Source organism: Tyto alba, unplaced genomic scaffold (assembly GCF_018691265.1).
Source record: "Tyto alba isolate M040663 unplaced genomic scaffold, T.alba_DEE_v4.0 Super-Scaffold_40, whole genome shotgun sequence".
Lineage (NCBI taxonomy): Eukaryota > Metazoa > Chordata > Aves > Strigiformes > Tytonidae > Tyto > Tyto alba.
The window spans coordinates 15328487-15472665 of record NW_024881316.1 but is presented as its reverse complement, the minus strand read 5'-3'; the positions used below and the strand labels follow the sequence as shown (position 1 = coordinate 15472665).

General features: G+C 38.2%; 1 protein-coding gene across 1 annotated transcript; it reads left to right on the top strand.

The window, feature by feature from the left end:
- The first annotated feature begins 41874 nt into the window (after positions 1-41874).
- MEI4 (meiotic double-stranded break formation protein 4) lies at positions 41875-125724 on the top strand. Its single transcript, XM_033002636.2, has 5 exons — positions 41875-41951; positions 51820-52068; positions 65466-66025; positions 80689-80820; positions 124756-125724. The coding sequence occupies exons 1-5, from the start codon at positions 41909-41911 to the stop codon at positions 125005-125007; spliced, it is 1236 nt and encodes a 411-aa protein (XP_032858527.2). The 5' UTR covers positions 41875-41908; the 3' UTR covers positions 125008-125724.
- Positions 125725-144179: the final 18455 nt, after the last annotated feature.

The following is a 144179-nucleotide window of genomic DNA, read 5'->3' as shown; positions in this document are numbered from 1 at the left end:
ACCACCTTACTCAATTACAACATGCTTGCCTTGTTTTCTCTCTAGAGCATAGGTCAGCTGTTTGCTCAAGCCGATAATGGATGTAGTCTAAACATGCTTTTAACCATATGGCTGTACATATAGCTCCTTTTCAATTATTTTTTCAGTATTTTCTCCCTGGTCATCTTATCTAGATTTATTTTGAGGTTTTAGCACCATATGTCCATTTTATGTACCTTTTAATTACTTGGACTCGCTACACAACATTTTTTTTTAAATGACTCCACAAAACAGTGAAATAACCAAATTGCTACAATTCATGGTTGTTTTCATACTCTAATGTCTTTTTTCATAATCTATTTAAAAGTAATTCTGGTACCTTATCCAACTAATGCTTGGAGGACCAAGATATTCCAGAGGTATTCTCAGACAACACAAAAGGTTTGTCCATTCATTGAGCAAGTTATTAATGAAGATTGAGTTCTGCATCTATCTCATTCCTGATTTTAGATATGCAAATCTCGTCATCAGACAGCAAATTTAAGTGATCTTGTTTCTATATAGAAATACCATCATTTCCCTTTATAATGGAAATCTGTGTGAATGAACACTTGATTTTGCAAGTAATTTTGGTGACTGCACAAATATGTTCCCAATTTGGGACTGTATTTTCCACTCAGATATTTAAATTTACTTATGTGAATAATGTCATGGAAACATTCTTGGTTTTTATAAATTTAAACATACTGCATGTACAACGTCTCACTAAGGATGCCTATAGATAATGACATTGGCTCTAGTCTGTGTACTGAACAAGAGTTACAGATAATTGCTGAAGTAATCTACAATAGCAGTAAAACATTTTTAATATATGTAGTGAATTTCTTCAGCAGGAATTGCAGCTTTTAGTGTAACTAAGTATTTGTAGTTAAGTGATCTGAACTGGACATAGATCACACTGATTCAATACATCTTCCTGGATGTAGCATGTGGTGAGTATTTCAGGGAGACCTCTCTGTGTTTGTCTTTTGTTCAGAGCCTCCTGTCATGAGCAGAATATTGGCACTCATAATTGCACTCATCACCTCCAAGCTGCCAGAATGATGATCAGTATATATTTGCATTCTTTTTCTTGGTTTTGGCAATTTTCTTTTTGCTATTTTGAATAAAATTAAAATTGTTTCTTCTTTGGAGGTGACAGCTCTTAAATCTTTCTTTAATTTGCTGCTATAAAAATGGTACGCACTAAAAAGTCAAAAATTATCATGCTGATGTAAAAGCTGTTAAATACTTTGAACACAGCTTAAAGAGTCTTTAAAATTCAGAAAGACTTTATCAGAAGAGTTTCTTAAAGATAGAAAAAAACCCTCTTACAGAGAAAAAGCTAATTAATATTGGCAGTGAATTCACAAAGAGGAACAAACACTCATATAGTCAAATAAATGATACTCTTCTACTCACTAAATCAGAAAGCTGTCATCTTGCCAAACAATATAGCTCTGTGGTCCAAATACCAGTTTCTAAATCTAAATAAAAACAGATTGTGGCACATGTGCTGGACAGTTTGTTCTCAGATTGCTTGTAACATGATGTGCCTTTCAGTAGAGAGTGGTGGGCTCAGGTGGTGACTCCAGAGGGCTGGGAGATGGTCACCAGCCCCAGGGAAGGAAAAAGTGTCTGGGTGAGACAGACACGGCAAGAAGACAGGAGCTGTTGCCCATGGAGATAGTGCTGAAAGGAGCAGAGACCTGACTCACCCTCTTTAAAAGGTTAATTATTTTGGTTTATATATTAATCAAATCTGTCTGAGTTGAAAGATGCTTTTGGTGTTCTGATCTCCATCCTAAGGCAAGGGTCAAGACATGCGTCTCAGCACTTTACTTGGCTCTACTCTCACACCATTGCACACGCATCCTTTGCCTAACAGTACACAGTGTTTGAATTTACCAGAATTGGCTGCAAATTAATACTTACATCCTGTCAAAATGCCAGGGTTTCAAAATTTGTGCTGTGTCAGACAAAAGAAATATTGACACTGTTTTTACACGGAAGTAAAATTTCACGGCATCCCATTCTTTCATTTTGTTTTGTCATTCAAAGCTAAACAACACTTCTTGACATTTCCAGATAATGGTTTCACTCTGAGCTTAACTGAAACCTTTAGTTTCATCTTACTCCAATTTACTCTGTATTTTGAGCTGATGCACTGAATCCTGAAAAGCTGGTCCTTGTGCCTCCGCTCTTTTAACTCAGCTTATGAAATTTAACTATCTCAGTGCTGTGTAATCCAGTCCCAAACAAATATTTCATCTCCCAGTGGCAAGCTGAAATATTTCAACCTCTGCTTTTGGGTTTGGAGGTTGTTGTTTTGTTGGGTTTTAATTTTGAAAAATTCCCAATCATCTCTACATGTAATTTATAAAAATGCTGGGCTTAATTTAAGCAAGAAGCTTTGACTGTGTTCCCAAAGAAGAAAACCATCCAGTTATTTATTAGTCACTACATTTTTTTATCCTGGCACTATGGTTGGGACTGATTTATATCTTCTGCTATGGGCTGCTTTCCACATTTGAACTTAGTCTTAGATCATTCAGAAACTTGGGAAAAATCTCCAAACATGCTAAAAATACGTTTTTGACTTACAGAAATGCTTTTTTTTTTTCCTGTTTCATTGTAAAAGTCTTTGTAAAATAGTAAGTTATGAACATGGTCCTATGCTCTTAGGTATTTAATGAGGCCTTACATTTCAATACTACATTATTTTGAGTACCCTTCTGTAGCTAAAGACCTACTTAAATTCCTGGAAAAAATGTGCTATTTTTGGATTCTGACTCCCTGGTTCCCTGTTGGTGCTCTCTCCTTATCTCCTCCTTCACAGCATTTTCCTTTCTCTCCCACTAGCTTTGTAAGACTGCTTCCACTTACTACAAATGCCACTCTTGAGAGCTGGGCAGGGTCATCCAAAAAGGCTCCTTGGTACTGTGGGAAAGGCACAAATAATCTTGGGCCATCACATTTTGCTACTTGTTTATTTATTTGCAGGTTGAGAACATAATTCTTTAGTCTGAATTGTTTCAAAATGAGCTAGAGGTCATACTAATTTTGGCCAGGCAGTTGAAATGATTTATAATAATGTTTCTCCATTTTTAACCAGGGTCAGATACTTAGGAGAGCTATATCTCAGATGTGAGCATCTTCCTAATCTAAGTAGAAGGGAATATTTTTGGTATCCATTCTCTTTTTTTACCAAAAAAAAAAAAAAAAAAAAAAAAAAAAAAAGACTTTATAATGAAGAATATATATGAAATTCTTAGATTAAATATTTTTTTCTGTTTATTTTCTTTCTGCTTTTTTCTTGTAATTGAATCTTGAAATTGTGTAATATTATTTCTTTCTCTTTAGGACTCTGTTTTACTTCTACACTAATCTTTTGTTTCCATAATTACAGTGAAATTCCAATATGTCCAAAAATACTTTCTACTTTCTAATTGATAATTTCATTACTATTACACTACTTTTTCATTATGTGTGCTTACTGTTTTCTTCAAACACTAGCAGTTTCTATAAAAGTCTACACTACACGACTCATGTTACTGCTTACTTCTAATTGAAAAGTAAACAAGAACATCCCAAAGAACATCCCATTTCCTCATTCACATGTGCATGCGTGTATGTACGTCTACAGACATACATATCTCCATCTTAAATCCAGAGCAGAGGACTTCATAATTGCTCCATGGCTACAAGTGAATATTCTGAAGCTATTAAACAATGCATTTTTATAGTGATACTGCATCAAGTAGTCATAGTATTTGTGACATTTTCCATTCTTAGTGTCTAGAACTCTATAATCATTATATAATTACATCATTATTTGTGTACAAAATGTTGTGAATACTATGTTGTCCACAATAACTCTGCTTAAACCTGGGGAAATGCAGACAAATGATTAAAACATCTTTTGCTGTAACCCTTTATTTCAATGTATTGATAATTTGACTATAGATTTTTTGTTATCTTCTTCTTTCACAATATCAAGTTATGCTAGACTACAATTTATTGCTTATAAAACTATTTTCTTGGAACCTCTGTTACCAAGATCTAGTACTGAAATAACATATTTTCAATCTCTCTGTAGGAAGGAAATGGTATCTTTCAGAATGTGAAGACTTAGAAACTATTCTAATGCGTAAAGTGCCTTTCAGTGGACAGGTAATTCAATTAAAGTAATAACTATCTTTAATGTGATAGGCTTGCAGTAACTGGATTCCTTGTCTAGTTTAATTTGAAAACCCAGAGGTGACCACTGAAGACCACAGGAAACAAGGTTTAATTTGATTGTGTGACCTTGTGTGTTGACCTAGATTAGTTGTGTCATGATTTCTGAAACCCTAATCACTTTATTTAGCAGCCACCCTGTAATAAGCACCCAGTAAACAATACCTCTGCCTTAATCTATCTATTTTTATTTTGAAGAAGGCAAGAGTTGTGGAGGTGTGGAATGAAAACTAAAAAACAGTAAAGCAAATACACTAGATACAAAATAACAAACAAAATGTCACACTACCCAGATAGTTTACCCTATTTTGATAGCATCTCCTAACTGCTGCATGCATCTGATTTAAATGCAGAATAACTACCTGCGGAACTACACTATGTACTGCTAGTTAAGAACTGTTTTCATAGTTTTACAAAGGAGGCTCCTCCATATTTCTGATTTCAAAGGAATAAATCTAATCTCTTGCAAACAAGTTTTTTCTCTGTTCTTGTTCTAATCTAATGCTAAGAATTTTTATATACTTAATCTTCACTTGAATTATTCATCTGCCTGATCATTTAAACAGTGATCACACATGTAGGTGTCTCTGGGATGCGCTTTCTCTTTGTTTTTTTTTTATGAACTTGCAATCCTGTGTGTTCAATACTTATCAAAAGCAGTCATCTTAGTTAGGACTGTATTCAATTATAAGGTTGTTATGTTTCACCTTCCCTATTTATGTAAGATGATTTCCTTCAGAATGTTATTTGGCTTGCCTATTTTCATGCAAAATAGTATTTCCAAATAACTTTCTTCTTTTCTTATCTATAATTCGCTTTCTCATGACCCTTTCTGACTGTTTCAAAATGTCTTTATTTGAATTCCCATGGTCTGACTCTCCCTTCAGCATAAGAACAGGACAACTTGAACAACATATCTAAGTATTTTGAAGCTCCTGGGATTGCCGATACTAGTTTTCTTTCCCCCAAGCTCAGCTTTCCTTTGCCTCCCCCTTTTGCCGCCACTTAGCAATCTTCTTTCCTTTGGACATCTTGCAGAGCAAGCATCCTGTGAGTAATGTGGGTCTTTGTGGTTCTCTAATGCTACTTCTCTTATCCTATTTCTCCACGCTGGAAGACTTCCAATAATACAGCTCTGCCTCTAGCAGTGCAGTTGTCCTGATACTTAAAAGAGTAGAGAAGTTACTTTTTAGCTCTTTACACTTTTAAACAAGTCTATCTTTGTTGTACTTTGTGGACTTTTTGAGATACAAAGAAACTTTTCAAGGCTCTAGAAATCATTACACAAAGGGATAGAGCCCACAGGCCTCTGCACCACAAGCAGGTGGCCTGTATGCCAGTGACAGGTTACACCTGGGGACACAAAAACGCTAATTGCTAAGCCTAAATCTCTGTACTTCAGGAGCTATAATCTTATAAGTTCTTGAGCTCCCAGACTTTCTGATAGCTCCCAGTAAAAGTTTTGGCACTACTTCTAATATCCAACCCTGAGAAGGGGTAATTCTCGGGAGTACAAAGCAAAATACGTGCATATGGCTGCCGTAACTTAAATAGCGACAGTATGAGCATCATTGTGGCTGTCTTCAATGATAATTTCAACTGACGCAAACAAATGTATGCAATGATGAATTGTTAAACCAGTCCCAGGCACATTTTGACAGGAGTAAACTAGTAGCCTCCTGAGTAGCTCTTGCTGGCCTGTTCCAGGAGCCATTCACAATAGGGAGTTTGGAAGTGGCCATCCCATTTTGGAGGCTGAGAAAAATTAATAGTATGGGCACAGCCAGTCAAAGCCAACTGGCCTGGGGATTAGCGAGTGGACCTTGGGACTGGTATGTTTACTGGTATAGACAAAACCATCCTGTCTACTGGGTGCTTGGGTGTGCACTGCAGAACTGCAGCTGGACAAAATCCCCCGGGAGGGGTGGGGGAGTGCAGTCTGACAACCTCCTCAAATGCAATTTAGCTCTTTCATGGTAGAAGTGCCTGAAATGGGCATGAGGGGGCAGTTCCTGAAAGCCAGGCTTTTTGTAAAGTTACAGTCCCTATACAGGTAGCAACTAGGATCTGCATGAAAGGGCAGAGTGGGCTTTATAGAAAGTTCTGGTATTTGGGCAATGAGCATTAGGAACTTCAGGGACAAATCACCACAAATGGTCCAGAAAACATCTGTAGTACTACCCAGAGAGGGAGCTCTTGGGTTAACTGCTGGCTGATAATAGGCCTAGCACTGGTAGATTTTCTCACTCTGTAGGATTTTGACTTTGTTTAAGAGGAAAAAAAACACCTTTATGGACCGCTGTAAACAGAGATTCAACTAGATTCTTCTGCGAACAGAAATAAGGACATAGCAAAGATAGCTAACAAGGTGTGTCATACTAGCTAACTATAAATACGAAAAGGGGAAGCACTATCATTTTAGGCATAATACCTTCTAAATGGTTATTTCACCTCTGTAACACTTTCTACCTGTGCAGAATTCAGTTTAGCACAATAGACCTTATGGCCATAATCAGCCATTGTCTTTCATTTCTTGTATCCTTCTGCATTCTTGGAAATATGTGTAAAATATTGCTGATCAGTCTGGATCTTTTAACATCACCTGATTCTTTCTTGTACTGCAACAAGAAGCATAATGAAGTTACAATCATCAATGGAAAACAGGTGTGTGCTGTCCAGGAAATGTAAGATTAATTTGGTGGGGCTGACAATCACTGTGGTAGTAGCCAGCAGTGATATAAAGGTTAGATGGATAAAAACAGAAAGGATTTTTGTCAGTTATGTTCTGAAAGGATTGCAAAAGAGATTTTACTGAGGCAGTCCTTGAAGTACTGCCATGGATCCTGAAGACAGGTGAATAGAGAACTCTATATTTCTAGTAAATTATTATTACTGGGATTACAATTTTCCAGGTATATGCTGGAGGACATGTATAAATAATAATTACAAGGCTCAGTTACTACTACATAGCTACATGTACAGGAATAACAAGCATAATGGAATAACAACTGTAACTGTGATATAGGTTTCTGCACCATGATGAGTTGAGCTGATGATTGAGTTAATAGAAATGGGATAAAATTCAGTAGCACAAAACACAAGGCCAAGGATTAAAGAGTAGTTTCTAGAGTTTCTGCAGTAAATTAGCTTACCTATTGGAAAAATAGACAAAAAAAAAAAAATGATAGCTGGTAGTGATCTTGTGATAGACTGATGTAATGCAGCCATATAAAAAGAAAATATATCCTCAAGGATAGGGAAGTACTAAACAGTACTCTAGCAAGAGTTTATCTGGACTGTAGTGGACAATTATAGCTGGTTACACAAGTGAATTAAACACGATGAAAAGCAGAAAAATACTTTCAAGATAGTTAGGGGAAAGGAAGGTTATCAAATGATCAGAGGGCTGGAACACATACCCTGTGAGGACAGGCTGAGAGAGTTAGAATTGTTCAGCTGGAGAAAGGAAGGCTCTGGGGAGACCTTACTGTAGCGTTTCAATACGTAGAGGAGGCTTGTAAGAAAGATAGTGACTTTTTACCAGGGCCAGTAGTGATACAGCAAGGGGTAATGGTTTAAACTGAAAGTGGGTAGATTTAGATTAGATATAAGGAAGAAATTCTTTCATATGAGGATGGTGAGGCACTGGCACAGCTTGCCCAGGAAAGCTGTGGATGGCCCATCCTTGGAAGTGTTTGAGGCCAGGTTGGACGGGGCTTGGAGCAACCTGGTCTAGTGGAAGGTGTCCCTGCCCATGTCAGGGCTGTGGGAACTAGATGATCTTTAAGGTCCCTTCCAACCCAAATCATTCTGTGATTCTGATTCTGTCTTCCGAGAGGAACTTGTCTTTCACAGCCTAACAAAATGTGTGTCTATAATTTTGTGTGTTAATATACCAGAGAAAAGCTATTTGAACTAATAGCCACTGCTGGCACAAGAACAAATGGGTATAAACTGGCCATTAATAAATTTATCCTGAAAAGGAGGTTTCCAGTCATCAGATCAACAACGTTTTGGAACAGCTTTTCTAATTGCAGCATGACATTTAATGTGGTTAAACAGCATGATCACAACCTGGATTAAATTATGTGATCAACTAAACTAGCAGAACTCTGATGCTTTCCTATAGCCTGTATTACCAGATGGAAACATACAAGGTTTGGGGCAATAGAGGTATAGATCCTATATACCTAGATAAGTTTCTGAATTCAGTGCACACTGAAAAACACATTTGCTGTTGCTGACTTTTTCTTGCCTCACTTAGTGATTAGTTTCTGTGTCTGTTGTCTGTTAACAAGAGCGTGTGAACTTGATTATATATTCTTTTGCTGCTGTTTAGGTACTTAACTACATCTCAGTCATTAAATATACCTTAATTCTTTTAATAATATAAATAAAACATTCTATTATTTCAGTAATTAGATCTTTGCAATATATTGTTAATCTTTTAGTTATGTTGTTGCATTTCAGTACAGCATGCTGATGTGCAACATCCATTCCCCTCTCCTCTTAGGATATTATTGGTTGCTATAGTTACTGGCCATTGTTTCTCTCATGTCATATATGTAGGCTAAATTCTTAGTGACCCTAGATCTGTTATCATCCACATCTCATTGTTTCTATTTTGTGGGATGTCAAGGTACCCAACTTGTTATGAGTAAAACTTCCGAAGAAACGAGTATAGATTGTCTGCGTGACAGTCAGGACTCACAGGGCTGAATTCCCCCTGCACTGCCATATTTTTTAAATCCACATTAACAATAACCCAGCAAGGTCTTGTACATGCTGTAACACAGTCTATCTTGATATTTATTATTTAATCTATTAAAACATTTGGCTGTCTTCACACACAGTTGGGGGACCAATTAAAAGTCCAGAAAAACTACACAAAGTTTCTCATGTAATTAGACGTTTCAGGGCACGCTATTAAAGGCCATCTGTTCTCCTGGTTGACTGAGTATGACTGAGAAATTAGATGTTTTCTTTTGTACTTAGGGTTCCGTCTGTCTTGATTCTATATTTGATTAATGCTATATGGAGTTTGGGGATTAATTTATTTGTAATAGTCTTAATTTGTATAGTCAATTAAGTATGGTTTATCATGTAGGATGTTGAACTGTTTACCATTTTAGATACCCTTTATTGTTTCAGTGCAAATAACTATCTTGAACACTTGTCTAGGACAATCTCCGTTGGTTTTCTTTTGCTTTCATTCCCCCATCACCTGTTTTTTTCCCTTTCTACTAGTAATCCAATTTTGCCTTGGAGTAAATGGTTACAACTAGAAAGAAATCACTGACATTTCATGCATTTTGAATTTGGCTAGTAAAGCTAAGCAGATCTGAGCAATACAGCAAAACATATGCTGTAAAGTTATGAGAACTGGCTTACTGTCTCCTCTGTAACATCTGTGTGGTCCCACTGAAGGCAACTTAGAATATGTCAGACTGGTGCACAATGTGGAGATACCAAATTAACTTTTAATTTAGGTATTTCTGCTATTCTGCCAGCTATGATGTGTTAATACCATTAAAAGGAGAGTTCCGTGCAGCTGGTTGTCTACACTTTTTCCCCTAAATGCCTCTAAATCTTAGCAATGACACACAGCACTGCCTTCATTCAACATTTCTAACTGATTACTTCAGCTAGATTTTTGTACTAGCACACACACATTTAAAACCTAAATCTGGCTCTCAATAATACTTTTACTTCTTGTATAAATTCATGCAAATAAGATCAAAGGTCTTGTATACTCTGCATATATCAAAGTATTCCAAATCTGTGCCAAGCCAAGACATCTGGTCATTCTGCTTTGGTTATGGCATTGTGTAACCAGATATATTGTTGTATCTACTTGTAGTGGTTTAGGCCTGATTGACAGCCAACCACAATGCAGCACCTCTCTCTCCCTTCCCCTCCGGCAATGAGAAGGGACAGAGAGCCAGGCTTGGGGTTCAAGATAGGACTGGGATGGGGGAAAATCCCCCTTTTATGATCATGAGCAAAAGGCAGACTCGTTAGGGGAAGAAAAAAAAAACCATACATTTATTACAGACACTAACAACACATAACAGAGTAGGACAGTGAGAAGCATTGCCACATCTTGAGAACACCTTCCCCCCACCCCTCCCTTCTTCCCGGGCTCAGCTCTGCTCCCGATATCTCTACCTCCTCCGCCAGTGGCGCAGGGGCAGGGAATGGGGGGGTGCAGTCAGCGCTGCCACTTTCTTCATCTTAGGTGAGGGGAGTGTCCAAAACTTGTTACCCCCTGCTCCATCGTGGTCCCCCTCTCACAGGAGACAGTCCTCCACAAACTTTCTCTGACTTGAATTCCTCTCATGGGCCGCAGCGTTCCCCACACTGCTCCGTCATGGGTCACTAACTTCCTCCGACTGGATTCTCTCCCACGGCTGCAGCCCTTCCCGAGCTGCTCCGGCGTGGGACTCCCCCGCATGCTGCAATCCTCCCAGCACTGAATTACAGCAGCGGGGCTGCCTTTTTCCATGAGACCCCGGCCTTCTTCGGGCACAGAACCTTGATCATCTGAGCAGGAACAACAGGCTGTAAATCAATGTCTGCTCCACCGTAGATCTTCATGGGTGGCAGGGGGGGGCCGCCCTGCCTTCTCACCACAGGATACAGGGGGGGGTCTCTGCTCCAGAACACCTCCCCCCTCCTTTCTTCCTCCGTTCCTCCACTGACCTTGGTGTTCATGCAGCTGCAGCGACTCCTCCTCACAAGTCCGACTGCCCGTCACCACGTCCCTTCTTAAATACGTTATCGCAGAGGTGCAGCTGATTGGCTCAATTTCCCAAACAGAAGTGGAGCTGACGTGTAGCTGGGGGAGCTTCGAGAAGCTTCTCACAGGGGGCCGCCCCGATAGCCGCCTCCCCTGCCACCAAAAAACTCCACCACTCACTCAACCCAGGACACTACTGTGCTTTGATATTTTACCCACTTCATGTGCAGCAGCAAGTACAGTTACAGCAATATTCAAACAACACATTCATTCATTCACTCAAATGCAATATTATATGAAGAATTAAACCTGAAATATGATTTTATAATACACTGTTGCTGCACAGTTACCACTGCTAATGTCACTGCTCTAGCATCACCCCTAGGCATGCAATCCCTGGCATTTTCCCAGGCTGTATGACTTACTGTCAGTTTTAGGAATGGTTGTCAAAATCCATAAGCAGTTTAAAAATAGTATTTGAGGACAATTGTAAGCACTTAGGGTAGGATCACTTCCCCAAAATTTAGACAAAGTTATCAAAGAGTGAGTTAGCCACCTTTCACTCCCTTTACTGTCAGCAGAGGATAACAGGAATTTCCAACTTGCAATTATTTTCCCTGACTTAGGGAAGGTGTGTAATCAGGTACCTCATTTGGAGTGAGATGAATCACCTAGGGACCCACATCCCTCATCACTATGAAGAGCTCAACCTTGACTTCTCTAACTTTTAGCTCCCTGAAGTTAACTTCATTCACACCCAATGTGTTTCCCTGGCCTGTAATGCGATGAACTCAGCATTTTTCATCTATTTGTAGTTGACTCTAGAGATGTTCTTCCTCTCTTGAGGAGAAAGGCCATGCATTTTTCTACAAAGAAAATATAAGTGCAGCCACTGTGACTACGAAGCTATAGCTGTTTATGATGCACAGCATAGTGAACACAATTAATACAGTCATCTGGAATTTATTATCTCCTGTGAAGGAGATGTGGGTACTTTTGGGTATAATTAGAAAGAAAATATAACTTCCTTTTTAAAGAATTGTCCCTGAAATAGAGAGTATCTTTTTTTTATTATTTGAAGTGAGTGAAGTTGCTTAAAGAACACAACAAAAGCTATTAAAACGTTGACAGTTGTTCTGCTCCGGTGTAATGTGAAACTGTTAATTTAAACCCAAATAATATAGAAATAGGTTGAGCATGTCAGAACTTTCTGTTACAATACTTTTGCAGATTGAAATATTTCTTTGTATTTTTTCTCTTCAGGAATTATTTTGTTTCAAAAGTGTAATTATTCTATAATCAGAAAACCGGGAAAAAAAAACTTTGATGGATTTTTTTTTTCCAGAATTGTTCTTTCATAAAGTATCTGAAAGCATCAAGATTTGTGGAGAAATGAAATCATCCAAGAACTGGAATTTTTATCCTCATAGGCGCTCTACTTAAAGGGTCAAGTTGCAAAGGTGTTTTTGTCTTAAGAATGGTTATGTCAGCTGTCTGCTCCCTTGATGATATGTCAGTTCTCACAGTTTTCATAAAATGGAGGATGGTATAAGTAACTGCAGATTATATCATTAATAGATATTAAAAATACAGCATTTAAAGATTGTTTTTATATATTTTTCTATCTGTTTTAAGACCTGTCTCTTCCAGGTGCTACAGTAGTAGCTGTGATTTCTCAAAATTTAATAATCATCAGGAATCTTTTGCATGTTCCTTATAATTTTTCTCCATTTTCTTGCCTCATAAGAATACACATTCTGTTACACAGGAACTGAAAAAAAAAAGATATGCACATGAAAGCAAAGGTCTGAAAAATGGCTATACTAAAAACAGGATGGAGAAAGGTGAATTTTCTGGCCCTCTTGGCTTTTGTAGGCCCTGGCAAAATATCTGGGTTTCTCAGGCTCCTCCCCAGTCTCAGCAAACATGTTTATAAATACCTACAAGGGACATGTTTTCTTATAATTGAGACCGAGTGACCAGAGATTCAGTAAAGTCTCTGCTATTAAGCGGTGAGTGTAATTTTCTATTCCAATACCTTACCTAGAGACACAGTGGAATTATTTGTCTCTCAGAATCTAAATTAAGATTGGGTTTTTATCTTAAGCAAAAATTCCTTAGTGATACCTGCTGTTTTCTGTGCTAAAGAGGAGGTTACAGGAGATCACTACAGCCTGATCTGGCTGCAAGCGCCTGTAAAAAGTTAAGAGCTGTTTTCAGTGACTATCCTGTTCATGGCATTGCTACTCCTGCCCCTTCCCAAGAAGAAGGAATTGAAGCCATTTGTCCCCCTCTGGCAGACTCCCAAAGTCCCATGTCCCGAATGCCTCCGCCTGGGAAGTCCTGAACAGTCTGGGTGGCTGGTGCCTGTTGCATTTCCCCACAGGGACGGATCTGGGCTGAAGCAGCAGTAGGCACAAATGGGGCTCTCCTGCTTTGGGGAACAGCTGTCCAAAAGACACTTGGGGAGCTTCTGCATCAGTGGGGTTGTTAGCTTTTTTTTTGTTTAAATCTTGTTCAGTAGAGGAACAAATGAGAATGGATATGTGAAAGCTCTCATGTTAAGCAAAATATTTTAGACTCTGTGATCGAGCTGCATTTTAATCAAGGGTATCAAAAATGCAGAAAGAGTTTGTCATACAGACTGAACATTAGGGAGAGAGTTGGGGTTGTTCAGCCTAGAGAAGAGAATGCTCTAGGGAGATGTAATAGCAGCCTTCCAGTACTTAAAGGGGGCCTGCAAGAAAAATGGGGAGGGACTCTTTATCAGGGAATATAATCACAGGATGAGGGATAATGGTTTTAAACTTAAAGAGGATAGTTTTAGATTAGATAGAAGGAATAAATTCTTTCACGTGAGGGTGGTGAGGCACTGGCACAGGGTGCCCAGAGCAGCTGTGGCTGCCCCCTCCCTGGAAGGGTTCAAGGCCAGGCTGGATGGGGCTGGGAGCACCCTGGGCTGGGGGAAGGGGGCCCTGCCCATGGCTGGGGGTGTTGGGACTAGATGGTCTTGCAGGTCCCCTCCAACCCAAACCATTCTGTGATTCTATGATATTTTAACAGGCAGAAAGAAGGATCTGAGTGAGAGATTGGCAAACTAATCCTGTAAAATAAGACCTGTAAATATAAGATCTGTAAAATAAGATTTTATGACCTTTTAATCACTGGATTTCTCAGTATGTAGAGGAAGATAAATTATTTTCCCAGTGCTTCAGGTCCTTTCTGTACAGTGGGGATAATAACACTACTTGAAATAAGCCTTGTAGGGAGAAATGTTAAATGTTGGCAGCTGATTACAGGTTTCAATCAAAGAATTGCATGAGCTATTTACTCTGGCCAAGTAAATGCTATGTGTAGATACAGAATTTCAAAGTAAAATAGGTCATGGAATCGTGACATGGTAAGGCACTCCTCTCAGACTCTGACCAGAGGGTATCAGAGGACCTGTGGTATTTTATGAGACTTCTGTACCATGAGTTAAAAAAACAACTGGACATTAAAGATGAGTTACCACCTTTAAATCTGAAATTACAGATAATTACATTTTCCTCCCTTAATCTCCCTGTAATTCCAAACAGAAATGCTATTTCTCACTTCATCTCCCAAAGTGTGGAGTAATGCCACTATGCATTATTGAACAGCTGACTTACTTGACCCCAGAGGTGACTGCTTCTTGGAGGTGGATGAAATGAGCCACCCAGATTCCTTGACTGTATCACAGAGATATTGTGACTAGCTTAATTAGATAATGCTCAAGAAGTGTTGTGAGATACTTGGACTAAAATAATTATGTACGGCCAAATTAATTATGAGTATTAATACAATCTTGATCTAAAGACTAATTTGAATAAGGGATAAAATAATAACGAGATCTTTGTGAGTCACATAGAGAGTGCTTTACTTCTCTGTATAAAATATCTCCCACATCATTTAAAATATTTCTGTGGAGCAGAGCAGGGCAGTGTCACTCAGAAGTGACAGGAATATGCACTGCCAGATGTGAGTCATCACTGAACTCCAGCACTCATTCCTTTGTTCACATTTCAAGCACAAGACAGCCTGTTCCCTATGACAGAGTTGCCTGCAGATGATGTGATGGAACGTGAAATGAGGAACCCGCCAGACAAGGGGGGTTTGTTTCATTTTGTTTTGAAGTTTGGGGGATTATCTTCATTCCATGTGCAGATCTATGGTGACATGGCACAACCATCCTTGTCCTTGGGTGAAATCCTGGCATTTCTGAAATCAAGAAAATATTCCTTTTGACTTCAGTGAAACCAGGATTTCCATCACGTACCTGTTTCAATGCCATGTTCTTTCAGGTAAGGAAACATGAAAATGCTGGAAATTATGTGAATTTTTGTAGCCATGTAGTCAATTTCCCTATGAAAATAGAAACACCAGACTGAACACAACTGACTGATCTCCAAATCTGTCTTGACACTCAGGTGGCCAGCACAGATTTCCACTGCAGCTTTTTGCTTCGTAAGCTTTATACAGTTTGTGGATACCTAGAACGTTTGGTATCAGATTTATTTTAATGAAATCTGAATGCATGGAGATCAGATTTCTAGGTCTAAACTTTTTTTATTGCTATGGCAGATTCTCTTGATTAAATACACATATATATGGTATATTCAAGACATCTGCTCTAAAATGAAGTGAGTTGCTCCCTGGATCTGCACTGACTCTAAGAGGAGTCTACAGTAACTAACTACATTTAGTCACATTAATTTTATAATTTTATACTTACTTTTTGGTAGGTAAGTACTTTAGGAGTTTAATAAAATAGGGCTGAGCTAGTTACCACAAAAATCTGAGCACAGAATTGTATTTTAACTTTAGAAGCAGTGTGTTTCTGCAAACTTCTCAATTTGATTACTACATAATGAAATATTTGAAATGAATAACCATTTTCAGGTATTGAACAAGTATCTCTAATAACTACTCTTCACACAAACTCCTCTTACAAAGCCAGATTTCCACATGAAGACTTCCTTGTTATGTAAATCTTGAGCTGACTGGCTAAAGCCAAACATATAAATTACATTCTGGACAGTTAGTTCTAGTCCTTTCATTTTTGTTTACTTCTGTGCTTCATTATAATGAGAGATACACGAGTTTGTGTATTGGGAATTATAATTACCTGTGTCCATAAAGCAGCTCACCAGAGAGTATAATTATTGCTTACATGTTGGATAAAGGCAAGAATTAAACTAGAAATTCTGACACGGTCATGATACATTTTAATTTGTTCACCTCCTGGTAGCACCTAACAGATCACCTATGGCTGTCCTAATTTTTCAATACAAAATGATTAAACTCCTGCCTCTGTATCCATTTTTTTTTTTTTTTTTGTGATGAAGATATTCATATCTGAGAATGAAATTCACCTTACTCACAGAGACAGAACTGTCTGAATCGCTGCCTGGCGCAGGGATGTGGATGGCACACAGGGCAGCTGGCCACATGTGCAGCCCAGCCAATGTCACAGAAATGTCCGAGGCCACAGAGACAGCAGACTGTGCTGGCTGCAGAGGGATGGAGGGCGTTGTCTTTTCTGGGAGAATTCAAGCAACATCTTGGGGCAAGATAAGTATCTACCACAGATGAGAGATTTATTCAGGCTGGAGGTGACATATCCATGGCTCATGAGCCATAAGTAGAACAGCAATTGTTTTGATGTGACCTCTGAGGACTCCTTGAAGACAGGGGCTACAGAGGGGATGGCCGGAGGGCCTGTACTATGTGCTCTCTGTAGGTGCCATGCATGCCCATCTATTTCCAGGTAGAACCCGGTCCAGAATTCAAAAGCACTTTTTTTTGTGCAGGAAGGTGCTGGGCTGCCCCTTATGCGCCTGGAGAGCTGGCGCAGAGGGAGGGAGGGTGCTGCCCAGCATAGGTACCTGCTCCTTTGCTATTACACTGGCCTGCGCACCGCTGACACTTCTAGTTTCTTCTGTGTACTGCATGGTGCACACTTTTATTTCCTGAGAACTCTCATGATTCAATACAACACAATTCTCCAGGCTTTAACATAGCATATCTGGTAAGACATTATAGTTTGTGATATATGCTGGGCTAAGTAAAACAAGCTAAGCTTTGTCAAGCAGTAAAAACTGGAAATGTCCCTACTTTGTCTATTACCAGTGAAACCTGGGCCTCTAAATCACTGAAAAATATCTGGTACTCTGACTTTGCCTGGGCTGAATTACTCTGAGTTTGTGTGAAGATCTTCCTCCTCAGCAGGGGATGCTGACCATCTCCTCAGAGCTATATTGAATGGCATGTATGGGTGACCTTACCTTGGGAACTTCATCTCTAGCTATAATGCTGGCCAAGATTTCTCCATGAGGCCTTGGAAAGGTATGCAAACCCATTTAGAGATGGCCATCTGGCTCTCCACGGTACGACCAAGTGAACAGAGCAGCCGCTTTTCCCTGTATACACTTGGTTGAGATCTTCCCTTTCACTGCATCACCATTTATGGCTTCCTGTACTGACTCCAGAAAAACTGTCTGTCTTGGGTGAGGAACAGCAGGATTTCTTACATCCCATTCTTTTTCCTGAACATGATTTATATTTTACCACAACCATTTTAGTATAAGAATCCAGGTGCCATACATGACCATTAGGAGCTCTGCTGAATGTGGCATCTCACTTTTTTACTGAAGTGAAAAGGGGATTATATTTTTTTTTAATTCAACAAAGGACCTGAACCCTCATGAGCACTATACATGATTGCAATTTTAACAACTTAAAAGTATCACATATCTCATGCCTGAATTTAGCCCAGAATGACTCATTGCAAAACAATAATAATTTTTCAGAAATTTGTCTCCATTACAGAAATGCTGAAAGTGGTAAGAGGAGAGTGAGCTGTTTGTAAATATTACTCCTGTTTTAACATCGCTTAGTAGTAAATATTCACAAACAAGCATAAATTAAGAAGTTTATTCCACATATTTTAAATTAATTTTACCTGTTTCTTTTATAAGATTTATGTCTCACTTTATGACTTTAAGTGGCTTTTCAAAATTGCTTCAAAACAGATGATTCTGTAGAGTTTGTATACACTTGATATGTATCTTTGGAATTACTTGTTCTTGTGCATCCTTTTAGTTACAGAATAAAGACTGCTTAAACTTTTCTCGAGACAACTCAAGTAATTTCCTTACAACAAAGTGAATTAAAACCACAGCATTAAAAGAAGATTTACAGACCAAAAAAAATCCTTTTCATGAGAGCACAACTCTTGAATAATAACTTCAGCTCCAACAGTGAATTCTTAGTTATTTAATGAAATCCTAGTGAGCAGTACTTTGTACCATATGTGTCAGGATTTTTCAGTGTGAGAAAATGAACTTTGGTCCTAATGTGTGCTCTGAGAGTGAGAGGCACTGGGAAAACATTATAGCAGGGCATTTCAAACTTAATTTGCTGAGTTGCCTTTGAAGGTAGCTTGGGTGCTAATATCAGCAATTTGTGGTTCTGTGCATGTGTGCAGGAAAAAATGTCCTTTCCTTCCCCACCCACCAGTTGTGCTCATTCATACTGATACATAATCCATCTCCTCAGCTCTCTCCCCAGCATCCCTAACTGTGACCCAGCTGCATCTATTCACCCACCTGCCATGTCCACCCCAAGCCCTTTTTTTGGCATCACAGCAGCCCCATGCTCAGCCAATAAGCCGGCGTCTGGACACGCTGCCAGCAGCGCGCACTAGAAGCGCACGTCCTGCCACGCTCGAACACCCTGGCAGGGCGGCTGGTGTCAGGACAGTTTGAGGTGCCCATGCCTGACGTGGTGCATGGCAGTGAGCTACCCCCCCTCACTGACCACCGCCTGCCCCCTCCATCCAGATGCTCAGGTCAGCACCTTCGCAGCTGCTGCTCCTCCAAGGTACCACCGCACCATCGGCCATACCCGCACCCCGGCGGGGCAAGGTCTGCAGTAATGCATTAAGCTGCTGAGGCTCCAATTCCTCTCACCTAATCCCAGCTTTCTAAGGTTAGAGATCTAGATACTGGTCTGTTCCCTTCCCAGCTAATGGAAGGATAGAGGAACAGCTGTGCTCAGAGCTGAAGCTGCGGGTGGACCTTGCCGCTCTCCAAAGGTGTCTGTTCTCCACCTACAGGGACATGGGTTGGCTAACACTAGCTGCATGTGGCACTGCTGTCTCAAGAGTTCACAGAGACAGAGCTTGACCTTAATGTGCACCAAAATCATTTTAGCATTAACAGAAGCTTTCCTGGTGAGCGAGTTGCTCTACATAAGGAAATATCTGCACACGGTCCTCCCAGCATCTGGTCCTAATATTTCAAATTTCTTCTGCAGATTAGAAAATGCAAGAGCAATATAAACAAAAAGTGTTCTCAATGATGAAGAAATATTATCATTAGAAGCTAATGAAATAACTTTCTAAAGCATTTTACACCACTTTGCCAATAGCCCAAACCCAGACTGAGCTAAATCAAAAGGACTATAAATACTGATTTTTGAAAAGTAATAAAATAAATAAAACCACATTAACATTATCTGAGCAAAATTAAAGGTGGAACCAAGAAAAGTAGAAGAAGATTATTTGCATTTCTCAAATATTATTGCTGGAAGTATATTTATGTCTGTAAGTACAAAGGGGAAATTGAAACTGGTATTATTCATAAATCAGCACATTTAAAGTAATATTACATAAGTAATTTCATTGAGTATTGATTCACTTAAAAGCCATATAGCATAGAAGAACAGTGGTCTCATTACATGAAGTGCTTCATAATAAGTAAGTGAACCACTCAGCAAATCCACCTCATTCATAAGGTGCACAGAAGAAGATAAAGGTAACCAGTGGGCCAGAAAGCATCAGTTAAATCTGTCAGTGTCCAATATGAAGTTCCTGTTTAGTGCTGAATTAAACTTTCTCCAACTTTTTTCTCATGTCACTACTCTTTGATTATTCATGTTAAAGATGTATCTGAATAGAAAGCGCAAGTCATATTGTTCATTTGCAAATATGAAATAATTTGAAATTTGATTTCATCAAATGGCACAACTGGCACAAGAATGTGATTGTGAATCCCTTCCAGTAAAATGAATTACTTTTAAGCTCTTTTTTTTTTTTTTTTTTTGAAAAAAAGTTACTCACTTGGTTTCTAACACTAGCATTTACTTTTTACAAACACATTTTCTGTGTCTTATTTTTTTTGCAATGGAGCTGTTTTGACTGATCTCACTCAAACCTCTGTTTCACTGAAGTGGAAGCCTTGATCAGGCATTGCTTTTTCATAAAGATGAAATAAATATAGAAGCCTGTTTTTTAGTATGTTTAGATCAACCTTTTCTTCTGCTCATGAACAAAGAACTCATGAGTGGAGGGAGAAGACGAGGGCTTTCTCTGGGACAGGACAAAAAGGCAGGGGAAAAAAAGAATAAAACCCCCCATACTTTCTCCTTAAAATCCTTAGGAGACGAGCTCTGCCTCTCCCTTTGTGTTTTGTGGAGGGAGGGTTTTGAGCTGACTGGTGACAGAGGTGGGTTAGCATAAGGACTATTTATTGAAATAAGGAAAAATAGCTCTCAAGGTCAAGTACTTCCATATCCTTTGCCTTTTCCAGTAGATAACCAATACTGTCTTCTGAGACAACATGACTATGTTGATTCCTGTTGCAAGAAGATTATTGCTGCAAAAATGTTCAACTGACAAAGATTTCAGAGTATATATTATCAATTTGTATAAGAGTCAAATCTTTGTTGGCAAAATCTCACTGGGATTTGCTTGATCCTTCAAAATGCAGTTTCCAGCTCTAGCTCAGCAAACTTGTACCAGACACATACAACTCTAAGCAGACTGCCAGACCCATGTATCACAGTAAAGGTTTTCAGCATGTTGTAAAACTCACCCCTAGTTATTCCTGTTCCAGTAACTTTTCTGCTTTTTATTCTTTTTATCGTAGAAAGTTTTTATTAGTTGATACAAAACTCCTTTCTTATACTGCATCTGTCTCAGAAGATGCAAAACAAATTGCCTGATTGTGAATGTGTACACACACACACACACACACATCCATACACATGTACTCTAATATGTACACAACATCAGTCAGACTCCTAATATCTACACCAAAAATTAAAAATAGGGACCGTTTGATGCAAGAACATGTAAATGCCCAAACTGAACTGAAAAGATTAAGAGATTTTTTTTTAAATGTTCCTCTTAATGTGACCACCAACATAACTGATGTAGCTCTCTTATCTATCATCAATTATTTTTTAAATTGCTGTACATGAAAACTAGATTTAAACCAAAGTCTTGGAGGCATAAAGTTTCATAGTTATGTACTACTTCAGTATGGAGACAGCTTCATCAGTTCAGATTTCATTTACTTGTGAGGAAAATATCAAAGAATCTGAACATTTTCTTTGATCCGCTCATAAACATTTTAAGATCAGTGGCAAGAATCAAGGTACTGTAATATTACTGATACATACAAACAAATTGAGCATCCGTGAAGAAAGTCATTGAAATGTCCGAAACTCCCAAAATTCTTAGAAGATTGGATTTTTTTAAAAAGATTTTCTTCTCAATTAACTAAATTGGCAGTGCTCAATAAAAGAAAAGCTACTAAGCTAAGCTAATAATAAGCTGAGTGAATAAAGTTAATAACTATCAGAAACTATCTGCTCTTTTTTTAACCAGCTTCGTGACAATCATTTGTAACCAACAGCCCTGGTGTCTGATTGGGAAAACAGTGAGCTCTAAATACTTAGAGAAGAGATTTCAACATCGGAATAACAAATGGTTTCCATGCAGCCTTACATTTTCATTTTGTTTCCTTAAATTATATAAGGAGATGGAATTTGTTGTGGTTTAAGACCAGAGCACAAATGAGCACCATGCAGACACATTCAACGATCACTCCTTCCCCCTCAGGGATGGGGAGGAGAAAATAGAACAAAAGGCTTGAGAATCAAGACAAGGACAGGGAGGGATCACTCACCCATTACAGTCATGGGCAAAAGACAAATTCGATTGGGGAAGAAAAAGAACATCAATTTAATTTGAACACCATTATCACCACCAATTCATTTACCTGTCAAACAGAGTAGGACAGTGAGAAATACAGCCACATCTTGAAAACACTCTCCCCCCACTGCTGCCTTCCTCCCAGGCTCACCTTTGTTCCCGATTTCTCTGCCTCCTCCCCCCACAGTGGCACAAGGAGGCAGGGGGATGGGGGTTGTGGTCAGTTCATCATCTGCTGCTCCCTCCTCCTCAGGGGGAGGACTCTTTGCACTCTTCTCCTGCTCCAGCATGGGGTCCCTCTCATGGGAGAAAGTCCTTCATGAACCTTATCTGATGTGAGTCCTTCCCACAGGCTGCAGCTCTTCCCAAACCCCTTCCAAGGGGTGCAGTCCTTCAGGAACAGACTGCTCCAGCACTGGCTACCATCAGAGTCCCAGCCTTCCTCAGGTGCAGACACTTGCTCTGGCATGGGGTTCTCCACGGGCTGCAGGTGGGCATCTGCTCCACTGTGGATCCCCAAGGGCTGCAGGAGGACAGCCTGCCTTCTCACGATGGGCTGCAAGGGGGTCTCTGCTGTGGTGCACCTCCCCCCCTCCTCCTCCTTTCTTCAGCTGTCCTCAGTGTTTGCAAAGGTTTTTCCCTCAACCCCTCCTCCTCTCCGGTTCCCCTTCTTAAATATGTTATCTGAGAGGCACAGCCACAGTCACTAATTGGCTCAGGCCTGGCCAGAGGTGGGTCCGACTTGGAGCCGGGGGAGTTTCGAGAAGCTTCTCACAGGAGCAACCCCTGTAGCTCCCCTCCCATTGCTACTAAAAAACCCACCACACATAAACCTGACACAAATTTTATTCCCTCATATACCAACCAGGAGCTATGAAAATTTAGCAGCGACAGCCTGGATAGATGGTTACACATAACATATTGAATATTGCAATAGGATGTGACATGCTGCGTATTGCAAATGACATAAATCATTAAACACTTTAATGTTAGAGGCCCTTAAGTAATTTATTCAATTCACCGGCTAGTCCACAAGTCAGTGTTTCAAGATTAGTATTATACTTTTATGGGCTGTTGAACAATATCAGTGGTCAGTTCCCTTCTTTTTCCACCACCTTATTTTGTGGTTGTCATTAGCAATATCACTTAACGCTTTATTGAACCTCCATTTGCCTGTTTTCTCACAATGTAGATGTATTTCTGTTCCTTGTAGCCAAGTACTCACAGAATAACATGAATACTATTTACTTTAAAATGTAGTGTCATTAAGAATACTTGCTTAAGCACACATAAATTGCTTAGATTCAGAGGCGAATAAATATGAAGCCAAGACAATCTCAGGTGCTATTGTCAAAGTCTTCTCATTTTTCTACTTACGTTTGTATATTTGTTGACTTATATGATTGCATCATTCGTAAAGAACCCTGGGATCACATTCTGACTTTGCTATTTCTGCTGGTTTTGTAACAGTATACAGTCCACTTCATCATCTTAGAAAAATAAGAACAGAAAAGAAAGAGAATTGTATTTTCTATTCATCATTGTTCAAAATACAAAATGCTACTCTGAGCTATTTGAAGTTCTACCTGAAAAGTTTAGCACTAAATGGTTATTGGAATACACAAAGAACACAAAAGAGAATTCTATTAACTCAATTAAAATGGAAGGACAGATGTCAAGCATAAAAAATCCCACGAATTATTAAATATTCCTTTACCATCATCCTGTTCTATAAGGTAGCTGTGAAAGTACCTCTTTGTTGGAGGAAATGCCAAGCCAAATGCTATTATTGCACCCTCTCATTTTAAAAGAAGTTGCATAATGTCAAAATGTTTTATTCCTATAATTTATCTGACATTTTATTTTTCAGTATGCTTCTTGCTATGTGTTAAGAGATTTGTTTTCATGAAATGAATGGAAAGAGGACAGTAGGAATAAAAAATGGAAGTCAAGGCAAAAATAAACTATCTACGGTCATGTATGTCTCTGTAAAAATGCCAGATATCCTTGACACTGGAATAACTGGCTGCTTTGTGTGACAAAGGGTATAGAGGAGGCATTAACTCATGTGGAAACTGTACCAGCTTTCATTGGCGATACCCAGGCTTATTGGGTCCCCATGGCAGGAAGCCCACCTGAAGATGAGCTGCAGTTCCATCCACATCTCTGTTCCCTGACTTGGTCACTCTTGTCATGTGAAATCTCTGAGGATGTGACCAGCATGATGTGACTTGTTCTGCTAGTTTAAAGAGGTAGGACAGGAGCAGCACGTCCTACCTGAGGCTGGTGCAAAAAGTGTTTGTCTCATCTTTTATATCACGATTCCCTTGCATCATCCACTAATTCAAAGAAAGCAATTAGACCCACCCTAAATGAGAAATCTCTTTATATCACTTTGTGAGCAATATTATTGTAGTGTAAACTACTGCCAGTGAACAGAGGATGGGTAAACACAGATATTTTTCTGGTGTGCATTTCTCTCAATAATATCAATAAGCAAAACCATTTGTCTTCTTAGGCAGGCTGGGGAACACAAGCAGCTGTGTTCATTAGCTCATTTACACAAGTACTTTTTACTAAATAGGCACATATTTTTGTATCCTCACCACAAGAACAAGACAAGATTGCTGGAGCTCAAAAGAAACAAAGACAAGCCCAGGGGACTGCAGATATTTATTTAATCACAGGACCATTTACCTGATTTTTGTAAGCTATTTGCTCACTTGAATACAAATCTATCCATGACAAGGAATCAGCAATTCACCAAACTTTGAGATTTAGACATCAAAACAAGCCTGTTTTTTTTCTGATTAAGTAAATTGAAAGGAAAATTTCACAGTGTCTGGCACGTTAAAAGATAAAAATCCTCCTCTCCCTTGCCCTCCCCCACATGCTTATACCTTGTCTCCATGTCACATGAGAAAGAAACTTGTCAATTATCAAAACATTTAACACTAAATCTGGGATTAGACAGAACATAGAAACATTTCAAAATTAATGCAGTAAAGAAATATAGCAGTAATAAAAGCAGCCTTATGTTTCATTTTAATATTTCCTCATTTTGGTTATTGGTTTGCAATATCGGCATCTCATTACAGTCTAAGCTACAAAGAAGGCTTCAGGATAATAGATCTTGCTTTAGGCCCCAGCGTTTGAAGGGAAAGGGACAATTTAATATTTTAAAGTCAGTGGAACTGTGTGTGGGCAGTAAGGAAGAGGGGCTTATCTGTAGATTTACTGTGAAACAATTACGGTCCTGAAAGCTCTAAATCCCTCTCCTACTCACAATTAAAGGCATAGATAACTTCTTAATGTACAGCAGCTGACAGTTCAGATGATGGAAAGCCAATATCTATCAGTCTCTGTTTACTTCTTACTCTGTATGGGGAAAATCAGCCATATGCAGAATCCATTTGGGACAAAAAGAGCTTGACTAGCAGTGCACAGATCATTTCCAGTATGAAACTTTCATCCATCAACTCTCCAGCAAGACATGACTGGATGCTTCATCTGCAGGGCAGAGGAGGAGATACCAGTGGAGGAAGCAATCAATTCAATAAGAAAGGGAAAACTCCTTTCAGGCAGAATTTCAAGCTCCTAAATGATTTTCTGAAAGCCTCTGAATGGCTCGTTGATGTTTTTTTTGTTTGCTCAGAAAGGTAATTGCCAGAAAATTTGACTTCAACCTGTGCTTTCCTTTATAGGGAGATCAGTGCAAGAGGAAAGGGTGTGGGATATTAACAGGCACAATTAATCAAATCTCAAAGACTTTCTTCAGTTTGTGTTTTACAGCTTATACAAAACTAACCAAACCTGGCATAAGCTTTAGCACTTAAGGAACCCCAGAATCTGTCCTGCTGTGTTTAGCTGTGAAGCTCTTACCACCACCTATTAAACAGAGGTACAGTATTTATTTGTACATCTAAATGCAGTTTATTTCAATAGTAAAATTTATCCAATCTACCAGCAAAGGTTGCCTTTAATGCATGTTACTGCTCTCTTCTAGCAGAGAAAGCTATGAAACAGATCCTGCTGTATCCAAAGGATCCTATGGCTCTCCTCAAGGTCTTTGGAGGCAGAAAGGCTTGCCCAATGCAGGAGCAGGGAGTTACTGCCTGGAGGACTTGACTGGTATGACACTTGGATTGTCAGCTTAAGCACTTTCGTAACCCTGTTCTGTGTCCTTGTTTTTCCTATTAATATCTTATCTTACAGAATGTAAAAGGAAGATTGACAAACTCAGTTGTGCAAATAGGAATCCAAACGAGAAGTTTGGCTTCCCTCTAAAATAACAGTACAAACATCCCGATTTTCATATTACTTTTCAGATTTCTGTATCTTTCCTCCTCCCCTTCTCTGTTAATTTCACAGGAGATTCCTGGCTGATCCTTACTTGTCCTAAAGATTTTGCAAGGAATTTGTTTAAGGGGTGTTTATTGAAAATGGCTAATAATATCTTACTCGTGCTAACTATAGAGTGAGTAACTGAGGAGACCTACAACTTGTCCTCCATCTGTCAACATTTGTAGGTCCAAACCCAGATTCCTAATGATTGAGACTTGCTGTACATGCAAAACTGCATGAATCAGTTTGCAGGTGCAGTGTCCATTTGCCTAGGTTATCAGCTTGCCTGGCCCAGCAACTCCATGGAAGCCTAGTAGATTCTTGCTAAAAGCTGAAAAGCAGCAGGTCGTTCTGTTGACCTCAGAAGGAAACGTACCAGTTTCCTGGGCCCCGACCACTCTAAGGGATATGTGGAAGGAGCTGAATGAAACCTATGAACAATCTTTCCTGAAAAAAGAGCCTATTCTGCCAATCTACTGATACTGTAAGCAACTCCTTGACCTCCAAAACATTTGCCTGAAGAGAGACATAATCTATAATCTGGAGGAAATTGGGGTACCTTATATAGTGTTGTATCTCATTGACAGAAATTAAACCACCGTGTCACTTGTGCTCCTTCAGAATTACATTTCAGTCTCAGTGAGAATGGCAGTAGACTAGGGCAAACAAGAAAAGGTGGCAGGTACTGATCAACAGTGAAATTACTTCCTTTTTATTCATTGACCCATGACTGAAGTGATTGAAGATCACCCTCCTAGAAAATGCTATCAAAAGAGCAGGTTCAGCTTTTTTTCACCTCACTGGTTATTTAGGTGTATGCCTTTGCAGCAGCATTTTTTGTTTTGGAAAGAAAAGACCCCTGCTTTGATCTTAAAAATTTATATCAAATTTTTCTTTTGTTTTTATCAGTTCAATAATATCTGAGTAGAGTATTACCAATAAAAGGAATTGCAATAATTTTTGGTTCTTGTTTCCAGTTTCTATGCAGAAAGTTTCTACAGTTCCTTCTATCCAGTTTCTGAGTCTTGGTGTTAATTTCATTTGTTATTATTATTAGTGACTATTTAAACAAGAAGACACTTATTTATGAAGCTTTGTTTTTTGGGTTTTGGAGGGGTTTTTTTGTTTTGGTTTGGGTTTTTGGGTGGTTTGGTTTTTTTTTGTTTGTTTGGTTGGTTGGTTGGTTGTTTTTTTTTCATGTTAGATATCAGAAGATGATGACCTATTTGAAAATATTTTAAACCATACTTTAAAGTGAGATGCTACTGTATTGGGTTTGGCTGAAATGGAATTAATTTTCCCCATAGCAGCCCTTATAGCGCTGTGGTAGCCAGAAAGCTGTTGATAACACACCAGTGTTTTGGCTACTGTTGAGCAGTACTGGCACAGCATCAAGGCTGTCTCTCAAACATTCATCACCACCACCAGTAGGTGGGTGTCTTGGGAAGGGACACAGCCAGAACAGCTGACTCAAATTGACCAAAGGGATATTTCATACCATATGATTGTCTGCTCAGCAATAAAAGCTAGAAGAAAGGAGGAGACAGTATTCATTATTACAATACCTATCTTTCAGAGCAACCTCTACACGTACTGAAGCCCCACTTCTCAGGAGGTGGCTGGACATCTCCTGCTGATGGGAACTAGAGAACAAATCTTTTGGTTTTCCTTTGCTTCCACCTGTGGCCTTTGTTTTTGCTTTATTAAACTTCCTTTATCTTGACCCATGAGTTTTTTTCCATCTTATTTTCTTCCACCACTGTCCTGCTGAGGAGGAGGAGTGATAGAGCAGCTTGGTCGGCACTTGACATCCAGCCAAGGTCAACCTACCACAGCTACCAAATATTTTTAACATCTTTCAGAATCAAAAGCACATTTACCTTTATAGTTTTTGTAATAACATGGGTTCTGTAGTATTTACAGCTGGGGTATTGGAGAGTTGGCTACTAAGCAGAAGATTGCTTACTTTTTTTTCCTCTCTTTGAAACTGTTAGTGAATTGTTCAATGTACTCTCACCAAAAAGCAACATCTAATCACCATGCAATATGCTTTAGCTTCTAAGTGATCCTAGAAATTAAAAATTGACACAACCTTTATCATACAGAGAAAAATAATGAAGAAGATGGAAAATCTTCCAATGCACAGGTTTTCCCTGTGAGTTTTGTAGAGGTTCAAAATTATTTTAAGATTTTATTTCATTGTTTTACATTGAAGATACAAATCCACATTTTTATCATTTTTTTTCTTTATAGCTTGAATTGTTTTAGTCACCTAACAATGCATTGTTCACGATTTTCTGCTATTAATAACTCAACATTTCCTTTCAAGGATTTGCTTTAAAAATTCACTGTCTAAGCCCTTGTAAAAGTCTGATTGGAGTTGCATTTATGATTTTATAGTGAAGGACCTGTCAGATTCTCAAATATAAAGTTTTATTTTCGAGGACATTTACATCATCTTTGAATTCCTTCAGGGACATCTGAATGATCTTTTTAGAGTTTCCTATATGTGTCAGGATTTTGCAAGGTTTCTGTGAGCTACTCTAGACATTTCACAGGGGCTTTCTTAGCCCTGTGGTGCAAGCTTACTGCACATAACTCATGAAACTGTAATTTAAGCATAGAAAATGAATATGGGATGACATCTGACACAGTAGCCAATAGCAACTTTTTCAATTATAAATGGTGTAGTATCTTTATTTGGGAGGTCTCCTAGAAAAATACAAATACTCTGTCCTCCAAATGTGCAGAGAATTTAGGATTGTGGAACAGTGGTTTGGATACAAATGAAAACTTACTCTGTGTAATTTATAATCAATTTATCTAAGCATCCCATTTTTGAAAACTGATTTAACATCTCTGTTGCATCAGTGTCTTTGCAAAATATAAATAGTGATGCTGTATATGGACACAGCCTGACTTACAGCTGTCATTTCACCAAAGAAAAAAAAAAATGCATAATTTCAACCCATTGAAATAAGTCCTCCAGGAAAAGAATAAAGTAAGGCACTGTAAAATTTAGACTACAGCTAATGAGCTTTGAGGACAATATAAATGGAAAACAGCCACTTTTGGGGGAGAAAGGCAAATTAATGGAAACCAACTTCCTCTTGATGCCTCCAAATTCTTTGTTGCTTCAAGTTCTCTGTCAGCTTTGCTAAACCCCTCCCTTAGGCTTTACTGAAGACAGTTTCTACATCTTACTATCTAAATTTAAAGGGGTTTGTTATCTTCTTCTACGAACCTATTTCAACTGCTAGTAAGCGTCTAATGGCTAACAGGTGACATATTTCCTATGGAAGATTAGCTGAAGTCATCTTGAATATAATTACTACCACTTGAAACAAGCTCTGGTTAAAAACCATTGCTGAGAATAGTAAACACTATCTGTAAAATTTGCCTTTTTGCTTTGAACATAACAGATAAGAAAACCTAACAGAAGAACTTAGAAACAAATAAATATGCACTGAAAACGGCTAAACAAATGAACATCTATGAGAGCAGCTAGGTTAAACAGCACTGGTAAGACTTCTGTCCAGGTTAGTTGCTAATTAACATCTTTGTTAATTGCATGGGTCAAATAGGATAACTGGCTTTATTAGACAGGGTGATAGCAAAGAAGCTGGAGATGAAAGTTTAATTTCTCATTCTGTGATTGATTCCCTGCGTCGCTCTGTTCAATAAAATTTAAGAAATGGCACATTCTTACCATGAAGATTCTGAGAAATATAGAAGGATGCTCAGCTATGGTTGTAACGAAGGGCTCAACAGTGTCTACAAGCTGAAACAACACACAACAGACAAAACAGATGCCAGCAAAAAATCTCTAAATAATACTCTAACAGCCTTTCCCACTGCCACTGTAGGTGAGACAAAACTGGGCTAGATGGACCCTTGGTCTCACCCACTGTGGCATTTCTGATGTTTTCAATCAGTGTGTGCTTCCATCCTTGGTGTTACTTGCTACTGGACTTACCAGAGAGGGAGATTCAGGTGAAATAATATTGGCTGACAGTCTAAGGAATGATCTGTGGGACATTGGGATCATCTCTTTGGCACAATATTGACTTTAAAATTAAATAAACTCCCAGAGCATTCAGACAGCCTATCTGATCTGATTTTTCCACAAATAAAATAAAAGTAGTGAGGACAAGCTAGTCTTCATAAATATTGGCAGAACAATCTCTAGTTCTGAAAACAAGTGTAGGAGTAACCACTTCTGAGGGAGGGGGATTCTTAGCATATGAAGAAACAACAGTGGTAACATAGGTTTCTTTGAACTTTGACAGTACTTTAAAAACCCTGAGCAGTCTAGAGCATCTGAAGTCTTATTCCTTGAAGACATTTAATAGCAAGGAATAGTGTTCTGAGGGCCACCTAAATAAACATTTCAAATGAGGAAACAAAGAAGAAAACGTCTTTTTTTTTACTTTTTATATTATCTTACTTGCAATGGTCATAATTATGGTTGAGAAGGTATTTCTATTATGGTATTTAGGAGTTTAAGAACATGATCTGTTGTGTTAATTCTGTTCATGTTTGTTCACTACCCAAATATAAATTATTATGAAAGTGTAGTAAAAACCCAGACTGGTTGGTTCTGAGTTATGGAATATGAGCAAACAGACCTACAAATTTGAAAAATGTTTAGATTGCCCTTTTACACTCCAATTCACGTAACTTTTAGCTTGACATATACCTGCCTTTGGCATGTTTGAAGAAATCTGGCTTTGAAATAATCAAGTTATGCATCTTAAAACTGCCTACCTCAGTCACAACTGTGCCACACTGCATATTTATTAAAGGCCACATTTTCCCTTGAGAGAAATACGTGCATATGTGCATGACTCTCAATGAAGTCATGCACATATCTGTTTGTAGAATGTGGCAATAAAGCATAAATAAAATAGTAGAGTTGAAAAAGGAATGAAAATTATAAGAGCTATTGGAAAATAGCTCCCCTGGAAATGCAAGGTGCATGGGAATACAAGAGGATTATCTCCATAAATACGTTTCTTGGTCCACTTTCACCTTAGGTTCTCATAGATTAGTGCAGAGCAAAACTTCTGACTAAAATTCAGTTTAACTTTCTTAGAGACCTTGAGGAAATTATATATATAGCACATATATCAAGGATCACATGTACTCCACAGAACTCAGATTTCTTTAGTCTCAGATAAGAATTATCCAAGTAACCTACATAAGAATTTCACTCTGCTGACTTGCTGCTTTTTCTTTGTTCCACAAATCCTCAAGACCTCAAGTTATAGACCTAATCAAGCTTAAAGAGCAACTGAATGTTACAGTTGAAATGTAAAACTGTGCGCTGATTTTACATAGAACTGAAAAATCAAACAGTGCATTTTTTCAACAAAAGTCTAGAATTTAGTTAGAACTATATAGAGTTTAGTTAGAACCGAATTGAGTTAATTTTATAAACTGTATTAATACAGTAGTTTTCATGGATTTAAATGAAGCATCCTTCCCTCTAACAAGGGTTTTAGTGATGTTGTAAGTCATGACAACCCAGTCTAGTTCCAAAATTACACAAAACATAAAATTTAGGTTCACCTTCATTGCAGCCAATTTCTTCCAATCATTTGTTTTCTTAATACTTACACAGTTGGCAATCTTGGGTTTTGCATGTGTGGGGTTTTTTTGTTTGTTTGTTTGTTTGGGTTTGTTTTGTTTTGTTTTGTTTTTTAATTTTCTTCTGATGTTTTCTAGTCATTCAGTAGAAACATGATTAAAGACAGCACACACATTTTGGCAGATGCATGATTGTCTCTTAAATTCTCCTATGGAATGGATATTTGTGGAGAATTACACGCGCACATGCAATTTTCTCCCCTTAAAATATGCACGACCAGGACTCTGTGGTTCTAATCCGTGGCCTGAGGCCCACGTAGGGGCTTTCAGATTTCTGGATAGCTGCATCAGGACATAACTTGTGCAGATTTTATTTGAATTTGAAATTGTGTCACTTGAGTCATACCATGCAAGTTTTAAATGACATCTCCATTTGTATCTCACTGATACAAATGCTGATGCTCACATTCCTGTATCACCACCATTTTATTTCAGGCATGGAACCATGGTAACGTGACCCTCTCACACTGTAACCAGATGCTCTTCTTTGCAGCAAAAGCCTAGCTGCTGGAAGAAAGGATTTATGTTAGGTCCACTGCCCTTTCCTGATGGGCTCCAGGAGCCCCAGGAAGCACAGGATAAGAGTTTCAAAGCAGATACAGTATTGATTGCAGCTCCCTTGATCTGTTAGAATTATGTTCAACCCTTCAGCTGTAAAGCTCGGTAACCACTGAACTAGGATATGTGATCGGGTTTTTCTGAGGGAAGGAAAGTTGCATGCAGAGGAGACAAAGTGTTTTATCTTTGGAAGCTAGTTGCTTTAGTTGAAACGTATTACTCAGATAATAAAAAATTACTTTCTTTCTTTACCACAACCTGTTTCACCTCATCATTTGTATCTAGATGTGTGTGTGTCTGTATGTCTATCTATCTGTCTAAACGTGTGTATATGTACTTATGTGTGTATACCTCTATATATGACCTATTCTACTACATATTGCATTAGAAATTTATTTTACTGGTCTAAAATATTTAAGTTTTTCTGAGGAGTGTTTTTTCTTTCTCCAATCTCCTTTCCGTAGTTGCTAGATATGAGGAATTCTGGGCTCTAAGAATCTACATTTTTAATAATTTAAACTGAAGACTACATTTCACACCAGGAAAAATTAATGGATTAATCGTTTAAACTTGCTCAACTCAGTGGGACACAATTACAGCAAACAGACAAAACTCCCTTTAAGTGAATGAAATGATGACAATTTACATGGCTGAGCAGATGGCCCTCCCTCTCCTCACCTACAACAGCAGTACAGTCTTCTTCAGGGGAGAAGTTAACCTAATTTTGAAGACTAAACTGGACTTCTTAGTCTGTAACAATAGGTCTGTTAATTACTAGTTACATGTGCACTTCTGTGCAAGTGAGTGTGTGTAAACAATATAAGCTTCTACAACATGAGGAAATGTCTACATTGTCCTTTATGGACTGAAGGAAGAATACTTTGGTGTCTGGTCAATCAGTGTGGATTTCCTAATGCACAGGGCTTCCTGGTACTTGACACCAGCTGTGTGGTGCAGCCAGGCTGATATTGCACAGTGCATGACGTGGATAGTGCCACAATATAGCACACAAAACAACTTCCATGTGGCTGTGCAGTGCAAAGACTGTGGATATTTTCTAGTAGGAGACATCTCAACACTACTACCAAGGATCCTGGAAAGAATTAGACCAAAGGCAGGTGCTGAGTGAGGACCTTCTTGAGAGAGTTAAAATTCTTACCTGTGTGTAAGACCACCAGACTGTATGCAATTTCCTCCAGTGTAGATCAGATCATGTATGTCCACATACAGGTCTGTCCTGGGTTTGGGTGAGTGGTGGTGTTTTTTGGTAACAGGGTGGCCCCATGTGAGAAGCTGCTCAAAGCTCCCCCAGTTTCAAGTCAGCCCCACCTCTGTACCAAGGCCAAGCCAATCAGCTGCGCCTCTGTGATAACGTATTTAAGAAGGGACATGGGAGGAGGAGTTGGACTTGTGAGGAGGAGTTGTGGCAGCTGCATGAACACCAAAGTCTGTGGAGAAACAGAGGAGGAAAGGGGGGGAGGTGTGCTGGAGCAGAGACCCCCTGTATCCTGTGGTGAGACGGCAGGGCAGCCCCCCTGCCACTTATGGAGGTCTGCAGTGGAGCAGACACCAGCATGACATCTCAGGTGACTACACCCAAAGGAGGCCAGGATCCTGTGGGAAGAAGCAGCCCAGCCGCTGGGGGGAGGATGTAGGGATACTGGGAGCAAAGCTGAAACCAGGAAGAAAGGAGGGGTGGCGGATGGTATTTTTAAGATGTGGCAATGCTTCTCACTGTCCTACTCTGTCAAGCATCGTTGTTGTTAGTGTCTGTATTAAATCTATGTTTGTTTTTGTTTTGTTTTTTTTTTCCCCCTAACAAGCCTGTCTTTTGCCCGTGACCGTAATGGGTGACTTGCCCCTCCCTGTCCTATCTTGAATCCCGAGCCTTTGCTTATTTTGTTCTTCTCAGTGCTTGGGGGAAAGGGGAAAGTAAACGGCTGCATGGTGCTCAGTTGCCCTCTGAGCTCAAACCATGACAAGGTCACAGCCTCCAAAACCTCTCCTGAATTTATGTCTGGAATAGTCAAATCTTTACCAAATACAGATAGTAGCTACTTTAACCAGTTGCCACCTGATAACTCAGTGTCCAGAAGGCTCACGTGTGATGAGGCACACACATACTCCACTCATTTCTGAGTCAGTGTTCAAGCCTACCTCTTTCACCTTGCAGCTCAATTCACCATATTATAGGCTATCTTATGGTGGCTGGGGAGAAGGTAGGGGCAGAGCACTCTGTTTTGCATTTGGTTTGGTTTAGTTTAGTTTGCTTTGAAGGAACTTTTGGAGGTTGTCTAGTCAGTCCTATGTCCAGCTTCAAGTAGGACTATTACCAAGACCAACATTGCTATTACAGCTCTTCCATCAAAGGAATGAATCCTTGGCTGAGACAGCATAGTACATGGTACCATATATGACCCCTCACATAAAGGTAATTTGGTTTCTTACCTGAAAGTAGGGCAAATTCCAGTTTTCACTGAAAAAAAAATATACATTACCTGGAGTGGGGACCAAAACTGGAGCCCTCGTCTTCCTGCCAGGTAATTAATTGCTCTTTCACCATATTAAAGCTCCCAATAGCCTAAAGAGTATTTAACGCTATACAAAGCGGAGCATTTCTGGCAAAAAGAACTGAGACAAACCTCTTCCAGAAAACCACTGTGATTGCTGGGTGCAATGCCTCTGTGGGAACTGGTGCAAATTCACCCCAGAAAAACGATTTGACTATCTGTTGAGCTCTGAACAATAAGCTACTGGTTAGACAGGTGAGATACTAGCAGCACTATCACAATTACTGCATCTTAAGTGGACTAGCATCTAGCATTTTTTTGTGTGTGAAGTGTGATTAAGTGAATATGTTCCAAGAGATTAAACTCATTTGATCAAAACTTATACCAGACCCATTTGAGTCAACAGAAAGAAATGGATATTGTAACCCATGATTCAGCTGACACCTAATGTTTGCACAGAGGAACGCCAGTCAAAATGTCACAGGATTAAATCAAAATAATGTGGATATTTTAATGCACTCAATTTTCTATATTATGAGGCAGTTAGGGAAGACTGCTAATATGCTCTTTGCTTCCATCCATGTGTGTAGAAGTGTAATCTGAATATTGTATAACCTAGGATAGCTATTTGATAGCAATTACCTCTTCCTTTCTCTGTTTTTTTCTAAACTTCATACAGAAAACTTTGTGAAATTATAATAAAAAAGTCTAAACTAAATGAAAACTCTTTTTATATGTCCTTACTTTAATTTTTCTTTCTTCCCAGATGTCTGTTGTCCTATACAGGGAAAATGGGAAAAAAAGCTCTCACAAAAGTATTTAGTTAGTCTTAGATCAATGAAGAAACGCAAATGCAGAAAATTCTTAGAATCATAGAATGGCTTGGGTTGAAAGGGACCTTAAAGATCATCTAGTTCCAAGCCCCCTGCCATGGGCAGGGACACCTTCCACTAGACCAGGTTACTCAAAGCCCCGTCCAACCTGGCCTTGAACCCTTCCAGGGAGGGGGCAGCCACAGCTTCTCTGGACAACCTGTTCCACTGTCCCACCACTCTCACAGTGAAGAATTTCTCCCTTACATCTAATCTAAATCTACCCCATTGTCATGGTTTGAGCTCAGAGGATAACCGAGCACCACACAGCCGCTTACTTTCCCCTTTCCCCCAAGCACTGAGAAGAACAAAATAAGCAAAGGCTCGGGATTCAAGATAGGACAGGGAGGGGCAAGTCACCCATTATGGTCACAGGCAAAAGGCAGACTTGTTAGGGGAAGAAAAAAAGAACATAGATTTAATACAGACTCTTACAACAACAACGCTTGACAGAGTAGGACAGTGAGAAGCATTACCACATCTTGAGAACACCTTCACTCATCCCTCCTTTCTTCCTGGGCTCAGTTCTGCTCCCAATGTCTCTACCTCCTCCCCCCAGCGGCGCAGGGGCAGGGAATGGGGGGTACCATCAGTGCTGCCGCTTTTCCATCTTTGGTGGGGGGAGCTTCTGGAACTTCTTCCCCCTGCTCCACTGTGGTCTCCCTATCACAGGAGACAGTCCTCCACAAACTTTCTCCGGCGTGAGTCCCTCCCACAGGCTGTAGTGTTTCCTTACACTGCTTCAGTGTGGGACACCAACTTTCTCCGACTGGAGTCCCTCCCACAGGCTGCAGCCCTTCCCAAGCTGTTCTGGCGTGGGACACCCCCGCATGCTGCAATCCTCCCAGCATCAACCTATAACAGCAGGGGCTGCTTCTTCCCACAGGATCCCAGCCTCCTTTGGGTGTAGACACCTTAGTCGTCCATCTGAGGCCCCTCACAGGCCATAAATCAGTGTCTGTTCCACTGCAGACCTCCATGAGTGGCAGGGGGAGGATTCTCTGCTGTCTCACAACAGGGTAAAGGGGGTTCTCTGCTCCAGCACACCTCCCCCCTCCTTTCTTCCTCTGTTACTTCACTGACCTTGGTGTTCACACTGATGCCATGACTCCTCCTCACCACGTTCCTTCTTAAATACATTATTGCAGAGGCGCAGCTGATTGGCTTGGCCCTGGTGCAAAGGTGTGGCTGAGCTGGAGCCAGGGGAGCTTTAAGAAGCTTCTTATAGGGGGCGACCACTGTAGCTGCCTCCCCTGTTACCAAAACCAATCCTACCACTCACTCAAACCCAGGACACCTGTTTCAGTTGAAAACCATTACCTCTTATCCTATCACTACTGGCCCTTGTAAAAAAGTCCTTCTCTATCTTTCTTGAAGGCCTCCTTTAGGTACTGGCAGGCTGCTACAAAGTGTCCTCAGAGCCTTCCCTTCTCTAGGCTGAAAAATCCCAACTCATGCAGCTTGTTTTCAGAGAAGAGATGATCTAGCCCCCCGATCATCTTCATGGCACTCCTCTGGATTCGTTCGAGCAGGTCTATGTCCTTCTTGTGATGGGGGCCCTAGAGCTCAACACAGCACTCCAGGGTGGGTCTCATGAGAGCGGAGTAGAGGGGGACAATCCCCTCCCTCGTCCTGCTGGCCCCACTGCTCTTGATGCAGCCCAGGACACAGTTGGCTTTCTGGGCTGTGAGCGCCCATTGCTGGCTCACAGTCAGTTTTCCATCCACCAACACCCCCAACTCCTCCTCCGCAGGGCTGCCCTCAATCCACTCCTCTCCCAGCCTGTATCTGTGTTTGGGATTGCCCCGACCCACGGGCAGGACCTTGCACTTGCCCTTGTTGAACTTCACGAGGTTTGCACAGGCCCACCTCTCCGTCCTGTCCAGGTCCCTCGGGATGGCATCCCTGCCCTCCAGTGTCTCGACCGCACCACACAGCTCGGTGTCATCAGCAAACTTGCCGAGGGTGCCCTCAGTCCCACTGTCTGTGTCTCCAAAAAAGACGTGAAATAGCACCGGTCCCAATACTGACCCCTGAGGAATGCCACTCATCACCACTCTCCATCTGGACATCGAGCCGTTGACCACAACTCTTTGAGTGAGACCATCCCTCCAACTCCTTATCCACCAAGTGGTCCATGCAGCATATCCATGTCTCTGCAATTTAGAGACAAGGATGTCGTGTGGGACAATGTCACATGCTTTGCACAAGTCCAGTAAAATGTCTGCTATACTGTGACATTAATTTTTACACATCTCTACACTGAAGTTTGACCATCATTCTGATTACCTGTTAACACGCTTTTACGCTTTTTCTTAACCTGTGTTGTGGGAATCTTTTAGTATTTAGTATTCAGTATACTGATTTCCAGATGGTGAAATTCTTTGAGGGAAATGTTTTCTATTTCTTTAGTATACATTTTATAGAAAAGAATGGAATCTGTTTTCATTATCTTGTGTGTACATCTAATTTCACAGTGTTACATAAGTGATAACATTTAAATAAAGCACTGTGAAGTATCTATTCATAACAGACCATACCATCTTAAGTGACGGTGTGTTGCCCCTAAAGGTAGGAAGTTTTGTTTGTTTCCCTGTTCTCTTCATATTATGTCTAACTTTTTATATTGCTTTTGTAGAATGAGGTTTTCATTGCATCAGATGCTGAAGTGTTATCTTTTTTCCCTGATGGTAGTGATTTATTTCTGAACAGTAACAAAGAAGTCATTGCATAGCTCCCTGAACATCCAAAATCAGATGATTTGTTTAGAATTGCAGATTATGATCAAAGGGACTACTTGAACCATACTTCTGCCATCAGGATTACACACAAAATAAAGCCACCACAAACATATTATAACCTATTTTTAAAAGCCATGATGCTGAATAATGAAGAAACATGATGCCAAATTTTTTATTTTTCATTAAATATAGCAATGTAACACTGAAGAATAAAAGCTCAGCTGAGAAGACACTGACATTCCCGCTCATGATTTTCACACTTTTCAAGATGGTATATCTCTTGGCCCACATCAGCTAAGCAAAACTGCAAACAACAGTTGAGACAGCATATTTCATATGTGTTTTCAGACACTTCCAGGTCTCAGGTAAATTGAGATGCATTAAAATACGAAGATGTCTGATAAATTCTGACAGACTGTAGTTCTCCAAATGAAAGGTTATTCTTTCGTGTTTGCTCAAATTGTTGTTGATATGGTAGACATCCAGTAAGAGCACGGCCTGCATGTCCAACAGTAATGTAATTCATTTACTTTTAACAATTGACCAAAGTCTCCGTTTTTGGAGTTTGGTCTGAGTTGACCACTGACTTGTCTGTAATTATTCAGCATGTGAATTGGTTAAATATTGAGAATTCGTGACCTCTAATGTGATTAAACACCTGCACTGCTTTTATGTTTCATTATTAATAAAAGCAGCTAATTATTTTGCATGACCTTTTACCAGAAATACATCCTTTGACTGTTCTTGAGATCAAAAGGCATCTTCAGAAACAGAGATCAAAAGAACCTATCTGCAACTAGTAGCATCAGCTTTCTTCATGATCTACAAACTACTTATTTCAAATCAAAGCTTGATTTTATTGTTGGTTCACTTGAGATTACACAGTGTTAATCATCCCACGTTTGTAGATCAAAATAGGAATTGTATCTTATTTTTTATTTATTGGATATAAATCAAATTTATTAATTGGATATGTTTACACTCATGCATGAATGCATGTGCACGCACACACATTGTTAATTTATGAAAAGGTAATATTAGATTATGTAATCACTGGGAACATTCAGTGCATGAAGTTAATGCAAGTTCTATACATTATTTTTAAAAAGCTTTCTTCAATAGAACAGGATCACTCATCTCAGTGAATGTGTGGTTGATTGTGCCCAGATTTTGCTGCTTTCAGATGAATAAAAAAGTAGTTGGAGATGCTCTGTTAATGGAGGGGGGATAAATCAGCTTTTTTCCACCTTGAAATATATTGTGATGCTTCAGTTCATTTTAAAGGCAAACCTAAAAACTGTAAAAAGGTGTAATTTGATTGGTATTCTGAAAGCTGCACATAATACATTTGTAACTTATAAGTCTGTGATAAGTTTGTAACTTAAAAAGATGCATTCCTTTTAACTACTACTCTCTCCAAATTAAAAAACAAACAAACAAACAAACAAAAAACAAACAAAAACAACTCAACAAATGAAAGGGCTCTGCATCTACAACTAAATTTATTCAGCTCTTACATGTTTAAATACAAAACGATCAAGCAAAAAACATCCCTCCAGGCAGCTGTTTAATGGTAGAAGGTCTCAGGGTTGTTAGGTGCCTCTAAGTAAGCCTACAATTGAGAGCAGGACTGGTGCTCTCAGAAAAAGTAGAGCCACTTTCTCTTTTAGAACATTAATAATGTTGCCTTTGCCTAATACTGCTTTTTAGATTCAGCTCTCTGTATATAAACCCCAGGTTTGCAGGTAAAAGCACTCATGTCTCTGAATCTTTCATTTCAGTCAGGGCTGAAAAGATTATATGAAAACATGGATCTACATAATGACTGTCCACTTTGCAAAGCATCTACATCACTTACGTGCACAAAAGATGCACAGAAAATTAGAAACAAAGTGTAGCTGCTGATATGTCATTGCAATAAAAGGCAGGAGAATGTTATTTTTTCCCCTGGGTTTCACTGAGAAATAAGTAGTGCTGTCAGAATGAAAATAGTCTCTAAATTATTCAGTCTAATTTATTTTTATCACTTGAAGTCTCCAATGAAAGTTCCAATGGATTAACATTTTTCTGTAGTTGGGATGGTAAATTTCTTTTTCAAAATAAAAAAAAAAAAGTACACTAGCGCAGACGTCTACCACTATGTATTTTAACAAAAGAGTTATTTTTAAAAATAAATTAACACGTTAAAACCCGTTCAGATTATCCAAGAACAAAAAATGGGGACGAGAATTTTAAAAGTATATGTTTGTCACATCTGAATACTTCTGTGTTTAGAAAGATCCATTCCCCTCTACTTAAGAACTTGATATATTGTGATAAGCCTAACTGCACCTAGTGCATCCGGCTTCATTATTAATTTCTTATCTCTCCTCCTGTCCTCCCTCCCCACCCACTTCAACTGAAGAGAATCCATTTCTGGCCAAGAAGGTCTTAACGCAGCCTTTGCAGCAGTTTGTGTAAAGAATGTAATTTTACATTTAAAAAAAAAAATAATTTCTGAAGTTAACTGGTGTGCTTTGAGCACGGTGTTTTGGCTAAAAGGCAGCTTCAATTTCAAATGGACTGTTAAAGAAATCATGTTCTGAAGTTTTACGGTCTCATTTGCTCTCAGGGTATGTGACCGTAAGAAATGTTTAGAGAGACCTAACTTGAAATCAACAGAAGAGCTCAGGAGAACTTCACGCACTTTATAGCCGTAAAGACGCGGTGGATTTGAGGCCCCACAGTGGTGAGTGTAAGAGCTCGGGGGGGTCCCTCTCGGGTGACTGCGGTGAGGGTGAGCTCCGCCGCCCCGGGGCTGCCCCTGCACCCTCCGCCGGGACACGCTCGCCCACGGCTGAGCTTCCCCCCCCACCCGGAGGCAGCACAAGGGGCTCCCCCACATCCCCCCTTCCTTCGCCCGCCCGGCTCAGGCGGTCTTTGCCTTTGCAGCACAGCGGCCTCCGCTCTTCCCCCTTCCATCTCTCGGACTCGTCCCGGCCCACGCCGTGAGCCAGCGCGCTGCGGCAGCACCCCTAAGGAGACACCTGTGTCTGGCCGCGATAAACACGGGTGGGACGTGGGGCGGCCTGTACCGCACCGCAGGGCTCCCACCGAAGGCCCTCGGGGCTGGGGCGAGGGCTGGTGCCCCTCAGCCCCCGGCCGCCGCCCGACGGGCCGCCGCGCGGAGCCGCGCCGGGAGCCCGCGAAGGGCGGCTGCCGCCCGCTGTCCCCCGGCCATGGAGCCCGAGAGCGGCCCCGGCGGCGGGGCCGCCGCGGCAGGTGGGTCGCGGATCGAAGCCGTCAGGGCCCGCCCCGGCGGCCCTCGGCCTCCCCGCGGCCGGGGAAGGCGGGGAGGGAGGCTGGGCGAGGGCTGCGGGCGGCATCAGCGGGCCTGAGGGGGTGCCCGCCGCCGCGGGGCGTGGGCGGGCTGCCTCCCTCCGCCGGCCGCTGCAGTCGGTGCGTCTGGGGACATCCCTCGTGGGTGGGAACCCCGTGTCTTTGGGTGGGGGGGCCCGGTGAGAGGGGCGGGCGACCCCGCTGGGTCAGGCCGGGGCCCGGTTCTGCTGGCGGGCAGCGTGCGGCAGGCCGCGGGTGGGCCGCCGCGGGGGCTGCGAGAGTGGTTTCCTCAAGGAAGGTTCAGTTTTATTTGGAAGGAGGTGGCAGCCTTCGCATGAAAATTGCACTTTTTTTTTTTTTTTTCCCCATTATTAATGAAGAAGATAAGCTATGAATGACTTCCGTCTGTATTTATTCAGATTCCTCGATTTCTCATATTACAAATCTGAAGGGATTTTTCTGCTTATTTCACCCACAAGTAGGAACGCTGCGTTGTTGCTAAGCTGTATTGGATAGGTGCTGAAATTCTGTTAATGTTAGTGCTCTGCTTGTTAAAATAGGTTTGCATTAAATATAAAGATACAACAGAAAAGAAGTATCAAAGATTTATCAGTATTTTTACCTGAAACTGATTATTTCTAATGTCAGTGAGTTGAAATGATTGTTTCAGATCACCCTGTCCTTAGGAATTTAGAAATCATAGTGTTCAGTCTCTGACATTTTTTCTCAACCACCAGTGGAAGAAAGTAATGATTAATTTTGTCTTATTTCCCATTTGTTGTTTTTGTTTGTTTGTTTTTATACATTTGAGTAAACTATTAATAGAGCTGAATGAAAGTGTAAAAAATACTTGTCTGTGGACTTGACTGCAAGTGCTTGGCAAGCCACTTCCATGTTCACTGTCTCTTACAACTTCCAGTATTTCATAAACTAATATTCAGACACTATATATTTAAATGTGGCTATGGTTATGTTAGTAGCTATAGTGCATATAAGACTTCATTTTTCATTGCATACTGCGTAGTTTTTAGAGCATTAGATTCCCAGTATTCCTACTATTCTCTCTTGTCTTGTATTACATTTGCTTTCTTTTGAACAATCTCATCTTTCATTCTGCCAATATAAAATTTGTGTAAGAAAGCCAGGAAGAATGTGTTTAAAATACAACGGATGCTTTCTGGTAACTTACCCGAAGGAAATTTGTTTGATGAAAGATACTGATCTTGCAGATTTAAAAACCTGTGGAGATGGAAGTATTCATGTAAAGGCTGAAAGTGTGAAATTATGGTGATATTTTAGTCAATATATTTTAACGTGAGAAGAAGAAAGATGCAAAATAATCCCTGCATAATCCTCCAAACTCTTCGTGATTGCTTTTTTTTGAACTCTGCTTTGAAACTCTGCATTCAAGAGCTAATGTAGTCATTGCAATAGGTAAAACTTGGGAGATATGGCTGCTTTCTTGTTGTAACTTGGCAGTATATAAAGACTGGGATTATTTCCACAGTCCAGAATGCCAAATGTAAATTTACACTTTATATAATTATTATCAGCACATATGAAACTTTATAAATGAATAAGGGTCTGAATTTCATGGTATAGCTCATAAAGCTGTAATGGAAAGTATGTCCTCAATTTCCAAACCAAGTGGATTTACACCCAGTTGATGGAGTGATCACAGTTTTGTTTTGGTAGGGGAAGAAATCTGTGCTGACTTAAGAATTGATAGATTTACACCATTAAGTTACACTTTAATTTCTGAACTGCAAGCTTTATAGAATAAAATCTCTTTTGTGGAAATATATGCATGTCTTTAGTAGTGAGAATAGTAAAGAAGAACATAGTGGTAAGGGTACCATGTGCCAGATTCATTAGATATCATTGTAAGTGACACAACAAAAAAGTCCTGTTGGAGGAGAAAAGAAGAGTGCAAAAGAAAGAACTCTTAGTATTTAGGGAGAACATACACATAATTTAAAACAACCAGAAATCTCAGGCTTACAGTACTGTTTTTTACTTGGCCTGTTCTAATGGGAATAGAGCAAAAGTGAATACTTTCATCTCTTGAAGGCTTCTGTGGTGCGTAAGGTGTCCTTGCTGTCAGCACTTTGTGGTGTTTCTTTAAGACTGTCAGAGTTGAACTCTTGAGTAACTTGAGATTCTTGTATGTTAAATCTGGTACATTGTTTCTCTTCTAGACTGTCACTAAGAAGAGCAGGTTAGAAAAAAGTTAAAAAAAAAACCTGTCAAATGATTCTGTCGAGAAAGCAAAATGCCAGAGCAGTCCAAACCTGGAAAGAGTTAATCTAAGCATATAGTTGTAGGACCATCAATATACTTGTGGTATTTTAAATCGGGAGTTTGCACATTTTCAAATGGCAGGAAATAATTTCCTCACATAATCTCACGGAAGAGTGATGCACAGTAACTTAATAAGGGGCCAAGCTGATTGTTTTATGCTCATTTAATTCTGGGCATGCTTCCCATGTGATTTACTTTGGACCTGTATGCTATATTTTTTGTGCAGAGGCAATGTTTTAATGTTTACAGGGTTATTCTCACAAAATTTTTCCATGATTTTGGGGTTGTCTTCTATAAAGCTTTTTTTTTTTTTTTTTTCCAGAGATACTAAAAAGATCTAGAATTGCAAACTTGTTTTAAAGGGTTCTGATTTTAGCCTTGCAAAATTTCGCTTGTTAGTTAGGCACTTAAATAGGGTTTTTTGGAGGTCTCAGCTTTAGCTGCATGTTGTGCACTTACTCATCTCGCTGAAGTTGACTGTCCGCAATACACGTGTGCTCATCTGATCTAGTCATCTCAACTCTTTCACTCGTCCGGTGAGGGAAACAAGTGTTTCTGGGCCATGACTTAACTTCATCACAAAATAGATGTACAAATAACTTGACTTATTTTTAACATTAGAAATCTCTGTTTCTGCCCATTGATCGTAAAGGATGTCTTAGACAGCTAGCTCAGCTGTAGCCTTCTGAACTGTAGGTTTCTATACTTGAGATAAATCCTACCTCTAAAATGTTACTGAAATCCCGAGGGATTATGCTTGCTTATGTTCTTAAATGCTATGAAATGGTTATAATTGGGGAATGTGAAAAAGCTCTAAAGTAGTTTTTCAGTTAATTCATGTTACTTGTTTTTGGAGTATTCATATGACTTGATTTTTAGAAGCTAAAATTATTTAAAAGTTAAGCTGTGAAGAAATAAATCATATTACATTTTAATCAAGATTCCTTGTGCTTTTGACATACCATATTTTAAATATTTATTATTTTCAGTATCATTCTAGCATCTTGAGTCCATTTTAAAAAAATGCTGGAGGTATTGTTTACACTTGTGGTAGTAAAACCAAGTTTTTTCCCTCGGTAAGTATGTCCCCATTACATATCTTTGTGTATTATGAGTATAGGTTGTTTTACAAACGACACTGTGGATTAGCCTGGGTTTAATACACATTTTTACAATAGAAGCTGCTTAATTGGAACACAGGGCATACTTTAGTTCATCTTGATTATGTAGCTGTCCCATTCTCGTTATTTATTATATACACAAAAGACAATATTATGTTAGGCATACCAATTAAATCAAGTTTATTTTATTGTTGCTTAATGTTATGGCCTTATGTGTCTGCAGCTCAGCCTAGTTCTGCTAGAGCAGTCGCATAATTTTGTGACCCATTTTGTGCTCCATTATAATGGGTCAATATTTTGGTTGCTATTGTGTAATGCAGAATAGGGATACAAAGGTGTGGGTAATTTTTTCACCTTTATCTGCAGGGTGTAATTGACAGATTGGTCAAGGTAAAAATCATGGCAACAAAAGAGTTTTTCCTATTATATTTGTGCCATTAAAGACAGACTGTACAATTAAATTTAGAAGGAAAACCCTTTTTTTGGATATTTGTTACATACAAATTACACATACATATAAAAATACATACAGTTAGAACTGTCAGAAGATTTTTATCTGTGTAGTAGTGGTGAATGGCAATTTGTTTCTGTCCTGACAAATCATTTTATATATCTCATCTATGTCAAATGTGAAGAAAACCGAGCCCTTGAATAGCCTGTTAAATAGTTACAGTCTATATTGTGTGTTAATCTATTAATTTTTAAAATGTTCAATGTTAGATGATAATGACCTGAATAACAAATAAACATCCTGTTGTAAGCAGTAAGGTTTTGTCTATGACATTTGAAGAAGTTTCTTCTGTTGTTAGACTTGAATTTTATGGGCAAACTTAGAGATCATGCCTAAGGTGTGCAATCCTGTGACATCAGTGAGTATTACTCAAATATTGAGTTATTTCAAACAAGTTTAGGTTTGGGTTTTATTTTGAGGGATCTTAGAATTTTAAATTGCACTAGAATTTAGCCCCCTTCTCCTCCCATCACTCTGTGACTTCCCTGTTTCCAAGGTCAGTCAGAAAACTGTATGTAGCACTCAGAAAGGTAAAATATATAGAATTATTCACTGCCCTTACCCCAAAACACACCCGAAAGACTTCTTAAAAGCTGTGGAGCTGAGGATTCACCTGTGCAAACTGAGTAGTTCATCCCTTGATTTGCGGCACATGCTGCCATTCCTCTGGGCAGAGGAACCCAGGGCTGACGGAGGGACACCAAAGGACGTGGGCCCAGGAGCTGGGGGAGGCTCATCCTGAGATCACTGGGTCTTTCCTCAGGGAGCAGTCCAGTTTGGTCTGACTGCAGACTTAATTGTACCCTTTTCTAGGTTAATCCTGTTCAGGAGGCTGATTCGTCTAGTTCATGTGTACTAATACAAAGAATAAGGAAGAAATCATCCCTGCGCTTCTATCAAAGGCAGAAAATGATTGTTATCCATGTCAGCCTGTTGTTGACACTAGTTCAATTCTGGGACGAGGTAGAAAAACCCAGATAGCATCCATGAGTATTTTTCTTCCTCTTGAGACTTAAGTTGATGTTGTGTGCAGCAGTGAAGGCAACCGCTGTGCACTCAGAGACTGGGCTGTTCAGCTGTGTGTAGTTACAAGTGAAAAAGAAACAATGAAGAACTAAGAGGCACAAAAGCATCTTCTGACCACTAAGAGAGTGCTAGGGGAGGAAGGGATGCTTTTTGTGCCAGTAGTGGGCTCAGGGAATTGTCTTTTTAGGGGGGAAAGATGTCATGTGTTTGACCTCAATTTACGGACTTTGGCATGTTATCAGTATGGAACTGGGGTCCACTAACTAGCAAGGTGCATAAACAGCCTTTTTGTGGGGTTGCAAGTGTTTTGGAAATAGGAGATTTTATAGCCTGTTAAAATGACTTTAATGAATGGTTTAAGTTTAGATGCAAGTTTTATCGCTTTAATGGATGTTTTCAGGTTTTTTAATAACAGTGAATGATTTGCATGGTTTGATTTTTTTATCTATTTTTTTTTTAACCAATAGTGTGAAACCTTTGACCTTTGTGATACATCGAATGCAGTTGCAAAACAGAGGGTCTGGCAGGTTGGTGGAATTAGGATAGTGTTTATGAATCAGATTTACCCTGCTTCTTTGTGTTATCCTGTTTCCTGTTTATATCTAAGGTCCTCAGAGGATCTTACAGCACCTCAAAGTTCCCATTGGTTATCTAATACAGAGCTGTACAGGACAGTTCATGACTTCTTTTGTAATTATTTCAGCAGCTGAATGATTGATTACTCAGCAACCTTCCATGACTAGGACCTCAGTAGGGCTGTGGGTCCTCAGTACCCTCTCCCTGCATGAGAGTTAGAAGGCTGGAGAGAGGCAGGGGGTTGTCTCTTTCTCATGTCGGAAGTCTAGAGACCCAGTCCTGTTTGACAGCTATTTTAGCCGATATTGTCCTCTCACTGCAATTCCAGTATCAGACTGTGGATTGAGGGGGTTGCACAGGAAACTTCTCACCGGATCGTATCTTCTGTTAGGGTGCTGCGCCCTGCTTCTAGCAGGGCTCACAAGGGGTTGCTGGTCCCTTAACATAGAGTAAACAAACGAAAAAAGGAGCTTTGCTAGGAAGTAGTTATTCTTACTGAGTAACTTGGATACCAGGTATGTTTTGGTGGATCATTCTTGATTCTTCCAGTTCCTGTCTGACATTATTTTGGCAGTAGCAGCTAGGGTTAGACTGGTGACTTCTTTCTGCTCTTGTTCTGGTACTATTCCCAATCAAGGAAAATTTCTGGTTTGGTTCTAAACCTTTTTTTCTACCTAACCACTGGTGTAATTTCTGTGCTGATATGAGCAAAAATGTTATTGATAAAACTCTGTAGCTGCCAATATGCTTTTAGTGGAATGCATTCACATTTGGTGGGCTTGGGTACAGCACTTCCTGAGAGCAAGAGATTGCTGTGCAATTTTCACTAATGCACAGTTGGCCAGCACCCCCATACTTCTAACTACATCATCCAGTGTGTTATTTTCTATATTTTTTTTTTACAGTGGTTCCTAAGAGTGCAGTTGTCCTTTTAAGGAACTGTGAAAAACTTGAATCAACTCTTACAACTCCAGCTTTTTGTTCTACAAACTTCTCTTTTCATGATCATAAAAGAAGAAAAGAGAGATGGTGATAGTGACAATAATAGAAAGGAAGTGAAAGAACTGTATATTCTTTAGAAAATCTTTGTGAAATCCAGTCTTTCTGGAAATATGTGTGGGTGTATCACCATTTGTCATTAATTACCTGGTTTTAAACAAGAGATTTCGAGATTCGAACAGAATTACTTCTCCAAAAACTGCTTTGTGTCTTGTTTCTAAAGAGAACCAACTTTGTGATCTGTGCTGCTTTTTTTTTTTTTTTTTTTTTCCCTATAACTTCTGTACAAGTAATTATTCCAGAAAAGGAGTGATTCTTTTTCTCATCTGAGAGTACCTCATTAAACTCATTCAGTGTAAAGCATTGCTGCTGTAGAAGTGAATCTGTACAAGATATTAAAAAGGCCTTCCTCAAAATCCAATTTTAATTACTTAATGGTATGTCCTAGGTGTTAAGGTGGAATGCTATTTAGGATTTTGATGTTTGTGATTTAAGGGAAAATTAGGTAAGATCCCATGGTTTGTGTGACTTATTAGGGATACATCTCATTTAGGAAATAGCATTTTGTCATGTTAAGGGTGAAAGAACCTTTCGTTTGTCTGTGTTGTATTATTAGCATGTGCACTAAGGTTTTTGCTCTGCCTAAAATATATAGTCCCCTTTAAAACAAAGTAGAAGAGTGACTCTCTTCAGTTTGGTACTAAGTGGTGAAAAAATACTGCTGAAGTAGCATTTCACACTTCTAAATTTCCTTGAGCTGTAGAAATTCAGTCTCAACTGTTCCATTGTAATTCTTTGTAATACTCGTCTATTTATGAGGTTATTTTATTTGGGGATTTTTTTGACTCTAAATCACTTCATTTAGAGTTGTGGACTGAGATGTGTAAAATGCATAGTGGTAAAGTATCAGTGGTCAAACAGCTAATTTTGACTTTTCTTTGTAATAGTATGTGATATGAGTAGAAATAAGCGGAGCATGATTGAAAAGAAGGTATTGATGGTGACTCTCTAATGATAAAAAGCACGTGAATGTTTACAAAATGCTGAAATTAAATACAATCTCCTGACCCATACTGATGTCCTTCTGCAACTTCCCTGAATGTAATTTAAAGGAAAACGCTAGTACTGTCAAGCATGATATAAAGTACAAAGCGAATCTTTATTTGTCCTTTTTTAAAAGAAGATGAATCAGAAAGCTTTTGCAGAGTAGTCTGTGGAGATACCAAAATATAAACCAGCAGTGAAGGCCATTTGTAAGACATCTTTCTGTCTGCCTTAATTTGTGGCTCTGCTCTGCCAAGGAACTTAGTAAGAATGAAGCTTGACAGACAGTTTGAGTGATAGCTGGGTGAAACTTCTGTTAAAACGACGATATAATCCGGGGAGTACCTTTCAGGTTCAAAGCCAAAGATTTTGGATACCTTACTGTTACTACTTACTCTTCTTTCATTGTGGTTCCATGTATTTAATTTTATTCACAGCTTTGAAGGCAGTTCAATTACTTGCATGATTCTGTATTTGTAAAACATTTCCTCTGATGTATAAACGAAACAAGAGTGTTCTATCTGTTTTCCCACAGAGGTGCTGATCCTTTGAGGCTGAGAGAATTAACTTCTGCTTTTTCACTGAAATTCTTAGATATGAATGGAAAAGTTGTGTGAAATAGATTTTTACAAATAAGAAATTTTGCAAAAAGTACCATTTATTTAAGGTATGGGTATAGATAGCATAGTTCAGTTTCTAAGGGCTTACTCTCTCATTAGCTTTAAGAGTGCACTGATGACTTAGACTGGGCGTTTTTGCTCTGACACAGGGCAAGAATGTAGTGTTTCAAGTGGAGAACAGTAGTTTAAAACATAGCAGTAGGTAGATCCCAAGGAATTTTTGCAGTCTTACCCCTTGTGCTCTGTACATTCCAAAGTGTAACTGACTGGTGTGTCTGAACACACAATGTGCAAGGAACGTACAGGAATTATTTGTGCACTTCAGAAGTATTTGAAAGGTGAAAGAAATATTTAAAAGGCAGCTCTTTCTCTAAGTGCCCCCAATGAATAAATAAATATGTGTTGATTTATGACTTACTGTCCAAAGTTGAGAGGAATCAAAGGAAGAAATCATCGTGGTGATAGCAGGTGATCTGGTGAAAGGATGACATGAAACATTTTATTCAAACCTGTGCTCTGACTATTTCAGAGATACTCAACACGATTTATTAGAGTGCTTAGCCTGCAGTTTTTTTGGATAACAAGAAAGAATAGTATTAGGAACAATTTTTAGATGTCACGACCAGGACAAAAGCATAAGAAGTGATTTTGTTGCTTTTTTTTTTTTTTTTTTTTAATTATTATTCTGGAAGTAATATTTTTTCAAGTAAAAAGAATACAGTGAACTGCTGAATGAAAATGTTGTGGGATTAGAAAAAAAAAAAAAAAAACCAACACAACTTTGCTAATTAGATAGGCTGGATATTATTAGTTATTTTTTATATAATTTTTTCCTTTTCTGTTCTTAGGTCCTGTACTGTTGCCCTTGGCGCAATCATCTAGATAAATACTTTCTTTTTCTCACTCCTATAATACCTTTTGCTCCATCCTCGCTGTTTGTAAGAGAGCTGATAAAACTGTCTTCTTCACTTACATCGCTAGCCACTTGCATCACTTTGAATGTCTGCCATAGACCTGTCTGCAGTTTTAGGCTTACTGTAGACTTAGAACTGCAAGTGCAGCAATACTGGGTGACCTAACCAGAAACTAACAACCACCTCAGAATTTTTATCTTTTGAGCACTGGGACTTTTGGTACACAAGTTGTATTTGGTACAAGAAATTGTATGTATTGTGTTTAAGATAAGTATAAATAACCCCATATTCATTCTTCAATCAGGGGTTTAGGATTATTTTTTTGGGGGGTGGTGTCAGGGTTTTTTTTTGAGGTTAGTATTTTTAGTGTTTTCATATTTGTTTTAGTGGAGATAATATTTGCATTTAAATTTTGCTAGGATAAGCCTATTTGAAGTGCTTGCTATTTTCACAAGTATTCTCAAACACTGCCTGAATTTTATTGTTATAGCTGGAACGCAGCTCATGTATGTTTTATTCTCAAATAGATGCTTATATTTCTGTTCTTTTCCCTGATGATTTAGGAATGCACTAGAAATAAAATGATTGGTCTCACTGTTGAACAGTTTTCAAAGCCAGGAAAATACTGTGCACAATTTCCTTAATAAAGCCATAGTGAAGTTAGTTACTTTTTTGTTTTATGTTTTTCTAATATAATAGAAATCAAAGGCGGAAGAGAAAATCAAGTTTGGTATTTGAAAATATCAAAACTAGCATTGGCTTTTGCAATTATCCACTCAAAACCACCAGGGAAGAGTTGCAAAGAATATACTGAGCACCTTGCCAAAACTGTATCTGAACAAGATTTTGTATGGAAATCGAAAGTTGAAGTGTTGGAAGCTGAGGTTCTTCGATTACGTCAGGAACTTCTTTTGAGCAAGATCTGTCCAAGATTCTGCTTGGAAAAGGGTAAGTTTCTGAAATAATTTCTGACTATGTTGCAGTAGCAAGGAAACAAACAGCTTTCATGTTGCCTACACCAATTCTTGCACCTAGATACAAGAGTCTTCATTGCACAGCTTTCTATTTTTGCCAAAGCTCTTAAGTAGCAGAACTCCTAATTCATTTGTAATGGGACTGAGCTTGTGAATTTGGTGCTTATTCAGAATTTAAATTTTTAACCTTCAGGATCAATATGTATAATAAGAAATAATTCCAGACAAAATTGTCAATACAAAATGTTACTCTAGCTTCGGAGATACTAGTTTGTAAGAATATTGATGTACCCAGTTTACATTTGGAACATGACTTAAAGACATACTGCACATTTTTTTACCACTTTAAAGATGCTTAAAATCAGAATTTAAGTCTAATGTGTTGAAAGCATGAATCCCTAATATGTATAATGGGAAGGCTAGGCAGGCAAAGGACTGTATGTCTGCTGTTTCTGTTAATGCATTTAGACTGTGGATACTGTGAATGTTTATTATGACATATGATAAAATATTGTGAATCTGATATTGTAGGATTCAGGGAAGCTGTTAGTTAAAGAGTGTGAAAAAAAAGTAATAAAAGATGAGCTCAAATACCACTGTTCCTCTGACTTGTGCCTTCTCACACTGAGAGACCAATGGCACAGGATGGGCTTAGAAATCAGGCAGTGGAGGATATCTCCAGGGTCTGGGAAGCTATTTCCCTGGGAGGTGGAGGTCAAAACGTGCTGGGTTGAAGGAGAGAGACAGTTAACTGTTGAGGGTATCTCTAAAATCAAAATGTATAGCTAGTTGGTTTATGACTTTAGATTTTTAGAAGGTTTCCTGATAGAAAACTTCATGAGGCTTTACCGGAATGCATTTGTACTGAAATGGTAGCTTCTTTATTGTCTTGTAAAAAGATTTCTGGATTCTAACTTTGACTGAGAGGGGGGATGTATTAGACTTTAGCTAGAAGCTCTAATGGTTTGGTGGTTTTTTTTCTGTTTTGTTTTGGTTTTGTTTTTTTTTTGTTGTTTTTTTTTTTATAGTAGACCTTTCTTGATAGAGAAGTGATTTAATAACTCTTTATATTTAGCTCTTGTTTGTGTGTCTGTTCTCTGCAATATATTCCAAACATGAAATTTATTTAAGAGTTAAAAGCGTCTTTCAAGGCACTGTTTGCAACAGGTGTCTTAATGTTGTGAAGAACTGATTGCCTATGATGCATATGATCAGGAGAGATTTTTTAAGATGTAATGTCTGGAGAGGATTAGGCAGAACATATTAAAGAACTAAAACCAAAATCAATTCACCTACAGCTTCTGTGTTCCAAGTCTTACATTTTTAAAGATTCTTTACCCTGAGCTGTTGAACTGAGCAATACTGATATCTCACTTGCCAAAGTAAGGTCTACTAGTTGTGAGATAGGCAGAGAAGAGCAACTGTCCCTGGTGAATAACACCTCTTCCAAAAGATACTGATTTTTGTTGCCCTAGTCACAGTGAACTTTGTTCACAGACCGAAAATGTGATAAATCGTGTCTGATTTTAGATGTTTACAGATGCACTTAATTTTCTGTGCTTTCTTCATTATGTGAACACGGAAATAGCACTCTTCCTCAACAGTTTATACATGTTTCACTTGACCCATTGCAATTTTCACTAACACGAATATGGTGAATTGTCTACAAAAGACATCCCTCTCTGTTCTGCTAGCAATAGGCTGACTGGCTTAGAAAAAGTCCCATGATTTCCAAATCACTTCAGTCAGCTGCTCTTCATGGATAACTCTTTTTATTTTTCATGGTCTCAGCAGCCTGTTCAAACCTACCTTGGGTAGCTGACCAAGTCTAATTTTTCAGTGAAGAAAAACTGTAATTTCAGTCTGTGTTTAGCTAATGGAATCATAAATAGAGATGAGTATGTGGTATCTGTAATCCTTCTGTATTCCTTCAGTTTCTCCAAGGTACACACCCAACACCCTACTAATTTGAAGGATTATGTGTAGCTGCTTTTCCCTTCAAATGTTTGTTTATATTTATGACTACACTGTTGATAAACCTGTTAGACAGAAGACCTTTAGGCATTTGAAATCTATGGGTGTTCCCATCAGCCCCGCCTGCATCACACGCTGTCCAAGAGGAGTAGGGCATAGTCTTCTCCTTTAGTTTCTCTTAACCACTTCGGTGTAAGAGAGCAAAAGGGTGTGGAAAATCAGAACTGTATTGTAATTTCTATTTCTTCATAGAGGTTTTTCTTAACATTGAAAGGACACTTTCAAGCTCCTGGAGTCTAACTTTGAGATGGCCATTTTTTGTGATATTTCTTTTGACTGAGTGGGGGTTTGTTTTGTTTTGTTTTTTTTCTCTTTCTTAAACATTGATATGACATGTAAACTCTTCTAATAATGGATTTGAGCCATATATTATTTTGGAAATCAGGTGTTCTTCATCAGACAGATTGAACTGCTGAGTGACCATTCATGGTTACAGTTTCATTAGAGACAAATGCTCAGGCTCTTGCTTTTGAATAAAGAAAGATCATTACTGATACCTGACAAGGTATCTGTTGGTAAGATCTGTTCAGTGTTCTGATGATCAAGTTGATGATGTATATTAATAGCAGAACACCTGTGCTTGACATTTACAGAAAGATGGTCATAGAAGCATGCAGGGTTTGTGTGTGTGGTGGGGTTTTTGGTAGCAGGGGAGGGGGCTACAGTGGTGGCTCCTGTGAGCAGCTTTTCAAAGCTCCCCCGGCTCCAAGTCAGACCCACCTCTGGCCAGGGCTGAGTCAATGAGCGATCATGGCCATGCCTCTGCAATAACATATTTAAGAAGGGGACCTAGGAGGAGGAGCTGGAGTTGTAAGGAGGAGCTGTGACATCTATGCAAACACTGAGGTCAGTGGAATAATGGAGCGGGAAAGGCAGGTAGGTGTGCCAGTGCAGGGACCCCCTGGCAGCCCGTGGTGAGACAGCAGGGCCGCCCCTCCTGCCACCCGTGGAGGTCCACGATGGAGCAGAGGTTGACCTGAAGCCTGTGGAGTAGCCCACACCAGGACGGGCTGTGCTTAAAGTGGACTGGAACTCTGGGGAAAGAAGCAGGCCCCGCTGTTGTAGTTTGGTGCTGGGAGGACTGCAACATGCGGAGGTGTCCCATGCTGGAGCAGCCCGTGGGAGGGACTCACGTCGGAGAAAGTTTGTGGAGGACTGTCTCCTGTGAGAGGGGGACTGTGCTGGAGCAGGGGGAAGAAGTTCCAGAAGCTCCCCCCACTGAAGATGGAAGCAGCAGCAGCACTGACTGCACCCCCCCATTCCCTGCCCCTGTGCTGCTGGGGGAGGAGGTAGAGATATCGGGAGCAGAACTGAGCCCGGGAAGAAGGGAGGGGTGGGGGGAAGGTGTTTCTAAGATGTGGAAATGCTTCTCACTGCCCTACTGTGTTAAGTGTTGTTGTTAGTGTCTGTATTAAATTTATGTACTTTTTTTTTCCCCTAACAAGTCTGTCTTTTGCCCATGAATGTAATGGGTGATTCATGCCTCCCTGTCTTTATCTTGTTTCCCAAGCCTTTTGCTTTATTTTCTTCTTTTCAGTGCTGGGGGGAAGGGAGGAGTGAGCAGCTGCATGGTGTTCAGTTGTCTTCTGAGCTCAAAACATGACAAGAAGCAAAGCCTACCAGAAATATGGGCAATATACACTACCGGCAATGTCTGCTCTCCTCTCCTGTGTGTTGTGCTACTTTTGAGATTCTTTAAGCGCATGGAAATTAGAAGCTAAAGGGTGGCTGCTGCTGAGATAGGAAGACGTAAGGAGCTTGACTCTTAAGTTGAGAGGAAAAGTGGTATAAGTGGTGTTCCATCCTGTTCACCTGAAGGCTACTAGGGATCGATCCATCAAGCCTTTGTTATGGTTTATTGTTGGTGTATTTCCCAGGTTTACCACCTAATAGCACACCAGATAAGTTCTCTTTAGGGCCGAGTGTAACTGGGCTTGTTCTTAGGGCCAGGTAATCTACAGATGCCATGGGTCCTTTTCCTCCTCCACTCGTTTCTCTAACTCCATTTTTTGATGTGATGTTCTGCTTAAAGCAATGAAACCTCTTACAAGTATTCAAACCCTCAGCTTTTCTTTTGCTTTCTTGTATTCTGCTTAACAACTCTATAGATGCAGGAATACCAGAGTTTCACAAAATCCACCACTGGAAAAAATCTCCTGCAGTAAGGAACAGATACTGCATTAGTGTCTGCTGCTGCCTATTGAGAGCTGAAGAGTTCGAGTCCTTCAGCCAATATTTGCTTTGCAGCTGTATCTTCCCTGTTCTGCATTCTGACTGCGAGAGCTTTCCTCCCCCACCTGCTGTTTGTAATAATAATAGTAGGTCTTTCAGAGGATTCAGGAATTATGAGAGACTGCCCATGGAGTTTTATTTCGCTGATATGAGAAATTTGTGAGCTCTTTGAAGCTGTGATGCCTGTTTTCCTTCTTCACATAAAGTTGCACACAGGATGGATGCACAAGCACACAGAGGAGAAAGACCAAAGTATCCATTTTTAAAGATATGTTGCCTAAATTATTTTTGTCCCTCCTGACTAGTTCTTTGTCCTCAGAGACCCTAAAAAAAGTCTGGCGTTCCTCACTGAGGGGGAGGAGCATGCTTTGCTACAGGTAGTATGGGTTGTTACAGTTTAATGTCTTGTTTATAAAATTGCCGTGGTATATATTCACCGACTGTGCTGTGTCTGGAAGTTCCTTATTTGACTTATTGTGCAGCTGTCTTTCTGAATACAAGGACACTGGTACTCCTTTTACATGGTAGTGCTTTTGTCTATACATCAGCCATCCAAGGATGAGGAGAAGCAAATCTTTTTGTAATTGTCCATTATTTTTCACCTTGCCAGTATTGTCCTAACAGCTATGCCCATGGATAGAAAGAAATCAAATTTCATATTAATCAATGTTTCTTGCTTTTCTTTGATTCAAATTGAAATTTCACAGAAAGGAGGTGAGAAGCTCGGTGGTGGTGTTGGTGTTTTGTCTTACAAAACATTGATGAATTGATAAATTAATGGATTGAAGCACCTGTCCTCAGACAAATTCCTTAGCTGTTATCAGCTCATCAAATCAACAATCATATTGTTTCTTGGGTACCTCTGTAAAAGAGATCTGAAAAGTCTGCAGCTGTTACTCCAACCTAAGAAGGCATAAATGTGATACTCTACCCTTTTTTGCTAAGCATGTATTTTAGGAATGACAATCTAGAGGATAGATGTTTATTGCCCTGATTGCTTTAGGCTGATACTCTTGAAGGGTTCCAAATCAGTTATCCAGGTTATTTTTTGCAAAATGTGTATCAAGTGTGTATTCTCTTCCTTAGCTTCACCTTAAATCTTGGTTTATATTCTTCCTTTCTTATGCAGTGGATAAGGATTTGCTGAACTGCTTGCTCCTAGAATTAAAAAAAAAAAAAAAAAAAAAACAAGAAAACAAACCAACCAGATTCTCTTCCCCTCCCCCTCCCTTTTTCAGAATTAGTTTATTCTTCCTTTTATAGATCATTTACTGTCGAACTTCATCTGCCATGCCCTGAAGTCCCCTCCTGTGTTCTTAGCCTCCATAGTAGCATATAGCTGCCAGCCCACCCTCCCATAGTGTGTCTGTGTGTTTAGGGAGATGGTGAGCTCTGAGTTAGAATGTGATTAATATGAATGTTTGATTTTTATTTTTTTTTTTTTAAACTGTGTCCTGAGGCTGTGTTTGACTTTTCAGGATACTGTGCCCTAAATTCTGCTTCCTGTGTCAAGACATTTAAAGCAACTTGCATCTCTTTAAAAGAGTTTTGTATCTTCTCCTTCACTCTTTAACTTTGTGTGTTTCTTGAGGCATTTAGTTGTACATGTGGAAAAAGGGAGCAATTTCCTTCATAGATTAGCATGAATGAAGACACTGCAGTCTCCTTTCTTCTTGCTGGAAGCTCAGACTTATTGTAAAAACAGGAGCATACAGAATTGGAACCAATCAGCTCATCAACTGAAGTAAAACTGATTATAAATGATACACAACTGCAGCCTTGTTTTGGGCCACAGAATTCATCTGCCTTTTCCCTTTCCACTTCCTTGTAAGTCATGGCTTGGGTGTTTCTAGCTCAGTAGGGAAAGGCAAAAACTCTGGGTGCTCATCTTAAAGCCCTGGCATTTCCTTGGTAGGCTAATAAGGGATCAGATAAGTCCTGCTTTGATGAGAGCAGGAAGAGTGATAGCTAGTCAAAATCTTTTCTGAATAATTTGATTTCAAGCCTCTGAAAGGGCAAAACTCTCTGCCATGACTTAAATAGCTTGTGATATTTCCTCTGCCTGCTTACATTAAAAAGACTGGTAGGAGAACAAAATTGATTTTTTTTTTTTTAAAGCTCATTTTCATAGAGAAACTAGTCAGGTGAATTCAGAAACATACGCAGATTCCTTAGCGAATATGTTATCTGCAGCCTCATAAAGGAATCTTTCTTGTTAGTGGAGGGAGCAGCAGTCCAAATCAGACTGAATAATAATGATAAAAACATATTGGTCTATTAGGAGATATTGCTTCCCTCCCCAGAAAGATTAAATAGTGTGAAATGTTTACAGCTGCCCTGAATAGCACGTAGCAAAGATTTTCATTTCTGTGGCATGGTAGTAAGGTAGAGGAATACAGACTAGAATTTCCAAGTTATCATGGTATGTTTATGTAAAAGCTCTTTCTTCAGGACAGTATGTTTGAATGAGCTACTGTTACAGATCGCTGCATCCTATCACCACTTCCTCCCCTCCCCAGTCCCCTAGTATTTGGCAGGAAGCAAGGAATGAAAAGAACAACAGTTGCAGAGGAATTGTCAGCCTCTGAGGGGTATCTTTGGCAGCTTTCTTTTTCTAGCTTCCTTTTTCCAACGTGAGAGGATTCTCCATTGGACAGCAGTCAACACTTAGTTTGATGTCACCATGGAAAGCACTTGATTTATTTTTTTCTGGTGCTTAGGAATGTGATATTTCTGGATAAAGAGATTCTTCCTCCCTCCCTCTGTGTCCTGTGTTCCGCCCCCCCCTCAAAAAAAAAGGTGGCCTTCTCACCATACATCCATAAGCGCAGCCCAGTCTAACCAAGTATCATCTTGGCGTATTCTCTAGGGCATAATGGTGTCAGATGGACAGTACTTCAAAAATGAACTGTCATTTGACATATTTAGTGTGCTAGTGTACTCCTATGCTTTTACCAGTGGTACTAATACAACTAGGCAGCATTGCAAGTAATGTCTCACAACCTAGAAGTTATTTTATTTTTTTAGGGGGGGAGCAAGAAATTGAAGACAGATACATGAGTTGACAAAAATGAAGTTAAAATGTGTTTAGCACAAGTTTATGGGAATGTGGATCTTGGAATATGGTGATGAGATAAATCTGTTCCCCGTAATTGTAGTGACACAATGGGGAACTTTATAAAAGCTGAACCCTTTTCAGGATAATTAAATAAGTTAATTTGCAATCTGGAAGGAGCACCAGCTGGAGTGTAATGATTCATTGAAATCTCATAGTACTGCTCCTTCCATGGATAACAGGTCTGTTTTGGTTGTGGAAACTTTCTCACTTTGAAAGCAGATGCTGTCTGTCTTATCAGATGGCATTGCTACAGCTGTTCTAAGCACATACTTGGGGCAAAGGGACCCAAGAAGCATCCTTTTCAGATTTCTATCTAAGAAAGCCATTCAGAGGCAAGAACAACTCAATTGTCCCAACAAGAGAATGGGTTTGTTGCTATTTTATAAATTTCCTGTCTAGATCAAGTTCCTGATAAGATGCATAGGGATTTTTAGGTTCATAAAAGCAGGTGGAATTCATAGTTCAGTGCAGAATCATTTCATTTCTTCTGAGTAACAGAATGATAGTTTTGGGGAAAACTAAATGTATATGGTAAAAACAGGTTAAAACGTGTGGCCATGACAATGAGGATCTTCTTGCCTAGAAGTCTACTGTGGGGAGCTGAGGATCAGTTAAATTTTTCTCTGGAAATAATCACAGAATAGTTTAGGTTGGAAGGGGCCACTGGAGGTCATCTTGTCCAACTCCCTTGTCAGCCAGGGCCACCTAGAGCCAGTTGTGCAGAGCCATGTCCAGACAGCTTCTGAGTATCTCTAAGAATGGAGATTGCACAATCTCTTTGGGAGACCTTAACATAACTCAAACTTACATTTGAGTTCTCCAAGCAGATCTTTGTTGTGGGCTTCTGGATATACAATCAAAAAACCCAAATACTTACACCATGTTGTATTCAAGAAAAGAGATGTTTTTAGGAATGCACACTCTAGTTGATTTCTTAGGGAGTCCAGCTCATTTCAGCCTTCAGCTCATTACAGTTGCACCCAGATCATTGCTGTCTGCATTTGCTGATATTTCTTGTCTCTTAGTGAAGCGCAGTTTGTTTGACAATGCAAAGCATTTTTAATGAGATGTAGTACTTCCAGTTCAGACAGGTAGTCTTCTCTTCATAGGTAACATGAATTCAGTTAATATCTTGAAATATCCCCTATCTACTTAGAACTCAAATTTCAGTCATCTCATTGATGTGGTCAGTGTTGTAAAGCATATGTTAGTTTTTCTGTCGTGAAAGCTGCTTGATGAGCATTAACTGACCAAAATCTGTGTGTTCATCATCTGATTATCAATTCTTCCATATCTTTACTGCAAGTATTCATTATTTGACTTGAACTACAAAAGGTTTGTGCTGTCTTCTGCAGAAATCTCTTAAAAATGAATATTTATATCCTCAAAATCCTTCTCAGTTCTTACTGAATTCTAAACATTTAGCTGCTTTATGTAAGCAAAATCCCTAACAAATTGAAGTATATGCTTCTAAGCCTTCTGAGAAGCATTTAAATCCTGGCATTGAATAATTAATTTGAGAATTTTAGATACTCAGCCCCATATTAGTTTCTGTGAAATTATTCCTAAATTGGATAAAGTACGTCAGCATGAAATACCTTAGCTTTAAATAGAAGAGCTTTCTTTTCCAAGCTGGTTATAATGAAAGAATGGAAATGCAGAAGCAAAATGCAGGATACCTGGCTTCTAAAATGTCTTCATTTGGAGAATCCTGGAAGCTTTGTATTGTTTTTTTCATTATTATTTCAAAATGTTCACGTATGTAAGACAATATTTCTTTGCTTTGATATATACAGAAGTTTGGCTTGGTTCCAAGTCAGGACAACAGTGGTGTGCTAAAAACATAGGAGTTTATGAGGGAGGATAGTTTTTTTTTTTTTTTTTTTCAACCAGACACCTTGGTTGTAATGAAAACAGCACAATAGAGAAAGAATTACACATGGAGAAAAGGTAAAGAAAACAATTAACATGTGTGAGGAGATTTTTTTTTTTTTAAGAAGATAATAAACTTGATTCATCATTATGGGAAGTGCACATGTAACAAACCAATCAATGAAGATTAAATGAAGAATAGCATAGTGCTGAAAAATGCAGAAGTGAACACAGTAGGAAAAAATATGAATAATTTCACATATTTTAATTTCCATTTAGAAGTTATTGACTGAACACCTACTCGGAAAGCAGAATGCAGTATCATAAGAGAGGTTCCTAAGATTTTCTCATTTTTAATTGTCTTTTATTTTTTTCTTTTAGAAGTGGAACTGAGCCTATCAATTGTAACTTGAGTTTTAAAAGAGCTTTACATGTCTAATGTCATTGGGTTTTATTTTCAAGTGGTAATCCATGTGTGTACTCACAAAGTGATAGAATACAAACAATGCCTAGTTCTTGAAACAGAAGTAATTTTTGATTTGCAGAGTTCAGATCATCTTTTCACTTTGTTTCTTTCATCTGCCACCTTCAAGCCCATTTTCTGTTCTACAGTCCCTGTTGGTGTTGTAACTGCAGGTATATTAAGCTTTTCAAAAGATTTGAAGGCTGTTTTAAAATTCCACAGCAGTTTCATCAATTGGAGAGCCTTGTTCAGTTTTTATATTTTGAACTACGTATAGCACATGGCCTTCCTCATTCAAACACTGTCTGGTCTGTGGCAGCCATTAGCGCAGGTGTCTGAGAAAGCATCTTCTACCACCCCTGCTTCTGCTACATGGATATTAGAGATGCTGCCTCTCTTATTCTGCATTGGGTAGGACCAGGAGCTGGGTCATTTTGTTGTCTCTTCACAGCTCTGAGAATTCTTATGACCATACTGCTGGCAACAGACATTTGAGAGACAAAAGGTGTTTTCCTGTTCTCATGAAGCAACTGGCTCTTCCTCCTCCCTTTCTTGTCCCTGAACTGAGTCTTTATTAAGGTGACTATTCAGAAGTGAAAGAACTCTTTTGGGAGATGGGTGGACTTTGGTGTTTACCAGAGCTCTGCTTCTTCAGGACTAGCTGAACACTCTCTAGTAAGACTGGCATCTCACTCCCCTGATAAAAGCCTCTGTGTTCTGTGGTTCCACAGCAGTATTTACATTTGAGTTTTTATGCTTCACAGAAGTGCCTGCAAACCTTGCTTACATACTGTACACAGTATGCAAGTCACTCCCTTGTCCCTTGAGGAACTCCTGGTTTTCAAGCCAGACACTTTCTGCAGTGGTGGATATGTGTAGAGGGATGTCAGCTCTTCACCCTTTGTACCCCAAGGCTGTTCTTGTGACTGTATCTTACTTTGCTTGGGGAGCACACAATTCTGATTTTCAGATCAGGATCTTAATGTAGTAAGGACCTAAAGTCCTGAATAGGAAATAAGAATTTAAATATTTCCTGAATCTGATGTGGCATATTTAAGGAGGCTGTAAAACTGCTCATGACCAGATATTTCATTACCTGTGTAAAGGCATTGTAAAATTTTGTGGTTAGTTTATCATGCACACTAAATTTTTATATTTCTAGTTCCAGTATATTTACAGTCAAACGTTCTTGAAATTATTGTTTGAAGATTATTGTTAGTGTGTGGCAGGCTTAATGCTGTTCCTTTTTTGGTTTGTTTTTTTGTACTTGATAACAACACGGTGTTAGCATCAAGACTGCTTTCTCACTTAAATAGTAGGTAAGTAAAAGTGATTAATTTGCCTTCTTTCAAGAGATAAACAGTTGTTTCTAGACATTTTGATGGAAATAATGAGTATTGCCTGATGGGCGATTTATTTATTTTTCAAAAAGATAACTTCCACCTCCTCCCCAAATGACTAGAACATAAAAACGACTGAACATTTTTAAAGCATTTTGTATTATTTGTTGAACTGGAAATATGCTGCTATTGTGGACTTAGTATTACAGGGTTTCTTGTAAACTGATCATGGGACAGGAGTTTGATATCCCAGTGAGTAGGAACCAAAGCATAAAGGCAACATTGTCTCCTATTGGTAGGAGCGTTTCATTGAATATGGTACCTCTTTTATTTGGGGACAGTCTTAAGTTTGGTTCCTATGGATACTTCCATATTATTCTTTTTTTCCCTGTTTCTTTTTTTTTACTTTCTTTCACCTCTGCTATATATTTTTTTTTTTAACTTCAGCAAGAGAATCAGCAAACATACATATGTTTTTTTGCATGTAGTTCTTGCTTTACTTCTTTTGACTTCTGGTGTTATGTCCTCATGAGCAATTTTCATGTTGCTCCATGGGATGAAGAACAAGAGCAAAATATCCACATAGTGAAACTCAGGTGGATTCCATAGAAAGCCTTATTTTCCTTAAACAGCCCCCAAAACAACTTTATTTTTTTTTTCTTCTGGAATATATTTTGCTCAAAACCCTAAGGAGAGAAGATATGAAAGACTGATGTCTATTTTTGCTAGTCAGGCCATGGGAAGTGTGCTTTGCTTCTTTGTTTACTTTCAGAGTTTGGGTATGCAGGGCATCTGGGAACAGTATTAATATATAAAATGCTAGGCTGGCTTTACAAGCCCTGCTTTTCCTACCTCCTGGAAATGTCATTTGATTTCCCTACAGTTAGCCCTTGCATTGTGAGTCAATCAGTAGCCATTCTGTTCAATTATGAGTATGTCTGAATGTTAAAGGCATGAAACTCAACAGTAAGTAAATAAACCAAGTTTCCAGTTTTGATCTCAGTAGTAGTGCCCTCATTGGATGATCTGGTATGTTTTCAGAGACTGAAATAATGGTCAGAATTCATTTTGAAATTGAGTATTTAATGAAGTCTGTACAAACTTTTTTGAGTAGTGTTTCATTAGTGTATGGACTAATGTGGATTGCTGACTACTGATGTTTTCTGTGTTAGAAATGTTTTGTTTTTGTTTTTTTTTTTTAATTTGCCATGAAACATCACATTCATTTCCTGTCAGGCCAAACCATCTATAAAATCTTTATATTCATTTAAGACTACAGACACACAGGAGTATGGTATTGCTTTGGATTCTTGTGGAAAATATGAACAGTATATGCATGTTTTTTAAGAGTGAGAAGAGAAGCAGTTTGTGGCTGTGCTCCAGAAAGCAGGACACGGCCAGGAGTTGGTGAGATGGGGTTCTAGCCTTGCCTCATGGCATGGAGATACTTACCTTTGTTCATCTTCCACTTCACTGCAGTAATCTCTTCCTTGTTTTGATTGTAATGTTTTGGCATAGGTAGCAAGTAGTACAGTGGGAATCTGTTGTCACCTAGTACTGAGTTTACGCCCAGAGGCACTGTTTTAAATGTCTCTAATGTGTGAAATAAGATGAAGGAGATTCTACAATGGTGTACAAAAATAATTTAATACAGAAGGTATACATTGCGTTCACATTAATGTAGTTTGTGTGTCTTTGAAGAAGATGGTATGGGATAGGTGGTGACTGGAGAAATTTTTGATTCTGAATGTTTTTCTATGTTAAATAATAAAAAATTCAAGTATAATGTTTTGTTCAACTTTGTTAGAATTCCTTATGTGACCTGGGCAGAAAGAGCACACGTAAGATTGTATTTGATGCAGTTATAGTAACCAACCTTCAGTGTCTTTTAAAAAGCATTCTGAGTTCTTGAGAATAAAAGTAGTGAAAAATTTTGGGAAGTCAAAAATTTACATGCACTTTTTTTCCCTGGGAATTAATGGAAGTATAGGTGCCCACTTAAATTTTTCATGTGATGTCCACTTAAATTATATATGTGAAAACTTAAAACCATCAGGAATTTCAAACTCAGAATTACTGTTTGTATTACTATGAGCACAAATAGGCACTACCTTCTGAAAGTTTTGACTTTAATTTAAAAGTGTCACCTTCTTCCACAGTTAAATTCTAGTCATGGGAAGTTCTTGGAGAGCAAACATACATATGTATTAAGTGACCTCTGCATGGAAGCAAAAGGAGAAAGGATATACGACACTTTCCATAATCATGTATGTAAGCATTACACAAATGCAACTTTCACTTTTGTGTTTCAGGAAAAACAGAGGCCTCTGCTGAAAATCTTCTGGATCAGGAATGTATAAAACCTGTGAGTTACTCAAGCCAACTAGAAGACTCTGGATGTGATGTCTCTAATGACTACGCATTCGATTCTTTAGGCATAGCTTCTGATTTTCACCAATCTGAGCATAATGTCGATGTTTCTAAACATTGGTTGGAAACACTTCCCCCACTGAATCTTTGCTGCACTAGCAAGGAGGAATCTCTGACTGCTCCAGTGCAGTTTTTGCAACATCTGCTTGAAATAAAAAAACTGTCAGAAGGAGGAATTCTTCAAGCAGACTTCACGGAGCTTGAGAACGATTCTTTCACCATATGTAATTCAGTGACTCAGTTGCTTGACGGACTGACTGTTTTTTACAAAAATCCTAAATTGCCAGTTTCAAATATTCTTACTGAAGCAGTTTGTGTTTTGGTCAGTTTAATAACTGATACTAAATTATCTAATCACGTTTTGAAGAAGTGTTTCAAGAAGCTGGAAGAATTTAAAAAAAATCTAATGCAGATTATTTTAAGAAACAGCAGTGTCAATAGGGTAAGCTTAAAACATCTTCCATGTTTCCTACACCATTTCAGTATGCTGTAATATTCTCCTGTTTTTACCTACTCTTTTTAGTATTAGTTTGTCTTGGTATATTTTGAAGAGCAATTCTCAGACATTTTTGTGACTGCTCTTTTTTGTAACGCAGACAGTAAATGCTCTAAAGCATTTGAAAAAGTTTTTGCTCATACATGTAAGTTCTTCTAGTCTGTTCCTGAGTATAGGACTTAGAAAAACTGTTAAAAAGCTAGGTTAAAACAAGTTTCTAGAAGATGTGAGAGAAAAACACATTGTTTCTCTTGCTATATGAAGTTATATTGCAGATACTCACAAAGTAATGACTATAGAAATTTTTTTTTATTCATTCTTGTGCATCTAGATTAAATATGTTGGTTTGCCTCAGATCTCCCACTCTCTAGACATTTGCAAAGTTGTGTTTTAAAAATAAAGCGGCAATGAGTGAGAAATTCAGAAATAGCATGTCCCCAGCACAAACAGCAAATAGGACTGAATTGCATTTTGTCTGTATTCATCATTCTGCATTGTTCCATGCATCATCTTGTTAGTTTCTTCATTCAACTGAAATATCCCTAGTCTTGTCTTCACATGACTTCCTGTAAGTAATGAATTCCATTGTCTGTTTTAGGATTTTTGGGTTTCATTCTGTCTTTTAGAGTAAGTTGGAACAGACATGATGGTAGAATTGTTTGAGACTTGTATGTACCAATTTAGTGTCCACATGTATGTAACTACACTACCATTATAGTAGATGAAGATTGTATCCCTATAATCCATGGAGCCTAAAGAATGCTGACCAGGTACTAGGTCCATATTTAGGAGGACATCTAAAGTTGCCTTTAGCAAAATGAGAGCTTAGACATCAGCTACACCTGTGGACAGATGTACCTGTTTGTCTTAATATAAAATGAACCCCACCCACAGTGTATTAAGTATTTACCCTAGAATGTAAATATCAAACAAATCATATTACCAAGATTGGGAGGGGTGAGGAGGAAGAGGAAGTGGATGTGCTTGTATTTTAGTTAGAAAGCATTTAAAAAGAAATCTTCATATACTGAAGCTTTTCCAGGACTTGAGCCTTGTGTCTCTAATACCAGGGTGCTTTCTATATCAGTGTTGCCATGGTGTGACTACTTAGTTTTTAATTAGAGGTGTCGCTGGCCAGTGTTTTGAAAGGATGTGAGCATAAATGAGGCGCAGAATCACGACTTTAGAACCAGTAAGGTTATAAAGTAGGTATGTTTATTCAGCGCTGGGCGCATGGGGGAATAACGTCCTCCAAATGCCCTCGCGCCTTGGAGCCAAAAGCGGCTCCTTTTTATTACGTAGAATGTTACATACGTATCAGAATTCTGGGAATAGAGAGGGAATATTACGATTAGTTCCGAGAAATCCTTAAAATATCCCCCAACCCAAGACCCGCCCCCCCCCCCCCCGCCCCCAGCAACTCCCAGGTTATCAGATAAACGGCATGTCTTAACCAAACACAGGGCATGTCCCAACAAGCAATCTTAACAGCCAAAGGGCATATCTCAACCCCCAGGTGCAATGTTTCCTGGGGGGGGGGGGGGGGGGGGGGGCATCTGATTTCCATAGATCATATTTACCATTTGTATGGTATCAGGAATAGTCTTGCAGGTGTGACTCCTTTTATTTTTTTTGTGTGTGATTACAGGATACAGAACAAAGAAAACTTGAGCAGGCATTCAAGGACTTCTTCATAGTTGATGATGTCCACTGTTTCCACCTATTCCCTTCCTCTGCCCAAATGGGAAGTTAATTGATAATTAAAATAATTTTGATTGTAGGAGAGCAACCAAGAGGTTATCCAGAGAGGGATTAGTTGTTGATTGGAGGAACCTGGCAAAGCCTAAGTGAGCGATGTCATAGCCTGATAGATCAGGGATGTTTGAAGTCTGCAAAATGCTTTTATAAATCATTCAGGAAGGGTGGAGTATGTCCACATAATTTGCAAACGGCATCTTTTCTCTGAATAACTTCACTGAAACAGATGGCTTTTTATGAGATGTTTTACATCTTACTTCCACCAAAATATTGATTTAACAGTTGTTCCTACCAGCAGCCATTACTTCAATCAGATTCAAAGAATCTGAAAAATGTATAAATCAATTATTAAGGGATAATTATGGTAGTTGCCAGATTCCTAGGGGAAAAGGGACAGTGTTGTGTGTATTAATTGTGTGAGAAAATGCTCAATTGCCAATTGAGTAGAGGCACCGAACAGCCATCGTGCAGTGGTTTATATCCCTGTCTCCGGACCACAAGTTCCCTCTCCTGATTCTTCACTAGCTGAGTACTACAGAGTGTACAGACTTCCCGAACCGCCTGCCGACACGCCTCTTCATGTATGTGTTCATACCTCACATTCATGGAAATGAACCTTGGCTCTCTCCAGGACGGAGAAGTTCATATGCAAGCATACTAAGACAAAAAGTTCAGAAGTTCAGGTTCCCCAAGCCTTTTGGTATCTCCATCCACCTAAATCTAGTTCCAGGTACTGGGTCATCATGGTTAACAAAAGGACCGCTTACCTTCTGGCCACAGGCTAGGTGTGAATCGCTCCTCCTTCATCAGACTTGTACTGTGAAAACAACGCTCTTTCTTTCCCTTACAATTTCAATGTTTATTGAAAAATCTTTTTTAGAAATTTTGTTTTCTTTAAACTGAATTGAATATGGAAACATAGAATTCAGTATTAGTAGTGGAAATTGTATAACTAATTCTTCATGGGCTGTGTACCAGATATCTCACAGGGACACTTTATGCTTCAGTTTTAATCATCACTGTTTACTCAAGTGGTGATTGAAATATCAAGATTATAGGCTTAAAATAAAATTACCATTAATTACAAGGCTGTCATCTGGAAAGGGTGACAAACTATGAATTTTGGTTCCGGGAGGATGCTTAAATCCCTCCAGTGTGAAAACATTAGGAATTTTGTTGTATCTAACTTTACTCACTGTCAGAAAGCATTTGTAGAGACAGTCACCATTGCAGGTATAGTATTTGACACAACTTTCCTGTTGCCATCCTCACCTATAAAACTGTCAGGAGCTGTCAAGGAGGACAAAGGGCTGTGAGAAACACCTTCAAAAAGTGAACAGAGAGAGAAATGGCTGTGGATTACATTTAATGCCTCATCTTCAAAAGCAATCCCAGCATTTTGCAGAGCAAATTAAATAACTTTAAAAAACCTTTGAGAATTGGAAAAGAGATAATTATCTCTACATTAGATGTAAAGGAAGAAAAACAGCAGAATTACTTGCTGCAACTATTGACTCCTATTGTTTGAGAAGTTTCTAATTATAAAGCACTGGAAGCTGTGGGAACCAGCAAAGACAGGTACTCACAGCTTTTCTGCTTGGATTCAGTTGCCTAAAGCTGTGCACTTTTGTTAGAATATTTGACCTGAAACTCCTAATTGACACGGATATCAAAAGGGAAAAAAAAATCTATCATTTAAGATATGAGAGATAAAATAAACATAAATATTACTTCAAATATAAAACCATTTAAATCAAAGAACTACAAATAAAAGCAGCCTCTTGAATTTCCTTTTTTAATTTTTCTTCTCTCCCTCCATTCTTGGAGAGCAGCTCAGAAGTCTGCACACAGGTGTCAGAAACAGAGTCTTTTGGAAGAAGCCTTCTGGAAATATCTAGAAGGAGCCTCAAGTCATGGCTGCTGAGGGTGAAGCATGATTGCTCTGTGATTAAACCATCTGCTTAAAGATCTGTCTCTGAACCGTCTGCTGGCATGGTCTTGCATCCCTGTATGGCTGCCACAGAAAAGCTTGTGAGGATTCTGTGTCTAATTCTGGTACAGATGAATTGTTGCTCTCATGTTGCAAAATCTATGATAATCACTACTGATCTATGGAGCAAGCACTTTGCTTGTCACCAGTTTTTGTGTCTTCAGCGCTGAGACTCTTGGAGGTTTGTATGGGTGTGTTGCTGTTGGTGCATTGCCTTTTGATGTGCAAATTGTCCATTCATGTGGAGTAACTGCTGTCAGCAGAACCGCTGGCCTATTTATGCAGGTTCTTTGCAAGTCCTGCTTTCAGGCAGCCAGAAGCATATCACAAGAAAATTCTGCACGACTGTTTAGTGCTGGAGCCACTGACTCTACTTTTCAAACGAACTGTTCTCTACTACCTGACAAAACATGGGAAAACGTTTCCAGTGGAAAACTTCCATAGGGGCTATGGTAGGTAATTACAACTCCAGTGGAGTAGAAACTTTGTCTCTTCTCCTCCAGAAGGAAAGCAAGGGAACATGTTTTTTTCCTTAATCTACCCATTTGGGATTTTACAACAGCTGTTTCCATCCACTTCCTCGGGGACGTAGTGCATGTGCATCTGTCCTGCTGCTAGATGCATCAATGGCTCACTGGCACTGACATGTACCAGTTTTGTTGATGTTTGTCTCTTGTCCAGGGTGTGTTGGAACAAGGGTTCATTTCTTCTACATTAGAAAAATGCAGCAATCAGGGGCACTGGGAATTTCCAACTCTATGTACTGTTCAGAATAACACGTGTGTTTTATGATTCTGGTGAATGTTTTGCAGATCTCATTGCAGTAGGGCACTTCAGAGAGGACACTAAAATCCTTTCACATGGATAGCATCCTGGAGTTTGTCTGGAAGCCTTGTGTGTGAATTTGGGCCAGCTGCAGTTTTGTATAGTGTATGGAATTAGCTTTAGAAGTCAAATCCCTAGAACAGAAATTAAGATTATTCATACGTGTCTTATTTACACCTCTCTTTTGCTATGTAAAACCTCAGAACAATTATTATTAAGGAATTCAGAGTCTTGTTTGTTACTTTGGAGACAGAAGAAAAATGCTTATATATCTGGCTTCTTTGAGTGCAGTTCAGCTGCATTCAAATCTGTCATGGCCAAATACAGTCACAGGGTGCTACATTACATAGGATTTATGTGATGTGATCTCTAGTGGTGTCATACTAGTTTATCCACATTGTTGACAGAAGTTCAGTTCACTGGTTGCACTTCTTTTAGGTGGAACTGATACTGTAATCTGGAGCATGGCTAATGCATCAGTTATGTACCAGAAAACCCTGGCCTTCACCCTGGGTTCTGTACAGAGATTTATGTCTGTTTCTTGGACCTCTTGTTTGAAGGAGTTAATTAAAACACTAAAATAGAAGGCCATGGTACATTGCCTTCTGGGTTCTAGAGTAAAGTTTAGCTGTGTGGGGACTCTCAGAAGAGACTGCTTTCTGGTGTCTTCTTCCTGTTCAACAAATACCACATCCATCTGCCCCACTTCACTAATAATCTCTTTCCAACAAGACCCAGAAGGAAAAGAGATGTGTTTCAGTGAACCGTGGTTGTTTGCTTCTTCCCATGCTATGTTTGAAACATCAATACTGACTTTGAAGATACTGTCAGGAGTCATGAATTGCTTGCTCCATTCAAACAAAGCAAAAAAAGAAGTTATGTGCTATTTCCTTTGGGGTTTTTTAACCCTTGTCCCCTTTGGAAATTGGCTACCCTGCCTTTAGGGTAGTTGTTTTAAAGGTATTTCATGTTAACAGTATCTGAATGGATACTGAGACATGAGCATCGTCTCTAGGAACTTTCTTATCCTGTTTGAGACTTCACTGCATGTTTTCATTTTTCTCTCTTACATTCTATCTAAAAGTCTTTATGGAAAATTTTGCAAATGCTCAAATGTTACTGTTGATATGTTTAGCAGAAAAGCAAATGCAAGAATTCTGACTAGTAGTTAAATGCCTTTACCGGATGTTTGTGTGAGAAAGGATTCACAATTCTTCATGAAAATAACAAGCTGAAATGCAGTACAGCGAAAAGCAAAAAGAGAGGAATGTTTGCATCTCATTAGCAATTATATAAAGAAATGTATGGAAGTGTGCAATTGAAAAAGTACACTTTAATCAGAACCATGGTTTTGAATCTTTTCTTATCTAGGATACAATTTGTATGATTCATTAATGACTGAAATTGCCTGGAAGAGGCAATCATAAACTTAGTCTGATGGTTTTAATACATGCAACACTATGTATTTAATACATGCTCCAGCTAGTTGCGGGTGACAATAAATTCCCCTAGCCATGTGTAGTTTGGAGTATCTTTTGTCAGCAACTGCCAGGATAGTACTTAACTCATCACTTTACAAGAGTCTTGCCTGCTCAGAGTCAAATAAGATTTTAAAATATTCATGTCAGTGGTGGTTCCCAAGTATAAAACTAGTGGGCTTCAGTTTTCCTAAATTAATTGAGTCCCAAGGGGAATTATCATGGCTCTTGAGACATGGTGCATTTTCATTGACCAAAGAATTTTGCTTATATAGTGGAAGAGCAGTCCCTTCATATGAATATTAAAATGTGTTGCCAGGATTTTATGGTCTAGTAAGAGTCAATGTTTGAATCTGTTGATTGTTGAATTAAATTTTCTCAGCAATCTGTTGTCCTATGTAGAGAGCTATTTAAGTCAAATGGTAATCAAAATCCATTGTCTTGTAAATCACTACAGTCTAAAGCAATCACCGAACTGACTGACTCTCATTTGCTTCAGTAAAGAGGATCATAGGAGTAACTAGACAGGAATGAATGAAAGAAAATTTTGTCTGCCCCTTAGACTTTTGTCCAGCTTCCCTGCTCAGCCAGCCTCAGCTGATATATATCATGCACTAAAGCTACACTTATTGAAGAGTTACGGGATAGAGTTAGCAGGATTTTTTTGTTTTTACCATTAGGGCAAAAAAGTTTTATTCATGGTTTCCAACCTGCCTGTAATGCTGTTTTGTCAGGACTGTCTCTTTTCCTAATAACAAATACAGTCATTGCCTGTTTTTATCCAAGTAATTAACTAGTATTCAGGGTATTACAGATTACTTCCACTAGGAGGAGTAAAAAAGGGATGGAATGGGCCTTTGCTGTTCTCTTGATGTACAAATTAAGTATCTGGGGGCCTTTAACGCAACAATACAGGAAGTTCTTGATTTTATTGAATATGATAGGAAATATATATCAAATGGTAGGTGTTTGTCTCTTTCCTCCGCCTCTAGTTTCTCTGCAGTGAATGCTTTCTGTCAAAGCTCTCTTAGCATTCTGTAGCACTGCATTAGCAGTGTCATTTTGCTTCTTTGGCATCTCTGTGATATTTGCAGCTGACACCATGTGGAACAGCAACATCAAAGCCCATCCCTCAGTCCTTCACTTATCATACCTGCATAAAAGCATTTGAATTCTATCTAGGCCTTGTTTTCTGTTATTTTAGCCATGTTATTGAACAAAAGGACCTAAAATTGTTCTATTTTTTGGTCTTGGGTACCATAGTATGTGGTTATTCAAAGGGATGATATGGCCACCTTAGTTCCCTCACATCATTACTTACCCCAGCTCTTTAGTTCCATTCCAGTCACTTCCAGATGGAGGTTTTGGGCTGTTCGTACTGTCAGGATTGTATTTATCTTCATGGAAAAATTCATTTTGTTGCTTTTAACAGAGATGGTGTGCTTTTTTTTTTGTCTTGGGGGAAAATTACCTCTTACATCCTCTAGTTTTTGAAGGTGACTGTATATCCCAGTGGGTTTTTGGTAGTAGTCCTCAACCATTGCTTAAAATGTGTGTGCATACTTTAATAATGAGAATCTTAGGGTTTCTGAGTTCTATTGCCTATTTACTAATGAACCTTTTCTCATAGCTTAAATTTGTCATGCTTCTCTAGGAAATACTCTTGTGTGCCCAAATAGGGTGTGTGTTTGTGTTTTGGCAATAGGATAGAAATGAAAAATAAGCTCTGTAAAACCTGTTATCTACAATCAGTTGTAAAGACAGTTGAGTATTCCTTGCCTAACCTTTTAGTGCTCAACTCCTGCAGTAAAATCTACAACCCTAGACAAGGTGCCTCTCTTCTTAGGTATGCATGCCAGATACTTTGCATCTTTAAGTGGTATTCAAAGTAGCTCACACATTGTGGGCAGAGGGAAGAAGTGTGAAGGATTGGAAATAAACATCTGAAATCTATTTTCATTTACAAGGACTGTCTGTAAGTCTTAGACACTTAAATGAATTGCTGATTTACATCCCTGAATTTCTTTAAAGATGACCAGCTCACTCTTTAGTTTAAAAAATTTAAAATGACTTGTTTTCTTTAATTTATCCAGGGACTTTTTCTGAGCAGTCCTCAGATTAAAAATGTGAATCTGTAACTCTTCTGCTCTGAGTAAACTGACACTTGTTACTTAGTGTCTTCTGCATCCATTAACATGGCTTGGCAACTCAGCGTCATCAGGCAGGTAGACAGTTCATCACTCCTCTAGGCTTCTGACCAGGACTAGTTATGAAGAAAGAATCAAGAGTTATATAAATTTTAATCTCTCAGGCAGGGAAGACTTAGTATCTAGAGCTGCTTCTTCATAATAAGTAGAAAATTTACGGTAGGTGTTAAAAAAAATGGGCAGCAGTAACATCAGAGTTGTCTGAGTGGCATCTGTTGTGCGGGCAGTTTGTTTAACTGGGATTGATACTGTCTTCCTGTTGACAGTATTTACTGGCTTCAGCCTCTTGGATGAATTAGATACTTACATGCCAAATTCATGAATCCCAAGAAGACACAGACATTCTTGATCTCTGCCAAGATAGTGTTGCTTAAAGTAAATTTATTGGTGGAAACTGATGCCAGTAGGATCCCAAGTTATCTGGATTTCTTTATACATCAGTTTCTTGTACTTAGTCTTCAGATGAACTGATGACTGTGTGTTTGCATGCCCTCAGGGAGAGTGTTGCCTTTTCTGTAAAGGTTATTGAGGTGAGACGATATAAGCAAGGTATTTGGTTTTAGTATAAGGAAATTGATATTACCATTTTGAGGTAGACACTAAATTAAACCTGCCAGTGATCTGCAGCCCCAAATTCCTCTAAGAACATCCAGATTGTGCTTTAGTTTTGGGTTGGGGCTTTTTGTTTGATTGGTTTGCCTTTTTAGGTGTTTTTTTTTTTAAAAAAATAGAAACTCACAACATGTTCTGTTATATGTATTTTATCCCATCAACTAGGTGTCAGTGTTTTATATATATTGTCCAACTCAAGAGAATGTAAGATGATCAAAATGGGAAAGACAAGTCTTTATCCTATGAAACTGAGAGAAAAAAAGTAAAATAAGTTTAGAATCAAAGACTTAGAGATGGTGTTATTGTAACTGTAGAATTTCTGATATAGCGTGCTCTGTTTGAAAGTGAAGGTTAAGAGGAAGTTACCTGGGTAGCAGTTTATCTCAGTAACATACAAAGCTTTAAAACAAAGTTAAAAGAAAAGAATAATTAAAGATTTAGCAATAAATAATATAAAATGCAATATGAGTTTACCAGAGGTAAACTGTGGCAGAACAACCTCAGACCATTCTTTGTAAAATAAACCATGTTTACAGAAGGGAGATTTGGTAGCTTTTATCTATCTGGTGTTCAGTAAAGCATTTGCTATGGAACTCATACTAGAAAAAGTTAATGAAACTGAAAAAACATGTTCTTTAATGCTTTAATCTTTTGTAATTGAATAAGAAAGCAGTTAGAGAAGTAGCAGTAACTTCTGCTATGTAGCAAGCATTCATACTTGGCTGGAAAAGGTTTGTCAGTCAATCAGAGGGCATACTTCTTGAGGGTAGTCCAGTCTCTTCAAGTGCACTGGGTCTGGTCTGAATCTGTCCTCATTACTTCAGCAGTAACAGCTTTCCCTTGCGCAGAGAAGGAGAGGGCAAACACCTAGAAAATAGTCCGGGAAATTTTCTTCTGTCAGAAGGCTTGGTGGTGTGAAGAAGCAGTAAGGGAGAGGGTAAATGGGAAGGTGGCTGCAAGCATGTCTGTCCTTCACAGCAGTATCTGCGGTCTCTCATCACTCCTGCTCCTTGCTGATGTAGCAACAGCAGTCAACTTGTCTTAGTTTAGCCTGTGGACAGGAGCAAGCAGATGCACTAGTTACTGCCTGTTTCACTAGGGAACTGGTATTAGGTTGGATAAAAGCTTATATGGAGACAGATGAACCCTTCTGATCAGTGAATCAGAGAGACTTTTAGGCAGCCATGAAGAAATAAACCTAAGAAAGATATTTTCAATCTGTGATCAGAAAAAATTGTACCTTCATACTCCCAGTTCGACATACAAGCTTCATGGTCAGGAAAGATGACTGGGAGAAGTTCGTGTAGTACTCTTCCTTGGAGATCTTCCCTCTTCACTCCCCAAATTCAACAAAGCTGTACTTAAGCCAATAGGTCACACATTTCTTTCAGTGAGTGCCAAGTTATCTACTGCTGGCATTTCTGGCTTTTCTAGCATCATTCACCAAAGTGTTCTGGTTTTCAGAATATTTTGCAGGTTGACTGTAGGTTATTTGTTTCTCCATGTCCGTCCTCCGCATGGTATGCAGGTGCTGTATTACAATAATTATTTCCCAGATATTGAAATATCCTGGTTTAATTTTCATTATTTTTTTTTCTTTTTCTGAATCTTATATTAAAAAAAAAATTAAAAATCTTGCATTTTAGCTTGTTTTTTGTAAACATTTTGGTGCATGCAGTGAAACCTGTTGCGAATAGACCTGCCTCTGTTGTATGTCACACTGTCAGAATGTTTTTCAGCTAAAGCTCTGCAAAAAAGCACATAAAAAGGGCAGCTTGCAGCAGTGGAGCTAACTGATGGTCCTAGCAGAGAATATCAGGTTTAGAAGAGTGGCGAGAAGCATGGACAAGATTATGAAGGGGTAAGGGCAGAGCAGGGGCTTGAGATGAGGTTTACAGAGCAAAGAATTGGAATAATAATATATATCAAATCCCAAGATGTGAAGATAGGAGAAACAGTGCAGCATAAACAGGAGGAGAGATAAATCAGAACCATCAAATTACCAAAGGAAGCAACATGACACTAAGATAAGAAAAGGGGTACTAATGCTCTCTGTATAAAACTGAAACTTCTCAGTTGACGTTGAGTTAGGAATGGAAGTCAGGTTGGACTAAATGGGCAAAGGGCAAGGGTGATGTGATTTCAAAGGAAAAAATGCTGATTTGTTTTTAACACCTCACAGTTTGAGGATACTTGTAATAATTATTTGCCTTAGTCCTGTACTGACAAATATGCCAGTTGCTTGGGGAAGAGGTATTACTTGGGGTGAAACAGAAACTAAGATACAATTTTCATCATTGCAGAGTGTAGTGAATCATGCAATTCATGAAGGAATTACAAGTTTTGGATAACCATTATTAAAGAAAAGTCTAACACATTCTTATAAATGAATTCTAAACAAATAATTCTTAACCAGAGATTTTTATTTTGGTTTCCTGGGGAAACAAGGTTCATGGGAGCGTGCTGTTTCTTTTGCTTGTCAGTCTTACCCTCTACTAGTAGGTTTTGAAACTGATAGCCAGTTTGAAATGACTTGGAAAGAAGTGGAAGGTCAAAAATACCTTCCAATAAGATTTAAAATCAGTGTCTGGGTGGAGGAGAGACCAAATTAGTATGCTTGAGGCAAGCAGAACATTGACATTATATTGACAGTCCACACATCCTTCCCAACTACTGGCACAGCATTGCTCTCTCTTGCTCTGCATCCAAAGGAACATGGGAAGAGAGAAGAAATCGGGGTGTTAAGGTTAAGGAGGGTTAGGGACATATGGTGCAGCTCCTGAACAGAGAACCAGGGTCCATTATTTTCTTGTTTCTGATCATATGTTTTTTACAATCTAATTTTCTGACTGCTTTTACCTGAGAATCTGTGAGGAGCATAGGTTTTATTTCATCTATACCATTAAGCAAGCCCAAAAGATTAAAATATTTCTGTCGCTTTTTTAATGTTTGATAGATTTGAGAGCTGAAGATACTCTTTTATCTTTAGTGAAACTGGATACTACTTGAACTGTTATCAGTTTGAATGTTTCCTGAGTTTAATTAGCAATACATGGGCATTGCTATGAAACACAAAGTCTTACTTCTGTTCGCTATTTACTGATTCATTGCTTATATGTTACAAATTTGTTCTGTGTGCATTTAATGCAGACAGTCTGTGAGTGTTATTTTAACCTTCTTTGCTGTCTCATTATTTTGCTTAAAATATACTAAGAGATTCACTAAAATACAATATTAAATCTATACTCTTTAATAAGTCAGTTAGCAGGTGAGATTTTTCATTGCCATTGATATCGCTATCTCAAGTACCTTAAATACCATCATTACAAAATCCCTATTTACTCTCCTTAGTAGAGGCTTGGGCTTTAAATTTGAAGATCACCTCTTATCTTGTCCTACAACATGCCAACTAGAAAATGGTAACTCTTGCCAAATCAGAAATGGTACAGAAATTTTGTAAAAGATCCTATTTTAATCTCAGCTGCTAGCATTAATTTTAAAAAAAAAATCTTTATTTTACTATCAGTCTAAAAATCTTGTAAGCAAATAGAAGAGATCTTAAAAAAGAACATAGTTGTGTTTGTGTGTAAATATATACATTTAGAGTGTTCTTTGAGAGAGGTAGCATTTAAAAACCACTCTGGATTGTCTAGTTCTCTTGCTTGCCAAAGGCAAATTAGTAAGTATACTCAATGTTACACTCTGAAAACGTAGAACTCTAAAATATGTATCCATCCTTAATTTATAAAAAGAAGTAAAAATGAGTGGGGACTTTGATGAAAAATGACCCATTTTTTGTCATTATTTAAACTTTGAATAATGATTTGAAACATGGATGCTTTCAAGGCAGAAATATGCAGCTGTTGCAAACTTTGTTTCTGTCATACAGTTTTAATAGATACTATGGGAAATCTTTAAAAACTGTAAATGTATAGATTATTTTTTGGAAGAGGTGTCACTGTTTTGCTTGGAAAGGTGTACATTTCCAGTATATAGAAGTCTTATTTTAATTCATATACCCTCAAAACACATGTAAGTGCATGCATTACATTATGCTTTCATATAGTTTTAATTGTTCTAAAACTTAATTTTAGCTTACCTTCATTCACATTTTGTCTTTATAGAATCTTTGCTGTATACATTTATGAAAGATTTTAATATCACAGATTTTTAAAGCTATATGAATACAATTTATGAATTCTCTTTAATGTGAGTTTACATTGTCTCTGCAGATTTGATTCTGAATATGAGACTTGTCTGTCTTTTATATTTTTCTTCTTATATTTGTTTTGGGACTATGTGCTAAAGTGAGATGATTAACAGCAAAGATTTATTAAAGTTTGATTGTTATGACTGTGACTGGGAGATTATCTCACATTGGGCAGATAATAATGAAGCTGATCAAACTCCTCAGCTCTAAGAGGCCAGCAAATAGGTGTTGCATCAACTGGCAGGGCAGTTTGACTGTCTGATCAGGCAGACAAGCAGTAACTGTAAATGGGAAGCTGCCTAATTAACGGTCCCAGCAGCAAAAGTTTTCAGTCCACTTCACTGTCTGCTTACCTAGCCGAAAATTTTGTCAGTAACAATTTTATGGGAGAGATTGTTGAAAATGATGGTAAAGTGAAGGTAAACAGTACTCACTGCTTTCCCCTGACCCACTCAGCCAGTCTGTAGAAGGCTATCAGGTTAGTTAAGTACAGTTTCCCCTTAATAAAGCCATGCTGACTGCTACTGGATCACTTTCCTGCCTTTTGTGGGTTTGGAAATGATTTCCAGGAGGATTCATCCTATGCAAATTTGTAAATGATGGGCAAGTATTTTTATTCTCGTGTGTGTGTGTGTGTGTATACACATGAGGAATTAACTAGATTATTATGGGGGTATACATTTATATAAAATGTTATACTAATTATATTTAATGTGTATTACTTTTTTCGTTGAAAGAACTCCAATGCATGTAAATATAGAAGTGATAATTTCATCTAGTAGTGCTTTACAAAATAATGTCATGTTTACCTTGTAGAGCAATATGTTTCATTACATAATAGCTATACATTTCCATTTCAGGGAACAAATAAAACTTTTTGTTGTTTTTAATAGAAAAGACTGTGGCCAAAGAAAAATAATTTACTAATGTAATTCTCATGTAAGTTCACATCACTCCTCCTGTGGTTCAGGAGAAATGCCTTGGTTACATCCTGTTAAACAACAATATAAAAGTGAATTGTTTGAATTTGAAAATATAGTGTATATTCTATTAGTTAGCTTTTAATCCAATTTATTCCTGATAACTCTATTGACAGAAAACTCCAGTATAGCTCTTAGCTTGCTCATCCGTTTGAATTTCCAAGAATTCATTTGTTCATTTGTCTACCTGTGACAAACAGAATTACTGTATATGCAGGGTAGTCACCCATTTTCTATGTCAGCAGATGGGCATGATGACAGCTAATGCTGAAAAGCTGCCTCCTGGGGAATTCACACTTCTGGAGGAGTTTGTTCATATGACAGTTTGCTGTAGTGATAATCTTTTGAGAAATTAAAGTTTCTAGGTAATGGATGTGGGTTTCTCATAGGTCTCATATGTATTTGAGTTTTAAACTCTCTAAAATTTTTATTTTGACCTTTTTTTCTTTAAAATTTTAGTATGTAAATCCCATTTCTATTTAAGGTAATTGGGGTAAAAAAGATGGAAGTGTATTTTGAAAGATTAAAGATACTGTTATTTCTCTTTAGTTTCAGGCACTGCATGCTGTATCACACACGCTGGTTTTGCTAGGAAGAAACAACATACTAAGAAATTCTTTAATATCTCTTCTACTATCAGAAGTACGGCATTTTGCTGAGCAGCTATTGCAAGCTCACCAGGTACTGTCATCTTTTCTTTTGGAGAAGGGATGAAGAGTGATGTTGGGGAGTGTTTTGTCTCTATTTGTGTCATAAAATATAGTAACAGACATGCAGGTTTAGGAATCCAGAAAAATGCTAGCACCTAACCTTAACAGCAGATTAAAAAAAAGAGATACAAAGTAAAAGAAAATTTCCTTTATGGACAAAAGTAAAATTACCAGACTATAATAAATAGGCTGTATAGGTCTAAAGATCACGCTATATAATTTGGAAAATACTTGAAATAGTTAAAACAATTATTGCAACATGTAAATTGTTGGCTATGCAGGCAATACAATTTAGGTATCCAGCTGGACCCACACAGAATTATATCTATCTCTAACTCATGTACAACTGGAAAGAAAGTTGCATTATTTTATTTCAGAATTAGATTTCGTGTTTCATGTTATAATGCTAATTTTCATGATGCAAAAGTTATCCGACACTTAAATTTGTGTTTAGTTTGTTGCAGTGAGGAGGAGATGAAGAGCAGAATAGACTGGAGATAATATTTTTGGTAAAATTTATTCTTAGGTTAATTTTTCACCAGTAAACTGTAGAGTTTTAAAAAAAGAGATACAGAGAGTAAATGGATGTTTCTTTAACATCTGGAGAAGAGATGTATGAAAGAAATAGGGTTTTCATAGATTTTTCATGTATTTATGTTTGGTAGTATGTATTTAATACAAAGTGTTCAGTTTCACTTGGGATTATGACTTGATTGTACACTATCCTAGAAGGGTCAATAAAAAGAAAGCATGCAGCTTTTTATTTGATGGCAAAGTTATTTATATATATATATATATATATATATATATATATATATATATATATATATATATATATATAACATTCATTGTAGGTATATCTAGTGGTGCTCCAGTTCAACAAATATTTTAAGTGTTGCTCAAGCACTCTTAACTGTATTCTTTTTCTCTCTAGGATATGATATAGGAGTAAGTTCTGACTGCTGGAGAGGGAACATGTAATTTCCAACCCAAATTTCTAGTATGTTTGAATTACATTCTGAAAAGGCTTCAGAAAGGCCAGTTTTGAAAGAACTGGAGAGTGAGCTGTGCTTTATTTTAAGTCACTAGTAGCATACCAGAGTTACTGATGGCAGCTAAAAGCAACAAGACTTTAAAGAAATGTAAGGGTAGGGAAGTGTGTAATTAAAAGAAAGTTTTATTTTTTAAGCCTAAACAAGTTACTTATTTTTAACATTATTAAATCTCACCTGTTTAACAGAATTAGTCATCCCTCCTTTCAGCAGAGTTTTTGCCAGGGGCAACACATGACTCTCCAGTGCTCCACACTGATGAAAAGCTTACATTGAGCATTGCGCTTTGAGTTAGCTACTACAGTACTACTTAATCTTGCCATACTGTAACTATTTTAAGTATTGCTATCCTATTTGGTACATAAAATTTATTTCTAAAAGAAGATTGACTCCTCTTTGGCTTTGCTTTACGTTGGAAATAAACATATATTTGATTTTAAGATCATAGTAAGAGAGATTACAAAACTGTATAATTTACAGTTGAGAAAATGGAAGTAATTAGCATCTTGTGATTTTAACCATGAAAGATTCTCATTAGCTACACAAGTGATTTTGATTTTTCTAATGGCAGATTATTTTATTACTGGCAGTGAAATTCGTTTATCTGTGGGAAGATAGTAGAAGATTTGATTCATATATAAATATACAGAAATTGGTAATTTAATCCATGATATATTCTTATACTATATATCCTTATACTGCAACTAGTATAATAGTATAATAAATTGTTTAAATGCCAGTCTTACTAGTGTGGCTTGATACACCTAGTTGATGGTACAGCAGTTTTTTTTTACCTCTGGGAAATCCATCACTCTGATTTTTATTTTTTTTTTTTTCTTCCCACTGTCAAGAAACTAACCTTCAGTTGTATTTTCTGGAGCAACTGAAGAAAGTTTTATCTAACACTGAAGGGAAGGTACCTATGGAGTGGGAAAAACTTTCCAGTGGGACAGAGACTTGTACTCACGTATTGAAAAGGAAAAAAAAAAAAAGTTTTTGATCTTAGAAATTTATTCTGTTTCTTCATACTTAGTATATGTGGACATAGTTTTTGAGACAGTAAAATGCATTTCTCAGGTTAAGACTTTGCTACCTTCCGTCCTCCATCTGTCTCATTTTAATTACCTTGCATTTGTGATTGCTGCAAATCTTAGCCATTAGCAGTCCACAGTACTGATTTTCAGACTTTTGACTACCAAGAGCCTCGAAATGACTTCCACTTTTACAGGTGAGGAAATGCATGTTTATTATTGTGCAGTGGGAAACATAGAAAGACATTCTGACAAAACACTTAATAAGGTTCCCTTTCACCCCTTTTTTTAAACAGCCCTTTCTGTTATCCCAGAGAAATAATTTGAAAGAACAGAGAAATAAAATAAATCTCTTGTATTCAAGAATTTGGAACCATGTTTACATAAGAAGAGTTCCCTGCTCTGCTTCTGCTTCCTCCCACTAAGTTGTCAGCCTGCCTCCTGCTACTGAAATGTGGTAGACCGTCTCTTCATTTTTTTTTTAAACCAATACAACAACTTATTTATTTATATTTTCCTCATCCAGCATTATAAGCGTTTCTTGGAAGATGAATGCATCTTGATCAACGAATCACAAACCATGGTCTGGAATGGGATTTTCATATAATCTTACTAAATCTTATGAGGCTTTCTTTTGAGTCCTTTTAAAACACTTTGCATTTAAGTGACCATCAGAAGAATAAGTAAGCTTCAGGCACTGAGAGAGTCCAGTGACTAATTTTACAATGACAAAGTAGTCTGGAAATGTTCACCCCCGCCTCCAGCACAGTGTTGGACTTTTTCTGGAATAGTGTAAGGTTCGAGGTAGTTGAATTTGAAGCCACGGGAGCTGAGCGTCTGTATGTAGCTGACACTTCGTAGGACTATAACATTTTGAAAAGCCGTGGATCTTGTAGGGAAGTTAGCTGAAGTTCAGGTTTGATTAGCTTGCTGTGAAGTCAGTGTTTTTTAAGTTTATGCATTCTTGGATTTGGTCTAGATAGATGTAATGTGTTAATTTACAAATCATTATAGATTCTATATGTGATAAATATGTCTGGAAATACTGCTTAACAAGAAGCTTTTTACTTACCACAATAGGACACTAAACTCTAGTATTTCTGACAGCCTGATTTACAGACCTACTTCTGAGTGTTTCTGACTTTGTGTATCACTGCTTTTAGTAAGCATGATTTTAAAAGGGATTAAAATATTTTATTCTTGTTTTATAATAAAAAATAACAATACAATATCAGTTTGAATTTTACCAAATGGCAACTTAAAAAAAAACTTCTTGGTAAATACTTAAATTAGAATTTGCAGAAGGATAGTACTTTATATAATCAAACTTCATTAGCTGACATGTATCCTAATTATGTATTGTCACTTAAGTGAAACTGCTGTTAATTGCAAAGGCATTTCCTGTCTTCAATTTCAGACAATCAAATTAGGGACTCTGAATTTTTGTTACGATTAGAGAGATGTGCAAATACAGGGTTTTTTTGGTTGTATTTTGTTGTTTGTTTTTGTTGTTGTTGGCAGATGGGAGAAAGGGAGAAATTATCTGAGGCATGTATTCAGGTTAGCTTGCAATTAACTTTTAAAGATTTGGTGAAAAATAGAAATTGAAAAAATAGCTTATTCATCCAAGCGAATTAGTATGCTTTATTTTGTATATATATTTTTTTTAAGTTGAAGATGTTTTTCAACACTGACTTGGAGTGAAAAAAATTTCTTTTAATTTTTCTAAATGATCTACATTATTTTATAAATTATCTAAAATCATAAAAAAATATCTAAATCATCTAGATATGAATCCTTTGGGATCATTTCCTCTAAGCTCAGCATCGATGCATCCCAACAAAGAGGAAGTTAGGTAAGACCATCAGGAGGCCTGCATGGATGAACAAAGAGCTCCAGGACAAGCTCCGACACTGAAAGGAAGCCTACAGAGGGTGGAAGCAAGGACAGGTAGCCTGGAAGGAATAGAAAGAAACTGTCTGAGCAGCCAGAGGTCAGGTTAGGAAAGCTAAAGCCCTGATAGAATTGAATGTGGCCAGGGACATGAGGGGCCACAAGACAAGCTTCCATAGGTACGTCAGTGATAAAAGGAAGACTAGGGAAAATGTGAGCCCTCTCCAGAAGGAAACGAGAGACCTGGTTACCTGAGGTGTGGAGAAGGCTGAGGTAGTCAACGACTTTTTTGCCTCACCGGCAAGTGTGCCAGCCACACTGCCCAAGGCAGAGAAAGCAAAGGCACGGACTGGGAGAATGAAGAAGTAGCTCACTGTAGGGGGAGATGAGGTCTGAGAGCATCTAAGGAACCTGAAGGTTCACAATTCCATGGGACTTGATGAGCTGCATCCGTGGGTCCTGAGGGAACTGGTAGATGAAGTGGCTAAGCTACCGTCCATTGTATTTGAGAAGTCGTGGCAGTCTGGTGAAGTTCCCGCTGACTGGAAAAGGGGAAACAAACCCCCCATTTAAAAATGGGAAAAAAGGAGCACCTGGGGAACTGCAGGCCAATCAGTCTCACCACTGTTCCCAGCAAGATCATGGAGCAGATCCTTCTGGAAACTATGCTAGGGCACATGGAAACAGGGAGGTGATGGGTGACAGCCAACATGGCTCCACTAAAGGCAAATGGTGCTTGACAAATTTGGTGGCTTTCTACAACGGGGTTACAGTGTTCATGGATAAGGGTAGAGCAAGAGACATCATCTACCTGGACTTGTGCAAAGCATTTGACACTGTCTAAATTGGAGAGACGTGGATTTGATGGGTGGACCACTTGGTGGATGAGGAACCAGCTGGATGGTTGCCCTCAGAGAGTTGTGATCCATGGCTCAATGTCCAAGTGGCGAGCGGAGACGAGTGGCATCCCTCAGGGGTCGGTGTTGGGACCGGCGCTGTTTAACATCTTTGTTGGTGACACAGACAGTGGGACTGAGGGCACCCCCAGCAAGTTTGCTGATGACACCGAGCTGTGTGGTGCGGTCGAGACACTGGAGGGCAGGGATGCCATCCCGAGGGACCTGGACAGGCTGGAGAGGTGGGCCTGTGCAAACCTCGTGAAGTTCAACAAGGGCAAGTGCAAGGTCCTGCCCGTGGGTCGGGGCAATCCCAAACACAGATACAGGCTGGGAGAGGAGTGGATTGAGAGCAGCCCTGCGGAGGAGGAGTTGGGGGTGTTGGTGGATGGAAAACTGACTGTGAGCCAGCAATGGGCGCTCACAGCCCAGAAAGCCAACTGTGTCCTGGGCTGCATCAAGAGCAGTGGGGCCAGCAGGACGAGGGAGGGGATTGTCCCCCTCTACTCCGCTCTTGTGAGACCCCCCCCGGAGTGCTGTGTTGAGCTCTAGGGCCCCATCACAAGAAGGACATGGACCTGCTTGAGTGAGTCCAGAGGAGTGCCATGAAGGTGATCCGGGGCCTGGAGCACCCCCCTTATGAGGACAGGCTGAGAGAGCTGGGGAGTAGCCTGGAGAAGAGAAGAGTCCAGGGAGACCTTATAGCTGGGACTCTTTATCAGGGAGTGTAGTGATAGGATGAGGGGTAATGATTTTAAACTGAAAGAGGGCAGATTTAGATTAGCTATAAGTAAGCCATTCTTTTGTGTGATGGTGGTGAGACACTGGAATGGGTTGCTCACAGAAGCTGTGGCTGCCCCCTCCCTGGAAGTGTTCAAGGCCAGGTTGGATGGGGCTTGGAGCATCCTTTAGTGGAAGGTGTCCCCATGGCAGTATGGTTGGAAATAGATGATCTTTAAGGTCACTTTGAATTCTGATTTTTGACCCAGTTAAGATGAATTTTGTGGTAGAAAACTCTCAAGCAAGTTAATAGTTTGCTTTAATTAATTTAAGTACTTCATCATATGCGTAAATTGAAGCTTACACTTCAGCGCTTTGCTGACACCAGGACACTGACTTGTAGGCAAAAGCATATTAATAGAAACTCAGTTGGTCCCTTAGTTTTTACTGATGTTGGATATGTACTTTTAATTTTTATCCATAATGGGAACATTTCATGCTTCAGAAATACAATGTGTAGGAATACAGTAACTGAACCTTATCTTACTACAGGATAGAAATCTTACGATCCCCAATTGCATTTCTGCTATATAGCAGATACAATTTTAAGATACTAAGAATTCAGAATGATACTGTGGAAGATGGATTATGTTTCAAATGTTGTGCTCCTCACCATGATAGCAGATCTTCCTTTATGATAACTGTTTCAAAGACAGAGGACCAGAAATGGAAAGCAGATACTGGTTCAGTGCCCATTTCTAACCCCCCAGGTGTTAATTCCAAGAACTCTGGAAAATAAAATTAAAAACCAGAAAATAGATTTGAAAATAGATTAAGGAAGACATACTGTGATGTTTTAGAAAGCCTTGTTGTTCAGTAATTGCTGATTCATAGCTTGTCTAGCATTGCATTTTTATATCACATCACTTTCTGTACACTATTTTTCCATTTTTAAAACTTACGAAATATTTTTATCAGAAAAACTGTACACTGAAGAATTTGGGGTTTTTTAAACTCAAAACACCAAGTTGCATGTAATTCTTAATGTTGTATGTAAGGACTAAATCCAAATCCAGATGTGGGTGCTAACTCTTCTCCTGAAATGAATGGTGCAGTTAGACTTTGACACAGGATACGGGATGGGCTTCATCGTATTTAGTTAAGATGTATGTAGTAGACACTGCTGTCTGTTTCTTATATAAGTAAACCAAGCAGCTAAGGTTAACTAAAAAATTAGCCAACGTGAAGATAGTTTTGCAGTGCTTTGCTGAATCTTACTTAAATTCTTGAGAATCAGGCTCTTTATGTCAGAATAGCTTTGACTCACATGAACCAAAGGAGTTAGACATATGGTGGGATTTGTCTCACTTAACTTCGGATTTCTGTGATGTTGCCATCTGATTTGCTTACTTCAGTTTTCTTTTACTGCCAAGGGAGGGAAAGAGACATTTCTTGTCCAACCTGTTTTTGATGTACATAATATGATAATTGGCCGTAGAGTTGTCTGCTTCTCTTTTCTGAATATGAGGAAGGAAACTTAAGTTGATCAACTGAAATGTAGATATTTGTGTTGTAGACATCTAAAGTTAAGGGATGAAAATCCCATCATATCTCTCTGAAGATCTGTTTTGGATGATCTGGGCCAGAGCTGTTATGCCAGGAAAGGCCTGAACCTACAGAACATTTGTAATAGGTAGTCATGCAAAACATACTTCTCTTTGAACCCTGACAGACTTAAGTAACCTTATTAGATATTTGTAAAGAGTTATACTTCAATTAACTTATTGATTATCCTAACTTAGTTCCCAGGTATTAAAATTCTTTAAGTATACACATAGTTGGAAGAGATCAGTGATGAACTAAGGTGCAGAATACATGTATTGGAGTTTCTTGTAACATTTATTCAGCTATGGTGTGTCTGATGCATATGCCTCTAAATAGGGAGCTCTGTTAAACTAACAGTCTATGCAGGCAATGTATTTAGGAAGAAAAAAGAACAAGGAAGAGCATGGATGCAGGATGATGCTGAACATTTTCCAAGATTTTTGTTGCTATTCAGCACTGCGTAGCAAACAGTCGTGTCACTGAAATGTCAAACTACACAACAACAGCTCTATGTGGAAGCAAATGAAGGGCTGAAATATTCCTGTATTTTGCCTGTATTGCACCCATATTTTTCTAGCAGGCCTGCAAATTAGAGACATTGTGAATGTCAAGATGGACTAGCACAGTTGGTAATCAATCCATCAGGGAAAATTGAGTTTCCCTGGAGCTGCGTTGAGCTAGATGACAGAAAGGTTTGAAGCACTAAGACCTGAGCTATTAATGCTAGGGCTTGCCTTCGTAAGCCTTTCTCCATGCAGCCAGGTATCCAGTGGATGCTCTGGGCAGGTGTGGTACCCACCACATGCTTTGTGTCATATGTGAATATGTCTGATGTGATGTAGAGAATTCTTCAGACAAGCTTATTTTTCCAAGAAAGCTACTTCATTTATGCAATATATCTAATCTCTTCAGTCATAAATCTATATATGTTGTAATAGAGCTTTTTTATGGGTTAGGAAAAAAGCTATACTATTCTTCTCAAATATGGTAGAAAATAGCTAAAATCATTAATTAGAAAAAATAGCTGAGAATATTATGCAACTAGAAAAGCTAAATGAATTTTGCAGTCCACTGTTGTTCAAGGTACTAAAATGGCTATCTGGCATATTTGGCTTTTTGTAGTTTATACTATCAACTTTTGCTAACACATCAGGTTACTAATACTTCACTCAGGCAAAAGAAAAGAGGTTGATACCATGTAGACCTCATGAAGATAATTAAACTTTCATCTCAACATCTGTTCATCCTTTTTAGGATGTCATTTCTTTCCTTATTATGCTGGTAGGCACAGATTGTAACATATTTCAAATTGTGAATGGTTAAAGGTGCTGCAAAATAGTGTTCTGGGTAAATGTAGGATAATTTTTATTCCATGTGATTGCTGATGCTACTCAGAACAAAAGAAATAATGACTGGGTAGAATAATCACTGGATCTGCATTTTGTCTCACAGATGTATACCTAGTTTGGGGATATGGACTTGTGAAAACATAAATCTCTCCCCTGAAAGACAAGAGTGCAAGTATCAGTTGAAACTCAGTATATTTTGGAAGAGTGCTATACACCTTTGAGGTATATACCTGCTTTTGCTGCGTATGTCATCCCCTATTACAGGTTAGATTTTAAGAAGCATAAGTGTCAGAGAGAACTGGAAAATGACAGATGGTTCATGCGGTTTTTCTCTTCACTCTCATACTATCATAAAATGAATAGCGGAAAGGAGAAAGGAGTTCAGAACTGTTCTTACAGAGCTAAAGGCATCAGGACTTTGGCTGCACTTAGGTGCTTGGCAAAATTGAGGATGACATGTAATCAGAAAACCTCGGGTGTGTTTGGGAATAGAAGCAGCAAATATCGATTACATGAGGATAACTCTGTATTACTGACAACTAGAGAATTAATACTCTTAATACTGGTGAATCATCTAATTCATGGAAACATACTGGAAAAAGAAAAATGTTTAATTGCAGAAATCAGAATATATCATACCTCAACAAGTAAACAAGTAATTTTCCTAGAAGTCATCTTGTTTCAAATCATGCACAAAATCCAGGCTTTTAAAAAAAAAACAAAACTAACATGATTATAAATTAAAATGACCTATTTGAATTCTTGATACAGTAAAAAAAAAGTGCAATGAAAGCTTATCTGGGTTGATGCTGCTTTTTCTTCCTTATTCTCAATGTTAATTCTGTCCTTCTCCTATTACTTTCTTTACATCTTGGTTAATCTGTTTGCATGCTTGAAAGCAGAGCGTGAATAAGGAAGAAGCATATGACTTTTGTGGCACATGTGGTATACCCGCTAGTCTGGAAGATCACTTGATTATTACTTAAGCTGTGCCTCCAAATAGGTAGTTTTAGTGCTCCTGTTAGCCTCCTTTCTTCATGGAACATTCTTGCTTTCTGACAGTGACTTGAAAAACAGAATGATGTTACAGAAAATTAAGCACCTCTTCCTTAATGCTTTTGGATATTGGAGTTGTCTATGTGAATTAGCATATATACCATATGTGCTCTTAAGAGTTCAATTTACAGACAAGGTAACATTTTGTTACAGATTTACCTTCTCATTTTCTTTTTTGTCTTGGAGAATTGTTTAAAGTCTTCATTACTGTGGACTTTAAACACAACTTCACTAAATGCTTTTCTGAATACAGTATAAATGCACAGTTCCTCTGTCAATGGCTTTGCAGTTTATTTGCTGCTTCAGTATTTCATATCTTCATAAAATGGAAAAGGGAAGAGTTGTAGCACTAGGATTTCTAACTAGTAATTACTGATATAATGGATTTTTGCTTGGAAGAATAATTACAGTTGATAATTAAAACTGTCTAACTAAGAGCATAGTTAAATATAGTAAAATATAAATAGAAACTATGGAACGGTAGTGGACACTAGTGAAACCATCACTTCATCTTTCTTTCAAAACATTCTTCTCATTTTACAGGACACATCAATCTCTTTGTATTTTTTAGCCTTGCATACACTTGTCTCTCTCTAAACATGTGGGACAGTCCTGTACATAACGACTTAGAACATTGCCCCATTCGGACCTCATTCATTGGCTTGGGGTTTTCTGCTGAAAATACCTTTGCAGCTGTGTTTATCTACCTACAGAGTTTATGTATAACCATCACTACTTTAAATCACAATACTAGGAGGATTAACTGTTGCTTGTTCAGTGCTTTCTAAAATGTTAAAGTGCTCTTAAAAACTCATTATGTAGCTCACTGTGAGACATTATAACCACTAAGCACAAGCACAGTGGCATACCTTCTGCAGTATGCTGTAGTATGCCATCAAGCAGAGAAAACCTGCCTCTGTTCTTCACACGTTCTCACGTTCTTTTTTGATAAGCAGTGTTTTTGGTTTACGTTCTGTTTGTGCTTGGATTGAACTCTGGATTTTCAAGGGACCATATGGTTTAGTTTAGATTGTTAGTTGGGAAGGATGGCTGTAGTGTGTTCAGAGTTAGGTTTAGAACAGGATTTAGATTTAGGATGGCAAAATAAGATCCTCACCACAAAGGGAAATGCTTGAAAGGCTGTGCTTAGGAATGTTTGTCACGACCAACCAGACTACGCTTGTTCTGCTAGCTTGCTGTTAATCAGTTTATAAATTGTGTTAGAACAAACTCCCTGGTTAAGTCCTCAATTGAAGCTATTGTAGACTACAGCTGTGGTGGTGGTGTGGATTTGAGTGTGTATGTTTATGAACTGCATTGAATGCCACCACATCCAGAACATGCTACTGTCCTGAGTTTTGCTCCAAAACAAGCAGAGTTTGTCTTGCTAGGATTTAACGGATGTACAAATCATTGGTAGAGTAGGTTCATGTCTGAGATGAAAGAGATTGACTGCCTGGAATTTGTCTTGTAGAAAAGGTTGGAATTATGATTTGAATGGCTAACACGGGTGGAAGGTTAAATCTGGTTCTGTAGCTTATCTTAAACTTAGTCGAGATTTTGAGTGACAGCGCTCTACCTGTCTGGTTAAGGCTTGATCTGGCAGGGCAGCAAACTACTATTAATGCTGTGCCCAGAGGGGGAAGTAGGTTTCAGGACTGGTGTCAGCAGCAACTCCTATTCTTTATTAGATTGATGGGATTTCTGGTATAGATTTAATCTAGGGAGATAGGATGTGATGAGCTAAAGCTAAACATATTTACAGAAGGTATCACAGACGTAGATTTAGGTTGTTGTGCTGAGGGTTTAGGAGTCTGGGGTTTCAGTTTTAGGTAGGCACTGATGATGTAGTCTTCTCAATCCACAACTACTTGGTGGAAGTAATGTATTGGTGAGCGTGGATAAGTGTAAGAATGAGAAGTGAGCTTATTAATGCTTTTGGGACTTAGAAGGGCATTGGAGATGCAGGAATGTGATGCTGGGCTAGGTTTGTAGTGAGGGAGAAAGGGAGCAGCAGCTGAGTGTGTTTAGATCTGAGTGATTCCTGCTGAAGTATACATTTGAAATGCATGTAGCACTAACATTACATAATTAAAACTAGTTTTAGGAAATAATGTCTTGAATCCATTACGGTTTAACTTCCTATTATATAAGAATGTATTATTTTCAATTGATTCCAGTGACAATTCACATAGGGAGAAATAAACTGAGTCAAATGCGTAAAGCAAGAAAATGGGGAAAATAGAAGAAAAAATGTGTATGTTTGTATTTCTCCTTTTTTTGTAAATGGTGGCATCTGAGGTTGCATGATTACAGTGCAGCCTTTGAAGATTTAGCTTGAATGTTCTGAATTTCCTGACATTTGTCAATCCCTGAATTGAGTTGGCAAAGCACAATTAAACCTCTAGGTATACTGTCTTGAAACAAGATAATTTTGGTTCTATTTCATCCTTATAATTATTTCATTAAAAGTTACTCCTAGTCTCAGTTTTCAGAGTATTAAACTTCTAGCTGAAGTTGCTGTTTTAAGGTTAAGTTGCTCTGTTTCGTGTAGCCTTATTTAATCAAAGCTCTTTTACTAAGCCTAGGTACTACATTTAATACATAATACCATAAGGAATTGTGTGTGATAAATATGAGAGAGAGATTGTGGTAATAGAGTTAAAAATCTGAGTAGCAGTTCTGCCTATAGGACTAAATTATAAACAGAGCTTAGTTCAGGTTAACTTATTCAATTACTCATTTTGACTTCTTCCTACAGTTTGATTCTGTGAACTATAGTTCAGTCTTGTTTATTAACTTAAACAGAGTGAATTCACAGAATGATCTTAGAATTACAGAATGGGTAAGGCTGGAAATGACCTCCGGAGAAGATCTAGTACAACACCCCTGCGCAAAGCAGGCTCCACTAGAGCAGGTTGCTCAGGGCTGTGTCTAACCAAGTTCTGAATTTTTCCAAGGATGGAGACTACACAGGTTCTCTGGGCAGCCTGTTCCAGTGTTGTTGATCACCTTTATCATAGAAAAAGTGATTTCTTATTTCCTGTATTTCAGTTTTTGCCCACTGACTTCTGTCCTGCCACTGGAGATACCTCTGAGAAGAGTGGCTCTGTCTTTCCCTACCCCCCACCCTACCACGTATTTATACACATTGATGAGATACCCCTGAGCCTTCTTTTCTCCAGGCAAAACAGTTCCAGCTCTCTCAGCCTCTCCTTGTATGTTCTAGCCCCTTCATCATTTTTGTGACTCTTCACAGATCCCATTCCAGTATATCCAGGTCTCCTTTGTGCTGAGGAGCCCAGAACTGGACCCAGCGCTCCATGTGTGTCTCAGCAGAGCTGAGCAGATGGGAGGAACCACCTTCCTCAGCTTGCTGGCAACACTTCCCTTCATGCACCCCAGGACATGGTTGGCCACCTTTGCCACAAGGACTCAGCATTGACTCATGTTCAACTTGTCTTCCAGGGCCCTCAGGTTCTCTGCCAAGCTGCTCTGCAGCTGTCAATCACCAGTCTGTGCTGTGCATGGGGTTATTCCTCTCCAGAGATAAGATTTTGCACTTCCCTTTGTGGCAACTCAAGACTCTTCACAGCCAGTTTCTCCAGCCTGTTGAGGTCCCACTGAATGGTGTGTCCACATCGTTCATGAAGATGTTAAACAGTACTGGTGCTAGTGTCAGCCCCTGAGGTCACCACTAATGAGTGGCCTCCAGCTGGATTTTATGCCTCTGATCACAACCCTCTGAGAATGGCAGTTCAGGCAGATTTCAGTCTACCTCACTGTCCAGTTACCGAGCTTGTAAATCTATGCTGACTACTATCAATCACCATTTTGTCCAGCATATGCCTGGAAATTGTTTCAAGGATTATTTGCTCCATCACCTGCTCAGGAATCAAGGTGAGACTGATTGGCCTGTATTTCTCTGTATGCTCCTTCTTGAAGACAGAAGTGACATTTGCTTTCTTCCAGTCCTCAGGTACCTTCCCTGATTGCTATGACTGCCCAGAGATAATTGATTTGCCCAGCTGTGACATTGGCCAGCTTCCCCAGCTATCACAGGTGCAAACTGCCAGGTCTCATGGACTTACATATGCCCAGTTTCTTTAAATGTTCTCTATCCTGATTCTTCTCCACTGCAGATAAGTGTTCCTTGCTCTACACTTTCCCACTGGTCTGAGGGATGTGTGATTCCTCAAGCCTGGTTTTACCAGTAAAGATCAAGGCAAAGACCTTTGTCACCAGTTCCCTTGCCATATTTTTCCTCATCTTCATTTTTTTTTGCTGATGTACCTGTAGAAATCTTTCTTGATGCACTTCACCTGCCTTGCTAGATTCAACTTGAGATGGGCTTTGGCTTTCCTAACCATGTCCCTGCACAGACAGTATCTTTGTATTCCTCCCAGCTCACCTGACCCTGGGGTATGCTACGGCTTTATTTTTGTCAGGATATCCTTGTTCATCCATGCAGCCCCCTGCCACCTTTGTTTTCCTGTACATCAGTTAAACCATTCTTGAGCTTGAAGGAGGTGATCATTGAAAATCAATGAACTCCCCTGGATCCTTCTTCTCTCTGGTGTCATAGCATGTTGGATTTTCCCAAATAGATTCCTGAAGAGGCCTAAGTCTGCTCTCCTGATGCCTAGGGTAGCGATCCATCTTTTTGATTTTGATAAGATGTCAATCAATAGGTGAGACTGTAGTTGGAAATCAGTTTTGTTTCTAGAGAGGTGTTAAGTTATACAGAGGTAAGTCACTTTTTTACCTACCAAGGAGTAATCTTCTTCAGGGAAGCTTATAGGAGCTTCAGTAATGCTCTGAGTTATGAACCAGTGAAGATAATGATTATCATTATTACATTAAGGTAATAATTCATAATTAAGCCCACTGAGTTTGTGGGAACATAAGGAGAGTATTGAGACATGCTCTGAAGCTCCTTTTTTCTTGAACACCCTTCAGAAAACCTTTGTATATACCTAAGAAGGCAAAACAGAGTCTAGGAACTGTTCTGGAGGATAGCACATTACCCACTCAGCCTCTAGCCTTTCAGGGCTAAAAGATACTTCAGAGGGACCTTGAATAACAGCTAGAACAAAGTATATTCAAGAATATTCCATGTCTTTGGTGTTGGTTTGGGTTTTTTTAAATTACTTTAATGAAGGAAACAGAGAAGCTAATGTGTTGCTTTCCCAAAAAACGTTTGTTGTAATTTAGAATTTATTTGGTTTTGAGAAGGGTCTTGACTAACTTGAGCAGACAAGAAAGCAAAATTATTTCTCTAGAAACCTTAGTGCTTTTAGGAGCTGTTTTGTTTTTCATCAGGGTGTGTAGATTAGTTTGGAAGCTTGCAGCTTAAATTGTAAGGTTGACAAACCTTCTTTGTGTTCACTCATCTCAGAGGGCATACATTCTTTCTGCTTCTGGGGAGATGCAGTACTGCTGGTTTAGCAATGCACAGGGAATAGGGAAACCACCAATGATTACTGGGAACTTACGTTAGGTCTAGAGCGGTGCTTGACACAAGCAAGAGCGTCATCAACATGGTGGTACCTTCACTGTGATTTACCTTGCTTCTGTGTCCATCCAGCTACCTTGAATTTTCATTGCCTAGTCATTTCTGTCACTTATCATTGTATTACTGCTAGATCACTGATGTTATCACACCTTCCTTTCAGTCATCTAAACCCCATCACAATTATCTTCCTTTTACATCTGTCAGCCCTGGTTACGTATCAATCCTTCTCCATCTGTCTTTCATAGACTTTTAGCTCCACAGTAGTCAGGAGGAGGTAGCACCAGAATCTGGGCTAAAGCAGGCAAGGAGCTTTTAAGCTTGAAAGATCCTTCTCATTCAAAATAAAAAGTAATTCTAGATATTCACTGTTTTTTCTGAAAAGTAAATGGCATATTATTCCATGTGGTATTTCCAAAACGGGTAGCAAAATTAGTGAGTTGCACTTTCGTCAGATAAATGCTATATGGTTGAAAGATGTTATTGTGCCATCTGCTGAAAATGGAATAACATGTGAAAAGAATACTTTTCTCTCTCAGTAACAAGACAAAAGAAACAACTCTTACACAACAAAATTCACCCACACTGTAGATCAGGTAAATGGCAGTGTTTTCTATCATAAGGGCTTGTTTTAATTTTGTAAATTTTGGCAAATGCTAACCATTCAGGCTGAAACTTTCTTTTATAGATGCCTGCCTCAGGCCATTTTTGTATATGCCTTTCACTTTATTTTTGTTTCTGTGAGTGCATGTGTACAAATTTATAGCTGAAGGCATAGTGTCCATAGCCTTCACAGAAGTCAGTAGGAACTTTACTTTGAATTCATGCAGTTCTGTGTAATAGCAGGCATTGTAACTTCATGTCCTAGGCAGCCAAGATTGGCATTAGCAGCTACTTTGAGTATTTAAAATATTCCTTTGTAAAAGGATGAAAGCATTACCTCTCTCTCTAAAGCAGTTGTGAAGTTAAAGTAATATTTGTGGTATGTGTGGAATTATAGCAATGGTTGTAATTTAAAAAAAAAGGTATTAATTCTGTATTCAGAGCAAAGACTGAATGCTGCTCACTTTATGCCCATGCATATAACAAGGACAGAGTACTGAGTAGTATTTCTTCTAATTGAACATCATCCATCCTCTATAGTAACAGAAGCAAGTACACTTGCAAAAAAAAAAAAAAAAACAAAAACAGACTACAGCCAAATGGTAAGTGATCACATAATTAAAACTGTAGGCATAGGAGAGTAAAATGAGGCTTGCAATGTCATTGTATTGATTTAAAATTGCCATTCCTAATAAAAAACAGGTAGCTGGTAGTACATTAAGGAACTATATAAAATAAATGAGAGAATTAATTTACAAAGTTAAAGACCATAGTCTGAATCATAGACCTTAATTTCCAAAATGTTTCATGATTCTGCTAATGAATCCTTCGATCAACCTAGTTCATTCTACATGGTGGTTGCTCAATAATCACTCAGCACTACTTAGCTTAGAGGAAGTTATGTTTTGATTAGTGTCTGACTTTAAGGTATCAACAGTTTATACTTATATTTTCTGTCTGGAACATAGGAGCTGATTCTAGTTTGTGGTTCCAAAGCCTTTTAAGATACAGTTTTCCATGGCCACAGATTCTTAAAATTAATTATCATGTGAAAGACGGCTCCTTCTAAACTATGCCTGTCTGTTTTTCTGAGTGTAGATACCACTGTAGAAGTGGAGAAAGTTAACTTTCAGGGAAAGTATAAAGCTTCTCAGACTTTTCTTATGCTCAATTTAAGACTAATGAAGAGGAAGAGGGTTTCTGCTTCCATAATGGTTTTAGAAGAGGCACACGGAGATGAAACTGCTTATAGAATTATCTTTTTAATGTACTGTTGTGATACTTGCTATATGCCATTACCAGTCACCTTTAAAGTGTAACTTTTGAAATGGTGGAGGACTTCCTAATATTTTACTCAAAATGCATCTATTTTCCATAGATAGTGTTGCTAAATAGGCCAAATGGCAAAAGGTGTTTTATGATGGGGAGTGTGGAATGTTGCCCAACATTCATTACTATTGTGCTAGTACGGAACTAGGGAAGTTGTGATATAAAGAACCAATTGATCAAAATATCAGTAATATATTCTGTTTACTAAAAATTATGATTATTAGTAATTGTGTTTTGGTTTTGTTTTAAAAGTTTTTGATCTATTTAAAAGTAGAGTAAATCATAGAATATGGCATTTTCATGTTTGATAGGGAATTTGCATGTTATTCATTGTGAGCATATGTATTTTAAGATATTGTTGACAAAATTTGAGTTTCCATAAAACAGTCTGGAAAGGAGAGAACTGAGGGCGGAAGAGCAGTTGTAATAGTCCTCCAGAATGTGAAAAGTTAATACACAAGGAGTAGTCCTTTTGGCTTCTGGAGTGAACAAGAAGAAACGTGCTTGATGATTAAGGTTAGGTATCAAATTTCTTTTACTGAAGGTCTTGAAGTAAGTTCATGATGACTATCTTTTGGGGGTGACCTGAAGTTTACTTGAACTTGTCTCAGGGTGAGAGTTGAGACTAGAACACTTGAGAACCCTTTTAGCCATAAATCTGAACTCTGCACTCCTATATATGTATTACATTAGCATTGATAATTATGGTGAAAATTTGAATCAGTTACAAAGGAAAGGGAGATGGAAGGAGGGAAGACTCCACTGCAGATTTCCTCTGCTTCTAAGTTTTGGAGGAAATTGAAGTGCTATCCTAATTAAATGTGTGGATGCTAATTTTGGGTGGATTGGTATTATAAGGATTTAATAATTAATGCTAGTAGGTCAGGAAAGAGGTTTTACAGAAAATTTACAAAATTTTACTCATTTTAGAAAATTGCTAACATGCCCCACAGTCAGGATTTCAAAGTGCAAGAGGTTAAAACTCTCTTCTTTAGGCAGTAATAAAAATTCAGGATGTAGATTAGATATGTCCTGGCAGGGATTTTAAAGAGGTGATTTTTGCACAGAAGTGACTGTTTTGCATCAGAAGAAGCCTGTTGGGGTTTTCATATTTGGAGTCCTGTGAATTCTGTATTTCTCAGGCAGATTACTTTTGATGTCCCTGCTTATATTCAGTATTCAATGTAACACTTGTAGAATATATTTTATCTATAAAGATGGATAAAATGGTAATTTTAGAGGGATCTTGGAAACGGGGAGAAAAATGCAGCTGAGGACTGGACTGCACCATTGATCAAGACCTTACAGAGTTGTGCTGAGTTACCGGGGTGCTATGCGTACATATAAGGATCTGAATAATGAGTAGCTTACAGCTGTGTTCACTTGAATAGCGTTTCAAATAATATGTACTGTTCTGGGTTGTTTTATGCTAATGACAAAATTAATAATATTCAAGAGCCTTTTTGCTAATTTTTAAATATTTCCATTTATCATAAGAGCTGTTCTTCAAAATGCATTTTAGCATTCATTTCAAATTCAGAACATACATCTTAACTTCCTTGCAAACAATTTTAAATGCATTTGAAAGTTAAATTATATTATTGATTCATGGATTCTGAGGTCAGAGGGAGTCCAAACTCCATTCTATACAGGCAATAGATTTTTCCAGAATCTGTGAAATCTGTTATTGATTCTGTGAATTTTTTGCAATTATTATTCTCCTCATTTAATAGTGATTTTATGATTTTTTACTTTCTTTATCTGAATTTTATTGCCAAAATTAAGTAATAGTTTAAGAAAAACAAAAAAAGCCCTGATCAAGACTGATAGAATATGCTGAAATAGTAGTACAGCTGCATAAAGCTATATAGTACTGTATGTAAAGTTACATAGTAAGCCATATAAATTATGAAGCATAAGCAATTGGTCCAAGCAATTAGTTTAATGTTGAATCAACTTGAATCAGTAGTATTAACTACATATTGATTTGTTTTGTTATTTATTATGTATTTGTTAAAATATTTATTTGAGGAAGAAATTCAGCTTGTGGAAACAAAATTTTATGAGAACTCATTTGAAAGAAGTGTTACAAATGCTTAGAATACTCCAAAATTTTCAGTATCAGTTAAGATAGTTGAGAATTATCCAGTTCTGGCTGTGTTGTGGTCTAATAGCATTCTATATGCTGCTAATCCTGTTTTAACTCAAAACCAGGTCCAGAGCCTGTTGAAATCACTAGAGGACTCAACTTTACAGTCAAATCGCATTAAACCTTTGGATTTGGAATATGATAGTATTATACAGTTTCTGAGTTTGGGTACCTTTAAAATAATGGAATAAGTATCTAAAATCAGAATTGAGAATTTGTTTGCATAAGTATAGCTGAGTTTCTTTTTATCTAGGGATTTATAATTTTTTCTTCTATTTCACATAGCCCTTACTTTGTATCAATAATTGTTATTATGACCCTATGTAAGGCATAATATCATAATTTTTTGTTGCTTAGGAAACATAAACCCTTAAATTATAATTCCTGTAAGAAAGCAACAGTAATATATATGCAGTAACCAATGCAAATGACTGTTTTAAAGGAAGAAGAACAAACCTTAATAGTGTAAGCTGTCTGTACAATTTTGTGATCATTTTCATGTCATCCATGTTTTCTTTCTCTTATTCCCCTTGTTTGAACAGTTTTAAATTGCAGTGTGGGATAGTCAAAGAAGAAATTGAGTGGAGATTTTGAGGGGTTATTAGGATACAAAAAATAAGGTATTTGAGATTGCTCCAGCAGTTCAGTCTTATTCATTCTTAACAGTCTTGGAGTGGGGAAGAAATTTTGTTTTTGACGCAACCCCCCAAAAGATACAGCCAAAATAAGCTGTACTAAACATAGCAAAAATGAAAACCACATAGCATCGTTTCCATGGCAAAGCTTTTCTTCTTTCTGGTGACAGGTGAAGCTACTAGGGGAGGGTTCTTGCTTTTCTGTATGACCTTGGTACCCCATCAGTCTCAAGTCTTGTGGGACAGCACCCCAGACAGCTTGCTGCCAAGCCTGCAAGCAGCAGTTCTCCCTTTAGAGTCAAAGGACTGTTTGCTGACTCAGCACCTTGGCCCATCTTTTGTCATCCTGAGGTGCTTCCTGATTGATTCTTCTGCCTGAAAAGTGATGACAGAGGAACCAAAGCACAGCATTTTAAATATCATTGCTGGCAGCCTTAAAGACACTTTGTTTAGTGTCACTGTTGCAGGTATGAAAAATTTTGTCAGAATAGCAGCATAAAACATTGTTTTTAACTCTACATACACCACCACCACCACCCCTCCACCCAAATTATCTCAATTTTTCATTTGTTGTACTGTCTTTAAAGATGCATTCTTCATGCCCACTTCTTCCTTCTAATAAGCAGTGCAGTATTAGGAAAGAAGAAATTTTTTTTTTCTCCTCAGTCGGTATCAGTATACAGATCTGAATTCACTGTGAGCAGCTGATGGTGGTTTATATGTGCAGAAGTGATGGCTCCCAGTGAATTTCTGCACACACAGGAACTGGTATAACATAAACATGGCAAATTTTATTATAATCTGTGCATGAGGCACTGATATTTTTTTTTATTGCATTTGACTCAGCAGGAGACATATTTCTAGAATTTCACTCACAAAGGTGATATGCCTGTAGACTTTTGATCAGTAATATCTCATTTGTAAAATACCAGCCTGTGCTAAGTTTCAAATTCCAAAGAAGACTTTTAAACAAACAAAAAGAAAAAAGTTGAGAGTCTAAAAGACCAGCTTATTTCTAAGGAACCTGTTTCCTTCAGTAGGAAGTTTAAGGAGAGTCAGGATTTGCAGTCAAATGCATCATGTGAAATAGCAAGACTTTCAGGAATTTTTAGCTATCAATGTAGTTATAAAAATAGGTTGACAGTGCAGTCTGTGGGGTTTTTTAATAATTATGTTGAAATTGAGGCATATTGATTTAATTGCCCTTGTGGTATATTAAGGGTTTGCAGGAGCAGCAATGAACAATTCTCTTACCAGATTTATAACTGTTTCTAGCACTGGCAAATGAAAAACTTCTTTTTTCAGAAGCCTGAATAGTTAAGTGTAAAAGCATTGCATCTAAAAAACAAACTCGGATATAGGCAACCAGTTGCAGTTGGCATATTTCTAACAAGACCTTCAGGGCTTTGTTGCTGTATGGAAATACTAGCAATTAATGTGAAACCTAGTAAGTGCACGTCTGTCTGCCAAGTTAATAAATAAAACATAGACAGGTTTTATTAGTTGCCAGTTGTATCCGGGAACACATGCAGTGAACTGTGATACTTAAAATAAATTGGCATCTTACAGATACTATTTGATAAATAATTATAGTCCCTGAAATGATTAGCCATAATAATAATTTTATTACTTCTTCATGCTATTTTAAAATGAATTAACTATATAAAAATAAACTATGCTTTTGTGATTTGATCAAATATCTGTTAGTGCCAAGTTCCTTTTGGGTAGAAGAAAGCTCTGCTTCCTTTGATACTCCTTATTTGCAGTCCAAACCATGAAATACGATGTTTGTGTTGAATGTAACACTTTTTACACAGGAAACTTTGTAGTTTTGTAATACTCAGCATGAACATAGGGGACAGATCTGTGCTTCAGTTAATGCATAATTGTACTAGCATAAAGGAAATTCCTTAGCAGACAGGCCCTAATGCCTTTTTGTCAAATGCATTATCCTGTTGAAATAGATCTTCCAAGCAGTGATCCATGCTTAATATAACATATGTTTGGTGTTTTAGTGTGGGTCTTGACATGTATTAATTCTGGGAAATACTACACAGATGCTCTGGAAAGAACTGGAGAGCATCTCTTAATAAAGAATTAGGCTGCTGCAGATGATGTTTCATATCCCTGCTTTTTCAGTTCTGTGCACAATATCATACGGAAGAGAAATATCCTTTTCTTCTTCCACTTCAGATTTGGAGGAGAAACCACTCTTGACTATTTCTGGGGTTTTTTTTGTGTAACTACTTATAATTTTCCTACTTACACTTAGTAGGGTATCTTTGTTTTTATCTGTGGTTTTACTTTTATTCCTAACATGCTTTAAAGTTCTTTTGTTTTGGGGTTTGTGGTTTTTTTTATTGTTTTGGTTTGTGTTTTTTTTTTTTTTTTCAGCTCTACTATTTATTATTATCTGTGATCCCCTCAGCTTCTCTCATCAGTGACTGCATTATAAATTTTTACCTTACCTTTAATGCCATTAATTTCCTCCTCTTCTATTCCCTATGTCTAGATTATTTAATGTTTTATCAGTGTTTTCCCATTTTCTTTTAATGGGTTCACTTTTACTTCACCATGCATTTCCATTTGTAGTGCTGATACTTGGAAAATTCAACTGACATACTAGCAGCTTACAAGGAAAAATAGTGACTTACATAGTTTATCATCTTTAAGATAAAGCTATATATCTTTCTGAAAGATGATTAAATTCATTTTCTGAGAAAAAAGTAGTGAATTATTTCCTTGAACTTTCAGATCAAGTAATGTGGTCTTTGTGGTCCCGTCTACATTTAAAATTGAAGGCTATGTAAAAACATCATAATACATTATCTAATACTTTCAGATACATGATCACTAAGAACTTGGAACTATTTTTAAAAAGAGGCAGAATTACTACCCTGGTTTTGTCTATGTTTCTTTGCTGTATGTTGTGGTTTAATCCCAGTTGTCAACTAAGCACCACACAGCCATTCTCTCACTCTTCTCCCCCACCCAGGGGAATGGGGAAGCATCAGGGAAAAAAAAACAGTAAACCTTGTGAGTTGAGATAAAGACAGTTTACTAGGACAGCAAAGGAAGAGATGATGATGATGACGATGATAATAATAGTATATACAAAACAAGTGATGCACGATGCAGTTGCTCACCACCTGCTGACTGATGCCTAGCCCATCCCTGAGAAGTATTTCACACCCCCTGGCCAACTCACCCCAGTTTATATGCTGAGCATGAGATCAAATGGTATGAAATATCCTTTTGGCCAGTTTGGGTCAACTTTCCTGGCTGTGCCCCCTCACAGCTTCTGTGCACCTCCAGTCTTCTTGCTGGCAGGGTATGAGAAGCTGAAAAGTACTAGATTTAGCGTAAGCACTACTTAGCAGTAACTAAAACATCAGTGTATTATCAACATTATTATCATCCTAAATCCAAAACACAGCACTACAGCAGCTGCTAGGAAATAAAATTAACTCTATCCCAGCAGAAACCAGGACACTGTAAGAACTTTAAGTCAAAATACTTGTTCTGAAAAATATGAGCTTGTTTAGTTTGTTTTTACATGTTCTTCCCTTCCTTTCAGGGTTAGTAGTGGCGTAGAAATGCCACTGAATGTCTATAAATTTGGAATTAGGAAGGGTAAAAGTAACTGGCTGCAGTGACCATGAAATGGTGGAGTTCAAGATCAGGGTGGTGACGATGTTGCACAGCAAGCTCACTACCCTGGACTTCAGGAGAGCAGACTATGGCCAATTCATGGATCTGCTTGGCAGAGTAGCATGAGAAAAAACCCTGAAGGGAAGAGGGGCCCAAGAAAGCTGGTTGACATTCAAGGATCACCTCCTCCAAGCTCAGCATCGATGCATCCCAACAAAGAGGAAGTTAGGTAAGACCGTCAGGAGGCCTGCATGGATGAACAAAGAGCTCCAGGACAAGCTCCGACACTGAAAAGAAGCCTACAGAGGGTGGAAGCAAGGACAGGTAGCCTGGAAGGAATAGAAAGAAACTGTCTGAGCAGCCAGAGGTCAGGTTAGGAAAGCTAAAGCCCCGATAGAATTGAATGTGGCCAGGGACATGAGGGGCCACAAGACAAGCTTCCATAGGTACGTCAGTGATAAAAGGAAGACTAGGGAAAATGTGAGCCCTCTCCAGAAGGAAACGAGAGACCTGGTTACCTGAGGTGTGGAGAAGGCTGAGGTAGTCAACGACTTTTTTGCCTCACCGGCAAGTGTGCCAGCTACACTGCCCAAGGCAGAGAAAGCAAAGGCACGGACTGGGAGAATGAAGAAGTAGCTCACTGTAGGGGGAGATGAGGTCTGAGAGCATCTAAGGAACCTGAAGGTTCACAATTCCATGGGACTTGATGAGCTGCATCCGTGGGTCCTGAGGGAACTGGTAGATGAAGTGGCTAAGCTACCGTCCATTGTATTTGAGAAGTCGTGGCAGTCTGGTGAAGTTCCCGCTGACTGGAAAAGGGGAAACAAACCCCCCATTTAAAAATGGGAAAAAAGGAGCACCTGGGGAACTGCAGGCCAATCAGTCTCACCACTGTTCCCAGCAAGATCATGGAGCAGATCCTTCTGGAAACTATGCTAGGGCACATGGAAACAGGGAGGTGATGGGTGACAGCCAACATGGCTCCACTAAAGGCAAATGGTGCTTGACAAATTTGGTGGCTTTCTACAACGGGGTTACAGTGTTCATGGATAAGGGTAGAGCAACAGACATCATCTACCTGGACTTGTGCAAAGCATTTGACACTGTCCTGCACAACATCCTTGTGTTTAAATTGGAGAGACGTGGATTTGATGGGTGGACCACTTGGTGGATGAGGAACCAGCTGGATGGTTGCCCTCAGAGAGTTGTGATCCATGGCTCAATGTCCAAGTGGCGAGTGGAGACGAGTGGCATCCCTCAGGGGTCGGTGTTGGGACCGGCGCTGTTTAACATCTTTGTTGGTGACACGGACGGTGGGACTGAGGCCACCCCCGGCAAGTTTGCTGATGACACCGAGCTGTGTGGTGCGGTCGAGACACTGGAGGGCAGGGATGCCATCCCGAGGGACCTGGACAGGACGGAGAGGTGGGCCCGTGCAAACCTCGTGAAGTTCAACAAGGCCAAGTGCAAGGTCCTGCCCGTGGGTCGGGGCAATCCCAAACACAGATACAGGCTGGGAGAGGAGTGGATTGAGAGCAGCCCTGCGGAGGAGGAGTTGGGTATGTTGGTGGATGGAAAACTGACTGTGAGCCAGCAATGTGCACTCTCAGCCCAGAAAGCCAACAGTGTCCTGGGCTGCATCAAGAGCAGTGGGGCCAGCAGGACGAGGGAGGGGATTGTCCCCCTCTACTCCACTCTTGTGAGACCCCCCCCGGAGTGCTGTGTTGAGCTCTAGGGCCCCATCACAAGAAGGACATGGACCTGCTTGAGTGAGTCCAGAGGAGTGCCATGAAGGTGATCCGGGGCCTGGAGCACCCCCCTTATGAGGACAGGCTGAGAGAGCTGGGGAGTAGCCTGGAGAAGAGAAGAGTCCAGGGAGACCTTATAGCCGGGACTCTTTATCAGGGAGTGTAGTGATAGGATGAGGGGTAATGATTTTAAACTGAAAGAGGGCAGATTTGGATTAGCTATAAGTAAGCCATTCTTTTGTGTGATGGTGGTGAGACACTGGAATGGGTTGCTCACAGAAGCTGTGGCTGCCCCCTCCCTGGAAGTGTTCAAGGCCAGGTTGGATGGGGCTTGGAACATCCTTTAGTGGAAGGTGTCCCCATGGCAGTATGGTTGGAAATAAATGATCTTTAAGGTACCTTCCAACCCAATCCATTCTATGATTCTCACATCTTTTAGCATCTCTGTCAACTTTGTATTTTTAATAATTCTTCCCTGTTATTTCACTATACTGTTTGCTCTAAGGCTATTGATTTTCCTAGTTTCAGAACTTCTTATTTTTGGTTGACTGTGTATAGAAGCTAAATTGTTATTCATCTTATTTTTAGTAAATATTCATACTTTTGTCTTGCATGTTTCTTGTTTTTTCCAAAACAATAGACATTATTTTTACTGTAAGATTAAGTGTTAGATCACAGAGGGACATAACTGAAAAAATATTGCAGTGCTTCCACTTGTATATGCATAGTTCCCAGTGTGAAATCTTTCAGTATGCTCCTGGTACAATGCTATGAAAAAGATTAATATTTCAGGATAGGCTTGACGGCAGTACATGGGAGTGAGAGGAAGCTATTCTAAGAAATAGGAAAAGTTAAAGAAATGGGTGTTTCTTAAATTTTATTTTTTCTGTGCAACTCATCTGTGGTATTGCAGTTTACAAACCCTAAGTTGTTCCTTAGTTGAAGCACCTGAATCTTTTATTTCAATTGGAAATGGGAAGGAGGACATTTGCATATGTCCTTTTAAATGAAGTTAGTACATTACAGTGTTTCTGATGTCCTATTTTCTTACAGAGAATTACTTTCTTAGGAAGAGATTTGTACAGCCTAATCAGCAATTTAGACTAACAGATTGCACTGTTATTTGCAGCTTACTAAGTTCTCTACCATACCACTTGAAATGCCACTTATATAATACTCACATTTGCTTGATAAGCACAGAAAAACCAGTCTGGGACTAAACAGGGAATGTAATTCATAGAAAATACTTGTTTATTGTGTCACTTTCCACAATACTTGGATAACATAGGAGGATTAGCAGCACAGGACATTTTTGTCAGGCACATTACATTTTTTCAGTCTTTCTATCTCTTGTTTTCAAATCAAATCACATCCTGAAGTATTATTCTGTGCAAATTTTCTTATAGGTCATTCATATTTGTATTGCATATACTCCTCTTTCCTTTTACTTACACACTCTGTTAACATCCACATTTTGTTCTTAAAAGAGATTATCAAATTTGCATTAGTCTTCTAAGCATCTGTGACAGTATGCTTTAATGGTGTTACTATTGTACTGTATCTTTCTAAAGCACTTCAGAATTTGTCTCTGTAGTGAATACTGCAGCTACTGGAGTAATCGCTGTACCTGTATTAGTTAACTTTTTTAAAAACGAAGACCAAAGAAATACTTCCAGACTTGCACAAGGTCAAAATAAACTTAAAAAATGTACCTATGTTCCTGCAATATTATTCCCACCAGTCAGTGATTGTCTTCTCAAAGATTTTTAGTCTAAATGCAAGGGGAGCATTGCAAAATAAAAAGTCATTGACTGTTATTCAATACTGCTTACAAACATGAACATTATAAAAACAGTGGAATGGAAATTACAATCTGTATAGAATATTAATGTGCTACTTTGCATGAAGTAGACTTTTGTTATGAGTTCATTTTATAGGTGAGCCAGTGTAGATTGTTTTCAATATGAAATATGACAGGCAGTGGTATTAATAAAATCTTGTTGCACGTATTGCTATCTCTTAATATGCAACTAAGCACAGTTTTAAATCCTAAGATAAATCATACTGCATGCAAGAGCAGCGAATTAAGAACCACTGCAAGTATTTTGTCATTATTCTTTCATCAGCTAGTGTAGCCAGGTGGTGCTAGCTATTGCAGATTTAAATTTTGAAGATTGTGGTTACTCTAATTTTTACTCCTAACTGTAATGAATTATTATTTTGTTTAACCCCTAAGAGTGAGTTCTTTAAATTGAATGTTATTTAACAAGTGCATAAAATAGGTTCTTATCTATTATTTCTATGCAGAACAACTCTCCTAAAATATTATTAGGATTATGAGATAAACTGGCAAAGTTATAGATGATGACTTGTAGCAAACTTGGTCATCTAATAACGTCTTCTCAGAAATTATGTAACAGACTGGAAAGGGTTTGGATAAAACCAGAAGATTTAGAGACTTGTAAAGTCATCTATTCTGAGGGAATGAAAGATTGTAACTTAAAGAGGAAACAAATGAGGGTTACAATAGAGGTTTGTAAACCAGAGTATGATGGTGATAAACTTGAGTATTTTTCTGGCCTTTATCATTATGGAAGAACTGAGTGGCATTGAAATTTGAAAGTAAAAAAAAAAAACCTTGCATCTGAGAGACACTTTTGTTCAAATGTGGTATCTAGTATATTTTCTTTCCTGATCTTCATATTCTGTGCGAGAATATTCTAGCTACTTTCTCTGTGTGGATATTCCATGAAAAATCTTGCCAAATGAGCTCATTTTCTGTAATCATTTTTTCTTTGCAGCTTTACCTTTTATCTTTAGACTATTGATATCACTGCAGATGTGTTTCTTTCTAAAGCAGTAATTTTCAGCCAATACTTTGTGCTTCTCTTGAGGATCCACATTCAGTGGATCCTAAAGGATGAGTAAGAAGAGTAGATACAGGAAGTACTGTGATTCTAACCTTTATCTTGTTCTCAGAAAATGTCATTAGAAGATACTGCATTTTATACAAGGAGTCCTAGATGTGCTAAAGAATTCAGAAAATTTTCCTTGAAAACCCTCAGTCAGTGGAATGTTTCCAAATCTGTTTCAATTTTTCAGGATGATGGGGCACCTGGTGGCAAGGATGGGAAGACCAGATATGAGTGGAATAACTATTTCCTTGTCACAGTAGTCTCCCACCTTCAAATGGTGGAACAATGCATGTGGATGACTTCTATAAAAATATTTTAAGTGTTACCCACCTGATCTGTTAAGCATTTTTTCTGGTACAAATGTGGTGAGAAAGAGCATCGGTTCAGGAAGAATGTTCTATTGACTATATGACTCTTCCTATTACTGCAGTTCTGATAATAGTCAAATGTATTTCTCCTTTTTTGCTGTTGTGCACTTTTGCTTGACAATAAGGCTGTGTCTTAAGTCAGGTAGTATGAACTTATTGTTCACATAGAGCTGTGAAATGAAATATGTTTGTCCCAATCAATGAAGTTTTCCAACTGATGAATGATGAAGGCAGAAAGCTGACTTTTCAGGTTCTAATATCTTTTTTCAGCATTAAGAAGAAATTCACAAAGCTTTGTACAATTGCTGCTGTTAGTAACTTTGTCAGTTAACTCTAAGAAAACCAAAGAGAAGCAGCAAAAGCCACTGACTTTATCCAGAAGGAAGTCTTCAGTCTTATGTTTCAACACCAGCAGAAGATGCATATACTGTGCCTGGCATCACTTCCATTCTTGCTATTCAAAGACCATTTTATATGAGGAGAATTACCCTTGGAATTGCTTGAATTCTTTTAGCCCACTTCAGTTTAGACCAGCTGGCTTGGGGATTTGTCAGTATTTAGAAGCTTCTTTGTCTTCAGACTTGTGATGCTCCTCATGATGCCACAACTGACTTGCTTTTGTGAGTTCTGACTTCTCACAAGCATTCTGCCTTTTACTCTGAAATATCCTTCCTCTTTTTAATTGTTTGTTAGATGCAAGCACAGGAGAGGCAACACACTTCAAACATTCTTTAGCGATTCAGCTAAATATGACATAAATCATTCTAGAAAGTAAGTTTCATCTTCATGAAAGTCATAAGAGGGAGTATTTCACAATTGAGCATGTATATACTCTCTATGCTTCTGGGAGGAGCCTACATTTTTTTCCCTACGTTCATCCCTGAGGTCTTTCAGCCAGTCATTCAGTCTGTTTTGATCATAAGGTCCCTGTATATCCTTTTGGAGTATGCATCCTTTGTCATCAGATGTTGGCCAGAATATCTGTTAACAAGAGATCTGGCAAAGTCATTATAAAAGTCTCCAGTTTCAACCTATCTAATGAATAGATAGATTTAAAAAAAAAAAAAAAACAAAAAAAAACCAAACAAACGGCATAGATTGGTTGACTTTTCATTTGGTTTGGGTGAAGGAGGTTTGTTATTACTTCTGTGGCTGCTTGGGAACTAGTTGATGGGTATGAGTATAAAACAGTTAATTTCTAGAGAGAAGACCCTGAAGCATGACAGTGGAATTGGGAATAAGTTACGCTTATTTACATCATCAGCTTCTCCAGCTAATTATCAAGCTGTCTATACAAATTCAAAGTTCTGCATAAACTGCCCTCCCTCACCAATGGTTTTATACTGATTTCAAGAAGAATTTTCCTTCCAAGAGTTACTCATTCATCACGAGGTTGTTACATGCAGCAGTGGTTGTACTGATATTCCCGGTCAAGCGAGACATTGTACAATTTTCATGAGGAACGCCTAGTTGAGTCTGTTGAGAAATTAGTTGAGAAATGCCTTTCTCTGGTCATCTACGTATTGTTTACTTAATTAATTAAAATGATAGAGTGGATGAGGTCTTTCATTGAAGATTTCAGAGCCATATTAAGATCCCTTGACTTAATGACAATCACTTTTCAGAGGAACCCAGATCTGTGGTTTGTACATAGGCAGGCCATGCTTCTTGACTGTTCCACAAGTACAGTCAGAGTTGGATTCACTGAAATAATGGTGATCCACTGAAATAATGGCATTAGCATCACCCAGATGAGGACATAGTTTGAGAAAAGTTTGACTAGATACCTATCCTCACATTGTAGACATACCCAAGAGGCCTGGTACATTCCTCTTCTTATTTATTTTCCAGTTTTGGCTATGATCCCTTCTTTAAGAAGTTAATTTACTCTGTGTCTGTGTATGCATTTGTGTTACCACATCCAGAATTTGTTCCATTTAGTTTTCCTTACTGTCATCTTGAACTGCTGTTAACCCTGCCGCTTTTCAAATATGATGCTCATGAAGACCTTTCACAACACATTAATATTCTTCTGATCCTGAAAACAAGAGCAGTTGTCTGTAAAATTAAGGAAGACTCTGCACCTCACAGGTTTGTTCGTGGGTTTTTTTTGTTTGTTTGTTTTTGTTTTTTTGTTTTTTTCCCAGAAAGGAATGTAATTAAGATAAGTATAGAACCCAGATACCAAGTCCCTTAGTCTGCACATGAGCATTTGAGTTGATAACTCTGATATAATCTCAGACATTCAAGAGTTGAGGTGAACAACATATATATAAACTGATTTCCTGGTTGTTGCAAAATCCCCGTGTCCCTGTGTTGGGAACAAATCCTGGGGCATACTTTATTCTGGAAAAAGATTATAGCTATCAGGAAAGTTTCATGGGAAGGTAAAGCAACATGCAGAGTGGCAGTGACCCAAGGCTGACCTTATACAGTTCTGAACACTAGTCTGAAATCCCACTGAGGGAACAGGAGGTGGAAGAATCTAATTAATCCTTTAGGATTAAGGAAGTCAAATTATTAGCCAAACGATTGAGAACTGAAACAAACATTAAATGAACCATAGTTCTACACGATGGTAATCCCATCTCCTCCACCTCCAGTAAGGAATATAAAATACATAGTATTAAGAAGGAGAGATGGACCTGTGACAAAACCAAATGAGAAATTTTTAAGAGTTCTTAGACTAGAAGACTTAAAAACTTCTCTAAATCAATGGCTGTGTGCCAATAAAGTATAGCAGAACCTGAATTTGATTTAAATGAGTTAAGTTCAGTAGCAGGAACAGTCACAGCATGAGTTCCTTGTCAGGGAAATTTGAAGGAATGTAGTGCATGGCTACCTTAAAGCCATTAAAATGTAGCAGTAGTCTTATTTATTCACAGTCTTCAAATTGCTGTATTATCTCAGAAGTTTTCCCTCTACTATAGCGTATGTATTCTCTACAAGAGCACTGATAGTAATGGAACATATAAAAGTTCAGATTCAGGATAGTGACTTCCAATAAAGTAAGTTTGAGCATTAAAATAAGAGGTTTGCTTTATAGTGCAGCTGATGTCTTTCAGTCATTAGTAATGTTATGATTACTGTACCAGGTAGGCTAGACCTTCTAATAACTAGAAATTTACTAAGAGTCAGTTACAGCATAACAAAGATGATCTATGCACCTTAATTTTGATAGGATTTGATTTTGTTTCTTCTCTGCTCTTATAATGAGTCAGTCTGTAATGATGTTCTGTCATATTCCTGTTAATGTATTTCCTGCAGTCTTCTGAAATACTTTTGAAGAGCTAGATTGCCTGTGTATATAGTATGATTTGTTAATGTAATCTTTTAATATTTTTCGCAGTGGTTTTCAATCCTGCCTAAAAAATTAAGCAATTATGTTAAATTGCATTAAATTTACAGGATTATATCTGTTTAAAGTAACAAAGAGAAAAGATGAATGCTAACTGTGTTACTAAAGGCACTTAAAGAAGCATTGCTACATTCTTGTATGTATTGTCTAATGGTAATTATTAAATAAAATCAACTGATCCTAAATATTTTTCTGCATAAAATGAAGTAGCAGGTATTTTTAATTATTACATCTGGTCCACAGTTAGGAAGATGCTTTATTTCCTGTTCCAGACCATCTAATTTAAAAAAGAAAAAACAACTCTCTGAAACTGAAGCTTAGCTATCCTTTTGAAAGGCTGGTCCATCCTCTAAAATGTTGGAATTTTTGTAATCTTTTCTGGACAAATTTTTAATAAATATCATGCTATATCTAACAGTGCATTCTGATTGCACAGTAAATCTGACATTAGCACTGCATTTTGCCTACTGTCCGCTCATTTAGTAATTGCCGAGTAATGTGGCACCTGCAGAGAGAACAGAATCATCTCTCAGAATCTGTTCTGAACATCAGTTACCTTAATTCTGCTAGTACAATGCTATTTGTTTTTTTTTACACCAAAGGTCATGTGCTGTTTTAATGGTGGTAAGGATTAGGGACTGTTTTCTGTAACCTTCTTGAAACTATTAATGTCTGAAATTATTTACTTAAGTATCATATTCTAATTACATTTTTAAACTACTTTCTATAGAAGCAGCATATAGTGTTTTAAGTAGTGCTAATTATTCTGCTAGTTAAGTTGCTTCGAGATTTGTATCTTTTACTTAAGTTTGCAGATTTGCTTATTTTCTACTGTTTTGTTTTTGGTTTTTTTTTTTTAAAATAACAAACAAGCAAACTAATTAAAAATGTGAAAATGTCTAGGAGACTACTGGTTTGGGGTTTTCCAGAAGAGTACAATGGAAAATTAATAGGACAGTAAAATTTGAAAGAGAAACCATATTTACTTACAGTCATACCCATTTAGTTTCTGTAAAGCCTAAAAAGATTGTAGGAAACAATCTGTTTGGTTTTCTGTTTTGTCATGTTTTGGTCAAAGGAGTAATTGCTTCTAAAATTAAGCTTTACAGTATGGATATAAACTTTTAGATACACTGTGATGTATTCATGAGTTCATATTTTTATATTTTGTGTGATTTTCAATTAAATAATTTGCTTCTGTGGTTTCTCACATATTTAAGCTGAATAAGCAACATAATTTTTCATATTGTTAAATTCTATTAATCCATTCAAGATTTATTCTACATATATATTTCACATCGTTTTAAGTACATTAAATAAGACAGTAGCACTGCTTGTCTATCCTGTCTAATTTTCATGAAATTATGATACCCTACCATGCCTCTTGAGTCATCCAATTAAAATTTGGAAGACTCTGATGGTATTCTCTGAAAATTGGGAGGAGGTTATGGGATTTAGTGACATAATTGTAGTGGAAAGCTGGTGTTTTAGGCAGATGCTAGAATCATTGAAACACCATGTTTTGTTGTCATGTTTCATAGTCATCTCTAAGGGAAATATTCATCCATTTTAGGCAACTAGTTCATGAAAATGTTATGTGAAATATAAACACTTTCCTAAAGACTATTTTCTGTATAATAAAATGTAAGATTTTTTCCAAAACAAGAGGAAGGATAAGTAGAAAAATAAAACACTTCTTCCTAAACCAGAGACAAAAGTTGATTTAGTCAAACATTACCTTGGATTACAATTTTCAGTCTCTAACTATGGAAGAGGAAAAATAACCGCATAATTAGAAGGAAGCCTGTCTTCTTTAGCATTATCCATTCTTATTTATGAAAAATGTAGAGAGACTTTGATTCATTGGATGCAAATGTCGGAAAGCAGATGTCACTTGTTTTCTTACAAATCTTAGGCTTGTGTTCCAACCAGCTTTGTCCTTTTCCTCACATGGGGCAGTGCCTATAATCAGTCCTCTTGCTCTATTAGGTGTCTTGTTTTGTCTTGTTTTTCAAGTCTGTTTTCTTTTGCAGCAGATAAATACAAGCTTCAAGTACATATTCTGTTTTCAGTTAGTTCAGAACCCGCTAGGTTTGCTTCCATTCAGATTATTTTTTTCTGTGTGATTCTGAACTGGTGGATTCTGTCTCTGGCTTTGGAGAATGGACTGAACTCACTGAAACTGAAGAAGTTTGTGGTGCATATAGAGCCACTGCTTGCAGGCCTCCTGAGGTGAAAACAAGCTTTACTTTGCCTGCAAAAGGGAAGGGGATTTTTTTCTCTGAAGTAACTTGGTGGTGGGTAAGGCAGCAAAGTAAACTGGGAAACAGGAGAGCACAAGAATGGCCATGCTCAAGAATGACCTCAGATCCGAGGTCAAATACTCTACTTCTGACAGTGGTTACAGTAGGTGTTCAGGGAAGAGTTTGGAGATGTTTCCAGGAACATTTCCCCAGTATGAATCAATTTGGACTATCTAAGGTGGAGGGGGACTGTTTTTACATGTGTATCAGTAGATTTCACTATCATACAGCTGTTTAGTTTCCTTTCACCCTATGCAAGCTTTCATGATGTCCTGTGGCAAACAGTTTAAATGCACACGGTGTGATAACCTACTACTTTGATTTGTTTTCAGACCAGGTGTCTGCTACTTGCTAGTTTCATTTGATACTTCTCATCCCTAGTATTGGAAGAGATGATTTTCGTAAGTCAAGCTGTATGTGAGACAAGGTTATCATACTTTTAGAAAACAAAAAAAGCCTTATGAGATGAAAAGCATGTTCAAAAGATTATTTTCAAATAAGGAATTAATTATGATTAAGTACTAATAAGTGTATATATTGCATTACTGCTAAGACTGTGTTTGTTATAGCCAATAAAACAAAGTGATTGCTCTCTATTTTCAGTGCCTCTCTGCATTTTCTAAAGGTATGTAAACTTCTGTCAGTAAATCTTTTTAAACTAATATAGCTCTATTTTTCAGCAATCCATTGTTTTTTGATGTGATTTTAATTAATAGAGGACTTTTTATTGTTGTTGTTATTCAAAACTTAATTTTATTAACTTAGTGTGATTCTTTACCTATAAAAATGTTATATGTATGATGTTTATTTTCAAGACTTAACTTGCTTAGATTACTAGCATTACTGTATACTTTATAACATTTCCTGTAGGATGAGAATATAATTTCTTATGTCAACAAACAATATTTATGTTTTTAATGATACGGTTATTGCATATGGTACTCCTACACTTGCTTGTGGTAAATGAAAGAAATGCACATCAGACAATGAAGTGATGTTATGAATGTGTTACCTTTCGCCTTTTGCTGAAAACAAAAGCTGGATCTGTTTAAGGCTGACCCAGGGAATTGCATGGAAATCTCGAAGGACAGACAAGTCTGCCCGTGAACAGAACACAGTTCTGTCTGGGAAGGCCCGTTCAAACATCATCTGCAATCAAAATACTGTAGGGTTTCTGGTCAGGAGGAGCTTCCTTGCCACTCTGAAGAACACTCGAAAAGAAGGAATAAGAGTTATTTTCTGTCCTACTCCTTGCTTTTCTCATGGGCAGTAGCTACTAAATGGGGAAACTGACGGCTTGACAGCTTATATTCTTCCTGCTTTTTTAGGTTGTTCTTCTGGTATGTTAGAATAAGTTTGATACCATACTTGACCTTCTAGCTACAAAATCTGAATGCTTATTTACTAAGGCCTCCATCTTTCTCATTCTCTCAGTTTCCACTACTAATTAGCAGTTTATTCATAACCACATCTAAATTATCGTCCGTCTTCCATCCTTTGACTCCCAAAGAGATAAACAAAACATGGATAGAGAAATAAAGGACCCAAAGAGGACTTTGAAGGTGGGGTGGAAGGTGAGGCAGAACAAAGTATGTGGTCCAGTCTGTTGTCAGGTTTTTTATGACTGATTGAAGTTGAAAGTCAATGTAAACTGTATTAAGGCTCATTTTTGGAGGGAAGCTTATATCTGAGGGAGCTAAAACCAAGGTTTTTTTGCTTTATAGTTGAATTGACAAGCCTTTTTCCAACACTTTCTCACAGTTCTGTTTTCCTGTGAGTTTACAGGAATAGAGGCAATTCCTCCTCCTCTTCAACCAGGACAAAAACCACAATGAAAACCTTTTTCTAATACTGAAGTGTTCATAACTGAGAAATTTCATTAAATTACTTCTGTTGGTTTCTTTCTCCTTTTGCCCTGATAGTGACTTTTCATGCAACTATCTGGTCTAGAACTTTGCTTCTTTTTTTTTTAATTACTTTTTTTTTTTTTTTTTAATTAGAAATATGCTTAAGTAGCCCACTTAATTTGGAAGGACCCATAATATGATAGATACTTTCACAATCTTTATCTCTGATTATTTTCTGAAAAAAAACTAACAAAACCCCAACATATTTAATGCTTCAGTTTGTGAAGAGTTGATTTTTTAAATTCTAGTATATATTTCAAAAATAGCATATATGACAGAAGTGACATTTGAAGTTTATGCCTTGTAGATTGAAGTAAAATAGGTTTATGAATTCCCATTATCCCAAGAAGGTTCATACATTCATTTTTTCTGTTGTTCTCTCTAAATGAGATTTCTTAATAGTTCATATTTTAGCTTTCTTTAACAGAATAACGGGGTTTATAATTCACTTTTTAAAGCTTTCTATGTCTTTGTTACGTTACTTGCAAGGCAGTTGTTATGATTCTTACTCTAAAATGGAAGCTTGAATGCTCTACTGCTGGTATATTTAATTTCTTACAATATGTTGTGGAAATCATATTTCTAGATAAGAATAATATTGCTTAAGATGTCTTGGGAATTTCTTGTAATTCAGTGTGTCATATTAAGGGCTAGTAACAGATGACCCTGCTAAATGATATGTGGAAGAGGCACGATGCATACATGTCTTGGGGATAAGCATCTTCCCCTTGGGTGATAGAATTTAAAATGCTTGCTTCTTTGCTGTCAAAAATATTTTCCAGGGTATGCCATTGGGGCAGACATCATTTTTGCAAGATTCTTACTGTTGCTTCTGAAACCTCTCTAGCGTGAGGCTGGCTGGGACATCTAACGTGTTGTTGACAGTATGTTGCTCAGGACTGTAGTCACTGCACATGCTGTAGATTCATTTGTTCCAAGAATTTAGATGATGGTCCCTTCTCTGGAATTTAACTTTCACAAATGTTAGTAATTCCTTGACACTTTCTGCAGGCACATTTGGTCTTGATCTGAAAGCAGAGTTGTTGAATCTTAGAGACCAACTTGAGAAGAAAGTGATAGTCAGCATGTGTAAAGACAACACAACTAGAATTTCCTATCTCATTGAACAAAAGATCAAAATACTTTGAAAGTTTGGGTGGGGTGGGTTGGTATAAATTTAAATAAGGAATTGTAGGTGATGTGAATTTTGCTCTAGATATTGAAAGAGGGTGTAAATCAGTTTGAACTTTCTTGGCAGGTAAATATTGAGGTAGTTAATGTGGATTATGATTACTGGGAGGGATGGTAGGGAAATATGCATTTCAAATCACAAAAAAAAAGCAATTAAAGACAAATGCTAATCAGCTAAAAACTGAATCCTGAGTCATGGCAATTTGTAAGGTAATTATCTTTTAACCAAATACAATAGTATTAAAATCAGAATAAAAAGATTTCTAGTAAAGTCTTCCATGCATGTCTGCCTTAAATATTTTCGAGATGCTTATCAGCATGTTATTTAAACACTAAACAACAGTTAGAGATAACCACTTTTATCCTACTTTGTGCTTTCTTATACCATGGATGTTGTTGGAATTGTAAATTTTAATGGTACACCTAGAGGTTTTTTATGTGCTCGTGGAACATCCAGTTAAAAGACTTTCTGTGTTTTGAAGTAAGATGTCTGTTTTCGATACATGCATGCCGCACTCTGAAAAATGTTTGTATTGTGTTTAGGACTTGAACACTGCAATGAGTAGCCTGGATAGGGATTTCTCAAAGGAAAAATGAAGGGTCAAGAGCAGAATTACCTGTGAAAATTAATTTTTATTCATAAAATGAGAATGTATTGCCACTTGAAGAAACAATTCAGTCAGTCTTGAAATACATTTCCATTAACCTCTGACTCAGACTGGACAGGTGGAGTAAAACAATGTTGATTTTACTGAAAACTTAGGTTTGCCAGCATAATCTTAGCGAACATAAAATTTACTAAATGCTGACCAGTTGATAGCGTTTCCAGCCAGTCACTTTCTTATTTTTCATTATGATGTCAATATCTCTCCATTTAGGGACTTGTTTTTGTAATTATATATTTGTTAGGACAACTGTTGTGTTAAAATACTGAAAAGAGTTTTAGAGAAGCATCCCTCCTATACGCGGGCATAATGACCACAGAAATATTTTTTTTAATTTCTGCGGCTATATTTAATTAATTAATCAATGGCTATATTTAGTTTGTCACTGCCTTGTTGTTTACTCTCAGATCCACCTTCCTCTTAGTTCTAGATGGAGCAACCCCTCCTACTTCCAGAAAGTCAAGGCAGCAAATAAAATAAATTAAAAAAAAAAAAGAGTTGAGGTAATTGGCCATAAAACAGCATACCCAGGATTGTGTGTCTCTAGAAACATGTAAACCAAGCTTAGACATTTTCTGACAGGAGTGCTCCACTTCAAACTGTTTGAAGTAGTTTGAGTAAGTCCCATGTTCTGTCTTACATGGGACATCAGCTTACACTTGTTCTGTGGTTTCTTCATTTTCTTGCAAAGAATTCAGGCTGAATGTGTATCTCTCTGTTCCAGCAGCCTTCTGCAATGAAGCAAGGGGTACTGGAACTATTTGCTGAGATGATGTGTTGGTTGGTGATAGACTATTTCATTTGCCTGCTTCTACCTGCTCTAAGGAATTTCTGGGAGCTTTGGCTCCATTTGATTCCCTGAGGAGGGAGCGGGCCATCGGGGATTTCTGCTGGAAATGGCTAGATGGCAGATTTGGTTCTATTTTGTCCTCCATCCTCCTTAACTACTTAACTGATTACAGCCCAGCAGCTGGAGGTGCTGCAGTTCTTACTGCCTCTGCTTCTGTTAAAGGCAATATTGGCCAGGCTTTATCTATTCCTCTTGTTTATTTTGTTCTACCCTTTATGCTTCTCTGAAAAATACATATGTAAAAGAAGAGAAGTACTAACTTTTAGCACTTAATCTTTCAGTGAAATTTGAAATAGAATTTCTTGGGTCATAGAAGAGACACCTTGCTAGCATAAAAGTTAATCCCTGCTGATTAGTAGAAATTTGACGAGAAATGGAAGTGACAAAAGCTGCAAGAAAAAAATTTACAAGAAGCAAAACAGTTAGAATATGATGGATTGAGTTTTCAGCAGAACACTTTTCTGCTAAAATAGACATCTAGAATTGTCAATTTTATCACTTTCTAAACAGCAAGAATGTATAAACACTCATTGTTACAGTTTGATTCAAATTTATATCAGTGTGTCAGTATTTCATATAGCATTATGTCGTGTAATTATTTGTTGCAATATACGTTTAAACTTGGTATCTTCATAGGACTGAAAAAAGCCTAAGCAGGTGTTAACTAAATTATAGAGATAGAAAATGAGGAAAGCTTTAGTCATTAATTAAACATAATGGTGCTTCTAGATTAATTCTAATTATTTTAAATTTGTCAGAAATTACAGCATTTCAACATTCCATTCTAAACCAAAAAGAAGTTTTCCTGAGTTAGAGTTGTCTCTGGTTTAATCCAGAAAGCATACAGGTGTTGCTGACGCTTTATCCACAGCCTACCTAAGCATGGGAGCAAATAGTAGTTGCTATGAACCTAATCTCTTTCTTTTCATCTAATTTGTATTTGCACTGATAAACTATTATCTCCACTCTGTAGGTCCTTTGAGACATAAAAGGACAAAAATTATTTGTTTGTACTCAGAAGGTAGCATCAGTTTTCTTCATGTGAAAATTCCAGCCTCAACAGACTGCATCACTAGAAATATGAGTTATGGCTGGTAAATAGCTTAAGTATTGTAGAGAATTTCTTTGGAGCTATTATTTATTCTTCTGTTCTTGTTTTATATTGCTGCTATCTAGAGCATTTGAATAAATTATGTAAAAGTATGTGAACTAAGAATATCACTTGGGATTTTTTCTGAATCTGATTAGATAACCTTCAGTAATTACATCCACCATCCTATGAAGCTTACTTCAATTAATTCTATTCTTTCGGATCCCTACTTTTCATCCAAAATTTTGCTGAAGACCCTAACTCCAATAAGAGTCCAATAAGAGAGAGCTGGCCTGGAATTTGATCCAGGGCCATCTGATCTATTGTTTTGCAAAGAGGAAGTATAATAAAAGGCCCAGGAACCTAGAACACAGAAGGCTTTTTAGCATTCTGACTGTCACGGCTGCCTACATTTTTGAGCAGTTTCCTTTAACGTATTAGTACTGGGTTTTATGATAGTATGCAAAGAAGTCAGGTTAGAGAACTTCTTCCTGGCTTTCAGTTTATGTAGTAAATCTGTGCTATTCCAGGTGGTCATCCTGTAATACAGGAGAAGCTTGGAGAATTAATTTCAGCCAAAAACTTTGACACTTCCTGCATTCTGAGCTTGGTGGTGGTGGTGTAAATATATGAATTCTGATTAGCAGATCATCAAATTGAGCCAGGAGATCCTTGTGCCCCTTGTTTCCATCTCATGTAAGGCTCAATCTTATATAATTAATCATTTAAAAAAAAATATTTAACTTTGAAATGTTTGTTGGGATTGCGAAATCATAATAAGAAAATAATTTCAAAAGTTAAATTGAAAACTGAAGTGCATGCAAAATGCATCTTACTGCTAAGAATCACATTTCCAAATGCTTGGTGAGAAAAAATCAGCAAGAACTGATCTCACAAAAAAATTGTGTCCAAAACCCATACTGCACACCCATCTGATCTGTAAAAATAGTGTTTATATTAAAATTCTTTCTGAAAAACAGAGCTAGTGTTAAAGTTATTTAAAGTTCATATTAATATATTCTGGAATTGTAGCCTGTGTATAAGGTCTGCTTTACAGACATACCTCCTGAACTTTCTCGATGGACTAGCTCTGTGTGTGGGTGTGTGTACAGGTACATATGCTGCTACCCACTTAAACACAGATTGGTGAGCAAGATGAATAGGTCTGTTATCTGACTGTGCACTTTAGGTAACAGTAAAGGTATTCCTTTACAAATTCTGTGGCATAAATTTGCATTGGTAGTAATTACATCAATTAGTGCTACAAAAGACATGTAACAAAAGAAACGGAGACACATTTTGTTCAGATTATTAAATGGGTTGGAAAGGTTAATAAGCCTTGAGCCAAAAAATGTTCTAGACTGATTTTTATCTTTTTTGCCCTGGTTTTATAAAACATTATTTCAAAGTGCATTTGTCCCCTGGAAAGCAATTACCTCAAAAAATTGCTTCCTCCTTGCCATCAGACTTACCCTTTCTATTCAAAGTCAGTTCTGTGTGGCTAAAATAATCTTCCTTTAGTGCAGTAGTATTTGCAGAGGAAAGAGAATTAGTTAGCTTGTGGTTTCTATTATCCATAATCAATTAGATAGTTTACTAAGTTGCAATTAGTTGCACTTTTCAAGACCCACTGAAAGTAACACAATTGCTTAACTGCTTGAAAGAGCCTGAGGTTGCAGGGATAAGTGAAGTGACATAATTTGCCTTTCTAAAACATTTTCTATTGATTCCTCTTGCAAGAGGAAGATCTGAGTGAATTTACAAGACCAACACTTCAGAGTCAAACAAAGGTTTTTGCTTGTAAAGTTGTACTTCTAATACCCAAATTACAGGAACTAAAAGCATAGAGCTTCAATTTATGTTTCTACATAGTAATTTTTCTGGTTACAATCATACTTTCTGACTGTAAAGTGTTTCAGGACATGCTATATCTGAGAATCTAGTTTAGAATGGGATGAGTTACATCCTGAAAGACCATGGGAACTACTCAATTGCCAAAACTCGGGCATCTAATACCCCACTGGATGCCCTGAGGTGGTAATCCTGGTTTACAGCTGCTGACTCTTATGTAAAGCTCTATTCATGCACATGCCTTGGATACCCTTGAGTGTCCAAAATGGCAATAGATACCTGCATTTAAGCAAATGAGACCCACCTCCTGCTTCCCTCTGTTGACTACAACAGGAACCAAGGATAACTATCTCCAGCTTGTTGATGCCTGTGCTTTGTCAGATGACTCCTACACTAAAAGTCCTAAGAGCAGACTTTTGTATGCCTTTAGAATCATCTATATCCCAGAAATTCAGGAAATCATTAATACGAGTTATTTTCTCGACTTAGAAAGCTGTAATATAGTCTAATAAGTAAAATAAATACATTTATCTCACCAGTATTAGTTAATAGTCAAAGCAGTCAGTGTATAGGCATGGTTGTCCTAGAGTCAGATGGTTGGTATTTGAAGAAACAGATCGTTTTGTTACCTCTGCTTTAGAAGGAGGTTTTCCCTAATTCTGCAATTTGATTTAATTAGACTTTAAAAATATGCAAATACTTAATGTTGTCCTTTTCTATTTTTTGCTGTCTGTTGTGATAAGAATGTCAATATTGAATTCTTGGAAGCAGCTTTTGAACTGCAGATTTCTCTTACCAGGTTCCAGAGAGACAGAACTGGAGCATGCAAAGCTAGGGATAGTATTTTTCAGTAATTAACCTAATTTTCAAGATGCCTACAAAACTCAGAAAAATTACTTTGCTACATTGAGGTTTTGCAATGGGGTGGCTGTGGTGTCTTAGTGTTGTCCCTGAGGTGGGAGGTTACCTGAAAGACAATACCCTGGGGAGCTTCAACACAGTTTTTAGGTTTAGGAACTACTAGCTCAGAATGACAAAGTGAGCAATCCCTGAGTCACCATCTACAGCAGAGGTAGATAGCAGGTACCCTTACCTGAGGAAGGTAAAGTGCTGGGGTTTTGTTAGATTCTAGTGGAATAAAAAATTACTTACATTGTTTGTAAATGTGGCTCAGGGTGGGTAAAGTGATTTGATACTGATTCACAGATCCATGTCAAATCCTAGACTGCTCTGGCTTTGTACCCCAGGCCTAAACAGTTGTTCAGGCTCTCTAGAGCTGTCAGTCCGTTTTCTAAAACATGTAACTAATTTTCTAGCAGCTATGATTTTACATTTCAGTTCTGATCACCTAGCTACTGTAATTGGAACCCGTTTTCAGAACAAGGTCATCTCATATTATTGGTAGATTTTACTGCTAAGGAGGACACAGAATTTCATTCCAGAGAAGCAGCTCCTCAAGGTTTAAGTTTTTTATCTTGCTGATTGTTCCCTATGTATGGCAGAGATTCTGAAAGCTTCAGTTTGAAATTGCAGTTTCCAAACAAACACAGGGCAGGTAAATTTATATTAGATAAAGCTGTAAGTCTTTTAATTAATTTGTAGTTTAGTCAGTGAGCTTATTTGACAGACTGACTCTTCCACTTTGTAAATGACACAGATATGTAGTACTGGCTTGTGTATTTTCTATTGAGATTGAGAATTTGGACTTTTTATTTGCTTTCTAGAGGTATCACTTGACTAGATGATTGTCTACGCTTGAGAGTAAAAAAAAAAAAAGAATATTTTTTTAGTTGTTATTTTATTTCACCGAAAACAGAAATCTACCAGTTTTAATTATATGCCTAAAACAAACAAAGCTGTTGTTGTGTTGTTGTTTATCTATAGATCATTATTGTATGTCACAGCCTATGGATAATTAGGTAGAGAAAACCCTATTTGACTCATGAACAGGAGGTTATGTTGACTTTTCACTTGGTAGTATGATAGAGAGCTAGTTGTTTGGCTGTTGTCACAAAAAGGAAAACATTTTTTAGAAGTAATCATACTGAGCATATAGCTGTTCTGATTATATAAATACTGCTTCACATTTTAACATTATTCCTTAAACTATCATCTGAGATGATAGGCTGCAGAAACATTTTCACACTGTGCTTACGTATCGATTTTTCATTATTCCTAGATCCAGGCCATGTATGACGTTACCCAGTATGAGAATATTTTTCCTTTGTGCATGATTCTGGAACAACTTCTTCAAAATGAGACAGAAGAAAGTAACGTTTCAAGCTCAGACTATGATGGAGAAGAAAAAATCAAATTTCTGAGGAACCTTGATCAAATTATTCTTCATCTCTCAGATGAGTTCCCTTTGTTTTCCTTATATTTATGGAGAGTGAGTGTTCTTTTGAACTCAGCTCAAATACAAATTGATTAAAACAAGCAGCCTACTTTTTAACAGTGCATTTGTTGTGGGATTGCATTGGAAAATTTTTGAGCCAGACAGGAAAACTTTCATTATTGGAAAACATTTACTTTAAACTACTATGCTATACAGCATAATATCATTTCAGAGATAATGCAATTTCATTCCAATTTTAAATATAGAAAAAAATGTAATAATCCAGGTGTTGTTTGGAATTAATGCTGTTTCTCATAAAGGAAAACAGTATGTTGGTGTTTGCATACACAGTGAAAATGGCAGCAAATAAAGTTGTTTAAGGTGATGTTTAAAATAAGTACTATGAATTTTAAAGTCAAGACATAACATATGTGTAGAGCTTCCAAGTTTTGAAACCAATGCAGATCTTTTGAGAGTTGTATAGCTTCTGTGTGCTTTAGAGACAATGGCTAGTTGGCAGAAATGTTTATTTTTAAATTTAGTAACTTATCACTACAAATCCTTATAGGACAGACATAGTTACTGATTTAATCAAAAGAGTCACTCCCTAAGCAAAATAAAATATTGTGCTCAGTTTTACAACTTTCTTACTTTCGTTGTGTACTGCTTGGCTTTACTCGTGTATGCACAAGTATAGGCACGGTAGGTCTAATTGACTCCAAGTTGACTAATGATTTCAAAGATTTAATCTGAATAAATTTAACTCATTTAATGATTACTTTAAACCTTTCTGTTCAAAATTAATATCGATAAAATCCCCTTTGGATATTTATATATTATCTGATTTTAAGATTTTTATTTCTGTGTGATGGAATTATATTCATGACAATAATTAAAGTAGCATACTTTAACAGAAATCATCTTATACCGGCCTTTAAAATATGAGTTCAACAATACCTTAACTGATCCAGAATCCTTGATAAATTTAGAGGGTAACTATTGTAATGAATGGCATTTTTTTCTAATAGATAAACACTTTAGTTTTGTTATGTCTCCTAGTAGTGCATTTTCACCATAAATATAAATTGTTTTTAGCATTACTCCTTATCTTTCCCCTTGCACTTCTTCAGTCAGATCAATTTTTATGTCAGAAAAATTCTCTGAAACACCACTTTTTTAAGTACTGTAAATAATTTATCTTGTTAATTTGAATGCATTTACTTTGGATAATAAAGCTTGGTTTTCTATATATGTAAAAATTATTAATATTTACAAAACAAGTTACTTTGATGCTGAATTGGCTCCTCAAAGAGTGAATCTTATACTTGTGTAGACACTGGCCACTGTTCTGTTTCGTAAACTTCCTATTTGATATGTCATATGGTAATATTTGTTTAATGCTTTCTTTTAGTAAACTTCCTTTCAACAGAAATGTTTAATTTGCAAAACAAGTGTTCCTTAACATTCACATTAGAAAACCAGAGAAGCTTAGCCAAATTAAGGAAAATAATGTTAAGTATGAAAACCTGCTAGCCAGTCAGGAACTACTGTGCCCTTTTTGTTACAGCTTTACTTTTCTGTTTGTTTTTGAGGATCAGTTCTTCTACCTCCCTCCACAGTGATGAAAGCATGATTACAAAAAGAACAAGGAAATAATAATCAAAAGGAATTTGTATCTAATTGATATAATAATTTTCATTTTTTAAAAAAGCTTCACTCAAAAGTATTTTGTAAAAAAAAGACACAAAACACAGGAGGATGCTGGAATCTGTATAATAGCAAAATGTCTATTGTTTCAAGACTCCTGTTCTAAGCAACAGTTTCAGCACTAGATTGCACATCACTGCATATTTGCTAATCTATTGGCAAAAAGTATTTTTGTTACTAGTAAAGCAACTCGGGCACGAAGGGACACATATTTTCTTCTTTGCAGATTGTAGCATCAGCAAGCCCTCTAGGCCATCAGAAGAGCAATGGATATTTTGGGAAATACATGCATCCTTGATAAGTCTTGAAGTAACTGCTGACTTGAGATTCTTTAAATCCTTTTCACAACATACAGAGAGAGGGGATTTTATGTCCAGGGATGGAATAGCTACATGGCACTGAAACTCTGACAAGGATTTGAAACAGTTTGTTATGCAGCTTTGAAAGTGTTGGGGCAGAATGGAGTTCCCTTTGTAATGCGATGGCAGGAATTTAGACACATACTAGCCTCTGCAAAAGTGCTATTAACTGGTCACCTAGGCTCTCCTTATCTGTTTCAATGCAAAATTAAATAGTGCAGTTGAACCACATTAATGACCATATTTCAGCTTTGGTGGGAGCAATAACCTCTGCAACCAGAATAGTTATTAGACAGATGTTTCTTGAAGGGATTTTTCACCAAGGTGGGACTCGTCTCGGGATGAATATGCACAAAGATAGGCATGTGCCTTTAGATGTCTCCATGTGGTTGGGATGTCTAAGCTATGAAACACTTACAAAGTACTGTAATGTTTTGGGCTGGTTATCCAGCTGCTACCCCAAAGGACTGCAGATCTTCTGTAAGTCCTGTGTCACACTTTCTCTCTTTGTGTAGATGCTTCTGATACCCTGGAGCATCTTTAGTGGCACTGTCACTAAATGTGTCTGCTTAGGCAACTGAATCAAGCAGTGATGATAGCGTGAGCTTAGATATGTAGCTTACTGACATGAACATGTGTTTAGGTGTCTTAATGTGAGAACTAAATCCCACCTGTGTTATATCTTATCTGGTTTTAGGAGTAGGAAATCCTAGGATTAAGTCCATGCTCTTCAGACAATTTCTGCTCTTATCCAATGACTGTTAGATGTAACTCGAGTAAACATCACTGTCTTTAGTTTTGAAATAAAGAAGGATGACTGAGCCAGTCCCTGGAGTTCAGTGTTACAGGTGAGGATTTGCAACCTGGTTGGAAGAAACCTTCCTGCAGCTTGGGCTTTAACTAAGTCTTAAAGTACTTACTAAATAGCTATGTTCACATCCCAGTGTTACATATCTGGTCTCCAGAGAGGAATCCCAAATCCAGACAAAGCACCTATGGTCTTTGCTGAGTGGAGACTATTAAATGTCTCTAAAGAACAGTCTCAAAGTCCCATGTGCTGAGCGTAACATGTTGTAGACATAAAGAATAGGAAACACTAAAAAAAGAACGTGGTCTTACCTGTCATCACTCCCTGGAGTGTTTCACCTGAGTTACCCTTACAGTTTTAGAATTAACAGTTCAAGGATATATATTTTGTACTGATTTCCTTTTTGTAAATATAAGTACTTTAGAATTTGTCAAAATGCGAATGTTCTGCAAATGTAAATTGTTCAAGCTTATATATATATATAAATACATATGTATATACACACCTATGGCTGAATTATATATTTATATGGTTGAATTAGCAGTGATTATTAATTAGCAGCCTAATAGCAGTTTACGATTTTGTAATTTGTTACTCTACCACATTCTTAGCTTCCCAGGTGACTCTGTTTGTACCTGTCTCCATCTGTTTTCAAAACAATTTTATGGTGGAATGTCTCTTTGTATGAGAGTAGAAAAATTATGAGACAAAGAGAATAAATTTTTATTCTAGTGCTGCTCCATTGACTGTTCTATTCGCCAAAGAATTTTACATGCCTACTAGTGACAGCAGTGGGTGGGATTTTGAAGTGAACTATCTCAGGATATTTTTGTAGACTTAATTTGGAATCTTTTTATAATCTGTTTGTGATTTACTGGGGGTTTTTTTAGGTAGTTATTGCTGGTATATGTTGGTAATAGTGGAAATGAAATTGTACCTTATTTTAATCTTGTAATAATCTTTAATTTCTTCTTTCAGTTTTCTATGCATTACTAGCTGATACAGAGTAACACTTTATTGTTCACTGTGGCACAACATTCAGTTAACGTTCACATGATCATAAGAGAATTTGGGTTGGAGGGGACCTCAAGGTCTCCAGTCCAACCTCTTACTTGAAGCAGTGTTAGCTGTGGGGTCAAACTAAGCTGTCTGTTTCTGGTTCAGTATTCAGCCGGGTATTGAAAACCTTCAAGGACAGAGTCGGCACAACTTGTCTGGATAACCTGCTCTTCTGCTTGACTGTCTTCATGGTGAAAAATTTTTCCTTACAGTCTGAAATTCTGTGGCTTCATTTTATGCTCAAGTGTCTTTAGTCTTCCCTCCACTCAGAGCCTGGGTCTGTCCCCTTGATGCCTTCTCCATAGGCACTGGAGGCTGCTGTTAGGTCCCCCCTGAAACCATCTTTTTCCCAGGCTGAACAAGCCCAGCTCCCTTAACCCACCTCAGAGCACAGATCCTCCAACCCCAGCCATCTTGGTGGCCCTCCACTGAACACACTTCAGTTTATCAACATCTTTTTACTGGGGGCTCCAAATGGGCAGTAGTAATCTAGATGCAGAATAACAAGTGCTGAGTAGAGAGAGGTAATGCCATCCCTTGATCTGTGCTCCTGCTGACACAGCCCAGGATTCTGTGGGCCCTTGTTGCCACCAGGGCCACTGCAGGCTCTCGGCCAGCTTGCAGCCCACTGGGGCCACCAAGGGCTTTGCCTGCAGGGCCGTTCCCCAGCCGGTATCACTGCGAGCGGCTCTTCCTTCCCAGGTTGGACACTTTATACTTGTCCTTCCTGAATTTCATAGTCCTATTCTTCCAGCCATCACTGGTGTCTCTAAAGACAGACCTACGTACCTCAAGCAGATCAGCTGGGACTCCCAATTTGGTATCATCTACAAATCTGATAAGGGTGCACTCCATGACCTCCTCCAGGTTACTGATAAGGATGTTAAACAGGACTTATCCCAGGAGAGCTTCCTGTGACACTCCGCTTGTGGCAGGCATCCAGTTGAAGTACAACCCATTAACCATGACACTGTGAATTTAATCATCAAATAGTTTATCAACCTGTTTTTTAACCTATCCAGACACATCTGATCCTTGTGTGGTGAGGACACACGACTTGTGTCAGCACCCATGAATACAGACCACCTGTTCCCATGGACCTATATGGGCTGAAATCTCACAAAGAAAAGCCCTAATGTGATCTTCAGATGCTCTAATAGTTCCTCTTCTTGAACACTTTCACTAAGCAGAAGGGCTTAAGAGACCTTGTTGTTGATGGAGGCAAAGAAGGCGTCAAATTCCTCAGTCTTATCTGTGTCTGCTGTCACTAAAAGTTTCATCCTTTGTAAATCCTTAAATTGATTGAAAGCCATCTGTGAAATACCATGATGTAAATCACTTTGGAAGTCATCAGTAATGTAATTTAGTTTATGTTTGCATTTCCAAGAGATCTAGCTTTGAAATTTCAAAATTAACATCAGATTTGTATAAAATTATTTAATCTGAAATTCAGTTTAGCTTACTCTGTTTAAAAAGCTATAGGTTTGGGGGTGATTAATATATGTTCATATTTTATTGATCTAGACAAGGGAATTTAGTCTTTACATCTCTTGCTGGCATGGGAACAGAGAACTCAGAATGACTGTTTCATCAAACCAAAAAAACCTTGCAGCTTCTGCTTTTTTATTAGTTGCACAACCCATGAGCATGTCTGGCCTGCAGGGACAACTAAGTGGACTAAAACAATGTTTACTTCTCAGAGGTGGAAATCCCTACTCATGATTTGCTTTACATTGCAAAACTACAGGGCATTTTTCCAAACTCCCAGCTGAAAGGGAACACTGCGATGCTCCTTGTCTGTGAAGTAAAGTAGCAGTGACTTCTGAGTAAGGGTATTAGGAACATGGTATTTACATGCAGAACCTCATGTAGCTCTTGCACAGTAGTGATCGCTTTAGCTATCCTCAGCATCCTGTGACAAGGGGAGAGACAGCTCTACCCAAAATTAGACTGGGGAGAAGATAAAGAAGCAGGTACAGATGGGCAGAAGCCTTTGACACTGCTGGAGGTGTTAGATGAATACAAAGAGTATGGGAATATCACATGGCTGGGTGACAAATTGAGACACAATGTGCAGAGAAATCAGTACTGTAAAAAAATTTAACCTTCTTTTCACAGAGAAAAGGGAAAAGACAAGGGCAAAATTAGACTGTTTTTAAACTAAGGCATCGTCACCTCACTCCCTCAAAGCTACAAATTTGACTCCAGCTTCTTCAATTCTAACTCCTTAAAAAACTCTTCTGTACCATAGTGTCCCTGTGCAGATGTCAGTGTCAGTGATTAGAGAGTAGTTAAGAACCACAGTCAGATAATAATCAAAGGACTATATTAACATTAGCGCCGTACTATGTTTCAGTTTAATAGTGAAAAAAGGGCAAGTTTTATAATATTTTTAATTATTCATAATACTAAGCACAAAACCAGGAAAAGCAAAGGATAAAGTTTTAGAGGATTTTCTTCAGTGTTTGTTTTCATTCTCTGAGCGGCTGTCCACATATATGTATGTTTCCCTTTAGATCTCAGAGAAATTTTGCCCAGCTATATACTTATAGCTTTTCCGGTTTGTGCTTTTTTTCGTCTATCACATGCCACAAAGGGTCTTTCTCTGTTCTTCAGTTCTTAATTGCCTTGACTTGAGACAGAGTTTCTGCAACTTTATCCAGATGGTGTGCTTCACTTAGACCTTCTTTAAATCACCTCCCCCTTATGTAAATCGTTTCATTCTCCTTAACTGTGTTTCCTTTTAGTTTTCCTTTTTTTCTTGTAAGTAAATTCACTTGGACTGCACCTGCTTCTTTAATTGAACAAGCAAAGGTCGTTTTCATCCTTGCTGTCCTGGTTGGGGCTGGCCTAGAGCTCCCGCTGGTCTGGCAGCGGGAGGAGCTGCAGCCCCCTGAGACCCCAGGGGCTCCCCAGGGCCCAGTGCCCTCACCTGTGTGCGGGGGCGGGGGGAGCACAGCTGGAGGGCTGGGCCCCGATTGGCCGATAGTCCATGTCACGTGACACTGTGCTCACTATATAAAGGCAGGAGTGGGCCGGGAGGGGTTCTCGCTTCTGGGGAGTGTGGCTGTGGGGCCTTCATGTTTGGGATTGCTGGCCAGGAGCAGGTGGGTGTCAGTCGGTGGGTGCTTTCTTTTATTATTCCTGTAATTGCTAGAGATTCACGTGACTTAATGAAAGCCAATCCAGACACTTTACAACTTTTCAGCATGCAAGGCTTAAAAAGCAGCATGTGTGCATTCATTAGCATTTTCTCCAACACAACAGCATAAGAAACTGTATACAACAGATTTTAATGCTGATGTTGGTTACTCTTCCAAGAAGTTTCAATGATTTCTTGCCTCCTCCTGTCAGCTGCTGTTTCTGGTGTTTTTATCAAAGCATATTTTTTTACAGTTATCATTATCGAATTTAGTTATTGCTCTTTGAAGACCTTCTTTCCAGCCTACAGAGATTGAAATTCATCTCCGTCCTCCCCTGTCCCTGGTATGATGACACCTACAAATTTGATAATTATAGTCTTCTGTACATTCAGTGAAGTTTGTATAGCCAGAGGAATATTATGAAGTAAAAACTCTGGAGAAAACAACAAAAATTTAAATTTCTGTAAATTACTGTTATGTACTGAAAGAAGGTAAAACATTGAAAGCAAAGGTATTATTATAGAGGAAATACAGAGCCTAATCTGTTTTCATTTAACGTAAATGAATTGATATAGTAAAGCTTTCACTTCATGCTTCTGCTGAATGCAGGTAAAAACTGTGTCAGCCTAATTTTCTGTTACCTTTTCAACATACAAAATTAACAAAAAGGTTTTATATCCACACAAGTCTTTGAACACACTTAACATACTGACTCCTTTTGTTACCTGAGGAAGATACCGGTCCATCTCTGACCTTCACTGTACTTCACTGTGTCTTATTCAGCACAGTTGTTACTTCTGGCCACTGGGTATTCTGGGCTTTGTCTTTTGTAACAGAGATGAGGAAATGCATCGTGAGCCAGAAGAAGAAAGAATGAAAGATTAATCTTGTAGCTTACTATTTTTCTTAGTGACTGGCTCCTTTGAACTTTTTTTTTTTGCGGGGGCGGGGGGGGAAGTGAAGGGAAGAGGGCTAACTCTTTCCACGGGGCGACTCAGTACATGTCTTCAAAACCCTGAACTGTATAGGATATTAGGATGCCTCACTGGTACTCGATACTCATGTGGTAATGAGTCCTATCAAGTCCAAGGTTCTTCAGGCCTTAGAGATAACAGAGTATCTTTCACCTAATCTTTCAATTTATTTTAGTAACCATCCATAAAAATGATTCTAAGGGCTGAGATAATTCCACATTGACCTTACTCTGAGGCTGCTTTGTCCTCACAATACAAGGAAAAAAAAGGCAGGTGGAAAAAAAACAAAGAAACAGAAAGACAAGCTGCTGAAACCTCACAGAAAGTGCAAACTCCAGTGAAATTTTCTAAAATCCTTCAACAGAATGTCATCCTGTTAAGGGTCCAAGCAGCATGACCAAATCATGCTTTGCAGGGTCCTTGCCGTTAGACTGGAGCTAACATGGGCAGTAGGAAAAATGTTCCCACAACCTAGTGCAGTGTCCTCAGTACTGTGCACCTCTGGGATCTGCAGCACTAACTGGTTTGGGTCACCAGGACAGACACCCAGACACTTAGCAGGGCAGTTCACTACAGGTCTTAAACCTAAGCATAGTCTGCTTTCTAAATACAGAGCCAGTTGCAGTTTTTCATATGTTTTTGTGAAAAAAATTAACCCCTCATCACTGGGCAATGAAGATTGCTAAAATCCCATTCAATATTTTTCCTGATAATTATTACTTTTAAGGCAAACAAACAAGCCCTTTGTTTCAAAGGAGACCTTGTTTTTCTCTTTGTTTTTGTATAAAAGACTTTTCTGAGTAGAGAGAATTTCTAAGAAATTATGCAACACTTCAAATGTTAGTCTGCCACCATTAGAATATAACAGAATAGATTCTTTTATAGGTTTTTGGTGCAGTAATTTGTTCTGCTGTTCAGAAAACAGATTGTACTATTTGATGCTTTAAGTCTACTCATATATTAGAAGCTAATAGAAGCACAAAGGAAGCCTGTTCCACATGGATACTACTTGACTTTAAATTCCTTGTTGCACTAAGGTATTGTTGCAAGCATTTCTGTGTAATATTAATATATATTATTAATATGTTAATGTGCTGCTCTTGAGCAGCATACGCCACTTTTTTCCTCCTAATGATTATATAAACCAAAATTGACATAAAAAACATAAGAAGTAAACAGATTATGAACATCAGGATTCTGTTTGGCATTTCTAGTTTTTTGTTCCTACTGAGAAAAAATTCTGCTTAAAATAATTTATGCTGTAGTATGAAAATCACTTAAGGCAGTAATTGAAACAAATAAGTTAAATAAATACATGCCAATCATGTATCATTGGAATTATTTTTGATACTTTCTGTTTTTTCACTCATTAGTTTCTAGTAAAGTTGAAAAGGGTACTGAAGGCAGGTTATACTCAAGTCATTTCACTGCTAAGTTAATGATCCTGTTCCACACAAAGCGCCCTTATGGTTATTTTGAATTAAACTAAGGGTTTTAATTTTTAACAGGGGAAAATGTTGACTGCTGAAAGGCTTTGTTGCATTCTGTAACTAGATTGCACACAGGTATCACGTCTACCCTTACTGTTAACACCTTCCCTCATGTCTTCAGTTTTGGTTAGGTAGACTGTACAGTGAGAGTTTATCTGCACTTGTTTGGCAATTAATGAGAAGGATGAAGTACTAAAATTGTGTGATCACCTTTAAAATGAAATATTCCCAAGGTTTTCTTACTTATTTTATTTTTACAAGATGTTTCACCTTTGTTTTGGTTGCTGCAAGCACACAGACATAATTAGGGGTTAGATTTTACAGTTCTCATTCAGTGTAACAGGGTGGGGTTTTTTGTTCCTGTCCCTGGTTGATTAGTTTATTTTAACTTGAGGATGCACATGCGATGCAGGAATTAACAGAAAAGCAGAGGCATGAGTCCTAAGCTCCCATAGCACTCCTGCCCCAAAGAGCAGACAAGATAAAAACCTTATAGATGACACTAATGAAGATGCCAATGTAGTTTTCCTTTTTTGTTCTAAATTTCTTCTGGATGGATTATTTTCAAAAACATTTTGAAAAAAAGTGCTTACCATAACCAAACCATGAAATCCACTTTCAGGCTCAGTGACAGAATTCATGTCAGCAGCACTTTAAAGGAAGATTAGAAATTATAAGTGAACAAATACCTTACTAATTTCCAGACTAATGAACAGCAGATCATTTTACATGTTGTCTTGGTAATGTGCTACCACGTGTTGATAAATGGGAATAAATCCATTTAATATTCCATGTCCTTGGTCAGATCTTATTTCTTAATTTGCTTTTATTTAACTCTCTCGACTGTCCCTTATGATTCAGTCTCTCCAGGCAGCATTATTTGTGTTGATATCTTCTGAGCCGATTTTATAATAACTTTCTGATAACATTATTATGCTTGAAGAATAGTAATTCTAACTGTGACTGCACCTGTTCTGCTTTGTATGATTGCAGCCTCCCTTGTGCATGTTGCAGCTCCTTGTACAAAAACACCATACATTGTGCTGGATATGTTAGGCACTTAAGTGCACTAACACTACTGGCATTTTTTGTGCATTATGATTCAAATGTGCATCCTTTTTTTCCAGTGAAAGTGGCTAAACTCTTCTAACCGGTCTCTAATCACATTGAAATAGGTGTTTCAGCTAAAATGGGTCAGTCTGGCACAAATGTACTCCTCATGGTAGCCCATTTTAACAGAGATGGGTTTTGGATGTGAACAAGAGCAGTTCAGTAGGCCATCATGATCCCAGGCAGCTGCAGTCATGAGCAGCTGGAGTACTTTGAGAAGCAACCTTTTCAGTCAGTTCAGCTACAATCAGGAAGAAAATAAGTGTGTCTACAACCTTACTGATTCCTGGGTTCTCCTCTTTGTGCACTTAACTCCTTTCTCTCTTCCCCTTTCCCCTTCCTTATTTTCTTCTTGTGGTAGATACCTGTATTATTTGTTCTACTGACCACACAGGTGCAAAGAATTATCCTAAACCAGTATGGTCTGTAGGGCTTCTCACAAATGCATTTGTGGGTACCTTGTTTGGAAAGGTGGCCCCAAGAAGGCAGTAGGAAGGACATTCATTCTTTATTCTTATGCAGTATCTGGGTGGGTCATTCACTAAACTGTGGAAAATCAGTGATCCCTGCTCAGTCTTTCAAAGAAAAGCTTCTGGACAATTATTTTCAGAAAAGATAAAGCCACAATCTGTGGCTCCCAAGTACTTTCCTATCATTTGCATGAAGGGTTGCATTTAAGACACATCCTTCTTGTTACTCCCAGTGACTAATGCTGAGCAGGACCTTGTTAATCATGTTGGCTTTAGAGGGCTCCCTGCCTGCAGTACTGCCTGCTGCAATTCCTGTTCTGAGGTGTGCAAGATGTGTGACACCCTGGTGAGGCCCATTATTCAAAGGCTTCATCTGTATTAGCTGTGTCCCCAGTGCCAGGGCCTTCTTCCAGCCACCAAGCCAACTTAAATTCTCAGTCTTCTAATCAAGGTTGCCATGTCCAAAGCAGCTATTGAGGGATGGTCCTTGGCCTGCGGCAGCACCCAGGCTGAATTTCAGGGAATCACATGGGGAAGCGCTAGATGACCAGTGCCAAAGGGGTACCAGGGGCTGTTCTGGCATTTCAGTGATAGATGATTGAAGCAAAGTCCTCAGTTTTCTAAGGTCATGCAAAGATTGAAATAGTTTTTTGCACAGACATGCCTGTTGCCAGGAATTTGTGTATATGTGTTAGGCTTTGCGTAACATCTAGTTATGTGTGAGTTTACAAACGCCATCGCAATATTTTTGCCCTTTAAATGGGGCAAATACTGTCCTGGGTTTGAGTGAGTGGCGGTGTTGTTTTTGGTAGCAGGGGAGGGGGCTACAGGGGTGGTGCCCTATGAGAAGCTTTTTGAAGCTCCCCCAGCTCCAACTCAGCCCCACTTCTGCACCAAAGCTGAGCCAATCAACTGCACCTCTGCAATAACATATTTAAGAAGGGACGTGGTAATGGGCAGTGGGACTGGTGAGGAAGAGTTGCAGCAGCTGCGTGAACACCAAGGTCAGTGGAGGAACGGAGGAAGAAAGGAGGGGGGAGGTGTGCCGGAGCAGAGACCCCCCTGTATCCTGTGGTGAGATGGCAGGGCGGCCCCCCCCTGCCACCCATGGAGATCTGTGGTGGAGCAGATGCTGATTTATGGGCTGTGAGGGGCTTTGCATGGATGACTAAGGTGTCTATGCCTGAAAGAGGCTGGGGCCTTGTGGGAAGAAGCAGCCCCCTCTGTTGTAGTTCAGCGCTGGGAGGATTGCAGCATGCGGGGGTGTCCCACACCAGAGCAGCTCAGGAAGGACTGCAGCCCGTGGGAGGGACTCCAGTTGGAGAAAGTTGGTGTCCCACACTGAAGCAGTGTAGGGAACACTGCGGCCTGTAGGAAGGACTCATGTCGGAGAAAGCTTGTGGAGGACTGTCTCCTGTGAGAGGGGGACCACGCTGGAGCAGGCGGAACAAATTCCAGCAGCTCCCCCCACCGAAGATGGAAGAAGCAGCAGCACTGACTGCACCCCCCATTCCCTGCCCCTGCACTGCTGAGGGGAGGAGGTAGAGATATCGGGAGCAGAACTGAGCCCGAGAAGAAGGGGGGGGGGGTGGGGGGAAGGTGTTCTCAAGATGTGGCAATGCTTCTCACTGTCCTACTCTGTTAAGTGTTGTTGTTAGTATCTGTAATAAATCTATGTTCTTTTTTTTCTTCCCCTAACAAGTCTGCCTTTACTCATGACCATAATGAGTGATTTGCCCCTCCTGGTGCTATCTTGTATCCCAAGCCTGGCTTACTTTTCCCTGTTCATCATTGGGAGGGAAGGGAGGAATGAGCGACTGTGTGATGCTCAGTTGCCCTCTGAGCTCAAACCACATCTACCCAGAAGAAAATGTCACCAGAGGTTCTCAGAAGGTCTGGAGAGGTTGTCAGAGAAAGTCCTAGAGGAAGCAAGGGAGCAGAAATTTAGATGGATGACAAGCCACAAGGCCTGAACTCACAGGAAAGAGAATATAGGGAACTCAGGGTAAAAGGATTCCTGAAAAGTAGAGCTAGTGCCTGTGATTCCAAAGTATGTGGCATGTGAGAGCTAGACACACAAATCAGCAGCTGAAGGCAGGAGGTCATCCTGGGCTGAAACCTCAAATATATTCAAGATTCTTTTCTTTCTGGAGACATTAATTTAATTTTTTCCATTAACTGAAAAAATCCGATTAGTTTATTCCTCTGATTAATCTTTCCTATTGATTTCATTGCCTTGTTTGTGATTTGTAAGGTCTTTCCTTATGCCCTGCTTATGTTTAAGTGTGTCATTGATACAGTCTTTACTCCTTGCAGATCACTTACCACCGTATCAAACACTGTCAGTCTTAACACCATCTTCTGCAGTATACACCAGGATAGCTGTTTGCAATCATTTCACCAATGTTTATCATTACTTTTTACTAATGCTACTTTCATCATTTTATTAACTCAAGTTGTAGCAGGTATGAGCTCAGTAGAAACTTCCAAGGGGAAATTTAAATGACTGTGAGCATAAGATCCCTGAGGCAGAATAAAATGAGCCAGGCTTGGAGAAGGGATCATCAAACCTAGAGGTCCTGTTATATATTCAGATTCCATCTCCATCACCTGTTTAAACCTTTGATAGCACTGCTGATCTTGTCCTTACATCAACTCTGGTGTTTATCATCCTGAAGGAAATAGTAACTGTAAGTGGGATCAGCTGACAGTGAAGGAATTAAGACTCAGGGGAGGGGAAATCTCACTCAAAAAAAAAAAAAAATCTTGTTTTGACCTTCAAAAGGACCACTTTAGTAGGAATAGGGCCTCAAAGTATGCTGTGGAAAAAAGAAACTTCTATGAAAATTTGTGATAATTTAAAAAGTTGTAACAGAAGATACCTTTATTTCAGTGAAGACTGTCTCCTGAAAAAACTGCAGTAGAAATACTAAAGAGAGAAGCTGAAAGTGAAAACGGATTCACTCACTAGTGTGCAGGAAATCTGGAAGGTGAAGAAATATAATACAAAAAAAAACAGGTAGTACAAGTAATATTGATTTCTTCATCTTTAATAAGCTGATTATCAATTATGTTAAAACTGTGATCATTGTAAATTTTACGTTACTGGAGATTTCTGTTCACAGCACTTTAAAGATTAACCTTTACAGTGCTGATATCTTAGTATGAAATCAGGAGAGGGACATTTTCATTTACAGATGTTGAGAATAAGGTTGATACATTAGAGTTAGTAGCCTGTATTTCTTGTAATGAAGCTAACATACTAGTACTGTTACTAGCACTTCATTATTAGTCACTCAATTTCTATTTTTATCTGTTTTTTTTAAAGATTTTGGGGGGGGGGGGGCAAAACCCACTAACTTTGTAAGATTCTTAATACTTAGAAGCAAGCAGATTTTGAAACTTACATTTTAATTTCTAAACATTGAGGCCAGCTCTATCTAATACCAACTCTTACACATAGAAGGCTTCACATTGCCCCCATGTTTAGGGATAATCCTGCTCTAGTACAGAAGCTCTAATTTATAAAACAAAAAGTATGAGCACACTAACTTAACTTGTGAATAATTTAAAAGAAAATATGTAATACATAAGATGAATATGGAGTGAATTGAAAGTGCTGACATATCAAAATTTGCTTTAAATCAGAGTTGTAATGAAATTCTGATAATACCTATTTTGCATAAAATATAGTCTCTGCAACTTTGCAGTTTCTCTTTTTTTTCCCTATTGGAATCTTATTTCAGAAGTTCACTTTTATATATTTGGTTTATTTCTGGTTTTAAATATGTATGCATATACATTTATACATATACTTTACATTTTTATTTATATTTTACTTGCATATTTACTTTTATTTTAGACTTACTTCTTTTACATGCCATAATTTGGTACATAAATTATGCAAACATACTTTGATATTGATATCCAATAGCAACCGAAACTTCTATTGTTTGGAATGTTATTTTATCTTGTTTTAAAACTTATAAGCAGCTGTTCAGTTCTCTTTGAAGTGTGTTGTCATTTTCTCTTTGGTGCCTCCAGTTTGAAATTTGAGGGTTTTATAAAGTCCCTGTCTCTTAAGTGAGGTCTGTGGCACAGAACAGCAAAAACGTATCTGTGTCTAAATTTGATTTTTTTTGAGTTATACTACTGATCAGATGTCCATAAATATTTATTCTTGCATATAGTTTATACCCAAAAATTTTGCATATCTTTCTGAAATTACTCGACTTCCTATTAGCTATTATCTCTCAGGTCTGTTTTGTGTTATCATTTGTATATATATTTGTAGGTTAAACTATGTAGGTGTTTTTTACAACCCAGTCAACTTGTCTCATTTAGAAAATAATTATATTCAACCTAAATATAGAGCAAGATTGTTTCAGTATTTTGCATTCAAAAAAAGCTTTAGACTACAAGTGGTTCAATAAAGTACTAATAATTATGGATTTCATTCAGCAGATCAGATTCCATTAAGTACAGCTCAAAGTTGTTTAGGCATGTTAACAATTAATTCTATAGAAACAAAGGTTATTCATTAATGAGTTGGAACCCATTAATATACAACTCTTTGAATAAATAAACTGTAATTATATCAGAATATAATCCTCTGATGGAACAGCTACAAAGTTTGTTTCTTTCTAAAAGCTTTTCCTAATGCCTCACTGATTTCTATTTCCTACTCGATAAATTATGGCCTAATTAGTGTAGAGCTTTGTTGTAGAGAAACAGCTTTCACTTTCTAAAACATTAATCTTTTCATATTGATACTTTCAGCAGTAGTCTATCTAAAAATGATATTACTCTGCATCAAAGTTGCCACTTCATTTACTGTTATAAAATGCTGAGGTGATGAGGGGTGTGGAAATTGCTGTAATTATGCAAGTATATGTGTTTACTTATTGTCTCTCAGCTGCCTAAATATTATTTAAAGATAGGGCTCGTCAGCAAACAAAGATTTAATTCACTGAAATTTTTAAAGTCTTTTACATCAAATTCCTTCCAGTACAGTAAAAAAGATAAAGCTTCGATCAAGATAGATCTCTCACCTAGACCCAAGTTCAAGCTTTTTGCTCTTCTGCAATCTGAATGAGGCAAGATCTTGAACCTGTTTCTGTCACCTTGTCTGCCTTTGCTTACAAATTGGCTGCCTCTCACAACTCAGGTATTCTTGCCGTGATTAAGACCTAATTAACCTGGTATTTTCAATCTGATTAAAACTTCTACCCAAATTTAAGAAGCCTTTCCCAGCAAAATTTATTTTTTAATTAAAACTTCCCTAAAAAAAACGCTTGTCTTTCAGGTGGATATTTTTCTACAGAAAAAATGTTTTCTTGAAAGTTCCCACTTAGCTCTATTTAGCTGGAGGGGGGAAAGGTTTGCTATTATAAAACACGCACAGCACTTGAAGATAATTTGTGGAGCAATTAAAATAGCTACCCAGATTTTATGGTGAGCAATTATGTTTCTTCCATCAGAACATCATTAGGAGGAAACTTGTTTGCCCTTGCAAGTAGAGCTTGTTAAATGTAAAGAAAAATGCAACTGGAAAGCAATAAAGGGCAGATTAAGGGACAAATAAGATGTCCAAGGAGTTCTTTATGAGCAGGGATTTTTTGTGTGCTCAGCTTTTGTTCTGGATTTCCCTGGAATAAGAAGAGCTCAGAAAACCTACTGAAGCCTATATAGTTGACTGACAGTTTTAAATGTGATTTCGTGCATAAGTAGTAAATATACTAGATTATAGTTAAATAAAACAGTAGTATTCTATACTATGTTGTGACATTCCTCTGTTTTTTCAGAGTTTTAGTCAATCTTCAAAAAGTGTCTGTATGGTTTTTTAGAACTGTAGGAAAACTCAGGTTGGAAAGGACCTCAGAAGGTCCAGTCCAACCTCCTGCTCAAAGCAGCATCAGCTAGAAGGACAAACCAGCTTGCTCGGTGATTTATCTAGTTGAATTTTGAAAACTTCCAAGGATGGAGACTGCCTGACCTCTCTGGGCGGCATGTTCTGTTGTTTGGTTGGCCTCATGGTGAAAACGTTTCTCCTTACCCAGTCTTAATCTCTTCTGTTTCCACTTATCCTTGTTGTCTCTCTTCTTTGCATGCAGCACTGAAGAGCCTGGCTCTGGCCCCCTGGCACTGGGGGACGCTGTTAGATCCTCCCTGAAGCCATCTGTCCTCTGGACTGAACAACTTATCCCTCACCAGGCAGGTGCTCCAGGCCTGACCATCCTGGTGGCCTCCACAATTCACTTCAGTTTATTAATACCTTTCTTGCACTGGGGGGCACGTTATGGGATGCAGCGGCTTTGCAGTCTAATGAGCACGGGACAGAGGATAATTATCCCTTCCCTTGATCAGCCCTCTGTGCTCCTGCTGACACAGCCCTGGAGGCTGTTGGTGCTCCTTGCTGCCAGGGCCGCCGCAGGCTCATGTTCAGCTCATCTGCCAGGCACTGCCAGCCTGTACTGCTGCAGGGGGTGCTTCCTTCCCAGGTGGGGCACATTCCCTTTCCCCTTGCTGAGTTTCATGAAGTCTCTGTTAGCCTATTCTTCCAGTCTGTCTAGATCCGTCTGAACAGTGGACCATTCACGTGATCAACTGTCACAAAAGAATGACATTTCTTATACATTTTATTTCTTACGTGTTGGCAGGTACATCAGGGAACTGCCTGAAGAAAGCATAGAAATGCATGCATGACATTATGCCTGAGACATATATGCCTGAGTAATTCTACCCCAATTCAACAATAAACCTTGTTTAAAAAGTGTAAGTATACTCCATGAAACATACATTAAAAAAAAAAAAAAAAAGCCAACCAAAACAAACAAACAAACAAACAAAAAAAAAGCCAAAACTAAACCTGAGTTCATTGGCAGCTTAAGCACTTTTTCAGAAAAAAGAGCTGAATGTAATACTACACTGTTGCAGAGTTGATACACATTGGACTGGAACGCTAAGAGGAGTAAGCTTTCAAAACATTAAGTCATTCTTCTCTATATCCTGATTCTGATAAGGCTACAAGAAGAATAAGGGCCAATAGCAGAGAACTGGTAGTGGAGTTTGTGTTTTAAACTTCTTCATGATTAGACATCTAACCATGACTTTTGGGGGAACACTGGAAAATTAGAATCGTTTAGGCTAATGAAGAGAAGACTTAGGGGAGCCATTAATAGCAACTTCCAAGTACATAAAAGGTGTATTTCAATACTGTATCTGATTCTGAATTCCTGGTTCATGTGTAACTGAAGTTTACAAGGTTACTTGCATGAATCAGCATGGCAGAACAGAGTTGTCAGATGGAGCATCCTCTAGCTTATCCGCTGCTCAGAAAGGATTGATTCAAAATACAGACAGAACTAAGCCATACTTCGCTCTCTGTCAGAAACTTGACCTTTCAGCTGAAAGAAAAGAGAATAAAGCACAAATGAGTTCGAGGTATTCATTCTGTTTAACCCATTGGTGTGAGAACAGCTGAAAATTGAATGAGAATAAGGTTTGTTTAGCAAAGAGAAAATGTCCAAACCATTTATTCATATAAGGCATCCTCATCTTTTAGGGAGAAAGTGAAGGAAGGGTAGGTGCCTCTCTTTACTTGATAGGCTGTTCAAAAGTGGTAGCTTTTGTATCATTGTTTTTCCTGCCAGCACTCCTGGAGAGAAACAGAAGTAATCCATCTCTGCAGCAATGTATTGGATTTCTCAGTGTCCATGTTGAAGGTATACTTAATTTCTCATTTCAGACTTCAACTGAAAAGTCTGCTATTTTGTCTGATACCATTTTCCTTTTGGGATGAAACAGACCACTTCCTGCTTTAACCTCTGCAGATAGAAATAGAAGAGGAAAAAATAGGTCAGTAGATGCTTAATAACTTGAGTAATAGACTTTTACACAACTTTACTCAGAATGCCCATTCATTCCCATCAGTTGTATCGTCACCTCTTACTAGACTGCACTGCAGGTGAACATGGAATTTACAATAATAAAAAGACACATTCTGCCATAAATAATTCTGAATTTAAATTAAATTTAACACAACAGTAAGCCAAAGTTAGAAGACCAGTTACAACAGCAGCTGTCAAAATAATATAGTTTATTTTTGCAGATTTTTAAACTTAAAAATGCTTTGAGTTTAGGACTTAA

Bases quoted from the DNA above. Each gene is read 5' to 3' on its own strand.
- MEI4 (XM_033002636.2), top strand. From the start codon at position 41,909: ATGGAGCCCGAGAGCGGCCCCGGCGGCGGGGCCGCCGCGGCAG. The intron at 52,069-65,465 runs GTAAGTTTCTGA...TTTGTGTTTCAG, and splicing joins AAGATTCTGCTTGGAAAAGG to GAAAAACAGAGGCCTCTGCT. The intron at 80,821-124,755 runs GTACTGTCATCT...CATTATTCCTAG, and splicing joins AGCTATTGCAAGCTCACCAG to ATCCAGGCCATGTATGACGT.